General features: G+C 41.7%; 7 protein-coding genes and 2 long non-coding RNA genes across 13 annotated transcripts; 3 read left to right on the top strand and 6 right to left on the bottom strand.

The window, feature by feature from the left end:
- Positions 1-7,491: 7,491 nt before the first annotated feature.
- Positions 7,492-15,734, bottom strand: LOC139451117 (deoxycytidylate deaminase-like). The gene is made up of 5 exons (XM_071232916.1): positions 15,653-15,734; positions 9,757-9,847; positions 8,923-9,061; positions 8,215-8,428; positions 7,492-7,522 (listed from the first exon to the last, which is right to left on the bottom strand). Exons 1-5 carry the CDS (start codon positions 15,682-15,684, stop codon positions 7,492-7,494), a joined length of 507 nt encoding a protein of 168 aa, XP_071089017.1. The 5' UTR covers positions 15,685-15,734.
- A 9,966-nt stretch (positions 15,735-25,700) lies between these two features.
- LOC139449828 (deoxycytidylate deaminase-like) lies at positions 25,701-30,470 on the bottom strand. Of its 2 annotated transcripts, none has more exons than XM_071231377.1 (3): positions 30,307-30,470; positions 27,022-27,235; positions 25,701-26,799 (listed from the first exon to the last, which is right to left on the bottom strand). In XM_071231377.1, the coding sequence occupies exons 1-3, from the start codon at positions 30,413-30,415 to the stop codon at positions 26,718-26,720; spliced, it is 405 nt and encodes a 134-aa protein (XP_071087478.1). In that variant the 5' UTR covers positions 30,416-30,470; the 3' UTR covers positions 25,701-26,717. The 2 variants fall into 2 exon arrangements, with proteins under 2 accessions (XP_071087478.1, XP_071087479.1); XM_071231378.1 differs by having other exon boundaries at positions 30,343-30,470.
- A 284-nt stretch (positions 30,471-30,754) lies between these two features.
- Positions 30,755-44,226, bottom strand: LOC139449829 (uncharacterized). The gene is made up of 3 exons (XR_011652193.1): positions 44,152-44,226; positions 43,346-43,457; positions 30,755-30,771 (listed from the first exon to the last, which is right to left on the bottom strand). It is a non-coding gene; the product is annotated as an uncharacterized lncRNA (long non-coding RNA).
- A 5,926-nt stretch (positions 44,227-50,152) lies between these two features.
- On the bottom strand, positions 50,153-60,460 carry LOC139449807 (deoxycytidylate deaminase-like). Its single transcript, XM_071231345.1, has 6 exons — positions 60,346-60,460; positions 55,735-55,830; positions 52,849-52,957; positions 52,271-52,403; positions 51,691-51,904; positions 50,153-51,498 (listed from the first exon to the last, which is right to left on the bottom strand). The coding sequence occupies exons 2-6, from the start codon at positions 55,764-55,766 to the stop codon at positions 51,138-51,140; spliced, it is 849 nt and encodes a 282-aa protein (XP_071087446.1). The 5' UTR covers positions 55,767-55,830; positions 60,346-60,460; the 3' UTR covers positions 50,153-51,137.
- A 20,784-nt stretch (positions 60,461-81,244) lies between these two features.
- Positions 81,245-83,442, top strand: LOC139451116 (uncharacterized). The gene is made up of 3 exons (XM_071232915.1): positions 81,245-81,996; positions 82,257-82,755; positions 83,407-83,442. Exons 1-3 carry the CDS (start codon positions 81,245-81,247, stop codon positions 83,440-83,442), a joined length of 1,287 nt encoding a protein of 428 aa, XP_071089016.1.
- A 2,490-nt stretch (positions 83,443-85,932) lies between these two features.
- Positions 85,933-96,135, top strand: LOC139449962 (deoxycytidylate deaminase-like). 4 transcript variants are annotated; one of them, XM_071231577.1, is made up of 5 exons: positions 85,933-86,100; positions 89,401-89,504; positions 91,685-91,817; positions 93,289-93,493; positions 94,081-96,135. In XM_071231577.1, the coding sequence occupies exons 2-5, from the start codon at positions 89,418-89,420 to the stop codon at positions 94,121-94,123; spliced, it is 468 nt and encodes a 155-aa protein (XP_071087678.1). In that variant the 5' UTR covers positions 85,933-86,100; positions 89,401-89,417; the 3' UTR covers positions 94,124-96,135. The 4 variants fall into 4 exon arrangements, with proteins under 4 accessions (XP_071087678.1, XP_071087676.1, XP_071087679.1 ...); XM_071231575.1 differs by lacking the exon at positions 85,933-86,100 and adding an exon at positions 87,126-87,147; XM_071231576.1 differs by lacking the exon at positions 85,933-86,100 and adding an exon at positions 87,145-87,220.
- Positions 96,136-101,476: 5,341 nt separating this feature from the next.
- Positions 101,477-113,959, top strand: LOC139450474 (uncharacterized). The gene is made up of 6 exons (XM_071232183.1): positions 101,477-101,582; positions 102,902-103,016; positions 104,139-104,227; positions 105,411-105,527; positions 108,931-108,987; positions 112,514-113,959. Exons 1-6 carry the CDS (start codon positions 101,511-101,513, stop codon positions 112,616-112,618), a joined length of 555 nt encoding a protein of 184 aa, XP_071088284.1. The 5' UTR covers positions 101,477-101,510; the 3' UTR covers positions 112,619-113,959.
- A 4,939-nt stretch (positions 113,960-118,898) lies between these two features.
- On the bottom strand, positions 118,899-124,495 carry LOC139451115 (uncharacterized). The gene is made up of 6 exons (XM_071232914.1): positions 124,393-124,495; positions 122,960-123,161; positions 122,030-122,123; positions 121,673-121,902; positions 120,999-121,131; positions 118,899-119,030 (listed from the first exon to the last, which is right to left on the bottom strand). The coding sequence occupies exons 1-6, from the start codon at positions 124,493-124,495 to the stop codon at positions 118,899-118,901; spliced, it is 894 nt and encodes a 297-aa protein (XP_071089015.1).
- Positions 124,496-129,114: 4,619 nt separating this feature from the next.
- Positions 129,115-130,857, bottom strand: LOC139449413 (uncharacterized). The gene is made up of 3 exons (XR_011652172.1): positions 130,770-130,857; positions 130,110-130,177; positions 129,115-129,245 (listed from the first exon to the last, which is right to left on the bottom strand). It is a non-coding gene; the product is annotated as an uncharacterized lncRNA (long non-coding RNA).
- Positions 130,858-144,179: the final 13,322 nt, after the last annotated feature.

Here is a 144,179-nt window from a genome sequence, read left to right as displayed (position 1 = left end):
CATGAACACCGATAGCACAGATGCTGACATGGATTGTTCTTTCAAATAGCTTCATTTGAACTTTATGCACACATATAACTTGACGATTTTTCATAAGTTGACATGTATCATGGTGACATGCAGTTCATACCGAAATAATCTTCCAAATATGATTTTGTTTCTTAAATGCGTGTTACACGAATATGTAGTGGTAGAACCATCTGCACACAAGTTGCACGTCAAGGTCTTTGCAACGGGTGTTATTCTTTAACCAATGACTGTCTCCTTGTGTATGGTCTTCATTGTTAACACATGAGATCTATCTATTGTGCCCCGATTACCTGAAGCTTGTAAATTATAGTGACATAGTCGTACTACTTCATAGGACAAACATATTTAAACAGAATGTTAACAGCAAAATGAGATAAAATGGCGCTCCAATTATTCTGGTCAGACTGATCATGAGGTCAGTAAGTCCACAGCAAGGCTATTCCTTCCACCACATGTCTCTCATTGCCTTGACGGTTACATAACTTCCTGACCTCCATGTGTTGATGTTTGTCTCTGAGCGGGACAGAGGCTGCTGTTACCATATGGCCACAATCAGTGAATCATAGTCATTATAGTACAACGAGAAACAAAGGATCAGCAAGCTTTCATTATGTCAGCCATATGTTTCATCAGTTTTCCCCACAACTTGGAGTACATAACACAACCCTGATAAACCAAGTTATTTTACAGTAACCGTCTAGTGGAACCAGAATGTTCCTTCAATTTGAATTGACAATGTGAAAACAAAAACTGTTTGAGCATAAACGCGATTATTAAAACCAAGAATGTGCCTGCCTAATTGACATAAATGACGACATGAACATGACATAAAAGGCATAACGAGTATCCATGACCATTGGGACTTTTGAACACCTGTCTGTAATAACCTATTCAGTTTGTCCTATTTATTGATAATGACGAATTTCACATCAACAATATGTTGAATCGGTTTAAAACTCCTTATTATATTATACTCAGATTAGACGTATCCTTGCAGATATAAGTCAACCATTACCACAGGATGGAATCCATCAAATTATCAATACAATCAGCGGGCATATGAACATATGAATGGTGAAATTGCTATTTCAACACATTTAGATTGGCGTCTGCATGGAGTTAATCATGGTCTTGGTATCCCATACAGTGGCACACGCTCTGTTCAAGAAGTCAGCAACAGTTTATTGAAAGGTGGTTGGCTCCGATAGGACATTGCTCTTTCGAGTAACGAGTGGAGAGATGATCATATGAACTTTGAGGGTGGAGTTGTATTCGCTGTTCAACAGGTTGAGCAACCACAAGATGCTGAAAATGCTTGGAATTCATTTTAAATAAATCAAAAGTTATTACTCACCCCGGTATTGAAAGACTTAATGACTCAGTCAGAACTTATGTACGGGCTGTTGTTGGGGCTCAGGCGCAAACACGTACAAACATCATTGGTGGATTCGCAGCATTTGTTGCACAAAAGCAGTTTGCTGAAACGTAGAGGATGCTATTTCTTCACCTGTTGATCCACCTTCGGCCAACAATCCATATCAAGATGCTCTACAGTATGCTGGTGGTAAAGTAGACTAAGTTTTTGGGACAGGTCTGTATATGACACCGAGTAACGTGGAACTTAAGATTGTTCAAGTGGTAGGTTATAATAAAACATTGTAATTACTACTAGTAAACAAACACTAGGTATCAATTCAGATATTAACACTGTCTTAATCACTCACCCAAGCACGGGTGAGACAGGAATAGTCAAACCACAGCCATCTGCTGTAATTCAGCCAAACACAGAAGTAACATCTCAACCACGTTCAGTAATTGAACCAACACCACATATTGTTACTCAAAATCAACAACATATCGATCAGAAAACAACACTTAGAGCAGATGGAATTGCGGCAGGTTTATTCATGATTTGGATAAATAGTTTTGACTAAGCTAAGTAGCAGTCTCAGTGAATAAAGTCTAGAGCCAGGATACAATACTTCTTAATGTACCATGAAGTGCAGATGCAGCTTTCCCTGCAAGATTTCCTAGAGCTTCTCCTAATGACTTTAAATTCTATTTATCCACTCTTTTATACCACCCTTATCATTATTAAAAGGTAGCAACAACAAATGAATAATAATTATATGTCCAGAGGAAAGTGAAAAGTGTAAAATCGAGAAATAGAGAAATATATTTTCTCATGACATGAAAGAATAGTGCAAATATGTAGCCATGCTGCGTTCAAGACACAGTTCTTCTATAAATAGTAAACTTTTATACCAGATGACAAACTTACTTATCCTGTCACACTAATCCTTGTTTACCATGAACGCATGTCTAAACAAACATCCTTTTTTATATACTTAAGTAGAAGTATCACGATGGACAGTGCATACAACTGTTTAGCAAACAATATCAAGCAATATTTTAGATTCAGAATCAACATACCATGACATAACAGAAACATATATATTAAATTGTTTATATTCACATTTGCCGCTATTCACGATAAAAAAATTTTACCATCACTGTTTAAAACTACTCTGAACTACTTGTATGTATAGATCTTATTTGTAAACAGTAGGCGGACGTATTATATATCTAACTGTTACAAAAGTCTGCTGAAATCTTCTATTTCTTTATTATGTAAAATTCTGTCAACATGAATAAATGTCAATTATTTCATAACACTCCAAATTTAGTTGTCATAATGAACATAGTTTTTAAGTATGTTTGTCACATGCAATAATACTGTCCGGTAGTATTAGTAATATTTTCAATATCAACCACATATTGTGAGAATCCAATAAGAAGAAACTGAGTGAAGCAGTGGTACAAACTATCCATATAAACAAAATTGTATATTTTTGGATATACCATATATACAAAACTGTATATTTTTGGATATACCATGTAAACAAATTGTATATTTTGTATATATTGGAATTTTCCCCTGCGCTAGGAGTTTGACGTTGTAAAGTCTCAGTAAAGGTTTCAAAAGTTTTATGTCATGAATAAAAGCGATAAAACTATTTCCATATTCCATTGTACGATTCCGACTATATCATGAGGATACGTTTATGAATCACTCCTTCTTGTCCAAACGTCTACCCCCAAATTTTATGTAGTTGTTATCAATAAGGAAGTCCAGCATTTCAAATAATGTTCTCTCAGTAAACTTCCGATGGCATTTGCTTTCATTTTGGATAAATTTACCTAAACCTCTGAAGATAGATATGTGATGATATCTATGGTCACTACGTTTTGTAACAAAAACACCATGGATTAAGGAATGAAGATTTTCCTAAGGTTTGTCGACCATGGACAAAACTGTAAAATACCTAAGATCAGACTTTCTTTGTCCTTTCAGCATTGTATCACACATTGAGAATAAATATCAACATTGTCTCGAATGTCCATTTCCACATGTACGACTTCCTACCACTGTACATCTACAACCTACGAGAAGCTAATAATGCTGTACAGCATTAGTTTATCTCTAATTGTGCCAGCTATGTGTGTATATCTTGCTTTAAATTGAAAACGTGAACGCCAGGGAATAATCAGCCTCAAACATCTGCTGAAACTCCATCAGGCACAAAAGACACACGGATCACTTAAAGTGGTGACACCAGAGTTCGGGGGGAACATGTTCTGCTCGAAACGAAATACCTTTTGGATAGATGTGGTACAATTTGACGTCTCACCACACACGTACAGTAACAGCAAGTATGTTGTCACACAATGCACAACATGATATTCTACCATGCTGTTAAGCATAATAGGTTCTAGTGATACATACCTATTATGCGCTGAACCTATCTTTTGCATAAACTGGCGGGGTTTCTTTGGTGGCGAAGTTTCATCATTCCTGAAACCAAAAAGTTCAAAATTAGTTTTTACATTGTTTTATTCACTGATGTTCAACCACTACTAAATACACATGAATAACGTGTCATCAATAATCCAATTGTTCTTACATAATACTTTGCAGGCTTGTCCTACCAGCTAAATTATAATTACGCCTGCTGTATAATAGCAACATTTATACCAACAGTTTAAATACAGCATCAACAAGGGGATACATACCACAATACGGCATCTCAAACTGAGTCGTAATCACAGTAATCACCAGCTAAATCCATCGTCTTTGATAATGCATAGAAAACAATTATATAATAATCTTATAATCTCATGTGTATTTTATTATTAACAATTATTAAACAGCTTTTGAATATCACCCCAGATGCCCTGCCAAGGCCTTTGTTGGAAGCTTTACCACTGTCGCTGCTTGGTGCATATATATTATTTTTTTTGTATTAAACTGTATTTTTGTATTTGATACTGACCACTGTCATGATGTTATATACTGCCATTGAATATGGTACCACCACTCTATTGTGTACTGCCATTGAATATGGTACTACCACTGTATTGTGTACTGCCATTGAATATGGTACCACCACTCTATTGTGTACTGCCATTGAATATGATACCACCACTCTATTGTGTACTGCCATTGAATATGCTACTACCACTCTATTGTGTACTGCCATAGAAATTGCTGTTCGGTAATTATTGTTGATTTGTAAACTTAGTGAATTGTGCAATACATTTGTTGATTGTGTATTCCATTTGTTGGTTGGTTGTTGGTTTCACACTAAGCTCTTTTACATGCTTATTTCTTGGTTAAGGTACTGTTTCAATTAGGGAATCGACCCGTAACGCTCGTCAAATGATAATTAACTCACATTTGAAAAATACAATTGTACAAGTTATCAACGTTTCAACTGTATCATGGCGGACGTCACCTAGAAACAATCTCTGAACCTGACATCCTCCTTTTCACCCTTCACTCACGTAGAGAACACATTCACAGCAGACTAGTGAGATTACGTTACGTGAAAGTAAGATTACTCACAAGTGAGATCAAACTGCATTTACAAAAATCACAGGTGATAAAAACATCTATAAAACATAAATCACAATTCAGACAATCGAAATAAAACAAAGACTCATGTTTCATTGTCCAACTATAGTGATGCTGAAAGGGACTTGCATGTACAACAATGTGGATGTATTTCTACTGAACTGAGAGATTCCAATGTGAATTTATCCCATTTTAAAATGAATAAGATGCATGTTCATGTCATATAAACAGAAATCTTTTCTGAATCACATATTCAAGACCAACATGTTATTTACGACCGCAGGACATGTTAACCTATTGTTGAAGCGATCAGCAGAGCAGTAGATTCACCCCTTCCAAGAACTGTACAAGTAAACAGAAACTAGGTCACGTAAGGACATGTTTATCAACCTATGAGGCGATCATCAGAAAGAGCTCTACCCTTTCCAAGAACTGTAAGCAAAGGTAACAAAAGCTAGGTCACGCTAGGTCATATATCAAGGGAAGCTTGTCAACTTGCATGAATCTGCCACTCGGTGATTGCAGGGTATATGCATTGCGCCAGTTGACTTGTCATATATCATTGACGAAAGGACGAGCACCCGAGCGAACACTCACACGGTTAATAATCTGATTTAATACTACACCTCGAGATGACTACTCCTGTTGACATGGGGGCGATCGGGTAGCCAAGTGGTTAAAGCTCGCTCGTCACGCCGAAGACCCAGTTTAAATACCCCAATGTGTGAAGCCCATTTCTGGTGTCCCCCGCCTTGATATTGCTTGAATATTGCTAAAAGCGGCGTAAAACCATACTCACTCACTCACTCCTGTTGACATTAATACATACAGTTACTTCCTAACACGACCATGCTACATTCAAAGGAGGCTGGACATGTAGATCTGGATGGTGCTCTTGTTTTTGCTCACTGGACTTTGGGTTACTAGTATCTTTGTTCAAAGTTATCCCGAGTGAGTGAGTTGGGATCAAGCCTGCTTTTAACAGTATTTCAGTTGCAGCACAGCGTGCCAGCTTTTTGTGGTTTGAAAGCCCGAAATAAACACGTGTCAGACGTTTACAACTTTGATGAAACCCACGAGCACGAATATTTGGCTGACAATACATAGATCATCATCACCTTGGATTCGAACCCACGTTCACAGGATCCTGACACGCCTAAGGGCCGCACACCACTGCATGGAATAGTCACCCCAATCATATATAGGCTTGAAATAACATTTAGTTTGTATAATATTAGCCATCGCAAATTTAAGAGACGTTAGCATAATATCGTCTTTTGAACTGATAATTTGCAAGATTTGATGAAGAGAATTAACAAGAGTTACCTTGAAGAATATATATAATTTGTATTGAACTCTTATTGTCATTTTTGCAAGAGATGGAAAAATTACTTACTCGTGCTTTTCCCATTCACATTAAATATATTTACCAGACCCGATGAGACATGTGCACGTGCATCATTCAAGATAATCTCACGTGTTCTATGTTCTGTTTTTTTTCTGAAAATATAGTATACACAGATTTTTCTCATTACTAACACATATGCCAAGCATATCGCTTAATAAAATATTTTTTTGGACCAAAACACAAACATTAACTCAAAATATGAAAATGTTTTAGTTTATCGCTTGCTGAAGTAAATCTCGTAATATGACCTACTTCAGGAGAACCTTGAAATATCACTCCCCGGAGTCTGCATATTGTGCATACTGTTGGCTGCAATCAGTTAGAACGTTAAGGACAATACCACACTGTCTGTAATATTCCAGTCTGTGGCATCAGAAATAACATCCACTCACATTCACAGTAATAGACCACAAGTCTTACAGAAAGTGGGAAGACTTTTATTGGGGAATATTAGTGATAACGTACAAGACAGGGAACCTTGAGTGATATATTGTGAAGCAACTAGCATGGGTGCCACCAGGAAACGCTCACAGTGGATTCTTCTTTTAACAAAGATTTCTTACGAATATATAACTGTTTTCGTCGCATTTATTGACAATGAATTTTGGGGAAATTCCATTTGTTCAGTGAAATATCATGTTTCTCTCATTGAGTGACATGATATTTCACTCGACACATGGAATATCCTATTTATAATATATTGTTTGTGTAGGTGTCTACCAGAAAATTAAATTATTTCATTACAAATGTAAAACCTTGAAACGTAAGGTCTCCCTACCTCACACACAGGGACGGTTCACTGCCCCTTGTATTTGCGGCTTACAAAGTGTTTCCCAAATCTTAACAGGAGACGGCTGTTGGAAGCGAAAGAATAGACGCTGGCCAAGTAACAAAAGTGGTGCATTGCGAAACGAACGATTGACGAGTTAAATGAGAAATTTACAGTTTATAAGGAAACATTTTCGAGAGAATAACAATCGGCAAGAAATGATATTAATTCCATAAACGACCATCTGACATTGCCTTGTCAATGTGGACCTAACGTAAAAAGAACGTCAACAGTTTGTGTACGGGCTAGTCACTTACGACAAGGGGAGATAATTTAAGGGCAGGGGACTCCTGTATGACAACATTTCCGTCAAAGTGTTCCGTAGAAGTTAAAGTATCGGCTAAATGGAACAATACAGATACTCAAAGGTCATTATAATCAAATACGTTGCAAAATAGAATATTGAGAGAAATACGATAATTATCTTTATACCTAAATACTGCAATAAAGGAACCTTGTATTTTCAGTTTTGAAATGCAGATGACAGGAAACAATCTACAAATGAATACAAAGATTTCCTGGAGCCTTTCTTCCGGTCTTAGGCGGCGTCTTCAATGGACTGGAAATCCACTCATTTATTGTGTGTTTAAGCCAAACACACTTACTTTATGATCCAAGTGTTAGTAGTATTTCTTCAAAGAAATAAATACAACTGTTTACATGTCATGTCACGTGACAATACGGACTTGAAACCAAAATATGTAAACAAGACCATGTAATCCTTCTCTACTTTTTATTTAACATAACCTGACATTCCGTTAAATATATGCTTCGAATGTTTCATAGTTATGATATATGGAATACATGTACTGGTGACTTACACATATCTGCCGTGGATAGAATTCGAGAGTGACATTTTCAGTCACGCGGCAGAGGTAGGGGATTTATCTCATTGATAAGTATACACTAGAATTCTTCACAGTCTAATCAATTTTGATACAACCTATTGAATAAAAACTGACTACAATTCTAGAAACAGTATTCAGAGCTTATAGGTGTAAGTGAGGAATTCTGGTTGAAATCGTAACAAACCTTATTTGAACACGAGCCTCCTCAAACAGGATCTTCGCGGCTTTTACTTCCTCCTTGTCATGTTTCTTGTCCGAGTAGTAGACCACTGTCTTGATGCCAGACTGGATGATGATCTTGGCGCACTCGTTACATGGAAACAAGCACATGTACATAGTGCAGTCTTCCAAGTCTGCTGTGAACTTGTTTATCACAGCATTCATCTCTGCATGGCAGACTGCAAGAAAATTAAGGGACATACACCAAGGGTATACACTCATGATTGCATATCAACTACAGGCAAACCTGATTAATTAAAACACAAAAAATATATCCACCCCTACCCGCCCAAATATGCAAATGTACTTCAGCCTTAAGTGATTTATTAACTGTTTGTTCTCTGGTGCTGAGATTTTCTGAAAGCTCCATGTATTTTAACATTTCAAGAAAAGGAGACCAATTTCAAAGCCAGATTTCAGTATGAGTGTGTGTGTGTCTGTCTCTGTGTGTGTGTGTCTGCCTGTGCTTGTTTCTGTGTGTGTGTGTCTGTTTCTGTGTGTGTGTCTGCCTGTGTCTGTTTCTGTGTGTGTGTGTGTCTGTTTCTGTGTGTCTGTGTCTGTGTGTGTCTATGTGCGTGTGTGTCTGTGCGTGTGCGTGTGCGTGTGCGTGTGCGTGTGTGTGTATGTAATTCTGTAATAGTGACATGTAGCAATTTTCATTATTATAACTTACCGTAATAACGTTTAGTTCCCAGTTGGCTGGCATCGTCTTTTTTATCCCAGGGGAGCAATATATCGCTATAGTTGTTAGGCATCCCATTGTAACCGGTTCCGACGATCCTTTTCTTAGGATTGACAATACACGCTTCGACCTACTCGCCCACAATTTATACATTAGCTGTGTTAAAGAGAGAATCTCACCCGAGTGTCTTTTGATATCAAATATATCAACACGAGTTGATAAAAGATGAAAAAAAGTTTATCCACTTTTATCAACGAGTGTTGATATATTTGATATCGAAAGACACGAGGGTGAGATTTTATTTATCATCCAACATCATTCTTCCAACTTTTTCAGTTTGTAGACAGTAACAAACAGTGTCATAAAAAGTACTGCTAACAGCTTCAGTAGCAGAGCCATTAATAATGTCTTTTTATTGTGACGTCATGGTAACCAGTAACGTCACAATGGCCTGCAAAGCATTGTGATGCAATTTCTTTGCAGCGATATCTTCAATGTAGGTATCGCTTGACCTCACCCAAGCAATATCTCCTGAGGGGGCCAGTTTTGTATGATAGGTATGTTATTACACAACAGTGTCCTTTTAACTGTTAGGGGTACTGCAGGGTAGGGTACATGTCACAAGATGGACTCGTTACAGTGGCCAGACTGTGTGTAATTGCTACCCGACGGCGAGGGTAATTGATAATACTGTTTATTTCTGTTGACATTATGCTTAAAGTTCTTCGCAAAAAACTGTCGTATTACTGCAGTGCAAACAACTTCTTTAAGACCCATCGCTTCTTTTCACTAAAAGCACGTGACATATATGGTTCCCAATTTTACCTGCGTGACGGGGTCTTTGCTTCTCATTCCAGACAGAAATGCAATGGCCATGAAGTACTCCTCCCAGTCCAGTTGGCTCTCTCTCTTGCCACTTTCACCAAACTGTCTGTTGTATGTAAAACAACAAAAATCTAACAAAGTATCTACCTTTACTGGCATTTCATCTACGTACTGCACTTGTGAGCAGTTGTATTACAGAATGGACTAGAGGATTACCAATAGGTAGTGCTTTGGGTATATAGCATGTAATGGTGGGTATACATGATGAGAGTATCCTCAAGTGCAGACAAGCATGATAAAGTAACAGTTGGCTGTTATAAAGGAATTATTAGGAATTCAACTAAATGTGTCTCTATTTTATTTAGGAAACTTCATTTTTACTGACTTTCGCAAAATTGCCACACATTATATTGACTCCAAACCGACCAGCCCTTGTTTTATCCCCTTTATGCCTAAAGCCAGGCAGGGTAACAGCAAGTAACACCTTTTGGTATGGCGCGACTGGGGATTGAACCAACGACATTCCTCTCTCCCGACAGACGCTATATCTACTAGACCACAAAGACTGAGCTGTATTGCCATGAAGACTACAAGTATTAATATCAATAATATTGTATACAGAAAACCCTGCCCCATAACGGGTTCTTAATGTAGCATTACCTATATCCGATACACACCCTCCCCCATTCAGTGTTCTAATATTTTGCATGAGAAAATATTCTATCTAATACAAACCTTCTCGATGCATACACTGCATATGCACTATCGCGTTGTAACGATTAAAACAACCGTAAATAAATCATTCATTGAAATTCTGAACTTAATGCCTTCAGATAACAGGGTCCCGTTGATACTCGGAGCGTCAGCTATTTCCACTGTAGAACGATGTGACATATCAGCTTGCGAGCGTGGGTTGTAGTTTCTATTACTTTGGATTTTTTTGGTTCCATATAAGGAGGCAATTCTCGGAACATATCAGGACTTAGTCACGTTTGTGGCGGTAGGACTAATTATTAAGTAATGGTTATGGAAACGTCAATGTATCACCAGTTAAGCTTAGACATTTAAAGTTGGAAGTACTAACAACTTGTACTGACATTGTCTGAGATTTCAGTGTCAAATTTAATTTAGTCCCACCACATCAACAGGCAACATGGGTTTCAAATATGAAAACAATACTTTAAACGAATCAGTTGTGCATGATGAATGATCAAACCTGCCTGGGCGGACAGATGCTCACACATGTCACTTATTTCAGTTTCATAGCTGCATACAGTGGATGACTACCAAGTAGCTGTCAATGCAATACATGGGCAGATGTGTTCAGTTGTGTCAATGCAGTGACGTTTGAGGCGAGCGGTGAAGCCATTTGTGTACTAAACATCCTGTTGCCAAGATAACATGCACGTTACTAATGATATGTCCAATACACCCTACCAACATATATTGTTACTTTATATTTACACTTGTTATGGTTTAATATATATTTTAGTATAGTTTAAGGACATGAATGTGATGTAACACTTATATGAATTAAACGACATCAAGAGGATAATCACCGATGTTTAGAGTCTTCATCATTCAATCTTTATAGATATGGACACATATTAACGAAAGGGTGGCTTTGCTCACACTGTACATGCAACAAGTGCTATCATATAAAAGTGTCTCTCTAGTGCAGTTCCTAGTCCGACTGATGTCTGTTATCAGCCTTGCTCTGACAGACCAGATACTCCTGCTATTCTGATAATGCTTGTCCGTAATATGCACTGGTAAAACATACCTACTATACATACCCCTTTTCTATTGATGGACAGGGTTTCTATGGTGATGGAGGTTGATCTTTGTTGAAACCAATACGTTTTACTAAACATATCAATAGTTCATGCAGTATTTCATTCACTGATGTTCCTATAATACAAGATACCCATACAAGACGACACTGCTATTTCCACTCAAGAACGAGGTTTCAGGTTACAATTCACTTTGCAAGTTTATTTATCTTTCTTTAAGTTTTGTGTTTCCTGGAATATATCACGCTCATTCCCATTTTGTGCAGAGGGGATTAAGGGATTTATGGTCGTGGAAACGTCACTGTATCTACAGTTAGCTTAGACATTTTATGTTTGACATTATAACAAGTTAAGCCAGAGGGTTAACTTAGACTATCACTGATTTGTATCGGAAACGTTTGAATGATCTGGTAGTGCAGTCGTGAACAAACAACTCCCGAAACAGTGCCACAAAATACGCTTTGAAGGGGACACTGGGCTGTCAAAATCAACAGATGTATCATCAAACGTATTTACATGTATACAAAGTGATACAAGTCGGACCGAACACTTCTGATCTAGATTTTCTTAAGAAAATACAGTAAAAATGCTTCACTTTGAACCCCTTGTTTTCTTTAAATACGATGTACCATGACATTATAAATGGGTATATAGGTAGATTTAATACTATTCTATGGATGTAAACATATTTGAAGATACATATGTGTGTTTAAAGTAGATTTTGACCGCCCGTGCCAAGTCGGACCGAACACTTCTAACAGGGATTTTCTTAAGAAAATACTGTAAAAGAGCTTGTCTTTAACGGCCCAGTTTTCTTTGAATGCGATATACTGCGACATTATTATTACTGCGATACATCTGTGTGTTGAAAGTAGATTTTGACCGCCCGGGCCAAGTCCGTCCCAACACAAGCCAAACACTTCTGATAGAGACTATGTCTAGGATGTAGAGGGAAAAGGGCTTCACTTTGAGCCCTTGTTTTCTTTAAAGACGATGTACTGAGACATTATAAAGTGGTATATAGGTAGATATAACACTGATCTATAGATGTAAATACATTTGAAGATACATCTGTGTGTTAAAAGTAGATTTTGACCGCCCGGGCCAAGTCGGACCCAACACAAGCCAAACACTTCTGATAGAGACTATGTTGAAAATGTAGAGGGAAAAGGGCTTCACTTTGAGCCCCTTGCTTTCTATAAATACTGCAATCTGTGACATTATAAAGTGGTGTATAGGTAGATATAACACTAATCTATAGATGTAAACACATTTGATGATACTTCTATGTGTTTAAAGTTGATTTTGACAGCCCGGGCCAAGTCGGACCCAACACAAGCCAAACCCTTTTTATAGAGACTATGTTGAGAATGTAGAGGGAAAAGGGCTTCACTTTGAGCTCTGTGTTTTCTTTAAATACAGCGAACTGAGACACTGTAAAGTTGTATATGGGTAGATATAATGATAATCTATAGATTTAAAGACATTTGATGATACATTTGTGTGTTTTAAGTGCATTTTGACAGCCCGGGCCAAGTCGGACCCAACACAAGCTAAACACTTCTGATAGAGACTATGTTGAGAATGTAGAGTGAAAAAGGCTTCACTTTGAGCTCTGTGTTTTCTTTAACTACTGAAATATGAGACAATAAAGTGGTATATAATTAGATATAATACTAGGCTTTAGATATAAAAAATGTTAGGAACTTTAGAAGTGCTTGGACAGTTATTAACACGTGTCGTGTCGGTCCTTTGACATTCGCGAATATCCACTTCCAGAAAACATCCTGTGTTGGTTTAACACGAATTAGTAAAGGTTAATTAGGGATGCCCAACACGTTAATTAATGAAAGAAGAGTAGTCAAAACACTGTCGTTTCCTGCCCAGGACATCACACCCCTACACGCTAAGGTCGGTGAGAAGCATTCTAATCAAAGAATACACACAGTCAAGACATTGACTTTTCTACGAGACTCACGGTATGTAGTCATAACCATCAGTTTATTACATTGTTGAAGGTGCATTTTTATTCAAACTCAATTAAATGAGCAAAACTATACGTTTGTGGACATTTGAGATCTGCCTAGATATGCGCGTTTCGTTTAATTATTCTGCAATCCATTTTTAGTATTACCCGTCGGCCCGGCCCGGCCCGGCCCGGCCCGACTTTTCTTGGCCCGACTTCTAGGCAATCCCCACTGCACTCTCCTACCCAGAGTTCCATGCGGCCGGCAGCCAGCTAGCATAGTACCCTTGCTAGCAGGCCAGCGCCATGTGACGATTCGTCACATCTTTCACAGTCCATTCAAGATATTGCTTATGCTTTTCATACGTTTCATGTTTGACAAGTCTACACATTTTCATAAGCAAATGTCAAAGAATGGTTAACTTTCATTGAGAAAGTATGCAAATACGTAAAAATCTACTTGTTTTTGCGTAGTTATCCTATGTTTACATTGGTTGTACGACTCAACGTGCTGTCATCGAAGTCCAACGGAGAGCTAGCGACACGGTCACTTTGATGCATAAATATATATATTGTCATACAACTCACTGTCGCAGTTGTAGTAGCATATCTATATAGTTATGCAAAACAATATGTAAAGCTCCCCCAAATACTTGCATTATACTGATTTCTGAAAAAGCGCGTTTGTTTACAGACAAGAGAAAAGTCAAGTCACGTGATATGCAAATTATCCTGTGGCAGTGGTGTTATGCTGAGTCACCACTGCGACGGAGTGTGTCCCCACTGATGGCACAACCGGATCATCCCAAGTAAGTCTAGATACCTGTCCAGATAGTTTAAACTGTCTTCATTTCACCACGCTTATCCTTTAACGTTAAATCAAATTGAAAGTTACGAAAGGGGTCGGGTGCATCACGCACGTGGGGACCCTCGATCTATTCATCGGTAGTCGTACATTGTAAATGGATATAGCTCGATTATATAGTGTCTGTAGAAGCTCTATGCATAACCTATATAGCATACAAACTGAATTTGATGCGTGTGACTTTCTTGCTTGGTTTAATAAAGTGTTTGTAAAAATCTCTCGCTCTCATGTGACAGAGGTCACGGTTATCCAATCAAAACGAATAAAACAAGGTCAACCTTGTACGACACACGTGTGACGAATTTGTATAGAATACTAAACGAGCTCCCGTGTAACACCAGTTTTATGAAATGTTTTTACCAGTGAATAGTTCTGGTATCTGACGAGCGAAAGCGTGTTTAATAATTTATTTATTACTTGCCATTTAGAATTCTGCTGTTGAGAGTGAATAGGCCGACACCTACACGATCTACATAATCCAATTGAGTTTAGCAGACTAATACTTCAAACATGTCAAAATCTTAAACGTATGAATTTAATACTATACAACGACCCGCCTTTAGAATTCAAGCGTCCGTTACACACAGTTATTGTAGCGCTAAGGTTATCGCACCTCACATTCTCAAAGTTTACAATCACGTCACAATACCTGATGACGTAAGTTGTGGAATTTTGTTGCAGGATCCCTCGGCGAAACAATGCCATGTGACGTCAGCCTAGCAACAAGGTTGCTGGGGTCATCGACTGTGCATAAGCTCCTCTCAGTGATCTATCATCCCCACACGCAATGTCGTTGAATAAGCCAAGGGATGTTGAGAGCTTTCAATATTTGTTCGTGAAACGTGTTCTGAGAGTACATAAGCACGCGTTTTGGTATTACACAAACATCCTGGCAATAATGCATTAAAGTTAAATGTTCAGTTGCAATAACCCATTCAATCATCATTGTTACATTTATCAACATTGCAGGTTGCCATGGAGTTTTAGAATTCCCTGAATGTGAATTGCTGAACTTTTATGAAAGTTCACAAAATGTCTTATTTAAGGACACCTCGTGATCCTGCTGTACACAGAAGAGCAATAAATTACCTTCAAGACAAAAATGTAAGACTGATATATCATATGGACTTGATTACTAGTATATACTAAAATATACCATGACACAGTTATTAGTTAGTTGTGGTGGTGTGAGATGTCAGTGTATCTCAAACACCAGTGGTATAAACACCACTCTTATGTAACACATGAATTATTATAGCAATCGACGTTTACCTGGTGTTTTCTGTTGGGTTTTGTGAAGCCATGGTAGTACTTCTTGTTCAGTAGGTGTGCAGACCTGGCGTATGATCACCAACCCAGACTGTAGCTGTAGCAGCCAAACAGATGAATAAAAAACACATATCTACATCGGACAAACATTTTTTAGATTTTCAATGAGGAAGGTGGTACATGTTGGTTCCCAACAAGCCCAAACATCTGGCAGATCAGCTCATTCTCTGCTAAGTATTATATTTTTTTAAAGAAGTAGAAAAATGCTTATTACCAACACAACTTCTCCCCCTCGTAATGGTACATTAGGATGGTACAGTTCATTAAATGTTCATGTTTTGAGATGAGTGAGTGAGTGAGTTAAGATTTAACGTCACATCGGCAGTATTTCAGCCATATCGTGACGAGAAGTACATTAATAATACACATAATTATACGAAATAAAAACCTGTCGACGAAGGACAGTAAAATAACTAGATTTATCACAGATCATGTCTAAAACTAGTAGTTAGCAATAAAAATATAACAACATACGAAACAATACAAGATAAAAATGAGCTATAGATCGCCAGCCACTGAAGAGAGATCACCATGCTAGGGTCCATGGGGACTTACAGTACTTTTGCTACCTGCATGGACCCTAGCCGGATTTACATCATCCCTTCAGCTGTTGGCGATTATTGACAAATTTAGCAAACATTAAAATAACACATATGCTACGATTAAAACCGTGGTACAAATAAATATACTTTGAAAGACGTGGTAAATACCCTCTTAGGGGGACAATAATTTTACACTACTTCAACCCCCTTCGAGGATATAGCCACTAACGATCTCAGTTATTAATTTTATTCGACCAATTTGTTTTGAGATGAAATCGTGGCAGTTGTCCTGCTTCTTGTCTGTTTAGTGTGTCTGGTTTTATTGATACTGGACACTGGTTAACACTGTTTCAATGAAGCGTTAGCTGGTACACCTTAAAAGTAGTAGATGAGCGATGTGATACACATATAAACGTAAAATACCCAATTCATATTTATATTTATACTGATATCAATGACTTGACAATGATAATAAATCTGATGTGATGAAAGCATTATATTTATACAGAGCATATGTTGTGAATGTTCCTCTTTATTGTAAGGAAAGGTAGTTTTGCTGAAATTGCAAACAATTCGCCCAGATGTTGCCTTATCCCCCAACCCCTCCCCCCACAACCTTGTTCCTTCTGGCCTGTGGAACGTGACCAAAGATAAGGTCTGTGATAGTAGACAAGTTGCTCGTTACACCTGAACCTTCATTTATATAAATAATGGTTCCAACCCCAAGTACAATCGTCTATATAGTAGTACCACTTGCTGATGCTATATTGTGACCAATCAAATCCAAGTATGACGAACTTCTACATTCTCCATAAAATGTTTCAGCGTTTTGTTCTTACATGTTTTTGTGCCCCTATTGCTTCTGCTCCTGTTTAAAATGAAGCGTTTCTGTTTTCCACTCTTTACCTGTTGCGCCAAACGGAATCTTTTTCGGCAGATAATCGATTGTTCTCGTTGACGTTCAGTATCTAACCTTTATGTCGCCACCACCGCCACTTGCGAAATGGTGGAAGAAAACCTCTGAATCATTTTATTACATTTTCTTCACCATGCTTGTGGTTTTAACTCAGAGGTACATCCATGGCACGACCCAGAATAAATAGAAGGCGTCATGGCAAATGATAAATGCAAAATTCTTTGGAATAGGCCCGTATACAGCCTCAGACCTGTCCAAGCCAACAAACCTGATCTTGTGCTTTTTGATAAATCCAATGAAATCATTCAAATCATTTCTGTCCCTTTTTTACACTGATATGATTGACAAGATTCAGGAACAACATGGCAAACATGCAGACCTCGCTTTCGAAATGTCACGCTTGCACGATAAACGATAAAGACAAGATTATGTAGGGGGAGACTTTTAACTGAAGAGACAAGAGATTGACAATCGCGTGTCAACTCTAAAGCGGCACAAGTTCAAATAACACTACATGTATTACATTTATGATCATTATTTAGTTGCTTGAACAAATCTTTCTTGACCTTGACGAGACTCACCATGAGCGGGCGCTACTGATAATACAGTACATGCATACCCTTTCGGCGACCACATGTTGCCATCACTGAGTTCTAGTAATCCATTCATATATTCCTTCATAACTATTTTGCTTTCTACAGCCAATGGAATACACGTTTCGTCAGATAGTCTAGGCTGAAAAGTACGTCACTGATCGTCATGGTAAATATGTCAGACATAATAAAGAGCATTGTTTCGAATTCTTGTACGTATGTAACATAACATTTTACCACTGTTGGTCCAGATAACATCTAAATCAAGTAAGTCAGACTTTACCATCTACTGTACATACACAACTGTGCCATGTAAATAATGATTCTACTTACCGAAAATATGTTTGTCCCTTGTATGTATCGTATTTTGAGGCGCTTTTTCAACAACGCCCCTTATGATATTAACTTTCCTTCTTAATATCCTATATCATGGAGTAGCATAGCCATTAAAGACTGAAATCAATATGTGAAAAAGTTCTGCCATATTGTAAAATACTAAATATCTGTCTAGACTGAACTCATTTAAAGACTGCCGCCTTGTTTTATTTCATGACAACAAATAATCCACGATTAGCAAATTGTCTTCGTACCCTCGGGATGACTCTTATTTAGGAAATAAACCTACTGTGTTTTGAAATTTGATGTAGTCCCATTGTATAATTTTGAACTGAGCGCTTTAGCGCGAGGTTCCAAATTATAATAAAGAGGTTTCTATTCTACAGTGGGACTACATCAAATTTCAAAACACAGTAGGTTTATCTGCATTCTACCATGACGGCAGCAACGCTTTGAAAACGGCGCTCTCTTGCAACGCGTAATAACACAGGTGCACAGGTCTGCGATCTTAGAACATTCCGAAAAGTGGTCACAGGTAGTTATATATGCAACAAATATTACTAAAGTTCAAGATTAAAAAACACCAAAGTCATGAGTAGTTCATAATAAGTGTTCAAAACACATAGTTTTTCAAAGGAAGTTGACAAATAACACTCCTAACTTAACAAAGAGAGATGTTTTACTTTCTTTCAAACTGTTGCACACTATTGAACACTGTGGACTGGCTGTCGTTTCTCGGAAATTTGTGAGAGAGGTCATTTCTTGGAAATCGAACATGCCATCATTTCTATTGTAGGGGTGACAGGTAAAAGAAAAAGGTTTTAAAATGCTAAACGAATATATTTCTACAGCAAACTTGATGAATTAACATTCTAATATACATTTAACATGCCTAAGAGTTATTAGTTATATAGCAATTACCCCCACTAAACAATAATAACATCAAAGTAAATGCCTCTCCACCCCGAACTTGGATGTGGCAGAACTTGACCTAAATCATGGTTACTCACACCTCACAGCTGTAAATGGCTGACAATCATGTGTTTACATTAACTTGATCCAGTTAAAAGAAGCAAGATGACAACCCCGATCTATGATGTGGTTCAACATTTACCTGTAGATTTACTGGGATTGATCGAGCCTGCTGGTACATCCATATGATTACCAATGGAACTGAGTATGACTGAACAGCCGCTGTTTAGGCTGCAGACGAGCCGGATATTTTGAAACGAGGAATCTGCATGGTGTGACCTGTCAATTTCAAGATTTCACGGATCCAAAGCCAAATAGTGACAGAACTTAGACATTTCTGGTCCAGAAATAGTAGGTCGTGTATAATTTTCATAATTGTGTGTGTTCTGAAATGAATTTCATCAAGTTTGATAAGCTGTCACTTCAGTTGGGACATTGTTTTCGTCGACTTTCGAAAGGGAGTGTTTTCTGATGCACTTTCAAATCCCCTCCTGCCAAATTCTAACGGTGGTGGTTGACGGAGATGGTAATGGATATCGATCAGAAAAAGGTTTGTAAACACCATGTTGTCATGAATAAAATGTCTTCAACCACATTTTATTATGTTATATTTCACTTTCATTGTCGGTTGTTTCAATAATGAAATTACCTGTTCGTGGGTTTCAGAAAAAGTTACCAAAAAAATGAAGAATTATTATTTTCTCAACAAAATTTATTAGATACCACTCTTTCACTTGTTTTGAATGTGTGAATCTTTGAATTATACCTCGATCCCCACCCTGAAACGAGAACCGTCCTAACGTGTCCCGGTTGTCACTGTATCTGCACTACACTCTCAGTTATGGCTGCCAAAGAAATTAACAGTAACAGTGCTGTTAAAGAATTGCAGGAAACCAGAAGACAACCCAGTACTGATGCACAGTGTGATGCTGTTCAACATTAACACGTTAACTAACTATCCCTGCTGATGGGATGTTGTTTTTTCAAACAATTTTTATAATGTTATATTTTACTTTCATTGTCGGTTGTTTCAATGAGGAAATAGCTTAAATTGTTCCGATTCTGGTCACCATAGAACATTTCTCTAACAGTTTCATAAACATTTCATTTGTATGCAAAAGATATGCCTTCGTTAAATCTTTTAATGTCATCATCGAAGCAGTCAGGGTTGCGGCCTAGAACGCCCCAAACATCCGATATCAAACTCCTGCATTTCCTCTATTTGACACTATACGCCGTCTATTAATTTCGCGAGAGCCCTTGACTCGGTGTGTATTAGAGACCTGTCTGGTATTAGAGACCCAGCGTGTATTAGAGGAAATATAGATATGTTTTACAGTTACTATGGGGGTGATCGATCGGCAGCCATTTTCTGTGAATCGATATGTAGGCTATCTATGTATTCGTACGCACGTTTTTTGTGTGAAAAGGCTTAATATATTTGAAAGGGGTTTCCGTAGCAAAAAGGAAACCTCTTTTTAACCAATCAGAATCAAGCATTCATCAATGTCATGGTAGAATTTGATGTTAGAATGTGTACAAAATGTTCCAATTGTCAGTCCCTAAATCACCACTTATGTCAATGTTCAATTAACCAACAACGAAAACATTTATCAGATATATAAAACAACCCGGACAATCAGAATGAAACAAAACAAGAATGGTGCATTTATATTGAGATGCTGATATATTTCTACTGAACTGAGATTAAATCTTTTGCAGCAACTGTCTTAAATACATGTACAAGTGAATTTCATTTTCAATAATCAAAAGAAATCTCTAATAAAAGCAGAGGCCATGCACGAATTTCCTACTTGACCACAAACATATGTTTATCAATCACTGTAAAATAGTGATGCCCCCCCCCCCCAAAAAAAAAACCCAAACCAAACAAAACAAAAACAACAACAACAAACAAACAAAAAACAAAAACAAAAAACAAACAAAAAAACAACAACCGTTTTGTTTGTTTATTTGTTTAACGCCGCACTCAGCAATATACCAGCTACATGATGGCGGTCTGTAATTAATCGAGTCTAACCACCCGATCCTGCGCAAAAACGTCAGCCTATGTTGCCCCACCGGTGGCACACGTCACAAACACAACCAAAGGCAACTCAGTTGTTCACCTGAAAAAACAGGATAACATGGTAAAATAGGGAATTGCATGGACATAATTTTTGTCACTAATGCGTCAAATTTGGAAATGTCCTCCCCATGTCTACTTTAAATGAATTTTCACTCTGAATCTGTATTTATTTTCATAATACTAACGCTCCAAATCGAATATGCAATTCATTTGTACAAACTTGGAATGATACACGTATGATTCATGTATTTGGCGACAACCCTTTCAGTAACGTTCGTGTGAACCATCACCCAATGCAGATCAGCCGCTTTCAAAGGCGCATCTGTTGCATGATCTGGTCTAAACTACCTTTATCTGATAACGTTGAATCTTGGTTAGTTGAAATCAACCCTCTTGTCATATAGTCTTGTGGAGTTTGATTTATCACTCTGAATATTTATGCATAGATCTAAATATGAAACAGGTGAGGCCGGTTATCTGGCGAGAATTCTCCACAGCCCAATGTTGTCTATTGTTGAAAACGTGACGTAGTTTTAGTTTCATTTTGCTTACAGTTCTTGGAAAGGGTGGAGCTGTTTCCGCTGATCGCCTCAACAATTGATCAACGTGACCTCACGTGACCTAGGTTATGTTTACTTTTCCTTACAGTTCCTGGAAAGGGTGGAGCTATTTCTGCTGATCGCCTCAACAATTGATCAACATGACCTCACGTGACCTAGGTTATGTTTACTTTTGCTTACAGTTCCTGGAAAGGGTGGAGCTATTTCTGCTGATCGCCTCAACAACTGATAAACATGACGTTACGTGACCTAGGTTTTGTTAACTTTTGCTTACAGTTCCTGGAAAGGGTGGAGCTGTTTCTGCTGAAGGCAAAGTTCACAAAGAAATAGTAGAAGTGTGTCATTATCAACGTATAGTGTTGTCGACATGCAAGGGTTGTTTGTAACAATATAAGTTGTTCACGAGTCTCGAGAGGGACATGCGTTGATGTACCCTCTATGTTAGTCTATGTTCCCCTAACCTTTGGGTGTGCGGTGAGATACATTCCTTGTCCACGGGACCCTCGGGTGATAAGGGTTGATGTACCCTCTATGTTAGTCTATGTTCCCCTACCCTTTGGTTGTGCGGTGAGATACATTCCTTGTCCACCGGTCCTTCGCTTTGCTGTACCCCCTATGTTAATTTGTGTTCCCCTTGCTTATAATTATATTATGATATGTCTTGTGCATGCATGATTTGGTCCGAATCGGTAAGAAAACCACAATTAGGTATCTATCCACTTCGTTCGTTTTTAACATTTATCGATTTTTGTCAAAATTGTGAGTGAATGAGTTAGTAGTTGGTTTGTGTTAGCTCTAACCTTGCTTTAGCACACAAACAGGACCACTTAAATCGACATTACACAATATGTCGATCGTGGGACCTGTCGCACTCTTGGCCCACCTCGCCGTCGTTTATTAAAATAAATACATTCACAAATGTATGCCAAGTATAATAATACATGTAACTTAAAGAAACAAAACTGTTTTGCCGGCTGCCAGCACAACATTAGCATTCTACCGATCTGTAGTCACAGCTTATAGCCGCCATAGCTAGTAGCTAATATATACTACAGACAAATAATGAGGGAACTGATGACATGATAGTGAAGGTGTATAGACGATAAATGTCTATAAAATAAATGTCTGGCCTGTAGATCAATATCTGGTGTGTCCACCATGTTGGGCGATACATGCACGATGCCTTGGTGGCATACTGTTGATGAATTTGCGTACAGTTGCCCTTGGTATTGAACGCCGTTCCGCCTGAAGAGCTACCCCAAGCTGGGTGAGGTTGGTGGGTGCCGGGTACTCTGCCCGAGAGCATCCCATTGGGGTCATGTTAAGGGAGGTAACGGGCAGACCAATGTTAGTATCCCTTCTTTTCGGAGATAATCGGTGACGACCTGAGCATGATCTGGTCTTGCATTGTCCTCTTGCAGTTCAAAATTTCTGCCAATAAATCTAGCGAATGGAACAACGACAGGACGCAGAATCATATGCGATACCGCCCTACACCATGATACTACTGCGCCCATACCGATCAGGGTCAAGAATTGTTGCTCTGGCATACCGCTCACCGCTACGTCGCCAAAAACGTGTTCTGCCATCTATGAAACGGAGGCAAATCCTTGATTCGGCTGTAAACATGGTGCGCGACATTGGCGCACAGTCCGTCCCTGGTGTTGCCTGGCCTGCCCCAATCTTTGCCGCCTACGGTATGCTGCTAAGGTCACACCCTTCACAGCACGCCTCTCTTTCGGGCAGCTGTAAAGAGACGGTTTTCACCTTCATCTATTGTGCGGAATTCTCTATTGATAACAAGTGTAGATCTGAATCTATTGCGTAGTGAAATTAATGTAATGGGACTTTTTGATTTGCCAAACATTCGGGCAACCTGGGATATTGACGCCTTCCTCTATCGTACCCACAATTCCCCATTGTGTCTGTTGATTGAGATACTCCGAGGCATTTTAAGCGTGTGCTTAGGTCAGTTGCATTAGTTATTGAGAGTTCCCCTATGGACCACACTTACTGGCTTCTGTGTGCATCGCGTCTTGTTGAATTTCATAGTGATAAGAGTGAGTGAGTGAGTGAGTGAGTATGGTTTTACGCCGCTTGTAGCAATATTCCAGCAATATCACGACGGGGGACATCAGAAATGGGCTTCACACATTGTACCCATCGAACCCGGGTCTTCGGCGTGACGAGTGAACGCTTTAACCACTAGGCTACCCGACCGCCCCTACAGTGATAAGACGGTGTGTTCCGATGTATTGTAAATGTGCACCTCAACGACAGCTACATTCAAATCATTACTTTCCTTATTTCTTGTTGGTAGTATAAAAGTATGTAACAGAAATATCCTGGAATATTGAAAATACAGAATTTATGGACACTTCAATCTAAATAACTTTTTCTGGTCATATTATTTACGAATAACAAGAAAAATATTGCCAATTCTAAGATTTCTAAAATGCTGCTGATTGTTGCCTCACACAGTCTTGAATGTCAGAACAGCCTACCCACTTGAAGTCAGAAAGCAGGTCACTCAAGACACCATTACAGTACCAACAGTACGACTCATCACAGACGTTTATGATAAAAGCTCTGACACCCCATCCTCCCCTGCAGGAAATGACCGGTCCCTAGACAGCTTGTGACCGATAAATAAGGGTTATACTTTGTGACAGGCCTGAGCCTAGCGCAAAGCTACGTGGCAGACTAGTTAGCAAGTTACTCATCCTCCCCAGTAGGAAATGACCGGTCCCTAGACAGCTTGTGACCGATAAATAAGGGTCATACTTTTTGACTAGCCTGAGCCTAGCGCAAAGCTACGTGGCAGACTAGTTAGCAAGTTACCTTGCCACGGTTAGGCATTTTCAATCACTGTGGCCACTAAGCACTTCTCACCCTAGAAAATTAAGTCCAACATAAGTGTTGTATCCTCTCTTACGGCAAGCCTGGTGTCCAAGCCTTTGAGAAGTTATGTCATTGTGAGTGACACTTCTGCAACATCATCACCATACAATAGGGCAAAACTAGGACTTTCCGAGGACATAGATATACCCATTCCGCCATTTTCTTCCATTTTAGTTCCATGTTGATAGGAGCGGTCTGGTAGCCTATTGGTTAAACCGTTCGCTCGTCACGCCGAAGACCCGGGTTCGATTCCCGACATGGGTACAATGTGTGAAGCCCATTTCTCCATACTCACTCACTCCATGTTGATATATATTGTGAAGATCTGAGGCTTAATCTAACCCTTGGTTGGTTCGTACACTGCACTTGGAATAGTTTGAAAACCAGTGTCCGTCCTAACACACGCTGAGAGTTTGGAGTACGTAGAAACAATAAACTTACAAAATATCCCCTTTGATTGTCATGTACTGGAGACTTCAACATTTAACACAGTCAAAGGCCTTGGAGTAGTCAATGGAGAGACAATACAATCTGACCCTCTTCTTGTGTGATACCCTCAAGAATAAAAGTATGGTCAATAGCAGATAGATGTGACCGAATGCCCGCTTACGATTCGATATTATATTATAAGTGTCATGTTAGTGTTTACGTCTTTGGTTTAACAAACCTTTTAACACTTTAAACAATGAATCACTTAGATGAAAACCTTCTGGATCATGCACGCTGCCAGTCTTGTGAAGCAGACATATAATACTCTTTCGCCAGACATCGGGGAATGAAGAACTGGGATTCCTTTGGTTAAAAACTTCAGTCAGTCTGTAATCTCTTGTTGAGTTTTAAAAATGTATTTCCTATTCCACGAGGACCATGGATATTCTCTTGCGTTGACCTTTCATGTTATATTTCAAGTCTACGTTCGACACAGTCACACAGGCCTCATTTTGTTTATTTGGATGGAGCTTGCTGCTGGCGATCTCATACGCCTCAGATATTGCCGTTACGATGTCCAGTTCTCATACCCTAACAACATGATAATACACAAGACCAAGAAAGTTTACTTTATTCTGTTTATTTATTTTTCAAGAAATACGAAGGGAATGAGAGTGTATACAATGCAAGCATATTGCAAAACAGAAGCGTGACAATTACGTTCAATGAAGCATAGTAATTACATTTTAAGTCAACTTTGGAATGACAAAGATGAAATAGATACCAAATGGCATTTCAGGTATTCTGGAAAAGCAATATCTCTATCACATGTCTATCTTGAGAAAGGTTGAGTCGGGGGAACTGTCGCATCTGTTTCATATTTGCATCTCTGCAGGAATATTCGGTGACAAGAACTATCCACAAGACTGCTTGAAAAGAGGCAGGACTTCCATTTTCCAGTGGTCATCTTTCCCTTTGTGCAGAACAGTATCACAGCAGCTGATAGTGATTTACAAACACGTGTATAACACATGGTCGGAACTGTACAGTGGAACCTACTCTGTACTCTACTTTAAGAGCAGATATGTGTAATTATTATTACATCAAATTAAATTATCCCAAATAAAATCAAACAACACAATTGTATACCAATAAAAAAGGCGAGTGTCTTTAAATAATTATTATGAAGTTCCATATTTTCTTTTGTGTCATGCTTATCTGATTTATAGTGGAGGGTTTGGACCAACATCATCACACTCGAGAGTTATAGGGCAGCTGATTTTCGCTAAGATTTAAAGGCATATAAGTAAAACAACCTCCAGCTAAATACTACCATGAATAAATTATAAAAAAAACCAAATCCCCCGGAAACTTAAAAGTGGTATTATCAAACAAGATCACCTAGAGTGGGCCTCTTTGGTTTAAAAGTATATTGAGAGGATTACCACCTTCTCGGGGAGGATGGATGCAGGAAATCAGTAAAATCTGTGCACGATGAAGCAAGAGGTGTTACGTTTGTGTCTGGTTACAATCAGTAACGTCAACGTTTACAAACTTGAAGAATGTGATCAGTGAGTGGCCAGTTTATCTAAGACTGAGACAATGGCAAAGATATAAATTCACCTCGCAACACTTCACTCATCACTATCATCAGTTAAACTTGGAGGAAGCTATTCCGGGACTGGGTCCACATTATCAGTGGAGCCTGGAGCAAACTGTATCTGGATTGGGTCCATCTTTCCTCGATATGCCCTGAAATACATATGTCTACATTCTAGATGTACATTGCTGCTGTCAATGATGATGTTGTTATACCGTATTCATATATTCATTCGCAGGTAATGGGTCTTTGACATGATAGCGTTTCTTCAGGACAGTTAGGTTGCTTGACTCAAACTCCACTCCACATATTGTACATGGTTGGGAGGACAAGCAGTAAGCAGTAAGTGGATATGTTCTACAGCAATCACTGACCTGTATTTGACACCAGCCATGTTCAGAATTCTCTTTGATGCTTTCACTTCGACCTTTTCCTTTTTCTTATCTGACAAGTAGACAACCTTATGGATTCCAGACTGAATGATCATCTGGGCGCAGTGGTTACATGGGAACAGAGTCACGTAGATCTTGCAGCCTTTCAAGTCAGCAGAAAACCTGTTCAATATGGCGTTCAGCTCAGCATGGCAGACTGGAAATAAATACTTTTTTAAGAAGTGTCCAGAATTGTTTACTTTTCACAATAATCCACTTTCTCCTTAATCTCACTACTCTCTTCCGACCATGTCATGAAATCAGGTGGTCAGGCTCTGTGATAGCGTGCCTTGATGGCATGCCCTTATAGCGTGCCCTTATAGCATTCCCTGATAGCGTGTCCTGATAGCAAGCCCTGATAGCATGCCCTGATAGCGTGTCCTTATAGCTTGCCCTGATAGCTTGCCCTGATAGCATGCTCTTACAGCGTGACCTTATAGAGTGCCCGAATAGCATGCCCTGATAGCGTGCCCTGATAGCATGCCCTGATGGCATGCCCTTATAGCTTGCCCTGATAGCTTGCCCTGATAGCAAGCCCTTATAGCGTGCCCTAATAGCTTGCCCCGACAGCGTGCCCTGATAGCACGCCCTTATAGCTTGCCCTGATCGCAAGCCCTGATAGCGTGCCCTGATAGCAAGCCCCGATAGCGTTCCCTGATAGCATGCCCTGATAGCGTGCCCCGATAACGGTGTCCTGATGACATGCTCTGATATCATGCCCTGATAGCGTGCCCTGATAGCATGCTCTGATGGCATGCTCTGGTAGCATGCCCTGATAGCATTCCCTTATAGCGTGCCCTGAAAGCAAGCCCTTATAGCATGCCCTGATAGCGTGCCATGATAGCATGCCCTGATAGCGTACCCTGATGGCAAGCCCTGATAGCGGTGTCCTGATGACATGCCCTGATAGCGTGCCCTGATAACGTGCCCTGATAGCATGCCCTTATAGCATGCTATGATGGCATGCTCTGATAGCATGCCCTGATGGAATGCTCTGATAACATGCCCTGATAGCAAGCCCTGATAGTAAGCCCTGAGAGCATGCCCTGATTACGTGCCCTGATACAATGCCATGATAGCGTGCCCTGTTAGAATGCCTTTTAGAAATGTCCTGATAGCGCGCCCTGAAAGCATGTCCTGATTGCATGCCCTGATAACATGCCCTGATAGCAAGCCACGATAGAGTGGCTCTTTTTTCATGCTTTAAATCACTGGTTTGCCTGACCGTAGAAAGTAAATACTCTTGCGCTAAACAATCTTCACTCACTCTCTATGTGTATGTGGACTTAAGGGATAAAATATACTAGCCACATAAAGAAACTGTGCACGGAGAAAAAAAATATAGATATAAGGGCACACCGTCCATATATGAAATATAGGTTTGAACACAGCAATTATTGAAGACATTCAAACGTTCATGCACGTGCCATGCGATATGACGTCATTGATGGGGGCCTATGGACGTGCAATGTGTTACTGCACGTGCAACCTGTGCAGCTGTACACAGCATGTGCAACTCAAAACTCGCTGTCACTTTGGAAAGCATGATCTGTGGCCATTCAAAAAATTCAAAACTTCTCAGGCGCAGACACAAGCATATTACAAGCAAATCATGCCAAGATTGACAGCTGCACAGCGTCATGAAGCCATTGGAATGATCCTAGCGGGAATGAGGCAACAACAGGTGGCAACACATTTCCAATGCCATCGTAACACGATATCGGCATTGGTGAGGCGTTATCAGAACACAAATGACGTTGCCGACAACCCACGTTAAGGACGTCCCCGAGTAACGACGCCAAGACAGGACAGATGGATTCGAGTTACACATCTCCGACACAGGTTCCAAACGGCAGTAACGACGTCCCAGACAATTCCTCGACTGCGCCGTATCCATCCCAACACTGTCAGGAAACGTTTACGTCAGTACGGGATTCGACCACGACGCCCTGCCATACGTCCCATCCTGACACACCGTCATCGCGTCAACCGTCTAAGATGGTGTCGAAATCATGTTCGCCAACTTCGAATATGGTGGAGAAACGTTGTCTTTACAAATGAATCGAGGTTCAACATTTCTTAAAGTGACGGGCGCCAACGTGTCTACCGGCGTTTGGGAGAACGTTATGCACGAAACTGTATTGTGGAGAGGAATCGTTTTGGAGGTGGCTCTGTGATGATTTGGGGTGGGATAACAGCACGGCACCGAACCCCTTTGGTGGTTGTTCAGGGAAATCTCACCGGTGTTGGCTACAGAGATCAGATTCTGATTTCCTGCAACGTCATGGCCCGGGATTGACATTTCAACAGGACAACGCTCGTCCTCACACGGCTAGGGTCGCAATGGATTTCCTTCACCATAACAATGTCATGTTACTGCCATGGCCTGCAAATTATTCAGATCTCTCCCCAATAGAGCATGTGTGGGATGAAATGGAGCGCCGTTTGCGTCGTCTTCCACATCCTCCAGATAACGTCCGTGACTTGGCACAGGATTTTAGGAGGATATGGCAGGCCATTCCCCAGGCCTTCCATGCCCATTTGGTGGACTCCATGCGTCGCCGATGCACTGCTGTGATTCACGCACAGGGTGGTCATACTCGTTATTGACTTTGTGACTTTGTCGTTTGGCCCCCAACTCCATTTTGATCTTCTGACGTCATAGTAACAGATGTTGTTCAGGTCCCGTTGACATTTCTAATTGTCCGATCATTCAGCTGCTACAGCGTCTGCATCATTTTGTTCTTGCTGTGTTGTATTTCAATCCAGAATATATTTTCTCCGTGCACAGTTTCTTTATGTGGCTAGTATACAAATACTCTGTTTCCAACGGTCATGTTTTGTCATTGAGTTCATGAAAAAAGTTAACATATGAATTTATTATTCAGACATGCCTCTTCATGTAGAGAAGGGGTGGTCGGGTAGCCTAGTGGTTAAAGCGTTCGCTCGTCACGCCGAAGACCCGGGTTCGAATCCCGACATGGGTACAATGTGAGAAGCCCATTTCTGGTGTCCCCCGCCGTGATATTGCTGGAATATTGCTAAAAGCGGCGTTAAACCATACTCACTCACTCACTTACTCATGTGGAGAAAAGGGTAATACAAACACTGGTTAACTAAGAGACGGTGACATTGAAGCTGTTGCACTAATTCGAGCAATGGTTTTTTAGAATCTTGACACACCTACACACTAAATAGTGATATCATTTGTGCTTAAATGACATTCACCTTTAATGGAGACTCCTGTGATAGTAAATATCATACCATAAAGTTTCATATTTTCTAAGCCTTTTCCCTTGCCCCACGGTAGTTCGTCATCACTGCAGTGATCGGGCATTCCGTTGTAACCGGTACCGACGATCCTCTTATCTTTGTTTACAATACAAGCTCCGACCTGTAACACAAGATGTAACACAAAATGTAACTTGCCACCGGTTTAAGCTGTACTCAAATATGGAAAATTTAGGGATTTCATCCTCACGGCATGGGTCTTTTTCATCAAAACGGACTGGATGGTTCTATGTATACACGAGTACTGTGCATGTGGTTTAAACTGTCAATATGCATGTGGTTTAAACTGTCAATATATGTGGAGGTTAAACTGTAAATATGCGTGTATGTTCAACTGTCAATATGAGTGCAGGTTACACTGGTATTATGCTTGTGGTTTAAACTGTCTTGACGCTTGAGACACTGAAGTACAAGAGAGTTATTTGTAGTTCAGGTCACTGATGACGTCTCGAATATATACGGGAAAGAATGGCTCTATGAATGAAGGGTTAAACTGGCTGCCTCTATGTATGTAGGTTACAGGAGTACTATGCGTGTGGTTAAAACTGTCAATATGCATATGGTTTAAACTATCAATATATGTGTAGGTTAAACTGCCAATATGGGTGTAGGTTAAACTGCCCAAATGTGTGAAGGTTAAACTAGCACAATGTGTGTAGGTTAAACTGTCAATATGCGTCTTGGTTAAACTGGTACCTTGTGTCCAGGTCAAATTGCAACCAAGCATTCAGATATAATATTGTATATGTTTAGGAAACATAGTTTACTCCTTAGTTTACTTACTATATATGATGTAATGGTGGGTCTACATGATGTGATGGTGGGTATACATGATGTAATGGTGGGGTATACATGATGTAATGGTGGGTTTTTCAAGATATATTGGTGGGGTGTACATAATGTAATGGTGGGTATACATGATGTAATGGTGGGGTATACATGATGTAATGGTGGTGTATACATGATGTAATGGTGGGGTATTCAAGATGTAACGATGTTGTAATGGTAGGGCGTACATGATGCAATTGTGGTGTATTGAAGATGTATTGGTGGGGTGTACATGATGTAATGGTGGGTGTACGTGATGAAATGGTGGGGTATACATTATGTAATGGTGGGGTAACGATGATGTAATGGTGGTGTATACAAGATGTAATTGTTGGTATACATGATGTAATGGTGGGTTATACATGATGTAATGGTGGGTATACATGATGTAATGGTGGGGTATACATGATGTAATGATGGGGTATACATGATGTAATGGTGGGTATACATGATGTAATGGTGGGGTATACATGATGTAATGGTGGGGTATACATGATGTAATGGTGGGTATACATGACGTAATGATGGGGTATACATGATGTAATGATGGGGTATACATGATGTAATGGTGGGTATACATGATGTAATGGTGGGTATATATTATGTAATGGTGGTGTAATCATGATGTAATGGTGGGGTATACATGATGTAATGGTGGTGTATACATGATGTAATTGTGGGGTATACATAATGTAATGGTGGGGTATACTTGATGTAATGGTGGGTATACATGATGTAATGGTGGGGTATAGATGATGTAATGGTGGGTCTACATGATTTAATGGTGGGTATACATGATGTAATGGTGGGTATACATGATGTAATCGTGGGTATACATGATGTAATGGTGGGGTATAGATGATGTAAAGGTGGGTCTACATGATGTAATGGTGGGGTATACATGATGTAATGGTGGGGTATAGATGATGTAAAGGTGGGTCTACATGATGTAATGGTGGGTATACATGATGTCATGGTGGGGTATACATGATGTAATGGTGGGTATACATGATGTAATGGTGGGTATACATAATGTAATGGTGGGGTATACTTGATGTAATGGTGGGTATACATGATGTAATGGTGGGTATACATGATGTAATGGTGGGTCTACATGATGTAATGGTTAGTATACATGATGTAATGGTGGTGTAATCATGATGTAATGATGGGGTGTACATGATGTAATGGTGGTGTAATCATGATGTAATGGTGGGGTATACATGATGTAATTGTGGGGTATACATAATGTAATGGTGGGGTATACTTGATGTAATGGTGGGTATACATGATGTAATGGTGGGGTATAGATGATGTAATGGTGGGTCTACATGATTTAATGGTGGGTATACATGATGTAATGGTGGGTATACATGATGTAATCGTGGGTATACATGATGTAATGGTGGGGTATAGATGATGTAAAGGTGGGTCTACATGATGTAATGGTGGGGTATACATGATGTAATGGTGGGGTATAGATGATGTAAAGGTGGGTCTACATGATGTAATGGTGGGTATACATGATGTCATGGTGGGGTATACATGATGTAATGGTGGGTATACATGATGTAATGGTGGGTATACATAATGTAATGGTGGGGTATACTTGATGTAATGGTGGGTATACATGATGTAATGGTGGGTATACATGATGTAATGGTGGGTCTACATGATGTAATGGTTAGTATACATGATGTAATGGTGGTGTAATCATGATGTAATGATGGGGTGTACATGATGTAATGGTGGTGTAATCATGATGTAATGGTGGGGTATACATGATGTAATGGTGGGTATACATGATGTAATGGTGGGGTATACATGATGTAATGGTGGGTATACATGATGTAATGGTGGGGTATACTTGATGTAATGGTTGTGTATATATGATGTAATGGTGGGGTATACATTATGTAATGGTTGGGTATACATGATGTAATGGTGGGGTGTACATGATGTAATGGTGGGTAAACATGATGTAATGGTGGGGTATACATGATGTAATGATGGGTATACATGATGTAATGGTGGGGTATACATGATGTAATGGTGGGTCTACATGATGTAATGGTAAGGTATACATGATGTAATGGTGGGTGTACATGATGTAATGGTGGGGTATACATGATGTAATGGTGGGTATACATGATGTAAAGGTGGGGTATACATGATGTAATGGTGGGGTATACATGATGTAATGGTGGGTATACATGATGTAATGGTGGGGTATACATGATATAATCGTGGGTATACATGATGTAATGGTGGGTATACATGATGTAATGGTGGGTATACATGATGTAATGGTGGGTATACATGATGTAATGGTGGGTATACATGATGTAATGGTGGGGTATACTTGATGTAATGGTGGGGTATACATTATGTAATGGTGGGGTATACATGATGTAATTGTGGGGTGTACAGGATGTAATGGTGGGTAAACATGATATAATGGTTGGTATATATAATGTTATGGTGGGTATACATGATGTTCTGGTGGATATATATAATGTTATGGTGGGTATACATGATGTTATGGTGGAGATACATGATGTAATGGTGGGTATACATGATGTAATGGTGGGGTATAAATAATGTAATGGTGTTTATACATGATGTTATGGTGAGTATACATAATGTAATGGTGGGTATACATGATGTAATGGTGGGTATACATGATGTTCTGGTGGGTATATATAATGTTATGGTGGGTATACATGATGTTATGGTGGAGATACATGATGTAATGGTGGGGTATACATGATGTTATTGTGTTGTATGCAAGACGTTATGGTAGGGTATACATGATGTAATTGTGGGGTATACATGATGTAATGGTGGGGTATACATGATGTAATGGTGGGTATACATGATGTAATGGTGAGTATACATTATGTAACCATGGGTATATATGATGTAATGGTGGGTTTACATGATGCAATGGTGGGTATATATAATGTTATGGTGGGTATACATGATGTTATGGTGGGTATACATGATCTAATGGTGGGGTATACATGATGTTATGGTGGGTATACATGATCTAATGGTGGGGTATACATGATGTAATGGTGGGGTATACAAGACGTAATGGTGCGGTATACATGTTGTAATGGTGGGGTATAAATAATGTAATGGTGGGTATACATGAAGTTATGGTGAGTATACATGATGTAATGGTGGGGTATACATGATGTAATTGTGGGTGTACATGATGTAATGGTGGGTATACATGATGAAATGGTGGGGTAACGATGATGTAATGGTGGGTATACATGATGTAATGGTGGGGTATACATGATGTTATGGTGAGTATACATGATGTAACCATGGGTATACATGATGTAATGGTGGAGTTTTTATGATGTAATGGTTGGTATACCTGATGTAATTAGGAGATAAACATACTGTGTTTTCAATGTAGAGCTAGGTTACCTGTAGATTTAACCCCGCTAAATTGAATTTGGAACCGAACGCGCAGCGTGAGGTTTCAAATGTTAAATTTAGCGCGGTTAAATCTACAGGTAACCTAGCTCTACAATGAAAACACAGTATGTTTATCTCCATTCTACCATGACTAAATAAAACGCGAACTCTTTGGTGTTAGAAAATATACTGAGTGAAGCGGCATGGGTTGAGTTCAATGTTTTGAGTGGGTTATCGATCTGAATTACGGAATCACCGAACAAAATATGGTTCTGTATATACTCAAGCAGTTTGTTTACTCCGTAATACTTCACTCGAACATATGGCAGGCATATAAGCACGGCAACTTGGTAAGCTACCATGAGGTGGCCATCCCAAGGCTTTTGCTCTACATCTCATGTCACCATTATGACGTCATATCTCTCATTGTGACGCAAAACATATGACGTCACAGTCGTATATAGAAAAGCGCCAAAATTTCAAGCCCTCTGTTGTCTCCAAAACGTAAATACATTCCCTTTGTTGATTTCTGTCGTGTTTTTCTGCACGAAATGTATTGCCACACATCCTTTGAATATTGTAGTAACGGCATCTGTGCATTTTGTAACCTGTAATTGTAGATATAGTTATTTAAATATGCCTACCGACACTGACTGAAAATAGTACTATTCTATGAATATTAGCTTCCGCGGTGATGCGGCCGTCAAACCAGCTGTTTCAATCAGAGGGGGTTTATTGTGATTTAATAGCCTCTGATTGACCAATCAGAATCGAGTAAATTCCAAATTCATGGTAGAATGGTGGGTATAGATAATGTAGTGGTGGGTATACATGATGTTATGGTGGGGTATACATGATGTAATGGTGGGTATACATGATGTAATGATAGGGTATACATGATGTAATGGTGGGTAAACATGATGTAATGTTGAGTATACATGAGGTTACCATGGGTATATATGATGTAATGGTTGGTTTACATGATGTAATCGTGGGTATATCAAATGTTATGTTGGGTATACATGATGTGATGGTGGGTATACATGATGTGATGGTGGGGTATACATGATGTAATGGTGGGTTATACAAGAGGTAATGGTGGGGTATACATGATGTAATGGTGGGGTATACTTGATGTAATGGTGGGGTATAAATAATGTAATGGTGGGTATACATGATGTAATGGTGAGTATACATAATGTAATGGTAGGTATACATGATGTTATGGTGGTGTATGCATGATGAAATGGTAGTGTATACATGATATAATGGTGGGGTCTATATGATGTAATGGTTGGTAAAGATGATGTAATGGTGGGGTATACAAGATGTAATGGTGGTGTATGCATGATGAAATGGTGGGGTATACATGATGTAATGGCGGGTATATGTGATGTAATGGTGGGGTAGACATGATGTAATGGTGGTGTATACATGATGTAGTGGTGGGTATACATGATGTAATGGTGGGGTAGACATGATGTAATGGCGGGTATATGTGATGTAATGGTGGGGTATACATGATCTAATGGTGGGTATACATGATGTAATGGTGGGTATACAATATGTAATGGTGGGTATACATGATGTAATGTTGGGTATACATGATGTAAAGGTGGGTATACAATATGTAATGGTAGGCACACATGATGTAACGGTTGGGTATAAATAATGTAATGGTGGGTATACATGATGTAATAGTGGGGTATACATGATGTAATGGTGGTGTATTCAAAATGTATTGGTAGTGTATACATGATGTAATGGTGGTGTATACAAGATGTAATGGTGGGGTATACATGATGTAATGTTCGGGTAGACCTGATTTAATGGCGGGTATATGTGATGTAATGGTGGGGTATACATGATCTAATGGTGGGTATACATGATGTAATGGTGGGGTATACATGATGTTATGGTGGGTATACATGATGTAATGGTGGTTATACATGATGTAATGGTGGGTATACATGATGTAATGGCGGGCACACATGATGTAATGGCGGGGTATAAATAATGTAATGGTGGGTATACATGATATAATGATGGGGTATACATGATGTAATGGTGGGTATACATGATGTAATGGTGGGTATACAAGATGTAATGGTGGGGTATACTTGATGTAATGGTGCGGTATACATGATGTAATGGTGGGGTATACATGATTTAATGGTGGGTATACATGATGTAATGGTGAGTATACATGATGTAACCATGGGCATACATGATGTAATGGTGGAGTTTACATGATGTAATGGTTGGTATACATGATGTAATGGTGGGTATACATGATGTAATGATGGGGTATACATGATGAAATGGTGGGTATACATGATGTAATGATGGGGTATACATGATGTAATGATGGGGTATACATGATGTAATGGTGGGTATACATGATGTAATGGTTGATATACATGAGGTAACCATGGGTATATATGCTGTAATGGTGGGCTTACATGATGTAATCGTGGGTATGTAAAATGTTATGTTGGGTATACATGATGTTATGGTGGGTATACATGATGGAATGGTGGGGTATACATGATGTAATGGTGGGGTATACAAGAGGTAATGGTGAAGTATACATGATGTAATTGTGGGGTATACATGATGTAATGGTGGGTATACATAATGTCATGGTAGGTATACATGATGTTATGCTGGTGTATGCATGATGAAATGGTGGTGTATACATGATATAATGGTGGGGTCTATATGATGTAATGGTTGGTAAAGTTGATGTAATGGTGGGGTATACAAGATGTAATGGTGGTGTATGCATGATGAAATGGTGGTGTATACATGCTGTAATGGTGGGGTAGACATGATGTAATGGCGGGTATATGTGATGTAATGGTGGGGTATACATGATCTAATGGTGGGTATACATGATGTAATGGTGGTTATACATGATGTAATGGTGGGTATACATGATGTAATGGCGGGCACACATGATGTAATGGCGGGGTATAAATAATGTAATGGTGGGTATACATGATATAATGATGGGGTATACATGATGTAATGGTGGGTATACATGATGTAATGGTGGGTATACAAGATGTAATGGTGGGGTATACTTGATGTAATGGTGCGGTATATATGATGTAATGGTGGGGTATACATGATTTAATGGTGGGTATACATGATGTAATGGTGAGTATACATGATGTAACCATGGGCATACATGATGTAATGGTGGAGTTTACATGATGTAATGGTTGGTATACATGATGTAATGGTGGGTATACATGATGTAATGATGGGGTATACATGATGAAATGGTGGGTATACATGATGTAATGATGGGGTATACATGATGTAATGGTGGGTATACATGATGTAATGGTGGGCTCACATGATGTAATGGTGGGGTATAAATAATGTAATGGTGGGTATACATGATGTAATAGTGGGGTATACATGATGTAATGGTGGGGTCTATATGATGTAATGGTTGGTAAAGTTGATGTAATGGTGGGGTATACAAGATGTAATGGTGGTGTATGCATGATGAAATGGTGGTGTATACATGCTGTAATGGTGGGGTAGACATGATGTAATGGCGGGTATATGTGATGTAATGGTGGGGTATACATGATGTAATGGTGGGTATACATGATGTAATGGTGGGGTATACATGATGTTATGGTGGGGTATACATGATGTTATGGTGGGTATACATGATGTAATGTTGGGTATACATGATGTAATGGTGGGTATACAATATGTAATGGTGGGCTCACATGATGTAATGGTGGGGTATAAATAATGTAATGGTGGGTATACATGATGTAATAGTGGGGTATACATGATGTAATGGTGGTGTATTCAAAATGTATTGGTAGTGTATACATGATGTAATGGTGGTGTATACATGATGTAATGGTGGGGTATACATGATGTAATGGTGGGTTATACATGATGTAATGGTGGGTTATACATGATGTAATGGTGGGTATACATTATGTAATGGTGGGGTATACTTGATGTAATTGTGGGTTATACATGATGTAATGGTGGGGTATACATGATGTAATGGTGGGTATGCATTATGTAATGGTGGGTATACATGATGTAATGGTGGGTTTACATGATGTTATGCTGGTGTATGCATGATGAAATGGTGGTGTATACATGATATAATGGTGGGGTATACTTGATGTAATTGTGGGTTATACATGATGTAATGGTGGGGTATACATGATGTAATGGTGGGTATGCATTATGTAATGCTGGGTATACATGATGTAATGGTGGGTTTACATGATGTAATGGTAGGCTACATATGGTGTAATGGTGGTAAAGGGACATATCTTTGTGTATTAGTCACATGACAATGGGAATATTCATCTCTTGTTGTTGTAATTAGTCAGATTATTAACTCTGTGTGTGTCCGTTCATAAGACGATAATTAAAGTGGCCTATGTACCCTGCACTACACACGCTACAGATTTCTGCAAGTGGTTAAAGTTTATCTGCGGTAACCGTATACTGTGTTGCTCCCTGTCAATATCCAAAGTTTATCTTCCTCCACTCACATTTATGACCTAACGTGACCTAGTTGTACATGTAGTTTACTGTTGCTTACAGTTCTTGGAAAGGGTGGATCTATATTTGTTGATCGCCTCAACAATAGACAGAAATGGGACGGTGGTCCCAAGCAAAGTACACACAGCACGTTACCGTGTGTCCTATTTGAAACAGAAGAAACGAGTTTTCCTTAAAATGTCTTAGTCACAAACATATAGTGTTCTCGCCATGTAACTGGTTGTTACAGACATTGGCAAGAAAATATTTCATCTCAGTTCTGTAGAAATATATCAGCATCTCATTATTTATGTTCTTGTTTTGTTCCATTCCGATTGTCTTTTTTGTTATTTATATCTGCTGAATGTTTTCTTTGTAAGTTATTTGAAAAGTAGATATTGCTGATTTTTAAGTGACTGACATCTCAAGCATTTTGTACACATTTAAATAAAATCATTTTAAGGAAATAAACATCACCCCACAGGTAGAGGACTATCTGCTGATCATGAATTATTATTGTCCTGATATATAACAAGGAAAACTTAAATGAAATCGATGTGGACAGGTACTTAGTATTTAACAGTAGCGTGTTACTTATTCACGAAGTTATTGTGGTTTTGTTATGGCAATGTCCATTAGTAAACATACGTTATTGACGCATTGTACTGAGAAGGAAATGTATTATATAAAATCACAGGGCGTTTGACGTTGTAAAGTCTCAGTAAAGGTTTCAAAAGTGTTATGTCATAAATAAAAGCAACAAAACTATTTCCATATTCCATTGTACGATTCCGACTATATCATGAGGAAACGTTTATGAATCACTCCTTCTTGTCCAAACGTCTACCCCCAAATTTTATGTAGTTGTTATCAATAAGGAAGTCCAGCATTTCAAATAATGTTCTCTCAGTAAACTTCAGATGGCATTTGCTTTCATTGTGGATAAATTTACCTAAACCTCTGAAGATAGATATGTGATGATATCTATGGTCACTACGTTTTGTAACAAAAACACCATGGATTAAGGAATGAAGATTTTCCTAAGGTTTGTCGACCATGGACAAAACTGTAAAATACCTAAGATCAGACTTTCTTTGTCCTTTCAGCATTGTATTGAGAATGAATATCAACATTGTCTCGAATGTCCATTTCCACATGTACGACTTCCTACCACTGTACATCTACAACCTACGAGAAGCTAATAATGCTGTACAGCAATAGTTTATCTCTAATTGTGCAAGCTATGTGTGTATATCTTGCTTTAAATTGAAAACGGGAACGCCACGGAATAATCAGCCTCAAACATCTGCTGAAACTCCATCAGGCGCAAAAGACACACGGATCACTTAAAGTGGTGACACCAGAGTTCGGGGGGAACATGTCCTGTTCGAAACGAAATACCTTTCGAATAGATGTGGTGCAATTTGACGTCTCACCACACACGCACAGTAACAGCAAGTGTGTTGTCACACAATGCACAACATTGCAGGACATGTTTATCTATTGTTGAAGCGAGCAGCAGATGTAGCTCAACCCCTTCCAAGAACTGTACAAGTAAACAGAAACTAGGTCACGTAAGGACATGTTTATCAACCTATGAGGCGATCAGCAGAAAGAGCTCCACCCTTTCCAAGAACTGTAAACAAAGGCAACAAAAGCTAGGTCACGCTAGTTCATATATCAAGGGAAGCTTGTCAGCTTGCATGAATCTGCCACTCGGTGGGTGCAGGGTATATGCACTGCGCTAGTTGACTTGTCATATATCATTGACGAACGGACGAGCACTCGAGCGAACACTCACACGGTTAATAATCTGATTAAATACTACACCTCGAGATGACTACTCCTGTTGACATGGGGGCGATCGGGTAGCCAAGTGGTTAAAGCTTGCTCGTCACGCCAAAGACCCAGTTTAAATTCCCCAATGTGTGAAGCCCATTTCTGGTGTCCCCCGCCTTGATATTGCTTGAATATTGCTAAAAGCGGCGTAAAACCATACTCACTCACTCACTCCTGTTGACATGACATTAATACATACAGTTACTTCCTAACACGACCATGCTACATTCAAAGGAGGCTGGACATGTAGATCTGGATGGTGCTCTTGTTTTTGCTCACTGGACTTTGGGTTATTAGTATCTTTGGTCAAAGTTATCCCGAGTGAGTGAGTTGGGATCAAGCCTGCTTTTAACAGTATTTCAGTTGCAGCACAGCGTGCCAGCTTTGTGTGGTTTGAAAGCCCGAAATAAACACGTGTCAGACGTTTACAACTTTGATGAAACCCGCGAGCACGAATATTTGGCTGACAATACATAGATCATCATCACCTTGGATTCGTTCACAGGATCCTGACACGCCTAAGGGCCGCACACCACTGCATGGAATAGTCACCCCAATCATATATAGGCTTGGAATAACATTTAGTTTGTATAATATTAGCGATCGCAAATTTAAGAGACGTTAGCATAATATCGTCTTTTGAACTGATAATTTGCAAGATTTGATGAAGAGAATTACCAAGAGTTACCTTGAAGAATATATATAATTTGTATTGAACTCTTATTGTCATTTTTGCGAGAGATGGAAAAATCACTTACTCGTGCTTTTCCCATTCACATTAGATATATTTACCAGACCCGATGAGACATGTGCACGTTCATCATTCAAGATAATCTCACGTGTTCTATGTTTTTGAATGATTTTCCGAATTTTCTATCATATTTTTCTGAAAATATAGTATATACAGATTTTTCTCATTACTAACACATATGCCAAGCATATCGCTTAAAAACATATTTTTTTGGACCAAAATACAAACATTAACTCAAAATATGAAAATGTTTTAGTTTATCGCTTGCTGAAGTAAATGTCGTGATATGACCTACTTCAGCAGAACCTTGAAATATCACTCCCCGGAGTCTGCATATTGGGCATACTGTTGACTGCAATCAGTTAATACGTTAAGGACAATGCCACACTGGCTGTAATATTACAGTCTGTGGCATCAGAAATAACATCCACTCACATTCACAGTAATAGACCACAAGTCTTACAGAAAGTGGGAAGACTTTTATTGGGGAATATTAGTGATAACGTACAAGAGAGGGAACATTGAGTGATATATTGTGAAGCAAGTAGCATTGGTGCCACCAGGATACGCTCACAGTGACATGATATTTCACTCGACACATGGAATATCCTATTTATTATATATTGTTTGTGTAGGTGTCTACCAGAAAATTAAATTATTTCATTACAAATGTAAAACCTTGAAACGTAAGGTCTCCCTACCTCACACACAGGGACGGTTCACTGCCCCTTGTATTTGTGGCTTACAAAGTGTTTCCCAAAGCTCCATGTATTTATACATTTCAAGAAAAGGAGACCAATTTCGAAGCCAGATTTCAGTATGAGTGTGTGTGTGTGTGTGTGTGTGTGTCTGTCTGTGTGTGTGTGTCTGCCTGTGCCTGTTTCTGTGTGTGTGTGTGTCTGCCTGTGTCTGTTTCTGTGGGTGTGGGTGTTTGTGTGTCTGTCTGTGTGTGTCTGCCTGTGTCTGTTTCTGTTTGTGTGTGTGTGTGTGTGTCTGTTTATGTGTCTGTGTGTGTGTCTGCCTGTGTCTGTTTCTGTATGTGTGTGTGTTTTTGTGTCTGTGTCTGTTTCTGCATGTGTGTCTGCCTGTTCCTGTTTCTCTGTGTGTGTGTCTGCTTGTGTCTGTTTCTCTGTGTGTGTGTGTTTGTGTGTCTGTCTGTATGTGTGTGTTTGTCTGCCTGTGTCTGTTTCTGTGTGTGTGTGTTTGTGTGTCTGTCTGTGTGTGTGTGTCTGCCTGTTTTTGTGTTTGTGGGTGTTTGTGTGTCTGTGTCTGCCTGTGTCTGTTTCTGTGTGTGTGTGTCTGCCTGTGTCTGTTTCTCTGTGTGTGTGTCTGCCTGTGTCTGTTTCTGTGTGTGTGTCTGCCTGTGTCTGTTTCTCTGTGTGTGTGTGTGTCTGCCTATGTCTGTTTCTCTGTGTGTGTCTGCCTGTGTCTGTTTCTGTGTGTGTGTGTGTCTGCCTATGTCTGTTTCTGTCTCTGCGTGTGTGTTTGTTTTTGTGTGTATGTGTGTGTGTCTGTGCGTGTGTGTGTGTGCGTGTACATGTGTGTGTATGTAGTTCTGTAATGTTGACAATTTTCATTATTATGACTTACCGTAATACTGTTTAGTTCCCAGTTGGCTGGCGGCTTCTTTTTTACCCCAGGGGAGCAATCTATCGCTACAGTTGTTATGCATCCCGTTGTAACCGGTTTCGACGATCCTTTTCTTAGGATTGACAATACACGCCCACAATTAATACATTAGCTGTGTTAAAGAGAGGATCTCACCCGAGTGTCTTTTGATATCAAATATATCAACACGAGTTGATAATAGATGAAAAAAAGTTTATCCACTTTTATCAACGAGTGTTGATATATTTGATATCGAAAGACACGAGGGTGAGATTTTATTTATCATCCAATATCATTCTCAGTTTGTAGACAGTAACAAACAGTGTCATAAAAAGTACTGAAAACAGCTTCAGTAGCAGAGCCATTAATAATGTCTTTTTTGTGACGTCATGGTAACCAGTAATGTCACAATGGCCTGCAAAGCATTGTGATGCAATTTCCTTGCAGCGATATTTACAATGTAGATATCGTTTGACCTCACCCAAGCGATATCTCCTAAGGGGGCCAGTTTTGTATGATAGGTGTGTTATTACACAACAGTGTCCTTTTAACTGTTAGGGGTACTGCAGGGTAGTGTACATGTCACAGGATGGACTCGTTACAGTGGCCAGATTGTGTATAATTGCTACCCGACGGCGAGGGCAATTGATAATATCGTTTATTTCTGTTGACATTATGCTTAAAGTTCTTCGCAAAAACTGTCGTATTACTGCAGTGCAAACAACTTCTTTAAGACCCATAGCTTCTTTTCACTAAAAGCACGTGACATATATGGTTCCCAATTTTACCTGCGTGACGAGGTGTTTGCTTCTCATTCCAGACAGAAATGCAATGGCCATGAAGTACTCCTCCCAGTCCAATTGGCCTTCTCTCTTGCCACTTTCACCAAACTGTCTGTTGTATGTAAAAAAACAAAAATCTAACAAAGTATCTACCTTTACTGGCATTTCATCTACGTACTGCACTTGTGAACAGTTGTATTACAGAATGTACTAGAGGATTACCTATAGGCAGTGCTTTGGGTAAACAATGTAATGGTGGGTATACATGATGAGAGTATCCTCAAGTGCAGACTAGCATGATAAAGTAATAGCTGGCTGTTATAAAGGAATTATTATGAATTCAACTTACTTGTCTCTATTTCATTTAGGAAACGTCATTTTACTGACTTTCGCAAAATTGCCACACATTATATTGACTCCGAACCGACCAGCCCTTGTTTTATCCCCTTTATGCCTAAAGCCAGGCCGGGTAACAGCAAGTAACACCTTTTGGTACGGCGCGACTGGGGATTGAACCAACGACATTCCTCTCTCCCGACAGACGCTATATCTACTAGACCACGAAGACTGAGCTGTTTTGCCATGAAGACTACAAGTATTAATATCAATAATATTGTATACAGAAAACCCTGCCCCATAATGGGTTCTTAATGTAGCATTAACTATATCCGATACACACCCTTCCCCATTCAGCGTTCTAATTTTGTGCATGAGAAAATATTTTATCTAATACAAACCTTCCCGATGCATATACTGCATATGCACTATCGCGTTGTAATGATTAAAACAACCGTAAATAAATCATTCATTGAAATTCTGAACTTAATGCCTTCAGATAGCAGGGTCGGTTTAATACTCGGAGCATCAACTATTTCCACTGTAGAACGAGGTGACATATCAGCTTGCGAGCGTGGGTTGTAGTTTCTATTACTTTGGATTTTTTTGTTCCATGTAAGGAGGCTATTCTCGGAACACATCAGGACTTAGTTACGTTTGTGGCGGTAGGACTAATTATTAAGTTATGGAAACGTCACTGTATCACCAGTTAAGCTTAGACATTTAAAGTTGGAAGTACTAACAACTTGTACTGACATTGTCTGAGGTTTCGGTGTCGAATTTAATTTAGTCCCACCACATCAACAGGCAACATGGGTCTCAAATATGAAAACAATACTTTAAACGAATCAGTTGTGCATGATGAATGATCAAACCTGCCTGGGCGGACGGATGCTGACACGTCACTAATTTCAGTTTCATAACTGCATACAGTGGATGACTACCAAGTAGCTGTCAATGCAATAGATGGGCAGATGTGTTCAGTTGTGTCAATGCAGTGACGTTTGAGGCGAGCGGTGAAGCCATTTGTGTACTAAACATATTGTTGCCAAGATAACATGCACGTTACTAATGATATGTCCAATACACCCTACCGACACATTGGCATACCATTGCCAGTATCAAGTAGCTATCAGTGCAAAGAATTGGCAACATACTTTCTGTAACAACTCAACTTGTTCAAACATCCTGGCAATAATGCATCAACGTTGAATGTTCAATTGCAATAAGTCATTCAATCATCATTGTTACATTTATCAACATTGCAGGTTGCCATGGAACTTTAGAATTCCCTGAATGTGAATTGCTGAACTTTTATGAAAGTTCACAAAATGTCTTTTTTAAGGACACCTCGTGATTCCGCTGTAAACAGAACAGCAATAAATTACCTTTAATACAAAAATGTAAGGCTTATATATCATATGGACTTGATTACTAGTATATACTAAAATATACCATGACACAGTTATTACGTCAGTTGTGGTGGTGTGAGATGTCACTGTATCTCAAACACCAATGGTATAAACACCACTCTTATGTAACACATGTATCGTTATGGTAATCGACGTTTACCTGGTGTTTTCTGTTGGGTTTTGTGAAGCCATGGTAGTACTTCTTGTTCAGTAGGTGTGCAGACCTGGCGTATGATCACCAACCCAGACTGTAGCTGTTATATATATATATATATATATATATATATATATATATATATATATATATATATATATATATATATATATATATATATATATATATATATGCATTCTCGTCTTGATTAGTCAGGTTGTGTCAAGTCCTGATATGATAGTACAGATTAGATACGAGCTGTGTCAGAATGGGTTATTTTGTAAAAAATACAAATTGGCATCGGACAAGCATTCATTCAGATTCTCAAGATCACCACACATGGCGACAATGGACACTGCACACAGCATCACTGGATGAAGACACTGTAGTAAAGGATGTGCCACCAATGTTAAATGTAAGACCCAGGGAATGTGGGTCGAGCCTAGGTTATGTTGACCCAAGTTACTAGCGGATCAGTGCTGAGCACTAACCCAATTATGTAATTTTCATCCATTGTGTGAGCTAAATGATCGAGAATTGTTTGCCAGTTTGATGTCTGCATCTCCAATTTCCAATACATATAATGGTATGTCAACAACCTATGCCAAGTTAGAGTTAATACCGGAACGCCCCCGGGGATATATTTCTCCCACATTGCTACTCCCATCCTAGAACAAGGTTTTGGGTTACATGTCACCCTGCAAGTGTCAGCTGGGTAGATTGCGAGCATGGGTTGTATTTACATTACCGTTAACGTTAACTGAGACATTTTAAGTTTGAAGTGCTAGCAGACGTTTGAACATTGTGTAAGCAATGGCACAGATTTTATACAGGTTCTATCTTAAATAATATGTAAATGAAATGATATAAGGTTCCATGTAATTTTCATCCCTGTTGTGAGTTTTTATGATCGAGAATAGTTCGTCAGTACGCTTTGAAGGTTCCCGGTTAAATGAAATGAAATAAGGTTCCACAACGTGTGTGCGGTCAAAAACTACATGGAACCGTGGTAAAGGGACATATCTTTATGCTTTAGTCTCATGACAACGGGAATATTCATCTCTTGGTGTTGTAATATGTCAGATTATTAACTCTTTTGTGTCCGTTCATAATACGATTATTAAAGTGGCCTATATACCCTGCACTACACACGCGGCAGATTTCTGCAAGAGGTTAAAGTTTATCTGCGGTAACCGTATGCTGTGTTGCTCCCTGTGAATATCAAAAGTTTAGCTTAATCCACTCCAATTAATTACCTTACGTGACCTAGTTGTAGTTTACTGTTGCTTACAGTTCTTGGAAAGGGTGTAGCTATATTTGCTGATCGCCTCAACAATAGACAGACATGGGGACTGTGGTTGCAAGCAAAGCACACACAGCACGTTACCGTGTGTCTTATTTGAAATAGAAGAAACGAGTCTTCCTTAAAATGTCTTAGTCACAAACGTATAGTGTTCTCGCCACGTACCCGGTTGTTACAGACATTGGCAAGAAAATATTTCATCTCAGTTCTGTAGAAATATATCAGCATCTCCTTATATATGTTCTTGTTTTGTTCCATTCCTATTGTCTTTGTTGTTATTTATATCTACTATATATTGTACTACCACTCTATTGTGTACTGCCATTGAATATTGTACCACCACTCTATTGTGTACTGCCATTGAATTTGGTACTACCACTCTTTTGCGTACTGCCATTGAATATGGTACTACCACTCTATTGTGTACTGCCATTGGATATGGTACAACCACTCTATTGTGTACTGCCATTGAATATGGTATCACCTCTCTATTGTGTACTGCCATTGAATATGGTACTACCACTCTATTGTGTACTGCCATTGGATATGGTACAACCACTCTATTGTGTACTGCCATTGAATATGGTAGTACCACTCTATTGTGTACTGCCATTGAATATGGCACCATCATTCTATTGTGTACTGCCATTGAAAATGGTATCACCACTCTATTGTGTACTGCCATTGAATATGGTACTACCACTCTATTGTGTACTGCCATTGGATATGGTACAACCACTCTATTGTGTACTGCCATTGAATATTGTACCACCACTCTATTGTGTACTGCCATTGAATTTGGTACTACCACTCTTTTGCGTACTGCCATTGAATATGGTACTACCACTCTATTGTGTACTGCCATTGGATATGGTACAACCACTCTATTGTGTACTGCCATTGAATATGGTATCACCTCTCTATTGTGTACTGCCATTGAATATGGTACTACCACTCTATTGTGTACTGCCATTGGATATGGTACAACCACTCTATTGTGTACTGCCATTGAATATGGTAGTACCACTCTATTGTGTACTGCCATTGAATATGGCACCATCATTCTATTGTGTACTGCCATTGAAAATGGTATCACCACTCTATTGTGTACTGCCATTGAATATGGTACTACCACTCTATTGTGTACTGCCATTGGATATGGTACAACCACTCTATTGTGTACTGCCATTGAAAATGGTATCACCACTCTATTGTGTACTGCCATTGAATATGGTACTACCACTCTATTGTGTACTGCCATTTGATATGGTACAACCACTCTATTGTGTACTGCCATTGAATATGGTATCACCTCTCTATTGTGTACTGCCATTGAATATGGTATCACCACTCTATTGTGTACTGCCATTGAATATGGTACCACCACTCTATTGTGTACTGCCATTGAATATGGTACCACCTCTCTATTGTGTACTGCCATTGAATATGGTACCACCACTCTATTGTGTACTGCCATTGAAATTGGTACCACCACTCTATTGTGTACTGCCATTGAAATTGGTACTACCACTCTATTGTGCACTGCCATTGAATATGGTACTATCACTCTATTGTGTACTGTCATTGGATATGGTACTATCACTCTATTGTGTTCTGTCATTGGATATGGTACTACCACTCTATTGTGTACTGTCATTGGATATGGTACTACCACTCTGTTGTGTAGTGCCATTGAAATTGGTAATACCACTCTATTGTGTACTGCCATTGAATATGGTACCACCACTCTATTGTGTACTGCCATTGAAATTGGTACTACCACTCTATTGTGTACTGCCATTGAAATTGCTGTTCGGTAATTTGTGTTGATTTGTAAACTAAGACGTAAGAGGCGAGTAATGGGATCGGGTGGTCAGGCTCATTGACGTGGCTGATGCATGATAGATAGATAGATAGATAGATCAACGCTCATGATATTAATCACTGGATTGTCTGATCCAGACTCGATTATTCATAGACTGCCGTCATATAGCTGGAATACTGCTGAGTGCGGGCGTTAAAAAAACAACCAACCAACCACCCAACCAACCAACCAACCAGCCTTCCCCGAGCATTACGTCCAAACCTGTCCCCCAGCCGCGTCATAAGAAAGGACGTTAAAAGATGGTATTTGTTGTTACCCTGTCTGGCGCTCGGCATTAAGGACAACAAGGACTGGTCGGCTCGGAGTCAGTATACTGTGTCTGAGTGGGGTATTCATGTTAAACTGCGGCATGGTATCTCAGTGTGCTAGCACCAGTCCGGACTAGTACAAGCAGCCACACACACACATACACGTGCATGCACGTCGCTATATAAGTGCAATAATGTTGGACGCGACGTTAAACCCCATTTCACCTCACCTCACCTCACCTCACCTCACCTCACCTCATCTCACCAAACCTGTCCGTTGTTTGGACTCAAATCAGCTAAATGTATTGATATTATAATGGACTAACCCAAGTATACCAGTGCATAAAACACAATCACTTTTTACCTTTTGCACGGGTGGGTATATTTACCCTTTGGGCAAAGAGTTTGCAGGTAAATAGACGTACATCAGGTATATTCAGCCAGAGGTAGGCCATGTGTCCATGAACAGACAGACAGTTTTCAAGACCGCCGGATTCATTTTGTTTATTTGGATGGACCCATCTTTTAGCGTCCGCATATGCTTCTGTTAATGCTGTTTCGTTGTTAAATTCTAATTCAAATACCCTATCAACATGCTAGTACACCGAACAAGAAAGCCTATATTATTCTGTTTATTTATTTTTCAAGCAAGAGAGTGTATACAATGCAAGCATGTCACACAAAAGAAACGTGACAATTACGTTCAATGAAGTGTAACAATTACATGTTAAGTAAACCATGGAATGACAACGATTCCATAGATACCAAATCAAAAACAAAACAATAAAGAAATATCTCTATCACATGGCTATCCAAAAAAAAGACATATATGTTCCACATTTGGATCTATGAAGGAAGATTCAGGGTGAAAAGAACTATCCACAAAACTGTTTGAAAAGAGAAAGGACTTCCATTTTCAACTTTCCCTTTGTGTGGAACAGTATCACAGCATCTGATAGTGATTTATAAACACTTGTGTAATACATGGTTGGATCCGTAAAATGGACCCTACTCTTTTCAGATATTGTAATTATTACAAATAAATCAAATTAAATTTTCCCAAATAAAGTTAAACGACACAATTTAAACCAATCAAAAAGGCGAGTGTCTTTATATAATCATTATAAGTTCCATATTTTCTTTTGCGTCATGCTTAACTGATTTATAGTGGAGGGTTTGGACCAACATCATCACGCTCGAGAGTTATAGGGCAGCTGGTTTTCGCTAAGATAGTATAAGTAAAAGTATAAGTAAAAGCGTATAGATAAAACAACCTCCACCCAAACACTACCATGAATAAATTGAAAAAAAAAATCTCCCGGAAACATAAAAGTGGCATTATCAAAAGAGATCACCTAAAGTTGGCCTCTTTGGTTTAAATCTATTTTGGGAGGATTACCAGCTTCTCGGGGAGGATGGATGCTGGAAATCAGTAAAATCTGTGCACGGTGAAGCAAGAGGTGTTATGTTTGTGTTTTGTCATGTTTGTGTTTTGTCTTTTACAAACTTGAAGACTTTTGAGCAGTGAGTGGCCCATGAATCTAAGACTGAGACAGCAGTTCACATACAAATTCATTCCAAATACTTTGCTTATCATGAATCTCGGACTACAAATTAATCGTTAAACAATGTATTGTTGATTTGGAAATCAGTGTTATGTAAACATGTTCCCCTCATTAACCAGATGAAAGAAACACTTTTTGATGAGATTTGAGTTCAGGTAACCATTCCATCTCTGACCATCAGTGGGACCTGGAGGCAACTGTTCCTTGATTGGGTCCATCTTTCCACGAACATCAGTGGAGCCTGGAGAACAATGAAGCTTGATTGGGTCCATCTTTCCACGAACATCAGTGGAGCCTGGAGGAAACTGTAGCAGGATTGAGTCCATCTTTCCACGAACATCAGTATTACATACAGCAAACTGTACCTTGATTGGGCCCATCTTTCCACGATCATCAGTGGGACCTGGAGCAAACTCCATCTTGATTGGGTCCATCTTTCCTCGATATGGCCTGAAATATATATGTATACATTCTAGATGCACATTGCAGCTGTCAATGATGAAATTGTTATTACGGTATTCAAATATTCGTATGCAATGATTTTTTGTCATGATAGCGTTTCATCAGGACAGTTAGGTTGCTTGACTCAAACTCAACTCCAGTACAAGCAGAAAGTAAATATGTTCTACAACAATTACTGACCTGTATTTGACACCAGCCATGCCCAGAAGTCTCTTTGATGCTTTCACCTCGTCCTTTTCCTTTTTCTCATCTGACAAGTAGACAACCTTACGGATTCCAGACTGAATGATCATCTGGGTGCAGTGGTTACATGGGAACAGAGTCACGAAGATCTTGCAGTCTTTCAAGTCAGCAGAGAACCTGTTCAGTATGGCGTTCAGCTCAGCGTGGCAGACTGGACATAAATACTTTCATAATAAGAAGTGGCTCGAACTGTTTTCATCTCACAATAATTCACTTTCTCCTTAATCCTACTACTCTCTGCCCACCATGTCATGAAATCCCCACCATAGCATGCCCTGATAGCGTGGCTCGTTGTTCACTCACACACTCACACACTCACTCACTCACTCTCCCACTCACAGTGTTTATGTGGACTTAATGAATAAAAATACTCTGTTTCCAAATATCATATTTTGTCATTGAGTACATGAAGAAAGTTAGCATTCATATGAATTTGTTATTTAGAGAATAGTGATATCAAGTGTGCTTAAATGACATTCACCTTTAATGGAGACTACTCTGATAGTAAATATCATACCATAAAGTTTCTTATTCTTGTCCCAACCTTCTTCCTTGCCCCACGGTAGTTCGTCATCACCGCAGTTATTGGGCATTCCGTTGTAACCAGTTCCGACGATCCTCTTATCTTTGTTCACAATACAAGCTCCGACCTGTAACACAAGATGTAAAACAAGATGAAACATATGCTGTAGGACAAGATGTAACACAAGATGTATCACAAGATGTAATACAAGATGTAACATGAGATGTAAAACATGATGTAATACAAGATGTAACATGAGATGTAACACAAGATGTAACACAAGATGTAACACAAGATGTTACACACGATGTAACATAGGATTGATGTAGTAGCCTGTGCATGTTTAGAGTTCTGGTTCATAGAAAGTTCTGATGATGTTAGAATTTAAAATTTACCGCCTGTAAAAGCTTTTCTCCATTATGAAAACTTAGGGCTTTCATCCTCACACGAGGCATTAAATACACATGACAGATTTTGTACGCTTATACCTCATGTTAATAGAGCCTCTCCAAACATTTTAGCTGGAGGGCAAATGGGACGTTTTCATCAATATGGAGGTGCGCTCTCCTTACCTGTGTATTGGGGTCTTTGCTTCTCAGTGACGAGAGCTTAGCGACGGCCATGAAGTATTCCTCCCAACCTATGTACCCCTTCCTCTTCTCATTCTTAGCATTTTCACAGCTTGAAACACAAAAGTACAAGAGAGAGATTTGTAGCAAATGTAACTGATGACATCTCGAATCTGTACGGGTCAAGCTGGAACTATAAGTGTAGGTTCACTATCAATATGAGTGCATGTTACACTAGCACTATAAGTGCAGGTTACAATTGGCACTATGAGTGCAGGTTACACTGGCTCTATGAGTGCATGTTACAATAGCCCTATGAGTGCAGGTTACACTGCTCTATGAGTGCAGGTTACATTGGCACTATGAGTGCAGTTTACACTGGCACTATGAATGCAGGCTACACTGACTCTATGAGTGCATGTTACACTGGCTCTATGAGTGCATGTTACACTGGCACTATGAGTGCATGTTACACTGGTACTTTCAGTACAGGTTACACTGGTACTATGAGTGCATGTTACACTGGTACTATGAGTGCATGTTACACTGCCTCTATGAGTGCATGTTACAATGGTACTATGAGTGCAGGTTAAACTGGCACTATGAGTGCATGTTACAATGGCTCTGCGAGTGCAGTTTACACTGGCACTGTGAGTGCAGGTTACACTGGTACTATGAGTGCAAGTTACACTGGCACTATGAGTGCAGGTTACACTGGCACTGTGAGTGCAGTTTACACTGGCACTATGAGTGCATGTTACACTGGTACTGTGAGTGCAGGTTACACTGGCACTATGAGTGCATGATACACTGGCTCTGTGAGTGCATGTTACACTGGTTCTATGAGTGCATGTTAAACTGGCACTATGAGTGCATGTTACAATGGCTCTGTGAGTGCAGTTTATACTGGCACTATGAGTGCAGTTTACACTGGCACTATGAGTGCATGTTACACTGGCTCTATGAGTGCATGTTACACTGGCACTATGAGTGCATGTTACACTGGTACTTTCAGTGCAGGTTACACTGGTACTATGAGTGCATGTTACACTGGTACTATGAGTGCATGTTACACTGCCTCTATGAGTGCATGTTACAATGGTACTATGAGTGCAGGTTAAACTGGCACTATGAGTGCATGTTACACTGGGTCTATGAGTGCAGGTTACACTGGTACTATGAGTGCATGTTACACAGGCACTGTGAGTGCATGTTACACTGGCACTATGAGTACATGTTACACTGGTACTATGAGTGCAGGTTACACTGGCACTGTGAGTGCAGGTTACACTGGCACTATGAGTGCATGTTACACTAGCTCTGTGAGTGCATGTTACACTGGTACTTTGAGTGCAGGTTAAACAGGCACTATGAGTGCATGTTACAATGGCTCTGTGAGTGCAGTTTACACTGGCACTGTGAGTGCAGGTTACACTGGTACTATGAGTGCAAGTTACACTGGCACTATGAGTGCATGTTACACTGGTACTGTGAGTGCATGTTACACTTGCACTCTGAGTGCATGTTACACTGGCTCTGTGAGTGCATGTTACACTGGTACTATGAGTGCAGGTTAAACTGGCACTATGAGTACATGTTACAATGGCTCTGTGAGTGCAGTTTACACTGGTACTATGAGTGCATGTTACACTGGTACTATGAGTGCAAGTTACACTGGCACTATGAGTGCAGGTTACACTGGTACTGTGAGTTCAGTTTACACTGGCACTATGAGTGCAGGTTACACTGGCACTATGAGTGCATGATACACTGGCTCTGTGAGTGCATGTTACACTGGTTCTATGAGTGCATGTTAAACTGGCACTATGAGTGCATGTTACAATGGCTCTGTGAGTGCAGTTTATATTGGCACTATGAGTGCAGGTTACACTGGTAGTATGAGTGCAGTTTACATTGGTGGGTATACATGATGTAATGGTGGATATACATGATGTAAATTCTGAACTAAATGCCTTCAGATAACAGGGTCGCGTTGATACTCGGAGCGTCAGCTATTTCCTCTGTAGAACGAGGTGACAAATCAGCTTGCGAGCGTGGGTTGTAGTTTCTATTACTTTGGATTTTTTTGTTCCATGTAAGGAGGCTATTCTCGGAACACATCAGGACTTAGTTACGTTTGTGGCGGTAGGACTAATTATTAAGTTATGGAAACGTCACTGTATCACCAGTTAAGCTTAGACATTTAAAGTTGGAAGTACTAACAACTTGTACTGACATTGTCTGAGATTTCGGTGTCAATTTAATTTAGTCCCACCACATCAACAGGCAACATGGGTCTCAAATATGAAAACAATACTTTAAACGAATCAGTAGTGCATGATGAATGATCAAAACTTCCTGGGCGGACAGATGCTCACACATGTCACTAATTTCAGTTTCATAGCTGCATACAGTGGATGACTACCAAGTAGCTGTCAATGCAATACATTGCCAAATGTGTTCAGTTGTGTCAATGCAGTGACGTTTGAGGCGAGCGGTGAAGCCATTTGTGTACTAAACATCCTGTTGCCAAGATAACATGCACGTTACTAATGATATGTCCAATACACCCTACCGACACATTGTTACTTCATATTCACAATTATTATGGTTTAATATATATTTTAGTTTAGTTTAAGGACATTAATGTTATTTGACTTAAACAACATGAAGAGGATAGTCACCGATGTTTAGGGTCTTCGTGTAAACAGAAGAGCAAAAAATGACCTTTAATATGAAAATCTAAGACTCATATATCACATGAACTTGATTAATAGTATATAATAAAATATACCATCACACAATTATTACGTCAGTGTATCTCAAACACCAATGGTATAAACACCACTCTTATGTAACACATGTACTATTATGGCAATCGACGTTTACCTGGTGTTTTCTGTTTGGTTTGGTGAAGCCATGGTAGTATTTCTTGTTTCCTGTAAGTTTGCAGACCTGGCGTATGATCACCAACCCAGACTGTAGCTGTTTAAAGAAGTTAAACTATCTTTATTACAAACACAACTTATCCGCCTCTTGATGGTGCATTGGGATTGTCCAGTTCAATAAATGTTCATGTTTTGCACTGAAATCGAGGGATGTTCTTAGTATAGAACTCAATTCACTTTGTCCAGCTTCTAGTCTGTTTAGTGTGTCTGGCTTTTTGATATGGCACACTGGTTAACACTGTTGCAATGTTGTTTTACCCAGTACACCTTAATTATAGTAGATGAGCGATGCTATACACATATAAAAGTAAAATACCCAGTTCATAGCTATATTCATACACCAATTATTCCGATCCTGATGACAGCATTACATTCATACAATGCATATTTCGTTCTGAATCTTCCCCTTTACTGCTAGGAACATAAAGGTTCAGGGAAATTGAAAACAACTCTCGGAGATGTACTCTTGAAGTTCCTGTTTTTTCTCCTCGATTTCGAGTTCAAGAAGTTCTGTCAGAAAATAAATCAATGTTAAATGTAAGACCTAGGGGATGTGGCAGTTTGAGTCGAGCCTAGGTTATGTTGACCCAAGTATTGCAGCTACGAGCAGATCACTGCTGAGCAACTGATCCAATCGTGTAATTTTCATCCCTGTTGTGAGTTTAATGATAGAGAATTGTTTGCCAGTTTGATGTCTGCATTTCCAGTTTCCAATACATATAATGTTATGTAAACAACCTGTGCCAAGTTAGAGTTAATACCGGAACGCCCGGGTTGCATTTACGTTAACGTTAACTGAGACATTTTAAGTTTGAAGTGCTAGTAAACGTTTGAACATTGTGTAAGCAATGGCACAGTTTTTTTATACAGGTTCTATCTTACATGATATGTAAATGAAATGATATAAGGTTCCACAACGTGTGTGCCGTTAAGAACTACATGGAACCGAGGTAAAGGGACATAACTCTATTTATTAGACTCATGTCAACAGGGATATTCATCTCTTGGTGTTGTAATTAATCAGATTATTAACTTTGTGTGTGTCCGTTCATAATACGATAATTACAGTTGCCCTGTATACCCTGCTCAAAACACGCGGCAGATTTCTGCAAGTGGTTAAAGTTTATCTGCGGTAACGGTATACTGTGTTGCTCCCTGACAATATCAAAAGTGTATCTTCCTCCACTCAAATCAATGACCTAACGTGACCTAGTTGTAGTTTACTCTAGCTTACAGTTCCTGGAAAGAGTGGAGCTATATTTGCTGATCGCCTCAACAATAGACAGACAAGCGAAGTACACACAACACGTTCGTGTGTCCTATTTGAAATAGAAGAAACGAGTTTCCTAAAAATGTCTTAATCACAAACTTATAGTGTTCTCGCCACGTACCCGGTTGTTACAGACATTGGCAAGAAAATATTTCATCTCAGTTCTGTAGAAATATATCAGCATCTCATTATATATGTTCTTATTTTGTTCCATTCCTATTGTCTTTGTTGTTATTTATATCTGCTATATATTGTACTACCACTCTATTGTGTACTGCCATTGAATATGCTACCACCACTCTATTGTGTACTGCCATTGAATATGGTACTACCACTCTATTGTGTACTGCCATTGAATATGGTACTACCACTCTATGGTGTACTGCCATTGAATATGGTACTACCACTCTATTGTGTACTGCCATTGAATATGGTACTACCATTCTATTGTGTACTGCCATTGAAATTGCTGTTCAGTAATTTCTGTTGATTTGTAAACTTGTGCAATACATTTATTGATTGTAGTCCATTTGCTGGTTGGTTGTTGGTTTCACGCTAAGCTTTTTTACGTACATATTTCTGGATTAAGGTACTGTTTTAATTAGGGAATCGACACGTCACGCTCGTCAAATGATAATAAACTCACATTTGAATAATACAATTGTACAAGTTATCAACGTTCGAACTGTATCATGGCGGACGTCACCAAGGAACAATCTCTGAACCTGACATCCTCCTTTTCACCCTTCACTCACGTAGAGAACGCATTCACAGTAGACTACTGAGATAACGTTACGTGAAAGTAAGATTACTCACAACTGAGATCAAACTGCATTTACCAAAAGTACAGGTGATAGACATTTATAAGACATAAATCACAAATCAGACAATCGGAATAAAACAAAGACGCCAGGTCACGCTAGGTCACGCTCAAAGGAGGCTGGACATGGAGATCTGGATGGTGTTCTTGTTTTTGCTCACTGGACGTTTGCGTTATCTTTGGTGAGTGAGACTTATAGTTTTACATCACATCGGCAATATTGCAGCCACATCGCGATGAGAACAAGTTTATTATTATACAATTCCTGTCGTCAAAGGACAGTAAAACGGTAAGGTTAATATCACAGTGTAGACATGAAGCAAACCTGAGCAATATTAAAACAAATAAGTTCTCAGTCAATTTGTCAAATAGAAAGTAAAACCAGGCTATAGAGCACTGGCAACCAAAGCTAGACCACCTAACTGGGGATCATGGGGACTTACAGTGCTTTTGCTTCCTGCATGATTCCCCGCAGGATTTATGCCATAACTTTGGTCACGAGTGGTTGTACGAAGTATTTAACAAAATTAAAAAATCAAAACACTATCAAGGAGTTAAAACACTAGTTGATATTAATTACTTCAATATATACTGCTCACACAAAGTAGGGGATATTGAAAAGTTATGACGAAAAGCTTCAGAATTATGTTTAATTTTCATTGGGAAACAATAATAATGTGGAAATAAGGATGTTAAGAAACAGGTTTGAAAGTAATGACTTTGATCAAGCTGCAAATTCATTTTGTAGACGCTGGAAAGTTCATGAGGGGTAGAAACACCCAAAGTCATAAATGGTTTAATACTGGGTTGGCCCACCATTAGCAGCCAAACAATCATTACACCCACGTCTCATACTCCTAATGATGCGACCAATGTGAACTTGGGGAATCCTCTGCCATTCCTCTTGGAGTACCACGCCCAGTTGTTGCAAGTCTTGACATGGGGGATGCCGCCTCTGCACTCGTCTTCCGAGCATATCCAAAACATGCTCATGACCTATAGGGGAGAGGTCCGGGGACATCGCTGGCCATGGAAGAGTTTCAATTTGGTGCTGCCACAAATGGTTAAGGACGACGTGCGCACGGTGAGCCCTGGCATTATCATCCTGGAAGATGAAACCCTGTCAGTGACGGTGTGCAAATAGCAGGACATGTGGCGTGATGTTGTCCCGATAGTAACACCCCGAAGTGTTATTCCACCCCTCACCATAACAGAACCCCTCCCATACCGATCATGTGGAATCATGGCAGCTGGCTGATGACGCTCACCATGACGACGCCAGACACGATGACGGCCATCATTGAAGTCTAAAGAGAACCTCGACTCATCACTGAACATCACATGGGACCAACGGGCATTGCTCCACCTCTGGTGACGACGACCCCACTCTCGCCGGGCTTGTCCGTGACGTTTTGTTAGGGGTAATGTGATGTAAGGTCGCCTTGCTCGAAGTTCTGCAGCATGGAGCCAATTTCATACCGTTTTTTGTTGAGATGAGATTCCAAGTGGCATGTCTGTGAACCTGCTGCAGCTGTGTTGCATTTAAACGTCGATCACTGAGGGCTCCAGTGATGATCCGCCGTTCATCACGTCTGGTCGTGCATTTTGGACGACCACTTCAGGATCTGTCTTGAACCCTTCCAGTGGCAATGTAACATGCCCACAACCGGCTGACTACTGACTGTGAGACATGCAGTTGTGCTGCTGTGTAGGCCTGCGTTCTTCCGGCCTGGATCATCCAAATTGCTCTCAATCTCTCGTCTTCACGTAACTTTCGCATTGTGGAAAGTGGTGAAGTGATGGATGAACTTGGTCCAAGACACATGTTAACACCCATTTTTGCACGTGAGGCACGTGGATTTTGTCATTTGCCTGTGTGACACAAGATGTGATTTCTCAACCCCACCCCCGGTACGTCTGGGTGCAATTTTCCTGGATGCAAGGGCATCTGGTAGTCATTGTGAGGCATGCTCAGACGGACCTGTGCTTTTCCTCAATCATACATAAATTATTTGTAGGCCTCTATATTACTATCTTTGTGCCACTGATTTTAATTTCAATATCCCCTACTTTTTGTGAGCAGTATAGATGAACTCACGTGCCACTGTCAGGGGGACAATAATTTTACACTACTAAGTGGCACCGCCTTCATGAATCTCAGTTGACAATAATCCCCCACAATTCTAAAACTAAAACAATTCAAAATTTATCAAATAATACTATTTCTTTTAAAATGTTGTCATTTAAGAGACAGAGTCTGGGAATCGAACCCATGGCCAGTTTTCGTGTATGCCTAAGGGATGCATCCATGCACCGTGAATGCCGGCGTCTCAGTTGAATAGCCTGCTATGAGTCGATGTACCTGCATGTTTATAAATGCCTACATCGATCTTGGATGACATGTGAATGGGTATAAGAAATTAGACGTTACATGTGTAAACTTGACAGTTATAGTTACTTACGAATTACTGAAGTGATGTATCGTGCTAAACTGAAGAGATGTCACGAAATGACTACAGTAGCGTCGAACGTGAGACCCGGCTCGTTGCAAGCCTCTTGGTAGGAAATGTGTGTTTGCTTGTTTATTACACGCCCAACCAGCCAGGAAAACTACAGACAAAAGTAGGTCCAGGCCCAGAAATACGAGGGCTGGTCGATATGTGAAATCCTGGACTTCCTCATATTGATAGTGAAGCTTTTCAATTCCAGTCAGGAAGACGTTTTCTTAACCCATCCTGAAATACCCTCTACTGCAGCTTTGAGGTCATAGCCCTTTTCACAAAGGCGTTCTTTCAGTTTAGGAAATCACTTAGTGCCAGGTCTGGCAAGTGTGAAGGGTGAGGAAGCTTTTCGAACCCACACCGTCGCACAGCAGCCTTTGCAAATCGAGAGGACTGGGAAGAGGTATTGCAATGAAATAGTAGAACTCCAGCAGTCAGCCTTTCTCACTGCTTTTTTTTTATGGTGTAGTAGTGGGCAAGGCTCCGGTTAGGGCAGCAAAACACAGAAAAGGCTACTGGGGTGTGAACTGACAACTGGACTTGCATGGTTCTAACTCTGCAAATATGCATAAAAATACAATGAAAATATCTAATAGATTAAATAAAACAAACACATCACATCGTATCAACACACCAATGCATAAACTACATTTAGATTCACGGCTTGTCCAATTTAATAAGCTATGCATACTATAAATATTATTAATACTTGATATTATACACTGAACTACAAAAGTTCCTGTGACATTGAATAAGATTTAATGCAAAGTTATGTTTTTACCTAATCTGAAACAATTTCGGTTTGCAACAGCTAAAAGACTCCTGTAAGTGTTCAAATGGTTTAATTTACCATACTGACTTCAGAAAGCAACGCATCTTCGTCTCATGGAATGGACCGGGTGTCGCACAAAGTCCTGTGGGATATTTGTCCATATCTGCTGGAGCATGTTTCGAAGTTCCTGGAGTGTCTGTGGAACACGTGGTTGACGTCGATCCATCTCATCCCACATGTGCTCGATTTGTGAGAGGTCAGGGGAGAGAGCCGGCCAGGGGATGATATTCACGTTGTTTTGTTGAAGAGAACCCTGGACAAGTCAAGCAATATGCTTTGACCAAAGGTTTTCAAACCTTGCTGATGTAACAAGCCAAAGGACCACTCCCTGCTCAATTTGCAAACAGACAAAGGCAGAGAATTTGTCAACCACGCTTTCGAGGCTCTCATGACGAAGCACAGCATTCATTTCTACACCAGTCAAAATCCTGAAACGAAATCAGCCATGGTGGGACGGTTTCAACACACGCTGAAAAATATATGGGGCGATACTTTACTCAGTATGGGACCTGACACTTTGTAAAAGTCTTACCCCAGTTGGGCAAGTCATACAACCGTCGTGTGCATAGGACAATCAGTCAGCGACCTGAGGACGTTCTCCCAGGAGATCCTCTGTCAGAAATCCGGGTGTTAGACTACATGGACAAACAACGACAACGACGGCGGCTGCAGCACCGGGCAGCCGTGTACGTCTGAACAAAACCAAAGGCACCTTTGAGAAAAGCTATCTCCCCAACTGGACCACGGAACTGTTTACGGTGACAGGGAGAGACCTCCTGTGTATCAGATCAAAGATAATCATGGTGAAGTCCTCAAAGGAACGTTTTACCCTGAAGAAATACAGCCCATCTTGAAAACAGACAATGTGTATGCCGTGGATCGCATGCTGAAAAGACGTCCAGAACCAAAACAGGGTCAAGAAGAGGTCTTGGTGACATGGTTCGGCTACCCTGCCAGTTTTAATTCGTGGATCCCTGAAGATCATTTATAGATAAAATAAGGAGCCTGCTGTCACTCGGGATCATTCAGAGGATGGACATATGTAATGACAGAACCTCCACCACCACCACCACCGCTTCCCCTGCAGAGAAGCTTCTCTACATCCGTGGGTACCATTGAACCTCCCCTTGCTGCTGCTGCACCACAACATCCCCAGCGTCGACACTCCCCTTGGTGTTGTTTTGGCATGATGTTACCTCGCAGTGAAGTCGTGCTTTTTGCTCAGATCATGGTGATATATGGCGTGATCATCATGAGCATGGTTCAGTTGCCACTGGATCATGGAGAGAAACAGTTGTGGACAGCCCTGCTCTCCAGTTGCTTGGGATACATACTTCCACCACCCACCTTGACTGCCTCACCAGACATCCCCACGACACCTGCCAGAAGACTTCAACCTGATACCTCATCTACCCAGAGTTTTTTTACCCTAGCTCACGACGTCATGGCTGCCACCTTTTTGCAAAACAAGACTTTTACATGACCCTGCCCAGCGATGCCTCCATGGACATCTATCCAAACAACACCGTCAATGCATATGAAATCAAGTTGCCTTATCCTTTGCATCTGGACCGCCAACAGTGGGAGGTGGGTGTCAGCGAAATTCACTTTCCGATGACATGGTACAACGTCGCCCCACACGTTGATTGGTTTGCGCTAAACCTCAAACTGATAAAAAACACCCTTATGTATGAAAGCACGGAGAGCGCTATACCCCAGTCACAGTATGTTGTAGTCCATTACGAAAGCAATAAGATTCCTATAGAGAAAGGCATCTATTCATCTGCAGATTTGGTGAAAACCCTCAACCGTTTGATTCAGGAACATATTACGGGTGTCTTGAAAGAACAGCCCTCAGCCCTAGTCAAAAGTGATGGCAAACGGTTTGTCATTGATGGGAGATGGAAAGGTGCTTGGAGATGGAAAGGTGCGATTCCAAGCCCTTGAAGAAGTAGCAATCAATCATCCTATCATGGGAAATATGGGTGGACTGCTCTATTCCAAGGAAGTGATCATGCCAAGTCCACTTTGAGAATGCTCGGATTCCTTCAACTACCGCTCCTCGGTGAGGAGGACTATAAAACCTTCACTGAGGCGCTTGTTCCCTTGAGTGCCTTGGCCCAGTGGCAAGAGGGGGCTACTCCCATGACAGGTGGCTATGTGGAAATCACAGGTGATACAAAAGTGCATCGTCTGTCAGGATTTGATACTGTACATTTACACCAACCTGGTCGAAGATCAAGTTGTGGGCAATACGATGGCGCCATTGCTGATCCAGGTGCCTGTGTCAAAGAAGATGATACAAGACAGTGTGGTGATTAAAAGCCCTAAGCACATTCGCTACCTCTGCCTGCGGCATGGTTCTTTGACGATATTAAACTCTATATCATGGACGACAAGGGACGATGGGGAAACCCATCGTGACACTTCACTTCAGACGTTGTTGATAACTCAGAAACAACATTTTGGGACACGCGTTGGCACACCAGATGGATCGGGACAGTTCAGTCAGCGTGGAAGTGGCATCAAAGTATACAAAGGATGGTATCATCAACATGGCAGTGGCCTTGGATGTATCATGAAGATGGCGTTGCCTTTCCTTAAATCTGCTGGAACATCAGTGCTCAAGATGGGTAAAAAGATCCTACCCGGTTTGGTGAGTGATGTGGTTGCTGGCAAACGCCGAGATGCCGAGATGCCGAGATGCTTGCTAATGTTCAAAGTTGGATCTCTTTACCATACCCCCTGTGTCCACCTCGGTGCAAGAGGGTCAGTGGATTCGCTATAGTCCCTTGGCGCCACCCTCTGTGGCAGGACCATGTTTAACATTTCCAATCCCGTGAATGCTTACATTGATTTGAAACAGTGCTACCTGAGAGTATGTCTACGCGTGACGAAAGAAGATGGCACAGATACCACGCTGGTGGATAACCCCATATGGACAGTCAACAACTTGATGCATTCCCTGTTTCGCGATTGTCTCAGAGTCAGTATACTGTGTCTGAGTTGGGTATTCATGTTAAACTGCTGCATGGTATCTCAGTGAGCTAGCACTATTAATCGGCATCAGTCCAGACCAGTACAAGCAGCCACACAAACACACACATGTACATGCACGTCGCTATTTAAGTGCAATAATCTTGGATGTGACGTTAAACCCCATTTCACCTCACCTCACCTCAATCCTGATGCAGATGTGAATGCAAGAAACACGGGCGTCAGTACGCGGTGTGATCTGATCATGCCCACCAAAGAAGTGGAACTGACAGGACGTCTACACTGTGACCTGTTTCTTCAAGACCATTATCTGCTGGATAGCGTCCCTATGAAACTGGAATTGCTGCGAAGTCCCGATGAGTTCTTCTTCATGTGTGCTGCTGATGGTGTTTACAAACTAGCCCTGACCAAAGCCGAATTTTATGTCCATCAACTCAACATCGATCCTGCTGTCCGAGAAACACACGTGTCCAGTCTGAACGCTGGGGTGACTGCCAAGTATCCCCGTTCCCGTGTGCAAGTGACCGCCCATGCTATCCCGAGAGGCGATAGAGACTTTCATATGGAAATGAAAAGCGACTTCAGCAACAACACCGCCCATTTGAAACAAGTCTACATGAATCTGTTCTGAAACACGGGGCATCTGTGGTGGCCTGAGAGCTGCGAGCTGACTCCCAAGGTCTTTGCTCAAGGTTACACCTTGTGGTGGATCTCACCCCAGACCTTGGCGCTGATGAAGGCATCAACTTTCCTCGACACACTGGCAAGTTGGGTTTGGAAATCCAGTTTGGACAAGCTCTCTGAAAAGATCGTTTCAGGAATACGATGATGGTATAAAAAAGAACAGTGACAGACATGCCTCACTTTTTTTAAACCCCCTTCCTACCATGAATGAACCACTCGGATTGAGCACCTTGGATTTAGAAGCCATCATGGCTAAGGATGAACCACTTCATACCATCTACCGAGGCACCCTGGCCAGAGATGACTTTGCCAGACTGGGATGGCAACAGGATGACCCCTTTTAGCCCAAAGCCTACGTGGTCAACACAGATTTAAGCTATCAACCTGGCACACACTGGGTAAGCATCTACTGACCAGCTCCTGGTCTCCGTGGAAATGGTGGATAGCTATGGACTGTATTCATTACCCCTGTTTAAAGATGTGTCAGATGGAACAACGATGAAATACACGCCCATGAACATGAATACAGCACATTGTGTGGAGCGTACTGTCTCTACATGCTGACCTGCATGGATGGACTTTTAATCAAGTGTTAGATATGTTGGACTGGAAGGGCACCGACAAGAATGATGCCACGGTTTTAGAATGGTTTCATACCAAAGTGACTGCCTCTGTTACTGTGGATGAGATGCCTGCCTTTCGACTAAGTGCCCAGACACGTACCCTACATCAAAAGAACCAACCTTTCTGCCCTTTATGACCTGACACTTGTTCACTGCGTTTTAGTAGTGTACAAACGTTCACACCCTAGTGGCAAAAAAGAAAATAGTTTCCTGTTCACAAAAAATTCACACCCCAGCGAAAAAAACAGGATCAAAATCTGACCGCTCCCTGCATTCATACACCACGTCCATGTCTGTCCATGTTGGTTCACCTTTAGAATTCAGGCGTCCTGCCAGAAGATGATCGTAGCGCTAAGGTGATTGCCACTCACATACTTTAACTTAGACGAACGACTGTCATTGTGCTACAATACGATCGCCTTGTGGAGCGAGACCTTGCACCTCAAAGTTTACAATCACGTCATAATACCCAATGACGTGATTTGTGGAATTTTGTTGCAAGATCCTTCGGTGATGTAACGTCAACCTAGCAACAAAGTTGCTGGGTCATCGACTGTGTATAATCTCGTCTCAGTGATCTATCATCTCCACACGCAATCGACACACACCCTGCACACCCTCCCTCCTCCTCCTTCCTCCCTCCTCGTCCTTCCTCCCTCCCTCCCTCTTCCTCCCTCCCTCCTCCTCCCGTCTTCCCGCCGCCGCAATCTTGGAGGCCCACGCCCCCTGGAACCGGATGTGCCGCCATCTTGGATGCGCACGCAACCGGAAGTAGTTCGTCCCAGAGTACAGTAACCAACTACTTGCATGAAGTAGTGAGAGTTTGTTTGTTGACTACAACCCTGAATTGTGAATGATTACCAATTTTTGAGAAAGTATTTTGGTTCAACGCTTTGAGGTAAAGATGTAATATATCCCGGTTTTTGTTATGCTTGCGTAAATTTTAACGTCTTTCCAAGAGAATATTTAAAATTCGACAGTATAACCCAATGGTCCGGGACATTTTTATTTCCTCTATGTTTGAGGGCGTTTGGTACTTCATTATGGGTTAATTCTCCCTCTATGCTATCATATTAATCTGTATTTGTCTTAGGTGTACCAAATGCATTTGTACTTGGTTGATGAATAATTTTGTTTTTGATACAGTTGTCCCGTTTTTGGTTTCAAATTTCAAAAGTGCTTTGTTTAAAAACGTCTTTCTCTCAATGGAGAAAATTTGTTTAGTTGGTTTCTCCAATTTTCAGTCCATTGCCTTTTGATCTAATGATAAAACCTTTGATATTTGTATTAGTGACTTCATCTTATTTAGTTTTTGTTATGTCTATGTTTGGTATTATTTACGTCTAAATTAGCAATTAGCATGTAGTTCAGGTTCATTTAGCAAAATTTGTGCTATAATTTCTTGATTTCTTTCCTTTTCATTTTGTGATATTGAGATTTAATACTTTTACTTTTAACATCAGTTAAAGTGTTTCCCAAGACAGTTTTCAATTTAAGTTAAATACATTTATGCTATCACTGCCCATGTATTTGGTATATTGCAATTCTGCTTCCTTATTTTTTCAGCAGTTTGGTGTATTCAGTATCAGTCAATTGTAGTGTAATTAGATATTTGATCTAATCTATAGCTAGGGTTGGACTTTTGACAAGACAGTTTCCTGACGTCCTCGATTAGAAAATAGAGAACAGGAAATAGGCAGATTCATGGTTTGGACCGTACTATATGTGTTAGGTGGTGTTAGAAATTTTAGTCTGGCGTGCATGATAATTTTCCTCATCAACGTACTTTTTTCTCTGACAAGATCAAAGTCAAATTATTCTTTGAATATTAACTAATTATGCACTCATTTGAGTGTCATTAATATATTTGTGTCTCCATAACACATGTAAAGTATGCATCCAGTAAACAATAGATGTGTGGTTTTCTGGTCTTAAGATGTCTTAACACAACCTACTTTTAAAGCTCTTGTTCTATTCCTGGCTATTTTAAATGTTTCCATGGTTAACAACATTCTTTTCCTTTCCAAGAAATCACTTTGTTTTAAATACTGATACTCATCATCAAAGTCATCTTGCTTGCATAAATTACACATCCTTTCACCGTCTTTCGTTTTGTTACATCTATGTGTTTCAACTTGTAAATAAAAGCGACAAAACACTTTCCATATTCCTAAGAAATGTGCTTGTTAAATAATTTTCAGCCACAACCCCTTTCCCCTAAAAAGATAAGTATCAAAACAAACATGAAGTTTCCATTCTGGAAGGTTTGTGATTCTAAATGTTTGCCTTCAGAGTGAGATTATACGTCAAAACTGAAACAGCGCCAATTCCTGGGATATGCGAAGATGAATTTGCAAACATACAGTTGACAACTATCTGTTTTAAACAACATACGTTTGCTACGAAATAGTTTTGTTACTTTATTACTCTTCAATATTTTGATCAAGTGTATATGTGAAGCTATACAATGTTTTCAGAAGGCGTTTTTCTGATATTTAAATATAAGCAAGGCTTTGGGTCCCTTTTATACTGCGATAAAGTCTAGCAAAGGACAAACATATTTTGAAATATTCACAGGTCTTGTTCATGGCTATTAATTTTCCCCCGACGTTCCACCCACGTTAACCTCGTATCTGTGCTTACTCCATGGCCTATGTGACAAACATTTAAAATATATGCATCATTTGGCTTAGAGCTGGTTAAATAAACATGTTAACTCTAAACATAACTAAATGCATATGGTTAGATCGAATACCGTAAGTTTACTTAATGGAATGTGTTTAAGAATGTTGCAGTTGCAAAACATCAACATTTAACAGAAAAAGTTAGTTCTCATTATTTAAAGTTCTGCACTGATTTAAATATTTCAATATGAGTTGAGTCACTATTCAAAATTATTTTCAGATTATAACCATGGGTGTAAAAATGCATATTATTTCTGATATTTGCTTAGTATTTGCATGTAAATAGAAAATGTATAGCACCTTCAAAATGATAACAACATAAGCAGTCTTATCTCCCCCATACATGTCAGTTAGATTTATCAGCGTTTCACTCGCTACAACAGAGCCTGTGGCAACTATGAATAAGGTAACAAGACTAGTACCGAAGTTCAAGTGTGTTGTTTAAGCTAGGGGAAATGATTGTAAATTTTCTTCGTGACCAATCGTCAATACACTTCCCGTGCATAGCATCCAACTAACTTATCGTATTAGGTAGAATCGGTTTAACATATCTCTGGGTCTTACAGTTGATTGTCTGGACATCAGATCTATTTCTCAGGTTAAAATTACTGTTTTCCTGAGGCAAGACATGGAAAAACTTCATTTAGATATTCAGGCGAAATACCTCTAATAAAATTGGTTTCATTATACTTTTTGTCATGACTGTTACAGCGACCTGCACCGCAAATAGTTCTTAGTGCGTTCAAATATATATTTTAAAATGAATAGTGACTTTTTGTTTGTGACAGTGTATCATATATGAAAACACTAGTAACTAAAAAGACACTATTATTACATTAATCTTTTAGCAATTTCATAACTATGCGTTGTCCATGAACAATAGCTTTGAAGTGTAATACAGCTTATTCATGTCATTCTGCTTCTTAAATGGAATGCTCTGCACTGACCGCTACCACCTACAGAACACTGCAGTGTCTACTTAAGCATGGCTTTGAGAGAGTTTAATGTGAAGGTTGTGAGATGTGAGACGGCAAAATGAAAGTGACAAAACCCTTTCCATATTAAAAAAAATTAATTAAATAAAGAGACAAATCTCTTTCCATATCCAATAGAAGTCACAGAGGCGACTGTACGATTCCGACTATTTCATGAACATGTGTTTATAAATCTTTCACTGGAAAGAAAAACACGGGAACGTATCTAACATCATGCACATGGATCGGACATATTTTTTGTCACTGATGCGTCAAATTTGGAAATGTTCTCCACATCTCTACCATACACCTTTTTACTGAGACCTTGAATGTTGATCTAAAACTTCTGAGCAAGAGTCATATGACGCCCTGTGAAATCTTCCAAGAAAGAGCATCCTCGATTGTATCTCAAAAGGCTGGAGCTGCAGGAATATTAATCGATATAAGGGGAAAGTTGACTGTTGGAAAGTTGAAGTCATTCCTCTTGTCATACAGTCTTTTGGATAGAGTTTTGTCACTTTGAATCTTTATGCATAGATGTAATGATATGAAACAGATGAGGCGGTCTCACTGGTATCCTTTATTTCTAGTTCGGGTGGGTAAATCAGTGGAAGGGAATAGACTATTTGATTGTTATTGAACGATATCAGATCATCGATATTCCTGAAGCTTAAGTTAAACCGCTTGGCCAAATTACCTTATTTTCACTTTTCTGAACCACAATTCTGATTTATATGCATAAAGAAACAAGTAGAATCAGCAAGAAGGGGAGCTCAGTTGTTGCCCATGGGACTGCCTACTTTTTGTCTAAATGTCTTAACCCCACATTTTACATAGATGTTATTTATGGGGAAGTCCAGCCTTTCAAATACTGTAATTCTGGCAAGTTTTGCAAGAAGGAAAGTTCTGTGAAAAATACGAGCGACACACACTCGCACTAATTTCATGCCGCAATTATTGCTGCAGACCCAACAAGGAACAAAAAACGTAAGGATACATATTTCGTTTATTGACTTCCTCATATTGTCAAACAGGCCAGAACATTATAAAGAAATAATCAATCACATCTGTTTCCTTAATACGCATTGTCATTCAGTGTTAGTAATCTAACCAGGAAAATTCTCTAACCTGCCACACCTAACTTTCCTTACATAACACTGAATAGTCCAGATATCCTCATAAAACTGCAGTTAGATAAACACGTTACTACAAACTTCCTTGTCAACAACAACAAAAAACACTGACTGACACTGAGCTAACTTTTCGCTGCTGCCTAATCATAAGATATAACAATGCAAAAGCAACTTTCATCTTTTGAAATCTTATTACCACAGTGTCGCAAAACTTTCCACACACAGTAGAGGATATTAAGTAAGGATAAGAATTTATGGATGAACAACTTCTTTATTACAATTAAGAGCGACATTTCGGTGTAGGTTCTAACACCGTTATAAAGCAAGTGATTTACAGAGTGTGGTTGACAAGTATATATACATGTAGGAGGCAATGTTTATATGGTAGAGTAGATATTGTTATATACTAATCAAAATTTGATAAGGATCGTAGATATTTTTCTTAATAAAAAAACAAAATAACTGCATAACTGGCAATATTGTGTTCAAGTGAAATCAAAAACGTCTCCAACACACTTGCACGTGCATTTCATGCCATGGGAAATGCGTTTCACATCACAGTTCATGCTTTTGCTACCATTGCACGATTTCCAATCAGGCAACGGTGTCTGATTCATTCTGAAACTTTAAACTCAATTGAGTGTTTACACTACGTTTATCTACGCAATGTCCCCTCAACGTGTAAGGCGTCGCCTGACGACAGAACAACTGGGCAGATGTATTGGAATGCTTGATGCTGGCTATTCACAACGTGACGTTGCCAATGCACTAAACGTCAGCCAGAGCGTTGTAAGCAGGGCCTGGTCCCGACAGCAAAATTTTGGTACAGCAGCACACCGACATGGGGGTGGTCGTCAGAGGTCGACAACCCAACGCCAAGATCATTTTGTGGCTCTTCAGGCACGACGTCATCCCTTCTGGACAGCAACCAGCCTACGTAACGACCTCCTGAACGCCTCGGGGGTGAATGTGTCCACTCAGACGATACGGAATCGTCTTCACAATGCAGGTCTCTACTCGAGAAGGGCATGTGTCCGAATCCCCCTGACTGTTCGACACCGGCGGGAGCGATTGGAATGGGCTGAAGATCATGTCACTTGGACACGGAACGATTGGGTTCCAGTTCTGTTCACTGATGAGTCCAGGTATTGTTTGGACTTTACAGACAGGAGGCAGCGGGTGTGGCGACGACAACGTGAACGTTTCCATGATGCCAACATCAGTGAACATGACCGTTATGGTGGTGGTTCCATCATGGTCTGGGGTGGAATCAACAGAGATGGAAGGACAGATCTTCATGTCCTTGAGAGAGGAACAATGACGGGGGTGAGGTACCGGGATGAGATCCTCGATGTGTACGTCAGACCCTACGCTGGTGCTGTTGGCCCTGAGTTCATCCTGATGGATGATAACGCCCGTCCTCATCGCGCCAGGGTGGTTGAGCAGTACCTTGAGCAGGAGAAAATTGTCCGCATGGATTGGCCAGCGCGCTCGCCGGACTTGAACCCGATTGAGCATGTCTGGAACATGCTGCAGGTTGCCCTTTCACGCCGTAGAGTACAACCCACGACTTTGGCAGAGCTCGGACATGCCCTCGTGGAAGAGTGGAACAACCTTCCCATTGGGAACATCCGGGTGCTTATTGACAGCATATCTCGACGTTGTCAGGCCGTCATTGATGCACAGGGAGGTCATACTCGATATTGACACTTCATCGACTAAGTGTAATGATGGACTATCCCTCATAACTGTGTAATTCTTTCTCTTGTTTGCTGTTAACATTTTTTAATGAAATGCCTTTTGGTGTTTGCAGATTTCAAACATTCCATATTGATACAAGTTCATGCCGTTCATGAATTTTCATTCATAACATGATTAAACACGTTTCTGAGTCAGAGTCGTATCTTTTGTTATGTTTGTGGTAACTTACACACATATCACCTAGTGATCCTAATCAAATTTTGAGTAGTATACATGTATTGGAGTAGAGAAGCCTGTTATGTACACACAAGGGTACTGATGACAATCATCGTGACATAAACAAAGGATGAAGCTGGTAATATAAACAACGGGATTATGGCTTATTGGGGTCTTTGATGAGTTGATGGTACGCCCGGGGTATGTACGTCGGGGGTATGGAATGTGGTACACTGCTCCTGATAGTTCTAGCTTGTGGCTGGATGGTGGTTTCCCTGTGGCTTAAATTGTGTTCTGAATGGTATGACTTCTCTTGAAAACTACATCAATGTTGGCCTGTTTTTTTTAAGAGTCTCTAGATTTTGTGGCTATCTTTTCCAAAGTAGGGGAGGCTGATCACAAAGGGCGCAGACTGTTGACCTAGGGATTTCTGAGATTTCTTGGTGATGTTCTTTCTCGTCTGTTGTACTAGTTGCTCATGATTGAGGTTATACTGTGTAAATACTTGTTTGAGGTGGCTTAGTTCAGTAGTTAGAAATCCTCCCATCCCTAGACACCCGCCTAACAACTGACAGCATCATCCGACTCATACACTCCTGTTTCAGCTCAACATACTTTACCTGGATAGATAACTTCTTTCAACAAACCCACGGCTTCCCAATAGGACCCCCACTATCACCCTTGATCACCCGAGATATTAATGACCCACCTAGAAGAAAAAGCCCTGGAAACACCCCAATCACTCCCCTCTGCTGGTTCCGCAAAGTTGATGACACCTTTGTTTATCCTAGTTCAGGTCGTATCCAGCTTCTGGTCGCTACAGACGTATCTTAGAAATTCATGATTTTGATGAAACCCACGAGCACGGGGTAAAGTGCTTACAAACCTTTTGCAGGAACACGGCTTGTCCGGTTGTCCAGCCCACACTTTACATAGTGCTGGGGCTGTGGTGTAGCCTAGTGGTTAAAGCGTTCGCTCGGCACGCCGAAGACCTGGGTTCGATTCCTCACATGGGCAAAATGTGTGAAGCTCATTTCTGGTGTCCCCCCCCACCCCCGTGATATTCCTGGAATATTGTTCACAGCGGCGTAAAACCATACACACCCACGTATATAGTGCTAGCCCACTGAGACACCATGCCGCTGTTTGCCATGGCTACCACACTCAGACACAATATACTGACTCCGAGTCGAACAGCCCTTGTTTCATCCCCTTTTCGTCTAGCACCAGGCAGGGTAACAAGTACCATCTTTTAATGTCATTTGGTATGACGCGGTTGGGGCTCGAACCGCTGTCCTTCCGCTCTCCGGTCAGAAGCTCTATCCACTAGACCACATAGGCAGGTAGGGGCTCGAACTGCTGACCTTCCGCTATGCGGGCAGACGCTCTATCCACATCTTCCCGAGGCAAGAGAGTTAACTGACTATAAAAGTCCAGTTTCCACCCTTGCCGAACTAGGCTGGTATTATGGAGTTACATTTTGGCTGGACTAACGAGTCTATGCATAGTCCAATCAAAATCGCGCAACAGAATCGAAATCCGGTTCATAAACTGTCGTGCAGATTTCGGTCGATTGCAGGACTTGCACAGCATGTGCACTGCCAACTCGTTGTCAACAGACATTTTCGGAATCTTTTCAAGTTTTTAATCAAGGTGCTCATGTGATTTGATGTACTTCGCGATGTAAGACCCGTTTTCTCACAATATAGATCTTGATTATCGATCAGATCGTCTTGACTGGGCGCCGTCATTTTGTTCGAAACAAATGCAAGTGATACGAGAGGTGGAATTTGATTGGTCCATAGGAGAGACATAGAAGGGACTTTATTTGTAACAGCCACTGGTGGCGCTACGATCGAGACCAGGAATTCCAGCCAAGTTCGGCAAGGATAGAAACTGGACTTTTAATGTCAGTTAACAACCTTTCCTCGGGAAGATGCTCTATCCACTACACCACATAGGCAGGTAGGGGCTCGAAGCGCTGACTTTGCTCTCTTCGGGCAGACGCTCTATCCACTAGACCACATAGGCAGGTATGTATGGTGGCCGAGAGGGGACATCGCTTTCTTGCTTTCTCAGTCTATCGCTTTCTCGGTCTATCGCTTTCTCGCTTTATCACTTTCTCGCTTGTGTGTGTCTGTACTGTTAAATTATATTTAAGTAGATAGTGAGAAAATTTCAACATTCCGTCCATATGTATAATTTGAAATGTGACTGGAAAAATCTCAGCTCTCTTTTATGATTAAAACCCACATCAGCCCCCCCTCCCTCCCCCCGCCACCCCCCACCCCACCCCAACACACACACACACACACTGAGGACAATTCATTAATGTTGTTATACGTATATACTTTTTATCGTAAAGAAACACGTAACGCATGCGACCCATATCGTGGCCAAGAGGGAATATTGCTATACCGCGAGAAAGCGATAGAGCGAGAAAGCGAGAAAGCAAGAAAGCGATAGAGCGAGAAAGCTAGAAAGCGAGAAAGCGAGAAAGCGATGTCCCCTCTCGGCCACCATAACATTACCTCCCAGTTGCAGCAGATATCACATGCGGCCCCTGTAGTGGTCAAGAGGGGATACTGCTTAACCGCGAGGAAGCGATAGAGCGAAAGAGCGAGAAAGCAATAGCGCGAGAAAGCGATAGAGCGAGAAAGCGATAGAGCGAGAAAGCGATAGAGCAAGAAAGCGATAGAGCGAGAAAGCGATGTCCCTTCTCGGCCACCATAGGTAGGGGATCGTAGCGCTAACCTTTCTCTCTCCGGGCAGACGCTCTATCCACTAGACCACATAGGCAGGTAGGGGCTCGAACCGCTATCCTTCCGCTCTCCAAGTAGACGCTCTATCCACTAGACCACGGTGGCGGTCTGGGGATCGAACCACCACCTTTCACCTACCCGACCAGACGCTCTATCCATCAGACCAAGGAGCTGATCTGAAACAATTTGATCATCAGTTCCTACGACAAACTGGCGGCCTGTCCTGCCTTGGAATCCACATACGGGACCTATCCCATTTCCACCGTGGACTCGTGCTCAAAGCCATCATCTGGACGAGTTCGATTCCCAACATGGGCACAATGTGTATTTCTGTGGCTATTTCTGGTGTCCCCTGCCGTGATATTGCTGGAATATTTCTAAAAGCGTCGTAAACCCATACTCACTCACTCACTCACACATCAACACGATGTAATTTCAATTGTGTCAAAACAAAGAGGAAATTCATTCATTGTCGGAACTTTTATTCAAATAAACAGTGAACAATAGAATAATAACATATAAAAGAGATACCCTCTGTAAAAATACAAATGGCCCAAGACCCATTTAACTAAACTTACCAACATTATGCAACCCCACCAGAAAAAGTATAACACCGTAGCAGAATGTATCCGACTTTGTGTTTATCTATCATAGTGACATCTCAGGCTATTAACTTTAATTTCACATTCTAACAAAATTTGTCCATTATGATTTCCACTTAACGTGTTTCTTTCTATGTTATTGAGTTCCGTGTACTCATAAAATAGCCCGCATGCACGAAGGGACACATCTCCATTACCCACGGCCCAGCAGTGTGAGGACAGCACGTGACCATCCAACAATCGCAGCAAGGATCGCAGAAGATGCCCAACAAACTGTTACGCATTCGTCACCACCCGCCCCTTCCCGTAACCTGATTTCGGCTTGTCCCGGCTTAACACAAGTTGGTCACGAATGACTGTTCCGGACTCAGTTCTGAGCACTACATCGACAGACTTAATCTAAAGACATCAAATGAGTTATTTTTCCACGTGACCCCCTTTCCACATTGGTACACTTTCGGCAACGATGTTGGAGTGATTTTATCTCAGCTTCATCGAAGTGTACCAATGTTATATTTGGGATATCACTTTCTTAGCAGAGTACAGGTTCTCGTACTTTTCTGGGTTGAGTCCCATCCGGGATTCGAACCTACACTGCCAGAGTGAGGCAGACAAAGTCAGCGGTCTAACCCATTTAGCCACCGAGGCTTCCACAAAATCAAAGTCCTACAACTGGTAGTCTAGATCATGTACCTTGTGTACTCCTCATCGAAGTGCTCTGTCCACACAGTTCTCAAAAGCAGCGTTCAATATGACGTCAGTGTTCAAGTTTATGGGCTCTGGCTAGAACTTTCTGTATGTTTAGGAACAGATGGAAGCCTGACGAAGCCAGAAGAACAGGAGAACAGGGAGAGTGCTGAAGGAGTTCAAAGCCACAGTCGTGGATTGTATCATGTTTGTTTGTTTGTTTGTTTGTTGTTTAACGCCACACTCAGTAATAAAACAGCTATGTGACGGCGGTCTGTAAATAATCGGACCAGTCAATCCAGTGATTGACATCATCAGCATCGATCCACGCAATTGGGATACGATGACATGTATCAACCAAGTCAGCGAGCCTGACCACTCAATCCCGTTAGTCGCCTCTTACGACAAGTATTGTGGCCCTTTACGGCAAGCATGGGTTGCTGAAGACCTATTCTATCCCGGATCTTCATGGGTCGGAAGAAGCGGTATCATGATTGTGCAACGCTTGCCTAACTGAAGCACATATTCCTGAGAGAAGAGAGATATTGTACACTGTGAAAGAACCTCCATGCGGAGAAACTGGTTATTAAGAACTTTTTTGCAGGACTGGGTTGTTTGGATACATGTCCTTTCCTGCTTCTCAAGGCGTTTCAGCTCGGCTTCCGCCGTTGTAGATGTTGTTTGTACAAGTTACTGTTCTTGTCTGGGTCGTCGCATCATAATTTACAGACAAGAATCCTACCCGTTGTGGCGTACAGTCTGAAACAGATAATAATAATAATAATAATAATAATAATAATAATAATAATAATAATAATGAGGAAAAACATGGCAAATATGCAGACCTCGCTTTCGAAATGTCACACTTGCATCCCAAGTAACAAGTTGTCCGATTCCCCATTGTTCTTGGTGCCTTAGGTTTGGTACCTCCTAATCTGTTGACTGACATTGGGAAAATACCCGGGTTTGCTACCAGGAATACAGCCCTTCTGACAATCTGGGTAATGCAGACGGCTGCAGTGGTAGGGAGTCTTCACATTCTCCGAAAAGTTCTGGTTGGGTTTCCGGGTACAAGTCCCATTCGCTGTCTAGGCTGCGTGTAGAGGGGGCAAGGGCCCTGAGCTGATGATGAGCCTTACCAGCCTGACTGTGCCAGGATCAACTAAATCCTCTTTGCTGCATTTATTTAAATCTGTATATGATAATAACAATAATAATAATGTTTAATAAATTTGAAACAAGCATTCGTCTGAGCTACATGTCACAATGCGTATATGAGCACGGTTTTCACCAGGTAAGGAATGGCATCAAATAAACAGTTATTCACTTACTTTAATGCAACTCCAGAATTTTTTCGAATAATTCGTGAAGCTTGATAGCGTATATTATTGCGATCTTCCAGGAATATGACCTCCTTGATTCCTGATAGAACAATTAACCTTGCACAACCATTACATGGGTGGAGTGTCACGTAGATGTAACAGCTTCTTAAATCCCCAGGACAAGACGCAATGGCGCGCTCTTCCGCGTGACATACTGGGAAAAGAAAATATGAGGCAGGTCAGCATCTGTCAGGGATCTTCAGTGCACTGCTTCATCTCCATGTACGATTTAAACACCATACCAAGTGATTGCATAAACTTCAGTGTGAAAGACTGAATTTGAGTGAGTGAGTGAGTTGGGTTTAACGCCACTTTTAACAGTATTCCAGTTATATCGCGGCGTGTCAGCTTAATGGGGGAAGAAAGCCCGAAGTGATGCAGGTCTCAGACGTTTACCACTTCGGTGAAACCCACGAGCACGGGTATGGTGCTGACAAACCTAGAAACATAATCGGGGCGAACCGGGATTCGAACCCACAATCATAGGTTTTGGGCGTGCCCAAGGGACGCAACTCTGCACAGCGAATCGCGGCGCCTAAGACGACTGGGCCACCCGTGCCCCCTTCTGAATTTGAGAAAAGTGATATTTTTTATTGCAGTTATCATAACACTTGATATTTCACAGCAGTGAACCTAACACTTTGACGGAACTATTGTCATGCAAGAGTTACCTCCCCGCAAATTGTCTCCATTTATCGTACGTGTCTGGTCAGTACACAAACTGTTGACGTTCGTTCCACATAGGAAAGGCAAGATGATGACAGACATTTTTTTGTGGAGTTAATATCGGTTCCTGCCGTTTGCTATTCTCTTAAAAATGTTTCGTTATAAGCTGTAAATTTCTCATTGAACTCGTCAATCGGGACTGGTCGTTTCGGAAAGCGCCATTGTTGTTACGTGATCAGTGTTCTGAAGACATGTTTGTTCATTAAAAATGTGCTACAAAACGCACCCGGAGCCTATAGATCGCGCTTCACGTGCAGTCATGTTAGTTTTGAATAAGGAATCTGTTCTTCAAAACGCACCCAATCCATAACGATCGCATCGCCTGAACATACCAACGTATGGCTGTGACTGCACGTGAAATGTGAGGGTTGTGAGCAAGTATAAGGCGGTTATTTGGAGAGAGAGGGAGAGTTGTTGTTGTTGTTGTTGTTGTTGTTGTTGCGCAGTACTCCTACTTTTATACCTTCATGTGCAAGATGGATTCACATCCAGAGATTCTCATGTCAGTAGTTGTGTGCAGCGGTACAGGACCGCTCCTGGCTTCTGATTGGTCGAGAGGATCACGTGACCTCTGTGACGTCACTTCCGGTCACATGACCTGCGCATGCGCGCAGGGCATGATGGGACCTGCGCGCGCATCCAAGATGGCTGCCCATCCGTTTCCGGTGACGCGCGCCTCCAAGATGGCGGCGTATCCGTTTCCGGTGGCGTGCGCAACTCCAAGAGGGCTATGCCTCCGTTTCCGGTGGCGTGCGCCTCCAAGATGGCGTGGTGGTGGTAAAGGGAGGGTGGTGGTGGAGGGAGGGAGGAAGGGAGGGAAGGAAGAGGCGGGTTCATGGTTTGGGGGTTTGAGAGTCGTCAAAGCAAAGGATGAAAGCGTTCTTTCGGGAGAGATAGTTTTGAAGAAGATGACTTCTTCACATGCACGTATACGTACACGCAACGGTACAAAGACTGTCATTTGGCGTCTTACAGGACACCTACTGGTGTGCTCCAGACGATTAAGAGCTGCTAATCATACGTATCGTTTGACTTTCAACCCAGACTACTTGGACACCGTACCACCGGACCGCGTTCCCATGGAACTGCCAGCTTTATTTGACAGAGTGATCAATGACTTTTATGAACAGATGTCAGGCCAGAAGGGAGATTGTATTGGTCTAGGTATCGATCATCCCGCTTTGAACACTCCCATACGGATTCCCTTTTGTCGCTTTGAAGATCTCCATGGGTTAGATATTTTACATGCCGTGGAAAAAATCCAACAGTACAACAAAGCCCTGAACATCGATGCCACCATGGTTGTGACTTTAGTACATGTATCAAATACCGACAGGCTAGGATCGGGCAGTGGTGCTCCCCGACTGAAAAACGTGATTGGACTTGAAACTTTTTTAACACGCAAAAGGCCGGGGCATTGTACCGATCAAGAACGAAGATCAATCCTGTTTGGCACGGGCCCTGGTGGTGGCACAGCATTATGCCCAGAAGCCCCACCCTCTGACCCCAGAATGGGAAACCCAGCGAAAGAGACTGACGAGAACGGATCGCGTCGACGTTCAAGGTATATGGGCACGGGACTTGTTTCGACGGCTTGGCCTGCGTGACGGTCCCTGTCAGGGCCTGGACGACCTCGCACGCGTGGGACGCGCCTTGACCTACCTGAATTATCAACTGAAAGTCTACAGTCAAGAGGTGGACCAGAGACTGTTGTACAAGTGTGATGAGGCTCCACCCCACGCCACCGTGCTGCATGTATATCATCATGATCAGCACTACGATGTCATCACTTCCATGTCAGCTTTTTATGCATCTAACCATTACTGCGAACGCTGCGACCAACGTTACGACCATCCCGAACTCCATCCCTGCACCAAGCAAAACCGCTGCCACCGCTGCCTCCACTCTAGCTATTGCGGACCCAAGGAAGAGCACGGGATCCCTTGCTTGACATGTCAATGTTGGTTCCCAAATCAACAGTGTTACACCCAACATCTCCAGTCACCGTCAGAGGGAAAACCCAGCGGCTGTCAATCGATTCACAGGTGTCCGACCTGTTTTCAGCTGGTCCGCGTCTTGAAGACTCCCATGGTTCACCACGTGTGCTCAGATGAAGAACATCCCTGCTTGGTGTGCCGAGAACCCATGACCCCAGACCATCGTTGTTACATGACGCCTCTCCGTGAAGAAAACGAGGATGAGGAAGAGGGAGAGGAAGAAGGGGAAGAGGCGGAAGAGGAACAACATCACCTACGAGATGACGTCCAATACGTCTTCTATGATTTTGAATGCATGCAAGACACGGGGGAACACATTCCAAATTTGTGCGTGGTGCAGTTGGGATGTGGACAATGCATCAGTGAAGTGAGCATGGACTTTTGTCTGCAGAGAAGAAGGGTATGGTCCCAGCCGTGAGATCGTGTTTCGAGGCCCCACCACGTGATATGATGTGTGTGTGTGTTGAGGACAGCTCACGCAAGGGGACAACAGCCCACATGGGGAAAAGAAAACGGGATGGAACCCCCTCAAGAAACCACTCTTCAAAACGTCAACGACATTCATTACCCCAGCAGGAGGAGAAGGTGGAAGAGGTGGAGGGGGAAGATGTCATGGAAGTGGAGAAAACAAAGAAGACAAAGAAGAACAAGAGCACCACCACCACGACAGTGCAGAAGGAGGATCGCATTTATGTGATGGCCCATAATGCATGATCGTATGAATTACACTTAATCCTGAAGGGTCTGTCCCCTCTCCTGGTGAACTGAAGAAAGGGTATTTTCCGCACTTTTTCAATACCGAAGCCAACCAGACCTACAGAGGTCCCTATCCACCAGCTGTCATGTACGATCCCGATGGCATGTCTCCCGCGGAACGCACAGCCTTCCTCAAGTGTCATACCCAAAAAGTGCAAGAAGGAGCCTTGTTGGACTTACAAGGAGAACTTTTAGCCTACTTCCAGAGCGATGTGGACATTTTGAGACGAGGATGCGCTGACTTCCGACAGAACGCCATCAACTCGGTTGGCATGGATCCCTTTGTAGAAGTGATGACAGCTGCTGTGTTCATCATGAAATCCATCCGAAAACATGACCTGAAACCCAATACCATTGCCATTCTTCCACCTCAAGGCTACCAGCCCAAGAGAAACTATTCCCAAGCCTGCATGCACTGGCTCCATTATCTGATGGAGACGCAACCCCATCTGTACCTCCAGCACGCCAGGAATGGAAGTGAAAAAGAGTTCACGTGTGGAGAGGGTCAACATCGGTACAGTGTGGATGGCTACGATCCAGCGACAGGCACCTTCTACGAATTCCTGGGCTGTTTCTGGCATGGGTGCCAGGCCTGTCACAAGACCAAACGTGGAGAACTTCATCCCGTCCTGGGCACGTCGTTGGGAGCCCATTACACCGACACCCGCTACCGCCTGAGTCTCTTGAATCAACACCCTGAGGTGAAACAGATCGTTACCCTGTGGGAGCACGAGTTTACAAAAATGCAACAGGAGGACTGCGCTCTGCGTGCTTTCTTGCAGGGACCCCACTGTATCCACGTCCCTGGACCGCTCAACCCTCGCGACGCCTTCTATGGAGGACGCACCAATGCCACGTGATTATGCTACGAAGCCCAAGAATGTGAAACCATCAAGTACATCGATATCTGTTCCTTTATCCTTACAATTGTAAGACTGGAGCGTTTCCCACGGGACACCCGACCCTTCTCCATCAACCCCCTGTGGACACGTTGTTTGAACTGAAAGGCCTGATCCAATGCCGTGTCCTACCCCTGAAACGACTCTACCATCCGCTACAGCCTTACAGATCGAGTGGCAAATTGCTCTGTCCTTTGTGCCGTACGTGTGCCGATAGCCGGTCAGACTCCCCCTGCGAGCACACGGACGAAGAAAGGTCATTGGTGGGTACGTACGCTACCATAGAACTCCAGGAAGCCATGAAGAAGTATGACTACCAGGTGCTTCAGATCTACGACGTTTGGCATTTTGACACCTTTGCACAGCATGACCCCCACACCCAGCAAGTAGGACTCTTTGACACTTATATCGATCGTCATTTCAAGGAGAAGCTCGAAGCCAGCGGATACGCCGAAGGATGTACGGATCACGATGCTTACATCCAGGAGATCTACGACAAAGAAGGTATTGGGTTGGACAAGGACCGCATCGAAAAAAATCCAGGATGTCGCACGATTGCCAAGATGCAACTGAATTCGCTCTGGGGCAAGTTTGGACAACGTCTAGACTACAGTCAGAACATCTATATGAACGATCCTGTACAGTACTTTACCTTGTGGAGGGATGAACTCAATACCATCGAGGATGTCACCATTGTCAACGAACACATGGTGGAAGTGACCTATACCCAGAAGAAAGAATTCCAAACCCCTCATTCTCATTTCAATGTTGCCATCGCTGCTTGGGTCACCGCCCAAGCACGTCTCAAGCTGTACGAGACCCTTGCCCTGGTGGGTCGCAGGGTCTTGTACTTTGACACGGACAGCATCATTTACATTCATCGACCCCACGACGGAATCCAGAGCTGGGTCATTCGTTGGGTGAGTTTACAGACACGCTCCCCTTTGGGTACAGAGACGACTTTCTATAACAAAAAATTTCATTACAACGAATCGAAACTGAATTGACATGGACACCTACAGAAAAAACGGATTGTAATCTGACCAATCAGAAGCCTGGGTTGTCGACCAATCAGAGGCCGCGCTCGGGCCATGGTGGGCTCTGATTGGTCGAACCAGGTTGTGCTTTCTCTCTCACGCTACAAGCCTAACCCTATGGAAAAGAAACACAAGGGTCGGTCCAGTTTGGAAAAATTGAGACTCAGGCCACACACTGGAATGGACCAATCAGAAAGCAGGACCTCCGTGCCTTTTAATACGGCCAACGCTCTCCGGTTATCACTTTTCACTGAACGGACCTAGTAACAACATCATCCGACTGATTGATGTTGCTCACGTTGTGTTGGCTGTTGGCGTTTTATCTGGAAGAAACATGTGTTTGGAGAGAGTACCATCAAGTGTTGACACACATCCGTGAAGACTTGGAAAGAAAAAACAACAAACAGAAAATCTGGACAACATCATGTCGAAACGGTTGAATGCCAAGACACGGAGCGACATGGGTGGTAAAGGAAGCAGTGGAGATGAGAACGGTGACATGACTGCTGAACTGTGGGGTGAAGTGTACGACATGTTGTGCGCCAAGATAAAGGCTGACGATGCGTACGTCAAGATACGTTCAAAGATGAGGAAACTGACTGAACCCAAGAAAGTAGCACCGAAGAAGACGATAAAGAAGACCCAGAAGAAAAAAACAGCAAACCAGCAGCAACAGCAGCATCCACCCCAACCACCACAGCAGCTGTTGTCACCACGGCAGCAGCAACACCCACCACCACCACCACCACCACCACCACCACCTCACAACAGCACCAGTCACCACCACCACTACAGCAGCAACAACAGCATAGGTAACAGACACCGAAACGAAGGGGACATCCTTTTTGAAACCTGCAACACCTGCAACGCCTGCAAAAAGACGATCACGGAAGAAATTGTCTCTGAAGATCTCTCATCAAGAACAACTGTAAGTACCATGCTCTTCTTTGTCTCAGTCATTCTTGATGTGATGATGATGTTGATGTTGATCATGAATATGACTATTCATATCTTTGACTCTGTCCTATGATTGACAGGACCCTAGATGTCAGTTCAGCCCAGTCCGTGCTAGAACAGTGGTGGGAACAAACCCCTCGGGAGCCCACCTATTCACCGAATGCGTCTGTGACGATGACGACCAGTGACAGTGATGATCATGAAGCGCTCAAGCTGGCAACTCTCCCTTCCATGGATCTGGACACACTCCCCCTGCTTGATGCTTCTTGGTCATCACCCATGACATGCATGCCGATGTCCTCGACCTAAAAGAATGCCTCACACAACTCCGTGCAGGCATCACACCTCGTCTAGAGAAAAGAAAACGGAACAGAAGCCCCTCAAGAAAACACGCTTCAAAGCGCCGACGACACCTTCAGTCCGAGGATGAGATGAATGTAGAGGATGAAGAAGATAGATCATCTGAGCAAAGTGACTAACGCATGGGCCATGCTGCTCCACTGTTTTTTCCAGTTTCCCATCGTTTTCAGTTTTTCCAGTGTTCCAGTTTTCCAGTGTTCCAGTGTTCCTGCCGTTTCCAGTTTCCAGTTTGTTTTTCCAACGGCCCTTTTCAGGGCCCCCCATCTCTCCCGAAAGAACGCTTTCATCCTTTGCTTTGACGACCCTCAAACCCCCAAACCATCAACTCGCCTCCTCCTTCCCTCCCTTCCTCCCTCCCTCCACCACCACCACCCTCCCTTCACCACCACCACCACCGCCTTTTCTATGTTTAGAACAACAACAACAACAACAACAACAGCAAAACTCTTTTCTTGTTCACCTTTTACGACCGCTTCCCTGGGGTTATTTTTCCCCTTCCCTCCCTCCCTCCTCCTCCCCCGGAAAACGGAGGCAACGTCCTCATGGAGGTGCGCACGCCACCAGACAGGGAGGCGACGCCCTCTTGGAGGCGCGCACCACTGGACACGGATGCGACGCCATCTTGGAGGCGCACGCCACCGGAAACGGACGCGTAGCCCTCTTGGAGGTGCGGACGCCACCGGAAACGGATACGCCGCCATCTTGGAGGAGCGCCGCGCCACCGGAAACGGATGGGCAGCCATCTTGGATGCGCGCGCAGGTCCCATCATGCCCTGCGCGCATGCGCTGGACACGTGACCGGACGTGACGTCACAGAGGTCACGTCATCCTCTCGACCAATCAGAAGCCAGGAGCGGTCCTCTACCGCTGCACACAACTACTCATGTCTGCATTTTTTATCATGTGAATGCTTAGTATACCTACTTTTAACTACATGTTGTGATGTCCATATTAAAACGGAAGGGTTATCCCAGAAATTGATTGTACAGATCTAATCTAAAATGAATAAAACACCGCACAAGTTTATCGAATAATTAACATATTTAAGCACACGGTTTCAGGCTTACGATCAAGCAGCAACACAATGAGACAAATAAGTGGCGCCAGCAGTAAGTGACAGGCCCATGACGTCATGGAAGTGCACACACAAATGTTCATAATTTGTCACTATTTCGAAAAAGGTCTGTTATTGTTCTTAAACCCGAAACTATGCTAGAAAGAATTTGGTGTTGACAACGTGGTATCCAATCCGCAAATTCCGTGCAGTAGAAAAGACGCAAGTCACGTAAAAATAGTCCACAAGACCTCATGTTGCTCGTATGTAGGTACAACGTATATAGGTAAATGTCGCTAACCGCGGCGTATGATAACATTCACTTACTACCTTCTCCTGCCAGTCTCAAATTAGAGCCAGCCAAAAATAAGAAACTGGTCTAATTAAAACATATAGTTGATATATAGATGTTAGCATTTTAGACCAATCAGAACGCTTCTCACTATCCAGTCCGGATAGTGATATAACACACGAGTACACCACTTCCTGGCACTGACGTGGGCAACCTGTCCAGGTCAATGTACATCTACATCTACCTCCACCGCTTTCATCCACATCGTACACGCGTATAAACGACATCCATGCCAGATACGCAGTGTTCATCGAATTGAGATCTTCGTAGCACGAGCACAGCCTGATATTCCCTCATCGTGGTGAGTTTAATAATATAGCGTCGTATTGATCGTCTGTGCAGACAATTGTATATACGCCTAACGTCATGGTCTCGTGGCAATGCTGCTGTACACAAGCAATAGGGGTGGTGGAGGGGAGGGGGGGGGGGGGGGGGGTCATGGCTGGTCAGTGAGGGGTGACGTTCTTTAACAATACAGGGCAGACAGTATAAAGGGGTCGCATTAAATAAAGAACAAAATAAATGGTAAGCGGGAAGAGTAAATGACACTCCAGATGACACTTCACGTTCGCCTAAAGGTTGGGGGTATATAACTAACTATGACCAAACCCAATTCTTTGTTGACCAGCTTCCCGTCATTCAGAGGAAGCAAAGAAAACCACGTAGACCTATCCACAAGATCGTTAGCGGCAAAGCCATAACTGTACCAGAGATAGAAATTCAAGTTAAAAACTATGTTAAAAGTTCAACTTCTAAACAGCCATAAAAACATAAAAGTACCACCGAGCCAGCAGGGGGACCATCCGCTGCGATTAATCTACTATACAGCAGTGACAGTGAGGATTCGCCAATATCCGATGACGAAACATGTTGCGTGTGTCATCACTTTCAGCCCGCTGAACTGGCCCAATGCACATCACTGTTTTTCGTGCAGTGGGGGTAGTGCATGTATCATGACTGTAACCACTAGGTGCACTTGCAGTATTGTTGTCCAGTGCGCGTGCTTCGGACGCATGACACGTGCTTATTGCCCTTGCCATGGTCTGCCATGCAAACCATCGGAAGAGTAGGACGGAAAGAGGACACAAACTTACCTGTAAATAGTGTACATAACTTTATTGACAAGATTCGTTTTGGAGTTGTGTGTTAAATAACTATGCTCTTCAACAGTTATCAGCCGACACAGAAATGCTGGTAGGTATAGATTCGAATTCATAAAAAAATATTACACAGTAACGGTACTGGGCTTTCGTACATAGCGATACAATAATGTACTACGTAATCCACGAATCAAGGTGACGTCACATTTTGTGTGCACATGAATGGCTGATGAATGCAAATGGCTTCGGTAAACAAACTTTTCAGTCACGAGTGGAATCTTGGTCATTTTCTTATAGTTTAATAGATGAATTAAATGATCAGTGAGTATACAAAACAAAATCGGACATTTAAACCACGAATTTGGGTGAACTTTCCTTATATCCACGAATCATGGTTACGCGAAGGTGTATATTACTGATGTACATTAACAATACTTACCCCACACTCAGCACATGCATTTTTCTATCTGTATAGTTTAATGCTCTACCGATTATATATAATGTGGCACAGGTCACGCAGTGTGGATTTGTATTTGTTAGTTGGCAACACGGTCGACATGGGAGGCGTGGTACAGCCTTGCCTTGGGTGCAAATAGTATTCCGGGTATAACATTGCAGTATAGCCGTGCCACTAGCCTGTGTGAGCGAGTGAGTGTCGTGCATGAGTGAGTGTGGTGCGTGGGTAGGTGGGTTGGAAGGTGATTTTAAGAGTGATTGAGTATTAGGGTGGGAGAGTGAATGTGTGAGTGAGTGTCGTGCGTGGGTAGGTGGGTGAGTGAGTGAGAGGGTGAGTGTAGTGCGTGGGTAGGTGGGTGAGTGAGTGAGAGGGTGAGTGTAGTGCGTGGGTAGGTGGGTGAGTGAGTGAGTGTAGTGCGTGGGTAGGTGGGTGAGTGTAGTGCGTGGGTAGGTGGGTGAGTGAGTGAGTGTAGTGCGTGGGTAGGTGGGTGAGTGTAGTGCGTGGGTAGGTGGGTGAGTGAGAGGGTGAGTGTCGTGTGTGGGTAGGTGAGTGAGTGAGAGGGTGAGTGTAGTGCGTGGGTAGGTGGGTGAGTGAGTGAGTGTAGTGCGTGGGTAGGTGAGTGAGTGTAGTGCGTGGGTAGGTGGTTGAGTGAGTGAGTGTAGTGCGTGGGTAGGTGAGTGAGTGAGTGAGTGTAGTGCGTGGGTAGGTGAGTGAGTGTAGTGCGTGGGTAGGTGGGTGAGTGAGTGAGTGTAGTGCGTGGGTAGGTGGGTGAGTGTAGTGCGTGGGTAGGTGAGTGAGTAGTGCGTGGGTAGGTGGTTGAGTGTAGTGCGTGGGTAGGTGGGTGAGTGAGTGAGTGTAGTGCGTGGGTAGGTGAGTGAGTGTAGTGCGTGGGTAGGTGGTTGAGTGTAGTGTGTGGGTAGGTGGGTGAGTGAGAGGGTGAGTGTCGTGTGTGGGTAGGTGGGTGAATGAGTGAGTGTCGTGTGTGGGTAGGTGGGTGAGTGAGTGAGAGGGTGAGTGTCGTAGGTGGGTGAGTGAGAGGGTGAGTGTCGAGTGTGGGTAGGTGGGTGAGTGAGTGCGAGGGTGAGTGTAGTGCGTGGGTAGGTGGGTGAGTGAGAGGGTGAGTGTAGTGCGTGGGTGGGTGAGTGAGTGAGAGGGTGAGTGTAGTGCGTGGGTAGGTGGGTGAGTGAGTGAGTGAGTGAGAGGGTGAGTGTCGTGTGTGGGTAGGTGGGTGAGTGAGTGCGAGGGTGAGTGTAGTGCGTGGGTAGGTGGGTGAGAGGGTGAGTGTAGTGCGTGGGTAGGTGGGTGAGAGGGTGAGTGTAGTGCGTGGGTAGGTGGGTGAGAGGGTGAGTGTAGTGCGTGGGTAGGTGGGTGAGTGAGAGGGTGGGTGTCGTGTGTGGGTAGGTGGGTGAGAGGGTGAGTGTAGTGCGTTGGTGGGTGATTTTGAGAGTGGATGGGAGAGCGGGTGTGTGGGTGGGTGAGTGTAGTGCGTGGGTAGGTGGGTGAGAGGGTGAGTGTAGTGCGTGGGTAGGTGGGTGAGAGGGTGAGTGTTGTGCGTGGGTGCGTTGGTGGGTGATTTTGAGAGTGAATGAGTGGATGGGAGAGCGGGTGTGTGGGTGGGTGAGTGGAGAGTGAGTGGGTGTCGTGCGTGGGTGCATGGGTAGGTTAGTGAGTGAGTGTTGCTAAGGACCCTTAGGTGAGTTATGTTGTCGCGTTCGTGAATCCTGTGTGTCGTCCGTTACACTCCCCTGTTTTTGAATAAGAAAAATAGTAGTATTAAGGTGTATTGAATTCAAATATTATTTCCTGGAATTAACAGAAGGCAATGTGTTGTAAAGCATCAGACTTTTGACGGTGCACCGCACACACAAGACGTCCTGATATAGCACTGTACCACTGTAGCACTGTAGACCCGTCGTGCCTGCACTTGTGTCACAATAGTACCCCGAATGGTAACGTGTGTTGAAAATTTAGTCATACAAGTATTAATAAAACAATTGTAACATGACCACGACTGCATGTTACTCTCGCCGTGTATTTTCAACAGGTAACAACAGCTGTGGAATGAGGTCGGATGTTATCGGTTCGGATGAGATGTACATGGCAATTGCCATAGCAACGTCCCGCCGAAGTAGAGATCCAGTGAGACAGGTAAACGCGCTTGTCACAGAAGTCACTGTCCTCAATTCAAACTGCATACACACAATCTACACCTGGCGTTCTTGGTACATACCACTGTATATATAGAAAGTAATGCAACCTATGATCCAATAATGATAATAATAATAAGCCATTTATATTGCGCATAGTTCAACACCACTCAAGAGCATGCTTAAAGCTTAACTCCAAGGCGGGTTACACAGTATTTTATCAAGATCACGTGGACCAATCAGATCCCATCATTCTGTCATGGAGGTATCATAAACTCTTTTATAGGTACGTTTGTACATTGTCAAGTTTCCAGGCGTATCGGAGTCACTGGTGATTGATGCTGATTTGCGCTTAATTCGCAGGTCGGTGGCCGACTGATTTTTCAAAAATCCATACTGTGACTTCGTGCGAATTTCGAAGAGTGAGTGAGTATGATTTTACGCCGCTTTTAGCAATATTCCAGCAACATCACGGCGGGGGACAACAGAAATGGGCTTCACACAGTGTACCCATGTCGGGAATCGAACCCGGGTCTTCGGCGTGACGAGCGAACGCTTTAACAACAAAGCTGTAACAACCCGGAGTCGAAGAGTCAACGTTGAAGGAGGAGGTTGTCATCTTCAAGGCAAAGAGTACATAATTCAGGGTTCACCAAAGCAGATGGTTTACTGCATAGCCTACATGACCGTATGCAGTGATGTCCATTCATTTATTCTTATTACACTATTGTCATACTCGTACAGCTAATATATATACTCACTAGAAATGACGTCATGCTAGAACAATGTTTTAGGGTGAAATAAACCACGCTTCGTTCTTCCTTGGTCTTTGCGATAGTAGTAGTGCCATTTGTAATTTAGCCGTAATCGGACTCCAGACGGTCTATATGAAAATGTGATACTACTTAATATGACATGCTTGCCGTAAAAAGAGACTATGCTTGTCGTAAGAGGCGACTAACGGGATCGGGTGGTCAGACTTTGTTGATGCATGTCATCGATTCCAAATGCGTGGATCGTCGCTCATGATATTAATCACTGGATTGTCTGGTCCAGACTCGATTATTTACAGACCGCCGTCATATTGCTGGAATATTTTTGAGTGCGGCGTTAAACAACAAACCAACCAACCAAAAACGTAATATAAATAGCATAACCACCAACATATGTCACTAGATAGAACTCCGCCCCCTCCCAAACACACCCAGTCTTAATCCGTTAAGACAACAATATTTACGCGCATTAGGCATCAAACGATACGGCATTTGGACTTCATGCGAATGATTTTGGTCAACCGGTCGTGGTCCTGAGTCACTTCATCTTCCCCGTGAATGCACGTCACCATATACATGAAATAATCTTGACCGCGAAGCTAAAGCGTGACTTCACTTACTGACTGACTGATAGTCAGAAAAATCCTCGCTGTAGACAAAATGCGACATGTCAGTTGAGCAGAGTCTTTGTGACGGTGTTTACAGATCCACAGTTTCGCATTCCTAGAATAACATTTTTAAAAATAGTAATTTAGAAGGTGACAATAAATCGAGTCACTGGGTCTAATATCTGCAAAGCATCCGATATCATTGAAATATCAATATACATGAAGTTCAGTATCAGCGAAGCATCAGTATAAATGAAGTATCAATATCAGTGAATCATCAATATATATGAAGTATCAATATCAGTGAAGCATCAATATAAATGAAGTATCAATATCAGCGAGGCATCAATACAAATGAAGTATCAATATCAGTGAAGCATCAGTATAAATGAAGTATCAATATCAGTGAAGCATCAATACAAATGAAGTATCAATATCAGTGAAGCATCAGTATAAATGAAGTATCAATATCAGTGAAGCATCAATATAAATGAAGTATCAATATCAGTGAAGCATCAATATAAATGAAGTATCAATATCAGTGAAGCATCAATATAAATGAAGTATCAATATCAGCGAGGCATCAGTATCAATGAAGTATCAATATCAATGAAGTATCAATATCAGCGGGGCATCAATATAAATGAAGTATCAATATTAATGAAGTATCAATATTAGCGGGGCATCAATATCAATGAAGTATCAGTATTATTAAAACATCAACATAAATGAAGTTCAATATCAGTGAAGCATCACTCCAACGGGATTTAGATATTAAAATATTAGTATCACTTTCACAGGTTGGTGCATGCGTGGTGGACGACTATGGTAGAGTGAAGGCAGTTGGCTACAACAATATGCCCAACGACGACAACGACATGTACCCCTGGTGTAAGGACGACCCAGATCCATTACAACACAAACGGCTCTATGGTGAGAACATATGGCGTCCTGTACACATAACAACTGAGTGTGAACGCAACTAAATTGTTTGCACCGCGAGGCCCATGTGATGCAACAAAGTATGACGTTGTTCAAATACACCTCCAGCAATTACAGCATTCATAAATCGTTTTCTGTCTTTTTCCTTCGCTGTATCAGTTTTGGTTGAAACAAGAAAAAATCTCACCGAGTGTCTGGTTTTGCTTCACGTGAACTAGTTTTTATTCGTTGTTGGCGTAATGGTCAACCTCGGACTCAAACGCCATGACAGAGAGTTCCAGGGACTTGCAAATAGAAAGGTCAAGGTAAATCCCCGGTGAGGCGAGGTCTAAATGAACAAGTGGGTGAGGTGGGTGAGGTGGGTGAACCCCGCACTGTGTTGCAGTCAAATGACTTCAGATGGTCAAGTACTACCTTGACGAAGCCCACGAGAATAAGTATGGTTCCAAATGACCATGGACCATGCTCCGTGCGATTCTGGGTTTCGAGCATGTATAGAAGTAAACCCGATCCCGTTAGTCGCCTCTTGCGACAAGCATAGTCGCCTGTTACGGCAAGCATGGGTTGCTGAAGACCTGTTCTACCCCAGATCTTCACGGGGCGGTTAGGTAATGGGAATCATGTTTCTCTCTTCGAGTGACAGGGTGAAGGAGATTTTTTCACGAGTGGCGAGATGAGGGAACTTGATATTTCACTCGACACGTGGAATATCCGATTTATGATATACATTTGGTGCAGTCGTCTGTTGGAAATTTAATTTTTATCATTACAAATGTGAAACCTTGAAACGTAAATTCTCCCTACCTAACACGCAGGGACGTTTCTCCACCCCTTGTAATGGAGACTTAAAAAGTAGTATAAATAAAAGTAATAAAAAGTATTTGAGGTCACTTAAATTTGTTATCATATATTTGGTTATGATTATATACTAAATCAACTTCAAAAATATATTCTTGAAAGCTACGAGACCGCTGTTGGAAGCGAAGGAATACACGCTGATCACTGAAAAATGGCGCTTTGCGAAACCAGTCCCGATTGACGAGTTCAATGAGAAATTTACAGTTTAAAACGAAACATTTTTAAGAGAATAGCAAACGGCAGGAAACGATATTAACTCCACAAAAGACCGTCTGTCATCATCTTGCCTTTTCAATGTGGAACGAACGTCAACAGTTTGTGTACTGACCAGACACGTGCGATAAAGGGAGACAATTTGCGGGGAGGTAACTCTTGCATGACAATAGTTCCGTCAAAGTGTTAGGTTCACTGCTGTGAAATATCAAGTGTTATGATAACTGCGGGGGGCATGCACAATGAAAATATCACTTTTCTGTACTTCAGAAAACTCGGTCTTTCACACTGAAGTTTATGCAATCACTTGGTATGGTGTTTACATGGAGATGAAGCATGGCACTGAAGATCACTGACAGATGCTGACCTGCGTCATCTTTTCTTTTCCCAGTATGTCACGCGGAAGAGCGCGCCATTGCGTCTTGTCCTGGGGATTTAAGAGGCTGTTCCATCTACGTGACACTCCACCCATGTAATGGTTGTGCAAGGTTAATTGTTCTGTCAGGAATCAAGGAGGTCATATTCCTGGAAGATCGCAATAATGTACGCTATCAAGCTTCACGAATCATTCTAAAAAATTCTGGAGTTGCATTAAAGTAAGTGAAAAACTGTTTATTTGATGACATTCCTTACCTAGTGAAAACCGTGCGCTTATACGCATTGTGAAATGTAGCTCAGAAGAATGCTTGTTTTAAATTTATTAAACATTATTATTATTGTTATTATCATATACAGATTTAAATAAACGCAGCAAAGAGGATTTAGTTGATCCTGGCAGAGTCTGGCTGGTAAGACTCATCATCAGCTCAGGGCCCTTGCCCCCTCTACACGCAGCCTAGACAGCGAACGGGACTTCTCCCAGGAAGCGCTGCCACGTCAAACCCACCCAGAACTTTTCGGAGAATGTGAAGACTCCCTACCACTGCAGCCGTCTGCATTATCCAGATTGTCAGAAGGGCTGTATTCCTGGTAGCAAACCAGGGTACTCTCCCAATGTCAGTCAACATATTGGGAGGTACCAAACCTAAGGCACCGAGAACAATGGGGACTCGGTCAACTTGGTACTTGGGATGCAAGTGTGACATTTCGAAAGCGAGGTCTGCATATTTGCCATGTTTTTCCTCATTATTATTATTATTATTATTATTATTGCTATGATGATTATTATTATTATCTGTTTCAGACAGTACGCCACAACGGGGAGGACTCTCGTCTGTAAATTATGATGCAACGACTCAGACAAGCACAATAGCTTGTACAAACAACATCGACAACGCCGGAAAAGATAAATACGCAGCCAGTTAAAACTAGTTCCAGCACCTGGCAGCTTTGCCTTCTGTTTATATACTGTAGTAACTGTAACTGTACTCGAATTGGTGATATATTTCAGTAACTGCCACAAACCATGATTCCTCAGGACCAGTATGAAAAGAACGAGTGAGTGAGTGAGTGAGTTGGATTTTAAGCCACTAAGGACAGATTTTCAGTTATATCCCAGCATTTCATTTTAATGAGGGAGGAATCTTCAAAATGGCGCGGGTCTTGGACGTTTACCATTTTGGTAAATCCCTCGAATATGGTGTGGTGCTGACAAATGTAATCAAGCCGAGCTGAAACGCCTTGAGAAGCAGGAAAGGACTTTAGATTGATTGATGACCAATCTCATTAAAATCAGATCTTAGTTCTCGCTACCGCGTTTAGCGATAGCGAGAACTAAGATCTGATTTTAATGAGATTGATTGATGGCACGTATCCAAACAACCCAGTCCTGCATAAAAAGTTCTTAATAACCAGTTTCTCCTCATGGAGGTACTTCCACAGTGTACAATATCTCTGCAAACCTTTTGTCTCTACTCTCAGGAATATGTGCTTTAGTTAGGCAAGCGTTGCACAATCATGATACCGCTTTTTCCGACCCGTGAAGATCCGGGGTAGAACAGGTCTTCAGCAACCCATGCTTGTCGTAAAAGGTGACTATGCTTGTCGTAAAAGGTGACAATGCTTGTCGTAAGAGGAGACTGACGAGATGGGTGGTCAGGCTCGCTGACTTGGTTGATGCATGTCATCGTATCCCAATTGCGTGGATCGACGCTGTTGGTGTCAATCACTGGGTTGACTGGTCCAGACTCGACTATTGACAGACCGCCGTCATATAGCTGGAATATTACTGAGCGCGGCGTTAAACAACAAACAAACAAACATGATACAATCCACGACTGTGGCTTTGAACTCCTTCAGCACTCTCCCTGTTCTCCTGATCTGGCTTCGTCAGGCTTCCGTCTGTTCCTAAACATACAGAAAGATCTAGCCAGAGCCTATAAACTTGAACGCTGACGTCATATGGAGCCCTGCTTTGGAGAACTGTGTTGACAGAGCGCTTTGATGAGGAGCACACAAGATACATGATCAAGACTACCTGTTGTCGGACTTTGATTTTGTGGAAGCCTCGGTGGCTGAGTGGGTAAGACTGCTGACATTGTGTGCTGGCGAATAGGTGCCTCACTCTGGCAGTGTGGGTTCGAATCCCAGACGGGACACATCCCAGAAAAGTACGAGAATCTGTACTCTACTAAGAAAGTGATATCCCAAATATAACATTGGTACACTTCGATGAAGCTGGGATAAAATCCCTCACACATCGTTGGCAAAAGTGTACCAATGTGGAAAGGGGGTCACGTGGAAAAATAACTCGTTTGATATCTTTAGATTAAGTCTGTCGATGTAGTGCTCAGAACTGTGACCGGAACCGTCATTAGTGGTCATCTCGTGTTATTCCGGGACAAGCCGAAATCAGGTCACGGGAAGGGGCGGGTGGTGACGAATGCGTAACAGTTTGTTGGGCATCTTCTGCGATCCTTGCTGCGATTGTTGGATGGTCACGTGCTGTCCTCACACTGCTGGGCCGTGGGTAATGGTGTTGTCAGGTGTTGTGTCCCTTTGTGCATGCGGGCCAGTTTATGAGTACACGGAACTAAAAAACATAGAAAGTAACACGTTAAGTGGAAATCATAATGGACAATTCTTGTCAGAATGTGAAATTAAAGTTAATAGCCTTAGATGTCACTATGATAGATAAACACACACTCGGGTACTTTCTGCTACGGTGTTATACTTTTTCCTGTGGGATTGCATGATGTTGGTAAGTTAAGTTACATGGGTGTTGGGCCAGTCGTATTTTAACAGAGGGTATCTCTTTTATATGTTATTATTCTATTGTTCATTGTTTATTTAAATAAAAGTTCCGACAATGAATGAATTTCCTCTTTGTTTTGACACAATTGAAATAACATCGTGTTGATGTGTGAGTGAGTGAGTGAGTGAGTATGGGTTTACGCCGCTTTTAGCAATATTCCAGCAATATCACGGCGGGGGACACCGTGAGAACTCGTGCAGATGATGGCTTTGAACACGAGTCCACGGGGCAAATGAGTCCCGTATGTGGATTCCAAGGCAGGATGGGCCGCCAGTTTGTCGTGGGAACTGATGATCAAATTGTTACAGATCGGCTCCTCTGTCTGATGGATAGAGCGTCTGGTTGGGGAGCTGAAAAGTGGTGGTTCGATCCCTAGACCGCCGCCGTGGTCTAGTGGATAGAGCGTCTGCCCGGAGAGAGCAAGGTCAGCGCTTCGAGCCCCTACCTGCCGCCGTGGTCTAGTGGATAGAGTGTCTGCCCGGAGAGAGCAAGGTCAGCGCTTCGAGCCCCTACCTGCCTATGTGGTCTAGTGGATAGAGTGCCTGCCCGGAGAGAGCAAGGTCAGCGGTTCGAGCCCCTACCTGCCTATGTTGTCTAGTGGATAGAGTGTCTGCCCGGAGAGAGCAAGGTCAGCGCTTCGATCCCCGACCGCGTCATACCAAAAGACGTTAAAAGATGGTACTTGTTACCCTGCCTGGCGCTAGACGTTAAGGGGATGAAACAAGGATTGTTCGACTCGGAGCCAGTATATTGTGTCTGAGTGCGGTAGCCATGGCAAACAGCGGCATAGTGTCTCAGTGGGCTAGCACTATATACGTGGGTGTGTATGGGTTTACGCCGCTTTTAGCAATATTCCTGCAATATCAAAGCGGGGGACACCAGAAATGGGCTTCACACATTTTACCCATGTGAGGAATCGAACCAGGGTCTTCGGCGTGACGAGCGAACGCTTCAACAACTAGGCTACCCCATCACCCCGGCACTATGTAAAGTGTGGGCTGGACAACCGGACAAGCCGTGTTCCTGCAAATAAGAAAGGGGTATCATGCTGCACGATTATGTTGCATTTAACTTCCAGTGCCTCTTACTGAAATCACAAACAGACTGGCTAGTTTGACACATCATAAATAATCTGAAGAACTTTGGTTTCCTAAGGCGTGCCAGATTTGACCTGATTATGTTTCAAGGTTTGTAAGCGCCATACCCGTGCTCGTGGGTTTCATCAAAATCGTAAATTTCTAAGATACGTCAACGGGCTTTAATTCCACATGTAGACATTTAGCGTTTAACGCCGTGATATAAATGAAATCAGTTTCCAAGTAGCGTTCCACAAATCTCGATCAAATAATATTTGCCGAGGCGCTATTTGGGAGATACGTTTTTCTCAGTTTATTCTTCACATTTTCCATTCATTTTTGCAGACATGTATACAGCGGTCATCCATATACAAATTCAAGTACATATTTCACGTTCAGTCAGGCTGTGAAATGAGACAGGTATTTGTACGATATTGATCAATTGTGAGAGATGGCATTTCCTCTCGAACACTGCAAAGATGCATTTCTGACAATAGACATTTCCGTTATGATCTATATATTATAATTATTATCAACGTGTCCAGATAACGTACAGTCAAGTCCCGTTAATCCGACATGGCTGGTTGCATATGATAATGTCGGATTAACGAGTATGTCGGATTAACGAGTATGTCGGATAAATGAAGTTAAGTAGTACCAACGTTCGTCGGTCATAGTTCGCGAAAGGTTCTTCTGATGTGACCTGTAATGGGATGTCCTCGGCGATAGAGAGAACTTGTATCTGATTTTAATGAGATGGGGGTAATCTAAGCATGTGATTAATCCTATATTATTTATTTAATCATTAATTGTTTATTGTTAAGCATCATTCCCATCATTAGTGTCGGATAAAGCCGATTGTCGGATTAACGAGACTTGACTGTATGTTGGTGTTTATACTTGATATGTAGACATACATGTCAGCTGCCAGGAAACACGGTTCATGAACTCATAGCCAGTGTCAAATCTCAACAGTATTACAAAGTCAGAAAGGACAAGTCAATATCAGGGTGTAGGCTACGAAGTTCATTCCAGCCAACACAGAGGTATTCTTTTCTTGTAGTATAATTCACTAAAAGAGCATATATTTGTATTATTTTCATCTTCTGTAACTCATTTTGATATATTATTCTGTGTATACTATTTCATGTATACATCGATACTGACAATCCAGTAGCATTGTGTCTTTAATACAGGTTCTGCAATTGGACAATATATTATTCCAAGGTCACAGTTATTCCACATTAGTCGTTTTGTCCCAGTTATTGCAAACTACAGGAAGTGTATCAGATTGCATGATTTTATTATTAAATACATGACATCCATTTTAAGGTTAAATCAACTTCATTACCACATTGTATATTCCTATAGTCTGATAAACAGAAATGGCATTGTTTACAGTGTCTTTCCGTGTTTTGAGAATTTTCTTGATAATTTCTCATAATCTTGAAGTGTCTTTAACATTAAGCATGTTCTTATATTCATAGGACAATATCCCTCTCGAATTGCGAGTGAATATTTTCAATACTATCTTATAATCTTGAAAAGAGTCCTTCACAATAAACATATTCATACATTCATGGACAATAGCCCTCTCGAATTGCGAGTGAATATTCTTAATACTATCTTATAATCTTGAAAAGAGTCCTTAACAATAAACATATTCTTACATTCATAGGACAATATCCCTCTCGAATTGCTATTTTTTTATTATCGTGTGAACTCTTTTTTTGAACAAGTGCGGAGTGATACAATAAGCCTATACAGTGATGATTTAACCAGAGTGGTTCAAGTAATATGTTTTATAAACCTGATTGATCGGTTTTAAAATAAATTTTATATATTTCCCAAGAAGCAAGAGCATATCTTTGTACAAAACGTTTTAATAAAAAGTGATGCATTTGTCAGTATGAGCCCCTATGAAAGTTCTGAAATTGTTATATTACTTGGAGTATTAAATTTATTAAAAAAGACATTTACAAAATATCGTTGAACTTTTCATTTGTACATGCCTTTACACGTACCTTTCTAGATCCTCCTTTATTTTCAGATGCATTCTCTTAATCTTGTCAGGCTAACGCAGCTCTCACACTTTGCCGAGGTGGTTGCCGAGCTCGCCCGAGCTCTCCCGAGCCTAACTCGGTTAGGACTCGGGAAGATAATACACATACGTGTATCATACGAGTACACTACGAGTGTGTTACGAGCCCCATAGGAGTCCAGTAGGAGTCTTAAAAGAGTCTATTAAGAGTTGCATACCAGCAAAACGATCTCGATACGAGCTGTACGAGTTTGATACGACTTTGGTTCGAGGTGGCTACGAGCTGCTAAATAATTCGGCAGGAATTACACTCGTACAAGTCGTATTAGACTCGGTCAACTCGGCAATAAATTTTGCATACGAAATCTGTACGAGCACCGCGAGGCCGCCACGAGGGTACTACGAGTAGGACGAGTGTGTTACGAGCCTACTAGGAGTTGGCTGGCGGTCCGACTGTTTTGAGCAGTTCCAAATCTCGCGTAGATCAGTACGAGGTATCCCGAGTTACCCCGAGTTTAGTACGAGCTCGCTACGAGCTCCTTACGAATACCCCCCGAGTCAGCTCGGGTCCATACTCGGGACGCAACTCGGCAAAGTGTGAGAGCGGAAGGTCCGGGGTTCGATCCCCGGCCGCGTCATACCAAAAGGCGTTTAAAGGTGGTACTATAATGGGGCTAAAACAAGGACTGGTCGGCTCAGAGTCAGTATACTGTGTCTGAGTGGGGTATTCATATTAAACTGCGGCAGGGTATCTCAGTGAGCTAGCACTATAAATCGGCATCAGTCCGGACTAGTACAAGCAGCCACACAAACACACACACGTACATGCACGTCGCTATATAAATGCAATAATCTTGGACGCGACGTTAAACCCCATTCCACCTCATCTCACCTTCCCGGAGGTAAAGTTCAAAAATATTTTGTCTAGCTCATCACAATGAGGCAGGTCGAACAGATATATACTAAAGTTGATAGTGCTAGAGGTGAAATTAACTGATTAAATTGTGTTCGAACAGCTTTATAAAATATTATTGAAACTGTTACGAGTGGAGCTGCCAACATCTTTTCGTACTGGGGTCTGTTGACAGAGCATTCGGGGCGTAGCCGTGCGGTACGCGGAAGGCACATAAAATTTGGTATGAAGATTCAACATTTGAACGAAAATAATAGTGTGCATAAAAAGTCATTTTTAAATTATATATACATTTGATTTTTAAAATATATATTTTTAGTAATTTTAATTCAAATCATACTCTTTTCTCGTTGTTTTTTAGATTTAGTATTCGGGATTCGAGAGAGAGCAATGAGACACAGAGGGAAAAATAAGATGATATTCGGGATACGGGCGAGGGTTGAGTTGGTATCTTCACGAATCCCTCCTAGTTGTGACTTGGAGTCTGAGAAATCTCAAATTCAGAATCAGAGGTAACATATCGCACTGTAAAATCATCAAAAACCGTTTTGATTCTCTAGCTTGAGTTCAATCGTTCAGAGTCAATGTCTGAGTATCACACGTTTCCTTGAGATTTAAATTGTACATGGGACATGTCGCACGTGCATGACACAGTGAGATCACGTGTCTGTCCAGGAGAGCTGTTTCCCACCGTGAACGCCACTTGGCAGTTTTAACTCTCCCGTTGTACTTGCTAAACTTGATAGTGGATTCGATGCGGTTGTCCCGGTAATTATAGACACTGACCCGTTACTTGTTAAACTTGAAAGTAGATGCGATGTGATTGTCGGGTTAGACACTCAGAAACAACGACTTTCCTTCTAATGCATATCGCAACTACTATCTCCTGGCGTTGCATTGAACTCATCAATCATCATGACACAAAGAGTTATGTCCCTTCGTTGTTACTTCATGAACTCGAGTATGACGATTGAAAAATACACTTTGACCATGCACTAGAATCGAGACCGCAGGGGGTCATTCCGATCATATCTTATCCTTAAACAATCACATTACACAATTTAATATAGGCAGTTGTCCAGGTATGCACTGGCATTTTAGTGCATACCTTTCAGGTGATAAATCGAGGTCAATGTGAGGGAGTGCTCATTTAGAATTGTCACATAGTTAGTAATCATATGTTTCAATCACTCTGCATAACTCCTTTATGCTTGTTTGTCGATTTGATTTTAGTAACGTTATATGCCCAAATACATTAACTGATCTTCGAATTACGAGTGTTTTAGAGTTTGTACAAATAATAATTACCGATGCGTTTCCTATCAATGAATGGTCCCATTTTACAGGTAACCGGAAACGCCGCCATTTCAGGTGAGAGACTATTTCGAAAATGACTCTCCTGCGAAGATTTTTGTGTTGGGATCTTCGAACAGCGACTGTAATCGGGTACATTACTACCACGGTAAGTGACGACCGTTTAGTTAAGACCATAGCTTGATTAGTTATGTTACCTGTGTGTACAGGTGAGGCATTTTGAAGTAGCCCTGAATCAGTCGATCCCTTCTCCGCGTTTCCTGGTTTAGACATTTTAGAAATAAACAAACCTGGGGACATTTCGCGGAAAGACTTCCGCCCGTATCCACCCTCCAAAAGTTATATACGTAAGTATTAATTGCCGCCAGAGACCATATAATCTATTATATGGTCTCTGTTGCCGCTCAACACTTTTAATCATATATATTTTTGAGTGTGGATACAGGCGGAAGTACTCTTACCCATTCCACAGGAACTTGTTATTTGTCAGTACATTTTAAAGATATATACCCCCTAAACATGCTAAATATGTAAGTAGAGACTTACATATAGAGGGTATATATTTTTATTTAATGACCAATAACAAGTTCGTATGGTGAAAACACATTAAATAATGATGTTTTGGGTTTCACAAATATCCAGGCCTATTGCTTGAAATGCATCAACAATATGAATTTCTGGGAATTCATTTATCTTGTGTTTTCCTGGCTTTTGCAAAAAAAACCAACAGAGTGATCAGTAGATGAGTAAAAAAAGATTGGCTACCCAATGAAAAATGTAATAACCCAATTTAAATAGAAACCATAGAGTAAAAACTTAAATGGTCAAAAAGTTATCTGGAGCTCTGGAACACTACTTGGGTCATTGTTGGTACAGGTACAATAATGCCTCCCATGTGCCTTTCTCGTGTAGTGGAACCGTATGTACTTAATCATACTTAATAGCTATAACCAAAATCGGATTAGAGAAATGTCCCCGAGAGTGGCGCTGAAGTTGCTTCTAGGCTATAAGGTAAACAAAACACTTCCTTGTACACAATGAGTTTAGGTGACCGCCAATATGAAATATGGTTTTGTGTATTGTGAAAATAGACCTAAATCTATTGCCGAGAAAGGGTACCTTTGTTGGTCGCCATTGTGATCCTTTGGTTGTTGTTCTGCAAGGTTGGTCCGTCCGCGGACTTGTATATATGGTTATATAGGATCCGTGGACTGTCTCTTTGAAACATAAGTTTTGCAAATTATGCTGTGGGTTATAAAACTGCTAGATGGCCTGAGGCACTTAATCTACACTCTACTTTGAACACTGGTAATATACAGAATTACCTAGTTGAATTATGGACCATCTGTCTCGCTTGAAATAGTGTTGTAAGTGGCTCAGTTGAGCTGTAATTCCGTGCCGCCTGTCAGTGACTTGTAGTTTCTGTTCCATCAGCAATGATCAGTTGTGTTTGTTTCATGTTTGCAGGTCACAGCCATATTTGCCTTGCTGATGAGAGCTTTGGATGTCTCCGCCATCGCGAATTATGATTTCGAGATCAGCCAGGGGTTCCACACAGCATGGAGATCCCATCAGTGGCAGGGTAAGTGATGGTTCTACCATGGACATGGTGGAAGTGTGTGACTCGATGTACAGATTGACATGGCTGTGTGTACCTGTCAGTGTGTGACTTGATGTACAGATTTACTTGCCTGTGTTTACCTGTCAGTGTGACTTGATGTACAGATTTACTTGGCTGTGTGCACCTGTCAGTGTGTGACTTGATGTACAGATTTACATGGCTGTGTTTACCTGTCAGTGTGACTCGATGTACAGATTTACATGGCTGTGTGTACCTGTCAGTGTGACTTGATGTACAGATTTACATGGCTGTGTGTACCTGTCAGTGTGTGACTCGATGTACAGATTTACATGGCTGTGTTTACCTGTCAGTGTGTGACTCGATGTACAGATTTACATGGCTGTGTTTACCTGTCAGTGTGACTCGATGTACAGATTGACATGGCTGTGTGTACCTGTCAGTGTGTGACTCGATGTACAGATTTACATGGCTGTGTTTACCTGTCAGTGTGACTCGATGTACAGATTTACATGGCTGTGTGTACCTGTCAGTGTGTGACTCGATGTACAGATTTACATGGCTGTGTGTACCTGTCAGTGTGTGACTCGATGTACAGATTTACATGGCTGTGTTTACCTGTCAGTGTGTGACTCGATGTACAGATTTACATGGCTGCGTTTACCTGTCAGTGTGTGACTCAATGTACAGATTTACATGGCTGTGTTTACCTGTCAGTGTGTGACTCACTGTACAGATTTACATGGCTGCGTTTACCTGTCAGTGTGTGACTCACTGTACAAATTTACATGGCTGCGTTTACCTGTCAGTTTGTGACTCGATGTACAGATTTACATGGCTGTGTTTACCTGTCAGTGTGACTCACTGTACAGATTAACATGGCTGTGTTTACCTGTCAGCGTATGAGAGGCAACTAACAGGATCGGGTGGTCAGACTCACTGACTTGGTTGATGTTTGTCATCGTATCCCAATTCCTTGGATCGATGATCATGATGTCAGTCACTGGATTGTCTGGTCCAGACTTGATTATTTACAGACTGCCGTCATGGCTGGAATATTGCTGAGTGCGGCGTTAAACAACAAACAAACAAACAGTGTGTGACTCCATTTGCCTCCTGTTGCAGCCTTCCTGGCCAGTGACGTTATCCTGCTTGTCTTCCACGTCGGCATCATCATCTTCTCAGTGTACATGTCCGTGATGGTCTCAAACCGGGTGAGTAGACAACAGTGTCCAGTCACTCTCGTTACGATCAGATCTACTCCTATGTGATACCCCCCTGCATGGCGATCATCTGGTTTATGTTCTTCAGCAACCCATGCTTGCTTGAGGCGACTAATGATCCTCTGCTTCATCATACTAAAATATGTCAAAAGATGGTACTTGTTGTTACCCTGTCTGGAGCTCGACCTCACAGGAAAAAATAGAGATTGCTTGTCTTGGAGAATAATTATGTCTCACTGCAGTATCCATGTTAAAGTGAGGCATGGTATCTAAGTGGGCTAGCACCAAATTAGTCAGGACCAGTACGCGCACGCATGGTGTGTGTGAAGTGAGTGAGTGTTGTTTTGCATCACTTTTAGCAATATTCCAGCAATATCATGGCGGGGGACATCTGAAATTGGCTTCACACATTGTACCCATGTCGGGAATCAAATCCGGGTCTTTGGCGTGCTGAGCGAACACTCTAACCACATGGCTACCCAACTGCCCCGGTATGTGTGGAACATTGCTAAAAGCAGAATGAAACCCAAGTCACTCCCCCATTCACTGACACGGCAACAAGCCTAAGTGTCTGATGCTGAACAGTAGAGCGCTGGTAGAGGGTGTTATGAGAACGTGATACGGGGACATCAAGACTCGTACAAATGAATGTCTGAGATAGATCATTTGTACAAGTGACTTCCTGTCAATGGCCCAAAGAACTTTACAACTCTCACAAAAATGTGGTCACATTGGAGCTGTGTGATGGGGGTTGCCCTCAAAGCTAGTTGAAACAACTTCTTCTTCAGCAAGACCTCACACAGCTCATCCTCTCTATCAAGAACAAGCAGTTGATGCATTAAGCATGTTAAGGAGTAATGCTGGATAAGTATTCAAATATAAAAAATATCTAGGATTTTACTACTTATGTCAAACAAATACACCAATGCATCTCTCTAAGTTCGTTATTTTTTGTTAGGGAGCCAAGCGGCTCCAAACATGAATATTTTAGGAGCCTAACCTTGATTTTTGGAGCAAACAGGTTATGTTGTCTTTTAGGTAGCCAAGTGGCAAGCAGTAGATAAATTTAGGTCGCCAATCATAGACTTAAGTCCCATTTGGCCACAAAAAGGTGGCTACTTAGAGGGCTGCAATACTACTAGGGCATTAACCATTATATTTGGTTGTTTTACAGCACTTTGTGATGTACATGAGGGAGACTAGATGGTACCTGTACTTCATCATCTCATATATCTTCATCGAGTTCTGCTTCTCTCTCTTCGAGTTCTCCTACTATGGACTCAACACCTTCGTAAGTACACCGGCATTGAGGCAAGCGAGTGCCATGGGCCCCCACCCCCACCCCACCCCCTACAGGCATTGAGGCAAGGGTTGTGACATGAGGGGGCACCCCACCCCCTACAGTCATTGAGTCAAGGATTGTGACATGAGGGGGCACTCCACCCCCTACAGGCATTGAGGCAAGGGTAGTGACATGAGGGGGCACCCCACCCCACCCCACCCCACCCCCTACAGGCATTGAGTCAAGGGTTGTGACATGAGGGGGCACCCCACCCCCTACAGGCATTGAGGCAAGGGTTGTGACATGAGGGGGCACTCCACCCCCTACAGGCATTGAGGCAAGGGTAGTGATATGAGGGGGCACTCCACCCCCTACAGGCATTGAGGCAAGGGTAGTGATATGAGGGGGCACCCCACCCCACCCAACCCCACCCCACCCCCTACAGGCATTGAGGCAAGGGTAGTGACATGAGGGGGCACCCCACCCCCTACAGGCATTGAGGCAAGGGTAGTGACATGAGGGGGCACCCCACCCCACCCCCTACAGGCATTGAGGCAAGGGTTGTGACATGAGGGGGCACCCCACCCCACCCCCTACAGGCATTGAGGCAAGGGTAGTGACATGAGGGGGCACCCCACCCCACCCCCTACAGGCATTGAGGCAAGGGTAGTGACATGAGGGGGCACCCCACCCCACCCCCTACAGGCATTGAGGCAAGGGTAGTGACATGAGGGGGCACCCCACCCCCTACAGGCATTGAGGCAAGGGTTGTGACATGAGGGGGCACACCACCCCCTACAGGCATTGAGGCAAGGGTAGTGATGTGAGGGGGCACCCCACCCCACCCCCTACAGACATTGAGGCAAGGGTTGTGACATGAGGGGGCACCCCACACCACCCCACCCACTACAGTCATTGAGGCAAGGGTTGTGACATGAGGGGGCAACCCACCCCACCCCAACCCCTGAAGTCATTGAGGCAAGGGTTGTGACATAAGGGGGCACCCCACCCCACCCCTACATGCATTGAGGCAAGGGTTTTGACGAAGATGAAGATGTCCTGATATTTTCTTTGCCATGTTTGCAGCCTCATTGTTGTGATAGAATATTGAAGTATGAAACTGTTACACCCCACCCCCTTACAGGCATTGAGGCAAGGGTAGTGACATGAGGGGGCACCCCACTCCACCCCACCCCCTACAGGCATTGAGGCAAGGGTTGTGACATGAGGGGGCACCCCACCCCCTACAGGCATTGAGGCAAGGGTTGTGACATGAGGGGGCACCCCACCCCCTACAGGCATTGAGGCAAGGGTTGTGACATGAGGGGGCACCCCACCCCCTACAGGCATTGAGGCAAGGGTTGTGACATGAGGGGGCACCCCACCCCCTACAGGCATTGAGGCAAGGGTTGTGACATGAGGGGGCACCCCACCCCCTACAGGCATTGAGGCAAGGGTTGTGACATGAGGGGGCACCCCACCCCCTACAGGCATTGAGGCAAGGGTTGTGACATGAGGGGGCACCCCACCCCACCCCACCCCCTACAGTCATTGAGGCAAGGGTTGTGACATGAGGGGGCACCCCACCCCACCCCAACCCCTGAAGTCATTGAGGCAAGGGTTGTGACATAAGGGGGCACCCCACCCCACCCCCTACATGCATTGAGGCAAGGGTTTTGACGAAGATGAAGATGTCCTGATATTTTCTTTGCCATGTTTGCAGCCTCATTGTTGTGATAGAATATTGAAGTATGAAACTGTTACAACTTGTTGTCCCTAATAAATCAGTTGTACTGACTTATATGACACATTTGACCTTATCTTCTGATAACGTGGCAGTGTTCATCAATGCAAATCAGGTGTTTTTTTTGTTTTTTTATTTTTTGTAAAAAAAAAATGTCTGGGAAGAAAAAAAAATTATTGTGCATGTTTACTGCTCCATGTATTTGTGTGCATGTTGTTGGGGGTCAATGCTTAATTGTTGTATTCGGAAGACAGGGATTTACCTGGACCTGCTCAGAGGCCGATATTCAGTCCCAAGTGTGCAGCAAATCAAATATTCTCAGTTATAACTAATCACAATCCCTCAGGATTTCCAAAAATTAGCACATTATTTTTTAACAATATCAGTTTTTTCTCCCCATTTTGCCTGCCATGGGCACTTAGTATGCATTCCTGGGATTAACCCAAATAGGAATTAAAAATAGTGCTTTCAACATGTTTGAGATTATTATTTCACTTTTGTTTTTCTTAGGGTTATTGTTACCTCTTTTGAAGACGTTGAAGACTTACTTAAGTTTATTAATAAATTCCTCAGACAAGAATAAACATCGCCCGAATTGGTTGTAGTCAGATTGGAAAAGTTCTTTCTTAACCACAAGATCTACTTAATTTCAATTTTAGAGAATAATTTAAAATTATGTCTTCAGTATCTTCATAAGAGGCCATATGACTGTGGCGAGCATTTCAATTGTTTAAAATTGCATGTTTTTGACCAATCCAGTGGCATGGTTGAAGAGTTTATTGCCTGTTATTTGACCTTGATAAATGTCATACCAACTCTTCTCTGTTTACTCACTTTGATTTTCACTCACTCAATGAATTATTAAACGTCACACAATGAATAATGTAAACGTCACACAATGAATAATTTAAACGTCACACAATGAATAATGTAAACGTCACACAATGAATAATGTAAACATCACACAATGAATAATGTAAACGTCACACAATGAATAATGTAAACATCACACAATGAATAATGTAAACGTCACACAATGAATAATGTAAACATCACACAATGAATAATGTAAACGTCACACAATGAATAATGTTAACATCACACAATGAGTAAACGTCACACAATGAATAATGTAAACGTCACACAATGAATAATGTAAACGTCACACAATGAATAATGTAAACATCACACAATGAATAATGTAAACATCACACAATGAATAATGTAAACATCACACAATGAATAATGTAAACGTCACACAATGAATAATGTAAACATCACACAATGAATAATGTAAACGTCACACAATGAATAATGTAAACATCACACAATGAATAATGTAAACGTCACACAATGAATGAGGCTAGTCATTACCCATGACAATTGTGTTGAAACAACAGAATGGAAATAGACTGGATATCACCAACATATGAGACAATACAAACATGCATTATTCAAATTGAAAACTTGCCACATGATTTATTGTAGTGGCCTCCTGGGAAGGTAGTGAGGGAGAAGAGGCCTGTTTTGGGTTCTGTTATGTGATGAAAGTGAAGAAGGAAAACGCAGCGTTAGGATAAATCGACTAATATGAACATCCAAATTGATGGACTCTGTGAAGTTTGTGATGTACTTACACTGCTGATCAGTATTCCATTTTTGTTACAGAGACTTTCCTTTGTGGTGTTCCTGTGGCTGTACTGGCTTGTGAAGACCTGCATCTACGTACGTACAGAACCCTACTGCCTCCTACTTCATGGCTGACACCAGGTGTCAATAGTGGGGTGTACTAGGACTAACAGGTGTCAATAGTGGGGTGTACTAGGACTAACAGGTGTCAATAGTGGGGTGTACTAGAACTAACAGGTGTCAATGGTGGGGTGTACGAGGACTAACAGGTGTCAATGGTGGGGTGTACAAGGACTAACAGGTGTCAATAGTGGGGTGTACTAGGACTAACAGGTGTCAATAGTGGGGTGTACTACGACTAACAGGTGTCAATAGTGGGGTGTACAAGGACTAACAGGTGTCAATAGTGGTGTGTACTACGACTAACAGGTGTCAATAGTGGGGTGTACAAGGACTAACAGGTGTCAATAGTGGGGTGTTCTAGGACTAACGTGTGTCAATAGTGGGGTGAACTAAGACTAACAGGTGTCAATAGTGGGGTGAACTAGGACTAACAGGTGTCAATAGATGTGTGTACTAGGACTGATAGGTGTCAATAGTGGGGTGTACTAGGACTAACAGGTGTCAATAGTTGTCAATGGTGGGGTGTACTAGGACTAACAGGTGTCAATAGTGGGGTGTACTAGGACTAACAGGTGTCAATAGTGGGGTGTACTAGGACTAACAGGTGTCAATAGTGGGGTGTACAAGGACTAAAAGGTGTCAATAGTGGGGTGTTCTAGGACTAACGTGTGTCAATAGTGGGGTATACTAGGACTAACAGGTGTCAGTAGTGAGGTGTAATAGGACTAACAGGTGTAAATTGTGGGGTATACTAGGACTAACAGATGTCAATAGTGGGGTGGTCTTGGACTAACAGGTGTCAATAGTGGGGTGAACTAGGACTAACAGGTGTCAATAGTGGGGTGTACTAGGACTAACAGGTGTCAATGATGGGGTGAACTAGGACTAACAGGTGTCAATGGTGGGGTGTACTAGGACTAACAGGTGTCAGTAGTGGGATGTACTAGGACTAACAGGTGTCAATGGTGGGTGTACGAGGACTAACAGGTGTCAATGGTGGGGTGTACAAGGACTAACAGATGTCAATAGTGGGGTGGTCTTGGACTAACAGGTGTCAATGGTGGGGTGTACTAGGACTAACAGGTGTCAATAGTGGGGTGAACTAGGACTAACAGGTGTCAATGGTGGGTGTACGAGGACTAACAGGTGTCAATGGTGGGGTGTACAAGGACTAACAGGTGTCAATAGTGGTGTGTACTAGGACTAACAGGTGTCAACGGTGGGGTGAACATGACTAACAGGTGTCAATAGTGGGGTGTACTAAGACTAACAGGTGTCAATGGTGTGGGGAACTAAGACTAACAGGTGTCAATAGTGGGGTGAACTAGGACTAACAGGTGTCAATGGTGGGGTGTACTAAGACTAAAAGGTGTCAATGGTGGGGTGTACTAGGACTAACAGGTGTCAATAGTGGGGTGTACTAGGACTAACAGGTGTCAATAGTGGGGTGTACTAAGACTAACAGGTGTCAATGGTGGGGTGTACTAGGACTAACAGGTGTCAATAGTGGGGTGTACTAAGACTAACAGGTGTGAATAGTGGGGTGCACTAGGACTAACAGGTGTCAATGGTGGGGTGTACTAGGACTAACGGGTGTCAATGGTGGGGTGAACTAAGACTAACAGGTGTCAATAGTGGGGTCTACTAGGACTAACAGCGTCAGTAGTTAGTTATAGGTGTCAATGGTGTGTGCTATGAGTTACAGGTGTCAATGGTGAGGGTGCTATGAGTTACAGGTGTCAATGGAGTGTGCTATGAGTTACAGGTGTCAATGGAGGGTGCTATGAGTTACAGGTGTCAATGGTGAGGGTGCTATGAGTTACAGGTGTCAGTGGTGTGTGCTATGAGTTACAGGTGTCAATGGAGGGTGCTATGAGTTACAGGTGTCAATTGTGGGTGCTATGAGTTACAGGTGTCAATGGAGGGTGCTATGAGTTACAGGTGTCAATGGAGGGTGCTATGAGTTACAGGTGTCAATGGAGAGTGCTATGAGTTACAGGTGTCAATTGTGGGTGCTATGAGTTATAGGTGGCAGTGGTGTGTGCTATGAGTTACAGGTGTCAATGGAGGGTGCTATGAGTTACAGGTGTCAATGGAGGGTGCTATGAGTTACAGGTGTCAATGGAGGGTGCTATGAGTTACAGGTGTCAATGGAGGGTGCTATGAGTTACAGGTGTCAATGGTGTGTGCTATGAGTTATAGGTGGCAGTGGTGTGTGCTATGAGTTACAGGTGTCAATGGAGGGTGCTATGAGTTACAGGTGTCAATGGAGGGTGCTATGAGTTACAGGTGTCAATGGAGGGTGCTATGAGTTACAGGTGTCAATGGAGGGTGCTATGAGTTACAGGTGTCAATGGAGGGTGCTATGAGTTACAGGTGTCAATGGAGGGTGCTATGAGTTACAGGTGTCAATGGAGGGTGCTATGAGGTACAGGTGTCAATGGAGGGTGCTATGAGTTACAGGTGTCAATGGAGGGTGCTATGAGTTACAGGTGTCAATGGAGGGTGCTATGAGTTACAGGTGTCAATGGAGGGTGCTATGAGTTACAAGTGTCAATGGTGTGTGCTATGAGTTACAGGTGTCAATGGAGGGTGCTATGAGTTACAGGTGTCAATGGAGGGTGCTATGAGTTACAGGTGTCAATGGTGTGTGCTATGAGTTACAGGTGTCAATGGAGGGTGCTATGAGTTACAGGTGTCAATGGAGGGTGCTATGAGTTACAGGTGTCAATGGAGGGTGCTATGAGTTACAGGTGTCAATGGTGTGTGCTATGAGTTACAGGTGTCAATGGTGTGTGCTATGAGTTACAGGTGTCAGTGGAGGGTGCTATGAGTTATAGGTGTCAATGGTGTGTGCTATGAGTTACAGGTGTCAATGGTGTGTGCTATGAGTTACAGGTGTCAATTGTGGGTGCTATGAGTTATAGGTGGCAGTGGTGTGTGCTATGAGTTACAGGTGTCAATGGAGGGTGCTATGAGTTACAGGTGTCAATGGAGGGTGCTATGAGTTACAGGTGTCAATGGAGGGTGCTATGAGTTACAGGTGTCAGTGGTGTGTGCTATGAGGTACAAGTGTCAATGGAGGGTGCTATGAGTTACAGGTGTCAATGGTGTGTGCTATGAGTTACAGGTGTCAATTACAATACTATTGAGAGTGTTATACCTCTGTTATACTATTTGGATACTGGACCAATGTGATGTGTATTGCAATAGTATCTCGGTTATGGTTTTCACTATTCTTCTACTATATAGCAATAGTGAAACTGCGACCATCTTTGCGAGTACTGTAATAGAGGTGGGATAATCTTCAAGTAAGGGGAAAGGGTTGCCAAATGTTTAAAGATGTCACAACTAAGTGTGCAGAGTTGTGTCCCCTTCTCCCCAGCATCCCAGGTTTGTGCTCAATCAGTGTCCATGGGTTGCTTCTTAAATGGTATGAGTGGTAAATTTCTGATCCTTCAAGTTTCAGAAGGAATTTGATAGATTTGTTTAATTTCAGATATGTTTCTCATGTGTGCTGTACTCGAGATATGAGCAGATGGCGGATGAGATGGCAATGGAGCTTCGGTTCTCTGAGAAGAAGTACAGTCACTCCTACGCATAGACACCTGGTGTCTCGGTGCCCCTGGGACATTATTACAAGGGAATTGTTTTCATGATCAGCAAGTTCCACTTATTGATATCTTGCCATTCTGTCTTTTGGACTCTGCCAAAGAGTGAAGAAACATAAGAAAACTTTGGGCTATGGTGAAAATGTATTATTTGGCATGTGATATTAATATTGTTAAAATTCCATTCATTTCCTTGCCTTTTTCTTGACCTAAAGAATAGAGTAATATTTGGGACATTCTGTGAAATTATCAGCGATTGTTATTTTTTTCAGCAAATAGATACATTATGGTTTGGTCTATGTTTAAGGGGAACTAATTTGATGAAGGTTTAATATACAAACATCATCTAGAACATGTAGAAAGATCTGAGAAAATTGCTGAATTTTTTACTACAACTGACTTGAGTGAGCAGCCAATAACATGATACATTCCTCTTCATTTTGAATATATGATGGCCAATATATTAAATACTGATACACAGGTTTAGTTTTAACTTGTACATAATTCATTACAGGCTAGTTATCAGAGAATAAGTTTGCATTGTAAATTAAAATTTCTTCATTTGTTTGTACTCCCTGTAGTAATGTCAACGCTATTGTCATGTAAAGCATGTCCAGAATAAGAACAAGTAATGTCACACCATGTGTTTTTTTCACAACACAATAACAGTGCCTTGAACAAATTTACGAAGTTATTTTTTGTTAAGCAGGTGAAACTGTTCGAAAACTAACATCATCAAAAAGCCACCAGCCAAGCTATGATTGGTTATCGTGGTTAGTATTTAAATACATATTGTTTTGTTTCACTGACTATCCTTGATGGAAGAAGGAAAATACGACAGTAAAATGTGGTTAATATTATCCATAGCTTATTGACTAAATGCATCTGAATGGCTCTGGCAATTATCCACTCTTGTGAGTACATGTTGATACATGGGTTTTCTGTAAAAACAGTTGGATTAAGTTTGTTTCTTTTATCAGTGAGAGGAATAAGAAACTTTTCTCTGAGAAGGACAGGTGGTGTGACAGCTAGGAGAGTGACAGGATGAAGTTGTACATAGTATTAATCGCTGATTCATCCATGTTTCATATAACCTTTGTACATATGGCACTTTAGATGCAGGTTCTTTATAACCATTGTAAGAAAATTACACTTTATGTGTTTCAAACAGAAAACCAGATATTTTCATGATTTTCATGTGATTAATATTAGTTAAATTACTGAATTGAATTGACACGATAGTGCAAGTTTCATGTTGTTAAGTCTATATGTCAAGCATGTTTCTTTTGTATGATTATATTCCATTCATGAATTCTCATCATGGATCATAATATTGTCAAGAATATTTTATACTTAAATAGAAATAAATGTTTTATAGAAAATGATTGGAACATTGTGTTTATTGTCTTCAGGGTCAGTAGTGTGAGGGGGCGGTGGGGTAGCGTTTGTGAGTCACACTGAAGGCCTGGGTTTGATTCCCCACTTGGGTACAATGTGTGAAGCTCTTTTCTGGTATCCCCTGCCGTGATGTTGCTGGAATATTGCTAAAAAACTATACTCACTCACTCACTGTGTGTGAGCTGTTCCCTGTGTAAGTGAACAAGGAGTAGGTATCCTAGTGGACTTTCGGGGTAAGTATAGGTCATGGGGTGGACTCTAGGGGCAAGTATAGGTCATGGGGTAGTCTAATGGACTCTAGGGGTAAGTACATGGCATGGGGTGGACTCTAGGGGTAAGTACGGGCCATGGGGTGGACTCTAGGGGCAAGTACATGGCATGGGGTGGACTCTAGGGGCAAGTACATGGCATGGGGTGGACTCTAGGGTTAAGTACGGGCCATGGGGTGGACTCTAGGGGCAAGTACATGGCATGGGGTGGACTCTAGGGGTAAGTACGGGCCATGGGGTGGACTCTAGGGGCAAGTACATGACATGGGGTGGACTCTAGGGGCAAGTATAGGTCATGGGGTGGACTCTAGGGGCAAGTATAGGTCATGGGGTGGACTGTAGGGGCAAGTACATGACATGGGGTGGACTCTAGGGGCAAGTATAGGTCATGGGGTGGACTCTAGGGGCAAGTATAGGTCATGGGGTGGACTCTAGGGGCAAGTATAGGTCATGGGGTGGACTCTAGGGGCAAGTATAGGTCATGGAGTAGTCTAGTGGACTCTAGGGGCCAGAACAGGTTTTGATCTTTAACTTACTTACTTACAGGTTAACTAACTATTTAAGTCCAGTTTCCAGCCTTCCCGTAGTAGGCTGGAATTATGGAGTTATATTTTGGCTGGACTAACTAGTCTTTGCATAGACCAATCAAAATCAACATCCAGTTCGTAAAGTGCTGTACTTCTAAAGCATGTGCACTGTGCACTGTCAACATAACATCAATTCATATTGATGCACTTCGCGAAGTAAGACCTGCTTTGTTACAAAATAAATCTTGATTATCAATCAGGGCGTCTTCACTTGGCACCGCCATTTGTTTGAAGCAAATGTGATATGACAAGTTGAATCTGATTGGTCAATAGGAGGGACAAAGAAGGGACATAACTCGTAACAGCCACTGGTGGCACTACGATTGAGCCCAGAATTTCCAGGCAAGAATGGAGAGTGGACTTTTACAGTCAGTTGCCTGGGGAAGGTGGCAGTAGGGTAGCCCAGTGGAATCAAGGGCTAGTACAGCCCATGTACAGGCCACCCGTCAGTTTGGTTGTGGAAGGTAGCTGTCAGGGTGACGTGCTCAGCAAGCTTGATTCCTGTGAGTTTCTAGGGCTTCGGTCCTGCCCAACACTGAAGATCAGGTAACACATTGGGCGTCTTCTCTTGAGACCTTGTTGCAAATATGCCTCTGTTCACCAAGCTGTATGATGAGGTGGTAATGTGACCGGCTTGCATAATAACGATTGAATGTCTGGTTTCTGTTGAACATGAAGTCATGTACACACTGCATGTACATCTGTTTATCTGTTCAGATTATTGTGAGATAACAGAACAATTAGAAATAACAACAGTATAAAGGGATACATAATTGTTTTATTAAGGTTACGGTTTGTTAATCACGCATTGATGGTTATATAGACATATGCCTCAGAACATCAGTATTGTCATACAGTTCAAAGTATTACCAGACATGACCCATTGTGTAACAATAGATAACAACACACAATATATATATATATATATACTCAACAACAAAAGTTCCTGTGACACCAATATTTTAGTGGTATTTTTCAAACAAGTAAAGTTTGATTTTCAATATTGTAGTACATGTATGGAATCAAGTCACAAAAACTGCTACAGAAAAGCATGCATTCCACGCAAAAGTTGACTTTTATGCAAACCCCATGCTTTTTATTACCCAAGAATGGGTATAAAAATATGTGCGTTGACGGAATTCCATATGCATTGTTTAGCATCGTGCTGACAACAACCACTAAGAAAAACAACCAAATTACGCAATTATTCAACATTACGAAATGCCACGCCTGTCCGGAAATGAGCGTCTGCGAGTCACCATTGGTATGCTTGAAGCAGGATCGAGTCAACGGGATGTTGCAAGACAATTTAACATCCACAGAAACACCATTTGGTGTTTATGGCAACGTTGACAGCAGACGAATGCGTTCAGAGACCATGGCAGGCCACGCGTAACCAATAATCGACAAGACAACTGGATTCGAACAACACACCTACGAAATCAATTCCGGCCAGCAACAGTGACTGCTAAAAGCATCCCTGGCTTTCTGTAAATATCTTCACAAACCGTCGCCTTAGATGTGCAGGGATTGCCACCAGAAGACCCGTCAGTCGTCCCATTTTGACAGGAAACCACCGTCAAGCACGTCTACAGTTGTGCAGACAGCGTCTACGGTGGACTCCCAAGCAATGGGGACAAGTTCTATTCACTGATGAGTCTCGTTTTGACCTCAACCACAGCGATGGACGGATTCGAGTGTACGTTACGTCAATCATTGTGTCATGGAAGAAGATCGGTTCGGGGGCGGCAGCGTTATGGTATGGGATGGGATTACAGCAAGACAGAGGACCCGTCTCAATGGACAGCGCTACCGCGACGAGATTATAGGCCCTGTTGTTCAACCGTTTTTGCGTCGCCATGGCCCAGGCATTACCTTTCTTCAACATGACAACGCCCGACCTCGTAATGCTCGAATTGTTCAGGAATGTCTTCAACAAAACAACGTGAATGTCATCCCGTGGCCGGCTCGCTCCCCTGATCTCTCACAAATCGAGCACATGTGGGATGAGATGGATCGGCGCCTTCGACGTCAACCACGTGTTCCACAGACACTCCAGGAACTTCGAAACATGCTCCAGCAGATAGGGACAGATATCCCACAGGACTTTGTGCTACGCCTGGTCCATTCCATGAGATGAAGATGTGTTGCTTGCATCACAACCAGAGATGGACACATCCGCTATTGATTTGTAAATTGACCTTTTGGCATGTTCATGTTTTTATGAAATCACGCCTTTTCTAAAGTCAGTATGGCAAATTAAACCATTTGAACACTTACAGGAGTCTTTTATCGGTTGCAAACCGAAATTGTTTCAGATTTGGTAAAACACATAACTTGGCATTAAATCTTATTCAATGTCACAGGAACTTTTGTTGTTCAGTATATATACAGGAACATAGTGATGCAGCGCTACATAACATTGTAGCAGCATCTACCCATCTGTGTAATTAAGATGCTGAAATATGTTGGGAAATCATCCGACCTTCACACGTGAATGCGTATAAATTGGTGGGAAGTAAAGTTGTTAAAACAGTAATAGAAAGCGAACTAGTGTGGTGTATGGCAAAATTGTGATAGGTCAGTATATTTGTATTGTTGGAGAACGATTATAACTGTGTTACATTGTTTCTCATTGCATTGTGTTAGGACAGTGATTACTCGTCCGGAATGTAGTACTACTTAATTTAAGCAGCCGTCAGGAAGTTACTGTATCTAGATGCTAGTGTGGCCTGTAAACGTCCGGTATACCGTGGAGTAGAGGATAGAACATGCTGCAATTTGTTAGATTGGTGAGGACACTGTGTAGCAGGTTCGACTATATAAGGGGACAAGAAAATGTTTACGTATTGCTCACGTATTTCATCACATCAGGGCCAACCTTCGTGTGAGGATCGATTATCACCCCGGAATCCCTGCCTTGGTCCGTCTCGGGACTTAATCGCTTTTGCCGCTGGATGAATATACTATTGTCACTGTCTTTTGCTTTAGGCTACGACCACTGTCTTTTTGTATTTGATACTGACCACTGCCATCATGATACAGACTGCCATTGGATATTGTATTTCCACTCTTTTGTGTACTGACATTGTAAGTGTTGTGCATCAATTTGTATTGATTTGCAAGCTTAGTGAAATTTGTAATACATTTGTTGATTGTGTTCCATCCGCTGGTTTCACCCTAAGTTCTTTCACCTTCAGATTTCTGGGATAACATATTGTTTCAATTTGGGAAATGCATTATAGTTTGGTATCTGTGTAAATCTCCCTTATACACGACAGTAAACCAAAAGCTACTCAGCTAAGCCAAATTCCACAATGTGAGGATATAAAGTAATTGATCTTAAATTTCTGAGAGACTGAAACCTGAAATATGTAAAGGTTTGGCACTATACACAAACCTTCAGTTGAAACGTCAGGCATAGAAACGTAGAAGCTGAAAATTCCCGAATAAGAAACGAAACCAACTGTTCAGCTGTGTTTGATGTACAAAGTTGTTTGAAAGATATTGAACCGTTTATGAGCTTTGACCCTGAAGTGAATCCTACCTACTTTTGAACGAAGTGCAAATTTATCCAAAGGCACCAGTTCAGACATTGTCTGATTTTAAGCCAAGTTTCACAGTAATACTGAACACCTTATGGCTCTGGAAGGGAACCCTACACTCATTTCAACACATATGTCCTTATATTGCAAAGGGCATACGTTCGACTCTTGTGTGATGTGTAAACAAAGATTCATTATAAAAATTGAACCCATTTTGAGTTATGCTTTGAAACTTAACACAATCATTTATAACGATTTTACAAAATAGCATAAACATCTTTCAAAACTATGATTACTGGAGTGTGTAATCCAAGTCATGCTCGTCGAGTTAGACCCTACTTGTAATGCTGCAATGCTTACGGAGACTACACCCTGGATGGGATGATCCTCACACGAAAGCTGGTCTTGATAATGATAGATAAAGTGGGAGATGACAGACATGCACCCGCACCACTCATATAGTCCAACCAGCCATTACTGGACATCCTTATTCCGGCCTCTGACACAGACAACGCAGATGGCGATGAGAATCACGATGACGAGGAGACCAGCATCTTGGGCAGCAATGGCCATGATCACACGATCCGTGGACCAGTCGCTGGAGGTCTGTGAAGCAGGCTGTGAAGCAGGCTGTGAAACAGGGCACAGACACGATTGGAAGAGAATTGGAATATATTAAAAAAGGAAAATTAACAAATTGAAAAGGATGTGACTGGGGAACAATAACATACATCCCATGAGATCCGAGTCAGAAGAGTGTCCCGTTTCACATAGCGCTCAGATCGTAACTCGATCGCTTTGTGAAACGGGACCCAGGTCACTGCAACCCATGGGCCGCACGAGGCAACGTCACGGACCGGCTAGTCGGACAAGATGTCTTGGTTGATTGCATGTCTATCAAGACGACGCGGGTCGTTGCTCATAGTATCAGTCGCTGGATTATTTGGCCCAGATATGTTAGTGGCCGCCGTCATATCACTGGAATATTGCTGTTCAGTAACTACAAAACAACGAACACAATGTTCCAGGGAAACTATGCTAGCAGAAAAAAGTGACAGTGCTTCATATAAAGTTCAATACAAAACAGATTCTGATATTAAATAATGCATCATTCAATACATATTCATGAAAACCTCTCTTCACAATTCGCACATGAATGTTAATGCATTGCAAACAATTTGAAGGATGGGTGTTTATAGGGATAATGCTACTCATACCCGTGTTTTTGTATTTGAAAAGCGCACAATGATTGTCTTGACTCCAGGTGTTCAAAAAACATTTTTGTTTCACCCTAAATATCGCTTACGCAATGCAAACGGCTTGCTGAAAATCAACATCTCATCGCCGCGGGTAAGCTTGCAAACAGGAACGAAGTTGGTAGACATTTTAACGTTCATCGAAACACAATATCACTTCTTTGGAAACGTCCTTGAGAGCAGAGCAACACCCATGACTTCCCCCGATCAGGTCATCAACGTCAACAAGACAACCATATTCGGTTGGTGCATCTACGGAATTGATACCAACTGCTACATTAACACATTAGCTCGGACAATTCCTGGTTTGAGACCAATTATTGGCAGAACAATAACGCAACCGGATGAGGGAGCACAACATCCGGTCCCAACCAATTTCGTTCCCACGTCATAACACATTGTACCCATGTCGGGAATCGAACTCGGATCTCCGAAGTGACGAGCGAACGCTTTAACCACTAAGTTACCTGACCGCCCCTGGTGTGTTTAAAGAAGAAGATATTTAAGAGATTTTATTCCTAATTACATTTTAGTATTTGGAAAAAGAGCATGATACAAAGAATTAACAAATCAACCCCAGATAAATAAAGCTTAATAGCCGAGCGTGTTTCTGTGATGCATCATACGTTATATATTCCAAATATATGGTATCTATTATACAAAAACTCGCGATTGTGATACTTAATTTTCATAATTTTTAATTTTAATATTTCATAATAAAATAATCCATGATAAAGATGTAATTTTACTCAAAGAAGTATCTCAGGAAATCGCGGGCACGGCTGACTCAGTCGTCTAAGCCGCCACGATTCGCTCTGCAGAGTTGCGTGCCGTGGGTACGCCGGTAGTCCTGTGTTCGAATTCCGGTTCACGCCGATTACGTTTCTAGGTTTGTCAGCACCATACCTTTCCTCGTGGGTTTCACCAAAGTGGTAAACGTCTGAGACCTGCATCACTTCGGGCTTTCCTCCCACATTAAGCTGACACGAAGGGATGAAAACTGGAATACTGTTCAAAGCGGTTTTAAACCCAACTCACTCACTCACTCTTATCAAACCGCATAAGAATACAAAGTTGGAGTGAACCACCTCATTTATCTTATAGTGCCAAATTATTTACCTACATATGCTACCGCACATCGGAATACACTGTCTACAAGGAGACATCGCATCGATTTTTGGGATTCACAAGTAGTTCTTGTATATTGTTTGTATATCTATCCGATCGTGACACCAAGTTGATCGGATCGGTTTATCGCATCGCTTACATTAGTACTGCCTATTATATGATAAAGATTTCTGAAATAACGTTGACCTACTTGACACTGAGTAGTTGGCTTGAATGAATGGACATAGTTGGTGAGTCTTGGGGCGAGATAAAACACACACTGGCCGGTGTTGCTGGCGAGGTCCACAACGGTGATGTAGGCGAGGGGATGACAGCAATCACTCCTGTCGAGAGATATATTACACAAAGTGCTACGTTATTGTTCCTGGACAATTATTACTCAGTCCAAAAATTAATTGATAATATTTTGTCAACCCAGTCGGTATGAAATATACTTTCGAAGTATTTTGCTTTGATATGATCTCAACCTCCACCATGCTGACAGACATTTAAGACATGCAATTATTGACAGCTGGTGTTTTTGTGCCATGCTTTTTTTTGTCTGTTTGTCTGTTTGTTGTTTAACGCCGCACTCAGCAATATTCCAGCTATATGACGGCGGTCTGTAAATAATGGAGTCTGGACCGGCCAATCCAGTGATCGACATCATGAGCATCGATCCACGCAATTGAAATCGATGACATGCATCAACCAAGTCAGCGAGCCTGACCACCCGATCCCGTTAGTCGCCTCTTACGACAAGTATAGTCGTCATTTACGACAATCAGTTAAAAAGCTCTGTCTTCTTGTGAAATATCTTGAAAAATGGATTCTATTGTCCCACATGCAACAGATTGGCAATTATTGAATTGTTGTCATGCTTACGTGATTGTAGCAGATATGGTGCCATTGTAACCCACACTGAACGGGTCGTGTCGGAACGTTCCAGTTGTGTTGACAGAAGCGGTCACTAGGTAGAGTCCGAACCCATCGTCTTGAATCTCAGCAATCCCTGACCAATTGTACTGGCTACACATACAGGGGTCAAGCATTGTGACGTCACAACTACCTGTCACCGCGGTGATGTTGCAGACAGGGATGGTGTTATCTTCTTTCTGAAAATAAACGTTTACCCTTTAGACAGGCAAAACAGCTTTCTTCGGACAAGTATTCCGACACATATAGCTCATTTCTCTACGTTGGTGCTTACACTGATAAACTAGTTCTGTTAAGCCCACTTACCCTGACAACACGCTCTTCTGTCGTGACGATCACGGTGTCATACTGGAAGTCGACGTCAGCTGCGGCAGATGCAGACGCAGAAACTGTCACAGTGCTGGTGAACATTTAAACAGTTGTAATATAATTCATAATATCATGTTAAAAGAAAACAAAAACAAACGTCATCTTTGTTCTCGAAGTGCGTAAATACTTCAAGTTGAACAAGATGATTTTCATTTCATATTAATATTGAAAAAACCTAAATCTACAGAGAAATGTAAATTACTTCCGTCCTAACACAGATAACAGAACTTGGCTTAGGTCTATGAAAACCAAACCTTTGAATGTCACCTACTGATACTTTGCTACACCAAAGGCGGTGTACAGTGCTACAGGGAAAGGTACAATTAAAAAAAGGCCGTTGTGACATAGGGCAAGCATGTTGTATTGATCTCTTTTGTTGTTTTACACTGCAGTCAGCAATATTCCAGTTGTCAAACCAGCAGTTCATATTAGGGCATCAGGGGCGGTTGGGTAGCCAAGTGGTTAAAGCGTTCGCTCGTCACGCCGAAGACCCGGGTTCGATTCCCGACATGGGTAAAATGTGTGAAGCCCATTTCTGGTGTCCCCCGCCGTGATATTGCTGGAATATTGCTAAAAGCGGCGTAAAACCATACTCACTCACTATTAGGGCATCAATGTTGTCCATGCTTGTCGTAAGAGGCGACTAACGGGATCGGATTGTCTGGTCCAGACTCGATTATTAACAGACCGCCGTCAAATAGCTGGAATATTGCTGAGTGCGGCGTTAAACAACAAACAAACTTATTAAGTATCGATGACACGCTATCAACAGTCAGGCCATCGATACATTTCAGTTGCATCTTACAAGTAGTTGTGCAGGGGCATGTTCTCGATTTGATGATGTCACGTGATGAGGGAGGCGGGTACCTGGTCACACCCACGGTCGAGCCAGCGTGCAGTGAAAACTGCCCCAATGTGTTCTGACCAGGCTGCAGCATGTACTCCAGAGACGTGGTCGTCTTTACAAAGTTCTGATCGTCTCTGACTGTGACAGTTACTGTGGACACATTTGCACCCTTGTTGGTTACGAGGAATGGTACTGCCAACTGCTCGTTGATGTAAAGACTACCTGTAATAAGACGAGGGATAACGACAGTCACAGCCAGTGTTAGCACGCAGCCATTTGTTGTAAAATAACATACAGTAAACTACGGTTATAACGAACATGCTTATAACGAACTAACGGATATAACGAACTAACTTTTTAGTCCCGACTATATGCTATAGTTATGCTGTATATATGCATATAACGAATTACGGTTATAACGAACTAGAATTGGTAGTCTCTTTGAGTTCGTTATAACCGTAATTAACTGTAGCTGTAGTTTTCATACTGAGAGTCAAATGTGTTATTGTAACGCTTCTGGAAATACGTTCACCAACCCGCAGCGTGACAAACACGAAAGTCGCGCAGACACGCACCACACTGCCATGTGCCAAGATCCGGGGTAGAATAGGTCCCTGCAATCCATGCTTGCCGTAAAAGGCGACTAACGGGATTGGGTGGTCAGACACGTTGACTTTGTTGCTGCATGTCATCGTATACCAATTTCCTGGATCGATGCTCCTGATGTCAATCACTGGATTGTCTGGTCCAGACTTGATAATTTACAGACAGCCGTCATATAGCCGGAGTATTGCTGAGTGCGGCGTTAAACAACAAACACCCAAGGGGTCCTGCCCCTGCCCCTGCCCCTGCCCCTGCCCCTGCCTCCGTAATGTCCAATGTCACTTGATACATGCATGCCTGAAGTAACCACGTGTGTAAACAATGTGCTGAAGTATTTCATAAAGCAACTGGGGCCGCCTCCGTGGTCTTGTGGTAGAGCGCCCGCCCGGAGAGCGGAAGGTGTGGGGTTCGATCCCCGGCCGCGTCATACCAAAAGACGTTAAAAGATGGTACTTGTTGTTACCCTGTCTGGCGCTCGGCATTAAGGGGCTAAAACAAGGACTGGTCGGCTTGGAGTCAGTATACTGTGACTGAGTGGGGTATTCATGTTACACTGCGGCATGGTATCTCAGTGAGCTAGCACTATAAATCGGCATCAGTCCGGACTAGTACAAGCAGCCACACACACACACACACACACACACGAGCATGTACGTTGCTATATATGTGCAATAATCTTGGACGCGACGTTAAACCCAATTTCACCTCACATAAAGCAACTGTCATTGCACAAGCCGATATCTCCTACCAGACAATTTGTATCGTCATATAACAACGACCCGAGGTTATGGTTAAAAGATTGCCATCATAATTTGGCAACATACCGTCGATATCTTCCGTTTACCCTTACCCTTGAGTGGAAGCAGTTTCAGGTCGATGGTGACAGGCACAATTGCTTTTGGCCGTAGACGCAGAAATTTGTTTCCCGCCCTGTCAGTGCCTTCAGTTGCCATTTGGAACTCCTTTGTCAAGTAAAAAGCAACAATACTGATTTTTTGAACTAATGAAGCATTGCCGCTTTTTCCCGAATACACACGCCCACTGCATACCAACAATAGTGCGATGACATTTTGACAGAACATAAATCCTTCCAGAAGTTATGAAATACTTTTAATAAAGCAATATTATTTAGGTGAAAGATGATGTCACTGAAAATATTTTAAATACACGTGTGTAAAGCTATTAAAGGGTTTTATGGTAGACGCGTGGAGGACATTTTCAGATTTGATCAGTGACAAACATTATGCCCAGTGCAGTTCCTTACTTTGCCTGTGCATGTGTTTGTGACTGGTGCTCACCTATTCGCGGATGCCTCGTATCATCACTATTTGCCAGAGATTCATAAACACATGGTCATGATATCTGTTCGGAATCTTACAATCGTCTCTGCTTAAATCCATCTTTGCTGTTGCTATGGAAAGGGTTTTGTTGTTTTGATTCTCTTTCAGAGAAGATTCAAGAAGCTCGGTTAGTTATCAGACGGCTTGTACATGGCACCCCTTGCCTTATGCGATACGGCTGGACGCATAACAACCCAGTGATATTAGAACTTCCTGTCTGACGACTTTGGGGAACATCATTGCAATTGATTGGGTATTGCATTAGAAATAATTATGAAGCGTGCCCGATGGTCCCTTAGAGATTAACACATATATAGACACCTTAACCTGATGATGTAGGTAAAGTTTCATTACATTACTACAGTCATCGTTTTGGTAGTATATGACACGTTTCATAGTTAGTGCATTATAATGATTGCAATCATGAATTGTTGGAAATGTAATATGTGAAATTGTCTGATAAAGTAGACTGAAATAAAACACTATTCTTGAGGCGTGTACCGTGTTTCATTACCCCCAACTGAAAGCGACTGTGTCTAAAGGGGGGGGGGGGGGGGGGGGGTCTCAGTCGTCTAAGGCGCCGCATTCCGCTGTACGTAATGATCTAGTTTAGCTGATCTAGGTTTTACCTCCGCGGGTAGTGGGAACGTGATCCTGTAGACAAGTGAATCAGCCCGTGACGCCACCTGTGTCATCCCGCCATGTCTTGCGAGCTCAGCTCCCTGGGGATCAGTTAAGATAAGGTTGTCTACGGTTTCAATGTTCTCTGACGAAGGAATGCGTACAATGACCGTGGCATTTTCACCTGTGAATAGAAACAGCCTTCAGTTCAGAATACTGATACAATGTAGTTGAAGCTACATCTAAATGAAACAGGAAGACAACCTAACGACACACACATGCCTGCTGCCAGCTTCACTCTTGTACTTTGTTCCAACAGCATTGAATCACTGAATATACAACAGCATTGAATCACTGAATATACAACAGCATTGAATCACTGAATATATAACAGCATTGAATCACAGATTATACAACAGCATTGAATCACTGAATATATAACAGCATTGAATCACAGATTATACAACAGCATTGAATCACTGAATATATAACAGCATTGAATCACTGAATATACAATGTGAAATTTATTGATGATACATGGCCGTATCTTTATCATTTAACTGGAAGATTTGCGGCTTTCATTAAGTATTTGATGGGACATGCAATTTGCATACAGTGAAGGGTGGTATGGTTGTATTGGTTGTAGGGGACATGGGTATATGAAGTGTAGGGGGACATGGGTATATGGAGTGAAGGGTGGTATGGGTATATGAAGTGTAGGGGACATGGGTATATGGAGTGAAGGGAGGTATTGGTGTATGGAATGTAGGGTGGTATGGGTATATGGAGTGTAGGGGGACATGGGTATATGGAGTGAAGGGTGGTATGGGTATATGAAGTGTAGGGGACATGGGTATATGGAGTGAAGGGAGGTATGGGTATATGGAGTGTAGGGTAATGGGTATATGAAGTGTAGGGGGACATGGGTATATGGACTGAAGGGTGGTATGGGTATATGGACTGAAGGGTGGTATGGGTGTATGGAGTGTAGGGTAATGGGTATATGAAGTGTAGGGGGACATGGGTATATGGAGTGAAGGGTGGTATGGGTATATGGAGTGTAGGGGACATGGGTATATGGAGTGAAGGGTGGTATGGGTATATGGAGTGAAGGGTGGTATGGGCATACGGTGAGGTGAGGTGAAATGAGGTTTAACGCCGCCTCCAAGATTATTGCACTTATATAGCAACGTGACCATGCACGTGTATGTGTGTTGCTGCTTGTACTAGTCCGGACTGATCCCGATTTATAGTGCTAGCATACCATGCCGCAGTTCAACATGAATACCCCACTCAGACACAGTATACTGTCTCCGGGCCGACCAGTCCTTGTTTTAGCCCCTTAATGCCGTGCGCCAGACAAGGTAACAACAAGTATCATCTTTTAACGTCTTTTGGTATGACGCGGCCGGGGATCGAACCCCACACCTTCCGCTCTCCGGGCGGACGCTCTACCATAAGACCACGGAGGCGGTCATGGGCGTATGGAGTGTAGGGGCCATGAGTACAAACAGCTGTTGGGGCATAGATACAAACAGCTCTAGGGGCATAAATACACACAGCTTTTATGGGCATGGGTACAAACAGCCGTAGAGGCATAGATGCAAACAGCTGTAGAGGCATAGATACAAACAGCTGTAGGGGCATAGATACAAACAGCTGTAGGGGCATAAATACAAACAGCTGTAGGGTAATAGATACAAACAGCTGTAGGGTAATAGATACAAAAAGCTGTAGGGTAATAGATACAAACAGCTGTTGGGGCATAGATACAAACAGCTGTAGGGTAATAGATACAAACAGCTGTAGGGTAATAGATACAAACAGCTGTAGGGTAATAGATACAAACAGCTGTAGGGTAATAGATACAAACAGCTGTTGGGGCATAGATACAAACAGCTGTACTATGTAGGGTAATAGATACAAACAGCTGTAGGGTAATAGATACAAACAGCTGTAGGGTAATAGATACAAACAGCTGCAGGGTAATAGATACAAACAGCTGTTGGGGCATAGATACAAACAGCTCTAGGGGCATAAATACAAACATCTATAGGGGCATAGATACAAACATCTATAGGGGCATAGATACAAAGAGCTAAAGGGGAAAAGATACGTACAGCTATAGGGGAATAGATACAAACAGTTATAGGGGCATTGGTACAAACAGCTGTATGGGCATAGATACAACATCTTTTGGGGGTATAGAAACAAACAGATGTAGGGGCATAGATACAAACAGCTGTTCGGGGCATGGGTACAAATAGCTTTAGGGGCATAGATACAAACATCTATAGGGGCCAAGATACAAAGAGCTAAAGGGAAATAGATACGAACAGCTATAGGGGAATAGATACAAACAGTTATAGGGGCAATGGTACAAACAGTTGTATGGGCATGATTACAAACAGCTGTAGGGGCATGAATACAAACAGCTGTAGGGGCATGAATACAAACAGCTGTAGGGGCATGAATACAAACAGCTGTAGAGGCATGAATACAAACAGCTGTAGGGGCATGAATACAAACAGTTGTAGGGGCATGAATACAAACAGTTGTAGGGGCATGAATACAAACAGCTGTAGGGGCATGAATACAAACAGCTGTAGGGGCATGAATACAAACAGCTGTAGGGGCATGAATACAAACAGCTGTAGGGCATGAATACAAACAGCTGTAGGGGCATGAATACAAACAGTTGTAGGGGCATGAATACAAACAGTTGTAGGGGCATGAATACAAACAGTTGTATGGGCATGATTACAAACAACTGTAGGGGCCATGTATACAAACAGCTGTAGGGGCATGAATACAAACAGTTGTAGGGGCATGAATACAAACAACTGTAGGGGCCATGTATACAAACAGCTGTAGGGGCATGAATACAAACAGTTGTAGGGGCCATGAGTACAAACAGCTGTAGGGGCATGAATACAAACAGTTGTATGGGCATGAATACAAACAGCTGTAGGGGCATGAGTACAAACAGCTGTAGGGGCATGAGTACAAACATATGTAGGGGCACGAATACAAACAACCGTTGGGGGCATGGATACAAGGAGGTACCATCGTTCATTCAATCGTTTCGGAGAAGGTCAAATTTAAGAGACGGGCAACGGAAAGGGTAAAACCAACCGTTTTATCATTTCACGATTAGTCTGTTGATTTTATAAAGTCATTGATGCTTGTATCTTCAGAACGCAGTGACCACTAAGTATTTACCCCAAAGTGGCTGCCTACTCTGCTACTTGGAGATACAGGCTGTTCACTGTGATGAGAGGGGGCACGGGTGGCCCAGTCGTCTACGGCGCCGCGATTCGCTGTGCAGAGTTGCGTCCCTTGGGCACGCCAGAAACCTATGATTGTGGGTTCGAATCCCGGTTCGCCCTGATTATGTTTCTAGGTTTGTCAGCACCATACCCCTGCTCATGGGTTTCACCGAAGTGGTAAACGTCTGAGACCTGCATCACTTCGGGCTTTCCTCCCACATTAAGCTGACCCGCCGTGATATAACTGGAATACTGTTAAAAGCGGCGTTAAACCCAACTCACTCACTCACTCACTGTGATGAGGAGATATACCAACCTGCAATAGGCTTCACAGTCATCTCATACTCAAAGCCAGTGTTGGGGTCCAGCTTCACAAAGGTTGTTGATATGTCCAGGGTACTCTGACCTTTCACCTCCACCTCCCAGGAGTTGGAACCCTGGCGGGCTAGTCTCCACATCCCGGGGGTTGGGTTCTGATAAAGTTAGTCGAATGAAAGTTTACCTTTCCCAGAATGCACATGAAAAGGTTGATTTACATTTACAGTTTTCGTTTGATATCTTATGACTGCAACTAATATCACAAAGGTTGCCAAGAAGTTTTTGAAACGTTCAAATTGGCCCTTTGTACCCCTGTGTTTCACTGGCTCTCTGTCCTATTACTGTATGTCCTTGGCGTGTTATACTGATCCTGGAAGAAACATGTAAATCGCCCGGTACATATGCTTAGACCCTCTATCATTGTTTTAATTGTATATCTAAACTTTGGGCTAAATTCGCCTACAAACCCCTGCAACTGATGGCTTAGTGCAAATCCTGCTTGGGTATCGTGCAGGTAGGACACATACCGTTAGTCCCAAAGGATCTAATGAAATGGACTGACTTTGTTGCTACCTGGTGATTTATCGCCAAAATTGGATTTTGAACCGTTGTGTTATTGTCACACATTGTTACTTTTAATGTATTACAAGCCTGTGAGGGTCCAGTTCATTCACTTGTCCATATATATGTTATATGTATGACATGAATATATTGTTTAATATATTATAGATGTAAAACTTATTTCTGCATCAAATATTGCCGATATGACCTTCAATCTTAACTCACTCACGCATTATGGTTGATAGAATAAGTTAGGTATTGATATTGTGGTGCATGAAATATATTTAATGGATTTATGAGACAAAGGGTGTACTTCTTATTCTATTGAGCTAATGAAGTAAAAAGTTCATGAAGTTTTTCTTCTGTTTAATGGTGAGGCGCACAAAGTGAGTGAGTGAGTGAAGCTCGGTGTGACGTCACTTTTAGCAATGGTCAAGAATATTTATCATATTGCTCACTTGAATCTTGACCAACTGTATTCCATCTCCAAGGTCAGACACAATTACGTTTGAAGTCGCCTCAGTGTCTGAAATCACATAGGACAATAAATGGACCAGTTCTAGTTCTCGTTGATGTGTGCTTGTATTCTGATACTGAGAGGACTGCATCACTCATCCACACTATCACTATCTACGTTTGAACACATTAACCATCATGTGTTAATGCCACAGTTTTTCAGATCTTGCTACCACAAAAAAGTCGTTTTTAACCCCTATACAGGTCAAGTCAGAACGACCTTTCAGGAAATTTGACCGACCAATGAATGACAAGAAGTCGACATTAGCCAATCTGAAAGTAGTGCTATACGGTACCAATTTCAAATTAAGCTTATAAAAATATCATGCCAAAGTGCGTGACTTAAAATGAAAAAATCAAAGTAACAGCCATTAGATATTCGGAGTTTGGTGGGGTGGGGTGCTGGATGTCTGGGATTTTATACATTTACCCCGATTATTCATGAAAAATATAATTATGCTTCCTACTGCTTCCCACTTTGCAGAGGTCTGTTTGACGTCATGGAGTCCATACATGCTGGCGAGCAGAGTCTGTACTGGATTTGACCAAATTATGACCGACGTGTGGACTAGACGTGAACAGGGTGAGTAAGTTATACTTACTGTCGGGTGTATACAGTATATACACGGGCGTATTTCTGTCCAAAGTTACAATCTGAATTGTTGCTTGTAGAATGGTCTGATCCACAGGAAATGTGACATTCACGTCAGATGCTGATATTGATGATTTGGCGATAGTGACTGAAGGCGTTAGCGATTCCTGGAAAAAAAGCTGAACTGCTGGAACAAGGTCGAAATTCCCCTCCACTTGACGACCGCTAGATTTGTATCAGTGGGTGAGTGAGTGAGTATGGTTAACGTCGCTTTTAGCAATATTCCAGCAATATCACGGCGGGGGGACACCAGAAATGGGCTTCACACATTGTACCAATGTCGGGAATCGAAACAAGGTCTTCGGCATGACGAGCAAACGCTTTAACAACTAGGCTACCCGATCACTTGTCAGTAGACGTAAAAGTAGTTATTTCGCCAAATGTCTCAGTTTTATTGTTGAAAACAATTCGTGACATGCTAGACTTCCTAAACAATTTAATTGCCTTTGCGTGTGTGTGTGAAAGGTTGCACATATGGGATAGGGCACATGTTTATGATATTGTCGGAAGTGTACAATGTACATTGCCTTTAGCCGATATTTCTTATGATTATGGAAAGAGTTTTGTCGCTTATATTTGTATTTATATATTTATATTTATTTTTATTCCATATATTCGTAGTAATTTCGTACCCAACATCATCCTCTACCGTGCTGTTAATTTCTTGTCTGATTGATAAAGCTGCTAGCTGCGCATATAAGACAGTTAGATATATTTCAACAGGGACTTTTACCTTTATTATGTCAACAACTGTGACGATGCCGTCCTTGTTTGTGAAGTATACAGAGCCTCCAGTAGCTGTGGCCAGTGTTCTGTATAAATCCTCACCTGAAAGATGCGACTTTCAACTTAATATATGCAACTTGGGCTATATTCCAGTAAGCCCAAACATTGGAGATAGATTCTATTAGAATTGTACCATCAGTGACAAAAAATATATCCGATGCAAGTCTCTGGTTTGACTTGACTGCATACTGACATGTGATAGTGAAAAAGATAATTATTGAGTACCTGTCGGCTTACTCCAAGAGCCACAATCACCGGTTAATATGAATTGCAAGTGGACTTTTTTCAGCGCCGCCAGTGACAGCACTGCGACGTGTAAAGGTGCATCTTTAGCCGAGGCATCGGTGAAGACAAATACGTCGATGTTGTTATTACAAACAGTCAGTGCTGAAAACGAATTGTCTTACTTGAAATACTTGCATACAAATGGTGAATTGTGTTTAGTGCCATGTCGCAGTTTCAAACACAATAGATACAGGTAAACCCTGCTGGCAGCGTTGGAATCTGACAATAATACCATCACTCAAGTTTAAGGTTAAAAAGTCAATATTTACTAAACTTGCAGTCATTGGTTGGAAATAGAAGCAACTCTACTAAATGTAGCTCAAGGCAAATGATAAAATGTGCCAAAATGTGAGATCAGTTCGTGATCTGATTTGGGGACACCTACATAAGAAGTCGTGGACACATAATAACATGCCCCAAGCCTCACAGTATGTCCCTGGGTTGAGTTGAGACGCCGTGATGTCAATAAAACACTCATCAAAGCGCCGTTAAACCCAACTTCATCCCCCTTTGTATTGGGTGGACAGGCATTTACATGAGACAAGAGTGAGTGAGTTGGGTTTAACGCCGCTTTTAACAGTATTCCAGTTATATCACGGCGGGTCAGCTTAATGTGGGAGGAAAGCCCGAAGTGATGCAGGTCTCGGACGATTACCACTTCGGTGAAACCCACGAGCACGGGTATGGTGCTGACAAACCTAGAAACATAATCGGGGCGAACCGGGATTCAAACCCACAATCATAGGTTTCTGGCGTGCCCAAAGGGACGCAACTCTGCACAGCGAATTGCGGCGCCTTAGACGACTGGGCCACCCGTGCCCCCTCATGAGACAAGATCTAACAGTGGTTGCCAGACCTCGGAGTGTACAGTTGTCGGGGACTGAAACGCTCAGGGACAGACACTCCGGACCTTCGTGTTTACAAGCGTATAGTGGACAAAATGTCACGATTAAATATGAGTCATCCTAAACGTGCATTTGGTGTATTTCTTCCTGCCAAGATTCAACATTCATTGGAAGAAATGAGATCAGTAAAATGACAACTATTGCAAACGTTGAGTTGGCCTGTAACAAGATCACCTAGTCCTATGGAGTGGATAAAGTATTAGGTATTTAAGTTATCAGCATAACACAGTGATGTTCCTCGCCATTCATTAGACCATCCATAGCATATTCTGGACAATCTCCGCCACCAGAAATGCTGATCTCGTCCAGGTATCTTAGCGCATCATTTCCATCATCGGTCAAGTATACCCTGCTTTTGGACACTGAAACAAAACCACAGGTTAATAACACAAGTGTATATATAAGCAAAACATTTCAAGTAAAATGTTCGAGTTTATACAGTTTTGATTAGAGGTGATGTTAAGATCACGAAGCAATACAGAAACGTCTCATACTTACAAGGGTCATTGAAGAGGGAGAGTATGTAATTAACTGGTTTTTCCAAAGTAGCCCGTATCACAGAAGTAACTGCGGCAATGTCTTCTGACATGGAACCAGAATAGTCTATGACGAGTGCAAACGAGGCTTCAGGTTTCAGTTGGAATAATTCGTTGAACCTTTTGGTCCCGATGATAGCCCTGATTCCGTATTCTGGGCACAAACGAAGTGGTAAAATAATGATTGAACAAAAGCAACTGAAATATTGATATATTGTTGAGCATGATGCAAAATGAAGATTTAAACAATGCAGCTAATACAAAGTTTTTTGTACATGAACGATGTTACCTTCATCATCAAAGAAGTAAGTAGTGTGTTCAATGGCTGCCTGTGCTGCCGCCTGGTGGAGGTGGCTGTGGGGGGAGAGGGACCCGAGGGTAGAGTCTTTGTTGATGCCCCCCAGGGCTGCCACTGATGAACTGGTGTCGTCCAACGGACCGCCATGACTGCACTTGCCGGTGTTTGAGATGCTGTGGTGTTCTGAAAAGAAGAATGTAATTTATCGTGTTGACAAAATGTTTGAACTATGCAAAGAATTCGAATTCGTATTTCAATGCAGCACCTGGGGAAGTTGTAAACACACATTAAATAGGATGTGATGATTGTTTGATGCACTTTGATACAACTGATGATAACTATTCAGTAAGTCATCAGCTTGAAACAAGAACAGAGTGAAATTGATAAGGTAGTAAATTTTAAAGTTTACTGTGAGGTTTGACAGCATCTTGTCCACTTCTGTAACCACTTGTTAGAATCTTGCCATCCACAGTCATATTGTCTTCACACATTTTGTCCAATTCTCCTCTATAAGAAAGACATTGAGTTGTTAATGTGCCATTTTCGATGATAGCGTACATTCAAACGGGTCTAATACTTTTAGCCAAAGGGCGGTCGGGTAGCCTAGTGGTTTAAGCGTTAGTTCGTCACGCCGAAGACCCGGGTTCGATTCCCGACATGGGCACAATGTGTGAAGCCCATTTCTAGTGTCCCCAGCCGTGATATTGCTGGAATATTGCTAAAAGCGGCGTAAAACCATACTCACTCACTGATACATGTATGTACAGATGACACATTTTTACTTAGGTACGGTCAAAACGCATTACAAAACTCGTTATATGCCTTCAAATTGCAAATTGCAACTTGATGTCAACATATCTAAATTAAATTCCAAAATGTAGAAAGGTAAAGTAAAGAAAGTAAATTTTCGTTTGGTGTTTAAAAAGTTGATGATTACATAATAAAATTTAAAAATATATTAAAAAGCAATATGGTATTACTAGTTTAATGGAGACCGCATCTCAACCCAGGTTCTGCAAACGAGCAATATAACCGAAATTTGATTGTTTATGAGAAGAATTTACGTTAATATGGCTACCCCCATTTTATTGTATGAATTCGAAGTTTGGGTCTAGGAAAAGCTAGAGGTTATTGAAACATAACCTTTGGTTTATATAGTGAACTTTTGGTATATAGTGAACTTGAAAAGTCCCACGTCGGTCCCTTAACTTGTCTCAGGTTGTGTATCACATCCTGAAAGTCGAGAGTAGTATGAACTCACACAAGTGCCAGTGGCTTAATTTCGTTAAAAATACTCTAAGCCTCTGTGCTTAACTGTAGTATTCCATTTACCGCAATGTTTTGTCGGAAACTAGCTCTTATCAATCAATGGTTAAGGGGGCGGTCGGGTAGCCTAGTGGTTAAAGCGTTCGCTCGTCACGCCGAAGACCCGGGTTCGATTCCCGACATGGGTACAATGTGTGAAACCCATTTCTGGTGTCCCCCGCCGTGATATTGCTGGAATATTGCTAAAAGCGGCGTAAAACCAAACTCACTCACTCACTCAATGGTTGAGAGAACATTGAAAGATCATGGAGTAAAAACCTGGCAGAATACAGTTGCATCAAGCTCTTAAGAATTTTACTGCTAATGTTTCAAGCAAATACCACGTCTCGAAAACTACCATCTTTCACCACATTCAGTATGATACCCAATTCTTTAGTTTAGAGCATCTTCACAAAATGTCCCTACTGATACTGGTAGATGGACCAATATCACCAGAAAACACATCTGTAAACTCTATTACGTATTGCAGATGAATTCCATAGTTCATTTCGCCGTTGAGCTTTTATAGAACAAAAAACAGCCAATATCTAAAAGTGAACACTATTGTCCAAACATTTCGAATCTGAAACGCATCTGGTGTCCTTCTGGCTGTAAAACTTTAAGCAACGTAGTAGGTAATGGTATTACATTTAAAGTTAATATAGTCTGTCCTGTCAAACGGTGCATATGTTATGTATCAGTCAATGTATCATTGCGCATGTACCACCGATGGTAGTAATAAGAGAAATAAAGAATCCGAGAAAGGATTGTTTAACTGTTGGAAAGGGTCCTACTTTGTAAGAAAATCACAAGCTTTGACATGAGAAATACACAAACTAAGGTAACCTGTGTTTAATACAAAACCTCGATAACAAAAACTTGATTTAAAAAGGTTTACTTGAGTGCTGTGTTAGGTTTGATTCGTGCCAAGAGCGTATTTATGTATAATTGTCTCATACCTACCCACATGATACACAGGCGTCCATTACCGGCGGTGCTTGACCAAGCAGTGGTTTGTTTCGTATTCCTGAATAGGTAATGATGATAAGAGTATCAATAAAATAACTCACTTGTCCCAAACCTACAGGTCTGTATTGTATATTGTGTTGAATTCATTCAGAAACATTACTCACCCGAGGAATGTCAGGAAAACTAATGTGGCATCAAATATACTGCCCCCAAACTATGGCAATGCAACCGTATCTGGTAGTGAAGTAAACATAAAATCATATGACCACAATGCAGTCACTTCATCTTGAGACAAAATCCATGGGTACCGACTGAACAAGTCTCTGCCACATCATCATCCTAACATTTATCGTTTTCTTGAACTGATCAAGCAGATTGAGAAGTCTGAATCTGCCAAGATGCGTCAAATTGACTTTGGTACTGCTCCCCAAGGCAGAAAGCAAGTGTATCGCGAGAAGGAAAACCGACTCATCAGATTGTGGGACCAACTCCAAGTAGGTCACAAAAACTGTGTTCAGTTTCTGGATGCTGCTGGTCATCTGTGTCCAACTGACCACTAAATGTGAAACTGCAAATTATAGGTAATTGATGATGATATGTGCTATGATGTATATATATGCTCTGCTGAGGAGTATTAAAAGATTATTAAAAGTATTAAAAGTTGTAATTTTGTGTTTTTTGGATCATTCCACTTTAATTGTGGGTATTACAAAGGTAGCTGTTGGTGCAATCAACCATACCATATGTTGTTTTAACCCGTATGACTAATGGGCCGTATGACTAATGGGGGGACACCACACGCAGCATGAGCTTTTTATAACGTCGTTGCTTAGTATGCATCGGGAAGTGTTGTCATAATAGTTCAGGTGAGACCTACCGAGGGAGTAGTATGGAACAGCTCCGCTGAACTCAATCCAGTTTGTGTTGCTGTAAAACATTTGCAAGATGTGCAGAAATTGCCCAATCAAATTTCTGGCCTGGTCAAAGTTTGTATTGTTCTGTGACAAAACGGCTATGGCCTGTTCTCTTAGGTTCACCATCTTCTGGTTTGCTGTAGGCGAAATAATTTGAATTAGGTTCGAAAACGTAACGTTTATAGTCCTGGATTTCATCTGTCTATAATGACGTGCATAATGAACTCAATCTAGAAACTTATCAGTTGAACAACCATACTGATGAGTGAATGGTGCATAAAAAACTTTTCACATACACATACACCAGTGCTACAGTAAGTATATATACTCATGGGAATAAATAAGGGAACACTTAGTTTTCGACAGTAAACTGGTATGCTATGATGGGTTTCCAAATACGCGTTTGAAACAATGCAGACCAGCACATTCATTCCTTGATCAGAAGATATCTGTTTAAAGTTGTTGTTTGTACGATTCCGAGTATATCATTTCCATGTGTTTGTGAATCACTAGTGAAAAGTGATGATACCAGGTGCCCGCGAAAAGGGGAGCTTATCCTGCCCCAACGGTTTCACCCGTCACAAACACATGTAAAGCCATGTCAATTATTTATCTTGAAAGTATCTGCGATGTATATATGAAGTGTCTGTCACGGGTGTGTAAAGTGGCTGTAACGTGTATGTGAAGTTACGGTGACGTTCAGTGAAGTGTCTTTGACGTGTATATGAAGTGACTGTGACGTGTGCATCAAGTGTCTGTGACGTGTATGTGAAGTGGCTGTGACGTGTATGTAAAGAGTCTGTGACGTGTATGTGAAGACTCCGTGACGTGTATGTGAGCAGTCTGTGACGTGTATGTAAAGAGTCTGTGACGTCTATATCCAGTGTCTCTGACGTGTATGTGAGCAGTCTGTGACGTGTATGTTAAGAGTCTGTGACGTCTATATCCAGTGTCTCTGACGTGTATGTAAAGAGTCTCTGACGTGTATGTAAAGAGTCTGTGACGTGTATGTAAAGAGTCTCTGACGTGTATGTAAAGAGTCTGTGACGGGTATGTAAAGAGTCTGTGACGTGTATGTAAAGAGTCTCTGACCTGTATGTAAAGAGTCTCTGACGTGTATGTAAAGAGTCTCTGACGTGTATGTAAAGAGTCTGTGACGTGTATGTAAAGAGTCTGTGACGGGTATGTAAAGAGTCTGTGACGTGTATGTAAAGAGTCTCTGACCTGTATGTAAAGAGTCTCTGACGTGTATGTAAAGAGTCTCTGACGTGTATGTAAAGAGTCTGTGACGTGTATGTAAAGAGTCTGTGACGTGTATGAAGAGTCTCTGACGTGTATGTAAAGAGTCTGTGACCGCGCAACCCTTAACAAACAACTTTAGAGTAAGAGTTGTATGACGATCATTGAAACCCTCATAGAAAAGGAATGCTCCATTGAACCTCAAAGGTTGTGAAATGTAGACACCAAAAACACTTCTACGAAAAACGAGTATAATCACTCGCAAAAGTATTCAAACTCGAATTACTGTCATCGTGTCAAAGTCCAATTAAACATGGCCTACCTTCTCTGATGGTTTCGCCGTTACAGTGCCAGGATGCCACATTGAACAGATTCAGATTTACTTGGTTGTTGGCATTGATGATGCTGGTAATGGTGTCCTGAAAACCAGTTTCTGACACGCCTTCTGTAACGACAAATGCATCCTCATACACAAAGAAAAGACGCGTCATTTGATCCAAACCACCTGTCCATCATTCTATTTCATACTTTGATTTTGCCATAGTTCCCATAGATTACGTGTATGTATTGTACTGTATGACATTCTGAGGAATGATGGACTGCTATCTTTCATCAATCCATGTACCAAAATACCAATATACGAATGCAATAAACATAACCATGTGAGCGAATATTGTCTTCAATCAATTAGCTGAAACAAGTGATATTTAATCCCGTACAATATTATGTACAGTAAACTACGGTTATAACGAACACGCTTATAACGAACTGACGGATATAACGAGCTTACTTTTTGGTCCTGACTATTTGCTGTAGTTATGCTGTATATATGCTTATAACGAACTACGGTTATAACGAACTAAATTTAGTAGTCTGTTGCTGGACGTAGTCCATCTCGTGACCAATAACGTGGCTCTATTTCAATAACGTGGCCACACAACGCCTCCATGTTTCTACTTGTTCAACGTCTCGTAAATTGAACGTTGTGTTCGATCGTCCAACGTCACCCTTGACGATGCCCCATACCAACTCGATTGGATTCAGGTCGCAGTGATAAGGTGGCAGTCGTAAGACAGCGTGACCCTGACCCTTGATGTAACTGTCAACTTTATACACGGGGTCAGGTTTCATAGTTTTGATGATTTCATAGAGCTGTGGTTTCGTCGCTCGAGAAGGAAAGGTAATGTTCCTCCGTTGGAGCCAAGTAACCATGTCTCCTTTACGGTTATTAGAGGTTGGAGTCTTGCTTTCTGGATCCTGCACACTATGATACGGTGCATTGTCCATGACAATTAGTGACATGGTAGGCAAAGCAGGGACTAATTTATCTTTCGCCCACTCCAGAAATACATTGCCGTTCATTTCTGTGTGGTAGTCCCTGTTGTCTTTGGACTTGGCTCTAAAGACAAGGTCACAGTCTGGGAGAAAACCCTGACTAGCAGAACCAGTATGGAGAACTATGAGTCTTTCACCATTTCCCATTGGTAACTTTCTACTGCTGGCTGTGTGTGACGCATTTACCCATGTCTCATCTAAGAAGACGGGCTCATATCCTTCTTCACGTTTCTGCTTAATGGTACGAAGGTAATGATTTCGGAGAAGAACAATGTCAGACCGTTCACACAACACAACCCTATTTTCTCCAGTTATCGTTTTGTATTTGTAACCAAATGTATGCAACAGCTGCCATAGTTTGTACTTTGTAACACGTAAATCATGGTCAGTTTCAAGGTGTTTCTTCAAAATTCTTAGGGACAGGTACTTAGTTTCTGATTGCAGTTTAACAATTGCACGTCTGACTTGATCCCTCTGAAAAAAACGGTCTAATTTATCAACCTTGCGTGGTTTTGACATGTTCCCTACCTCCTTTGCCTGACTATTTGTATCTCGTCGAGTAACAACATTTTTAAGTTTGTGAGGGGACATACCAAGAGCTTTTTATTAATTGCATAAAAAGGCTTTGCTCTTTCTGCTTCACTTCTAAAGAAATCATACACATTCAACATCAACTGTTTAACATCTTCTGAGTAGTAGCATCTTGTCATTGAATGAACACGGTCACGGTCACAGTCACGTGCAGACCGTGCTTGCGCTGTTCCTTCCACGGTTTGTCCCCCTACGTGTCATGTACACATTTCTATACAAAATTACATGGTAGTTTCTTAAAGAACTTCATCCGTCATGGGTCTTAAAATAAACAAAATTCAAATTTTGTTGGGTACAGAGTATTCATGGTCAAGTACCGTATTGATGTTTCATACACTTTTCTGGATTTCGAGTTATTTTGCAATTCATCGTTCTCATCTGGAGTCAAACGGACTGTAGTCCAGGGGAACTGACAGAAACTATTTCAAGCTTGGCAGATTTATCACAGTCGCGTGTTACAGATAGGGTGTATAAAAGAAGAAAAGCTCGACCTGTTGAAAACGTGTGAACAATACTTGTAAATAGTTTACATTTTAAACTGAAGTGCAATAAGTAGTTAAACTGTTAGTATGTACGTCACCTCCATAGTAAGCTTTGAACAGTTTTCTCGTCGTGATGTTTTTCATCTGCGTCAGATCGCCGGCTGCAAGGGTGGTGTTCGGCCTAGGGTTGGCTTCAAAGTAGGACGCTACAGCCTTCAATATCCCGACCTCAGTAATGTCAGCATGAGTCAATGTTCCATCTCCTATGTCGACACCTGACAGTCTGCTGGGGAAAAAGGTGATGACTCCTTGTGGCAGTACATGTAGCATCACCCACAAACATGTTACGAGACGCATGGTGGAGGAGCTACTGAGTGTAGGCATGTCGACAGGATTCTTTATGAAGGTGGGTGTAGAGGTCGCATACACCGGCACAGTGATGAATGATGACAACAACCAGGGCTCAGTTACCGCACCCGGGGTATAACGTCGCCACCAAAGGACCTCAACTGGAACGTTACCACCCAAGTCATCTCACCTGGGGCATGACGTCCATACCCTAGTTTTGCATGTAGTTGTTAAACCTCTTTGATAGACATTCAGAAGTTGGAGTACTTAGTAATGTTAGTTAGTGAGTATGGTTTTACGCCGCTTTTAGCAATCTTCCAGCAATATCACGGCTGGGGACACCAGAAATGGGCTTCACACATTGTACCCATGTCGGGAATCGAACCCGGGTCTTCGGCGTGACGAGCGAACGCTTTAACCACTTGGCTACCCGACAGCCCCACTTAGTAATGATAAGATATATGGATGAACAACTTCTTTATTACAATTAAGAGTGTAGCTTCTAACAGGGGGCCAAACTGGACTTGTTATTGTGTGGTATGGATGTGACGTAGACTGTCACCAAGACCCAAGAGAATTAATTAAAAAAGGAGTCCAACTCAAGTCTAGAATGATTGGGAAAGTTTGCCATAACACTAGCATGAAATAAAGAATTGTTATGTGCTCCTTTTTAATTTTATTATTTTGTAGACATTGAAAGACCAATGGGAAAGAAATTGATGAAACATTCATATCACATATTACCACTGATCAAGTTAAATCCATCACACAATAAAATATTAGTATTTGATATTACGAAGTGCATTATCATACACATGTAGTACATTGTACATACTAGTCCCCGTTGTAGTAATGTACATACTCGTCAACTTGATGATAATTGTTATTATAAAGCAGCGCGGTACCAATAATAACTTTATGATATCCTCACTTGCCATCGATGCATTGATGCATTGGCACTTCAAAATTCTTATTCGAGCTATACATAGCTTCATCAGTGGCAGCACCGATGTCAGTAAACTAATAAAATTTTCGTATGAATACACAATGCCATTTAGAAAGTGGTCAAATGTAACAAATGTTATATTTGGGAGAACACTTTCTGAGTAAGAACATTCAGTGAGTGAGGCATTAATCGCCAGCACACAAAGTTATTATATACTCTGGTAGAATATTTCTTTTTATGTTGCCTGTTGAATTATCCACAAATATTGAGAGATACAATGTAAACATCTACCTGGAGGTATACAATAAGGCTACTGAAACGCATATCTGATAAATGGGACTAATCGACTAATATTCCCTTCTTCAACACTGGCATTCTAGTCTATATGTTTTATCATTTATAGTTTAACAGTTGGGAAATATTGCATTCCAAATAATGGCAAATGAATGTCTAATGCAGTGAAAACATTTTGAATTCATTATAATTTCTGCAACGAAAGCGTAACACCAGATAGTGATATAAACGAATATTATCCATACTGTGATACATTATTTGTGTGTGTGTGTGTGTGTGTGTGTGTGTGTGTGTGTGTGTGTGTGTGTGTGTGTGTGTGTGTGTGTGTGTGTGTGTGTGTGTGTGTGTGTGTGTGTGAGTAGGTTTTCCATAGATCGAGGCAACTCACTAACCTAACCGTTTGTTTAAAAGTCAAGTATTTACTTCTTGGCAAAATGTAGCGTTATCACCAAAATCAGGTAATATGATATTTCCTGCCATATCACACACACTGCATAGTTGGACCATGTAGATAACCAGTGCCTGCAGCCACCATTAGACACACCACATGGTTTACATTTATGCTGATGGTCAGCACAGAGTAAGAGGCTCAATGAGTTGGGTTTGCTCTTTTTAAAGGAAGTTAATGGTAGTTATAGGATATATTCACAATGTGAATGACACATATGAAAAGTTAAAATGTCTATTAACAGTACAATCATAATATTGATATGTTCTATTATGCATCAAGTGTTTCAAATATATGTTTTCATATAATCAGCATATTTTTATAAGGCCACAAATGTAACCTTTACTTACAGGGATAGAAAACGTTGGCATATCAACAGTCACATATGTGTTGAACATGATACTTCTAGCTGAAATATTCAAACTGTCATGAGCAATTTTTTGTAAACCTCCGGGCTGAATGTGAACGTGAAGCACTCGTTGGTTCCTGCTCTGATATTTTACAAACAACAAATTATAAACAAAGCCTTGCAAAAATATCATGTACCAAAAAGAATAATGGCATAATGTTGAATGTTGATGAGGCAAAACGTAATATGGAGGGAACATATCATGAGTTCAATACGAAAACAATATATCAATTAATAATAGGGGTCTTTTTGCCAGAACAAAAGAATATTAAAGTTACTCAGAAGAAAACAACATGTATGTAAACAAACTCAGCTGGAAAAACTGGAACCCTTATTTATCAAAACAGGAACCAATTCTGGAAACTATTAAATGATATTAGAATTTATTCATCCTGATCCTGAGAGGCTTACAAACCAATTCAAGAATATTTACAACGCTAGAACAAAGAGATATTCATATACGTGACAGTCTTAATAAACAAATAACAGGTAATGGAATTCTCACTTTTATAAAACAATTCAAGTCCAGGCGAATATAACATAAGGAAATAAAAAAAATTAAATCAATATATTGTACATTGATAGGCCAGTTGGTTGAACTGTTTAATGTCTAAAATAGTAGTCACTTCCAAGAGAGTTTAGTCATGCACCATGACTGTGGAATAAATGTATTTGAAAAAACCAAAACAATCTAGATATGTATACAAAGGCAAGTCTAGCCAGCTCCAGCTAGCTCTATGCCAATGAATTCTTACATGAGAAGGGTGATACGACTTACTCTAACAACTAAAGGTGTTTTACCGTAAGCAGCTGCTTGGGTAAGCTATTTTGCAACTTCATAAATGAAAGAAAAACGGAAAACATTGAAGACATGGACAAAACTCTATTAGAAGACCACTGTAAGTCTTGAATTAGAAGGGGATGCCGAACGTCACAAAATGTACTTGTTCATCAAATATTAATATATTCTACAAAAAGTAAAAAGAAAAGAATATACAGTTGCTTTGTAGACGTTCAAAAGCCCTTTGATTCAGTTGACAGATCACTACTCCTTACAAAGATGTTATCAAATATTAACTGTGAAAACTGACAAGGGCATTCACAATCCTTCAATTCCAACACCGGGGTAAGACAAGGATACATTTTGTCTCCCACATTATTTGACATATTCTTCAATGATCCTCCACTTTATATCAAATCTGAAAGTTATAATATAACACTTAAAGGTTTAAACATTTGTCATTTGTTGTTTCCCGATGACTCCAAAAAG

Source organism: Haliotis cracherodii, unplaced genomic scaffold (assembly GCF_022045235.1).
Source record: "Haliotis cracherodii isolate W230 unplaced genomic scaffold, xgHalCrac1.p SCAF_8, whole genome shotgun sequence".
Taxonomy (NCBI): domain Eukaryota; kingdom Metazoa; phylum Mollusca; class Gastropoda; order Lepetellida; family Haliotidae; genus Haliotis; species Haliotis cracherodii.
This window is presented reverse-complemented; position numbering and strand designations above follow the sequence as displayed.

Excerpts from the sequence above, each read along its gene's own strand:
- LOC139451117 (XM_071232916.1), bottom strand. The coding sequence starts at position 15,684 with ATGGCTTCACAAAACCCAACAGAAAACACCAG. Across the intron at positions 9,848-15,652 it reads AACCCAACAGAAAACACCAG|TGGCAAGAGAGAGAGCCAAC; the intron begins GTAAACGTCGAT and ends GTTTGGTGAAAG. Across the intron at positions 8,429-8,922 it reads GGGAACTAAACGTTATTACG|TCTGCCATGCAGAGATGAAT; the intron begins GTAAGTTATAAT and ends ATTTTCTTGCAG.
- LOC139449828 (XM_071231377.1), bottom strand. The coding sequence starts at position 30,415 with ATGCCCGATCACTGCAGTGATGACGAACTACCGTGGGGCAAGGGAAAA. Across the intron at positions 27,236-30,306 it reads CACAGGAGTCTCCATTAAAG|TCTGCCATGCTGAGCTGAAC; the intron begins GTGAATGTCATT and ends ATTTATTTCCAG. Across the intron at positions 26,800-27,021 it reads ATGGCTGGTGTCAAATACAG|GGCATATCGAGGAAAGATGG; the intron begins GTCAGTGATTGC and ends TATGTATTTCAG.
- LOC139449807 (XM_071231345.1), bottom strand. The coding sequence starts at position 55,766 with ATGGCTTCACCAAACCAAACAGAAAACACCAG. Across the intron at positions 52,404-52,848 it reads GCAAAGACCCCAATACACAG|GTCGGAGCTTGTATTGTGAA; the intron begins GTAAGGAGAGCG and ends CTTGTGTTACAG. Across the intron at positions 51,499-51,690 it reads ATGGCTGGTGTCAAATACAG|GCCATATCGAGGAAAGATGG; the intron begins GTCAGTAATTGT and ends TATATATTTCAG.
- LOC139451116 (XM_071232915.1), top strand. The coding sequence starts at position 81,245 with ATGTCTCCCGCGGAACGCACAGCCTTCCTCAAGTGTCATACCCAAAAA. Across the intron at positions 81,997-82,256 it reads GGAGGACGCACCAATGCCAC|CCGGTCAGACTCCCCCTGCG; the intron begins GTGATTATGCTA and ends GTGTGCCGATAG. Across the intron at positions 82,756-83,406 it reads TCAACGAACACATGGTGGAA|AAACATGTGTTTGGAGAGAG; the intron begins GTGACCTATACC and ends TTTATCTGGAAG.
- LOC139449962 (XM_071231575.1), top strand. Across the intron at positions 89,505-91,684 it reads GTAGAGATCCAGTGAGACAG|GTTGGTGCATGCGTGGTGGA; the intron begins GTAAACGCGCTT and ends TCACTTTCACAG. Across the intron at positions 93,494-94,080 it reads AATTCTGGAGTTGCATTAAA|ACAGTACGCCACAACGGGGA; the intron begins GTAAGTGAAAAA and ends TATCTGTTTCAG.
- LOC139450474 (XM_071232183.1), top strand. The coding sequence starts at position 101,511 with ATGACTCTCCTGCGAAGATTTTTGTGTTGGGATCTTCGAACAGCGACT. Across the intron at positions 103,017-104,138 it reads GAGATCCCATCAGTGGCAGG|CCTTCCTGGCCAGTGACGTT; the intron begins GTAAGTGATGGT and ends CTCCTGTTGCAG. Across the intron at positions 104,228-105,410 it reads CCGTGATGGTCTCAAACCGG|CACTTTGTGATGTACATGAG; the intron begins GTGAGTAGACAA and ends GTTGTTTTACAG.
- LOC139451115 (XM_071232914.1), bottom strand. The coding sequence starts at position 124,495 with ATGGCAACTGAAGGCACTGACAGGGCGGGAAACAAATTTCTGCGTCTA. Across the intron at positions 123,162-124,392 it reads GAAACTGCTTCCACTCAAGG|GTAGTCTTTACATCAACGAG; the intron begins GTAAGGGTAAAC and ends GTCTTATTACAG. Across the intron at positions 121,903-122,029 it reads CAGAAGAGCGTGTTGTCAGG|AAAGAAGATAACACCATCCC; the intron begins GTAAGTGGGCTT and ends GTTTATTTTCAG.